The sequence below is a fragment of the Sceloporus occidentalis genome, unplaced genomic scaffold (genome assembly GCF_023333645.1).
Source record: "Sceloporus occidentalis isolate IW3139 unplaced genomic scaffold, rSceOcc1.0.p SCAF_46, whole genome shotgun sequence".
Classification (NCBI taxonomy): Eukaryota; Metazoa; Chordata; class Lepidosauria; order Squamata; family Phrynosomatidae; genus Sceloporus; species Sceloporus occidentalis.
Window position 1 is genome coordinate 1 of NW_028317026.1, and position 108,932 is coordinate 108,932.

Consider the following 108,932-nt stretch of genomic DNA (forward strand, 5'->3'; position numbering starts at 1 on the left):
CAAAACTTAAACGTACTGGGCATTGCCTTCTTTCAAAATGAAAGTAAAATAATTATCTAGGAGTGCCAAATCGATACTGGAAATAACAACAACTTATCTTTTGGCGCTGCCAGTTAGCTTCTAAGATACAGAAGTGATTGCCCCCCAGAAGAAGCTGCCATCCTCTTCAATGATCCAACTTTTTCCAGACTGATATGTATTAACCATGTTTTGCAGGGGTCTTCGGTAATAAACATGGAATTGTGCCATGTGTTCTGAGAACTTCAGTCTGATGACAAGGTCCAATGGTTTCCAATACAGCCTTTGATGACTTCTAGGATTTAAAAACATATACCTATGTTTTGTGTATCTGTTAACCCCAACATGTCATTGAATGTAAACCTGTATTGTAACATCTTTTTTCAGTAAAGGTACTTTAATTGCTAACTGACGTATAATGGATTGAAAGTTTTGAAGACTATCTTTTTCAGGCAAAGTACACCAGTAATATGCCTAGAATGTATCTCAAGAAGAGACCTAGATAGTCTCGAAAGCAATCCATTATACATTAGTTAGCCAATAGAGGTATAATTTTTACCAAATTTACCGAAACGAGTTGGACAAATTTTAAATTGCCTTTTTGGTCCGTTTGTTTTTGGAAAACTGATTTTCTTACATTCTCTTTTGATTCTGAGAAAATTCTGAGGGATATTCACGCTTTCTCACACTCTTAATGTTTCCCTACCTTTTCCTTCGTCCGCTTCTCCACGGTATCACCTCCGTTAACCAAAAAGAGCAGAGCCTTTCCCAGTGGTGCGCATTGAGAGAGAGCATTGGAGAGTGAAAGTGTGAGAGAGCGTGAGTAAAAGTGTGAGTAAGAGGGAGTTAGAGTGAAACCAACAAAATGCAAACAAAAGCAGTTCTCTGCTTTGTTTTCGTTTGTTTAGTTTTCTGACGTTTTCATTTTCGGATGTTCGTACAAATTAACGAAATTGGCAAATTTTGTTAAAATTCATACAAATCTGATTGCACAAGTCTTCAGTGAATCAGTCACTTTCACTTAATAACTGCATTTCTGTCTTCTTTGTGACAAGAGTCTAGAACCCTCAATTGTGTGACACTTAGTACTGAAATCTCCATTCAAATTAAGCAGCTGGCATAAATTATCCAATAAAGTGACCTCTGATTTCTTTAGTTATGCACCAGTTACATCTACAGTACTTAACTGGCATGTTCTAGTGAGTTTTTCTTGTGATTTCTAATGGCCATGTCTTGTCATGGCTAATTGTCCCCCAGGCTTTAAGATCTGTATCATTTTGTGCAACAATCAGTTTGCGTTTGCATGTCGATAAAGAAAGTTGGGGGTGCTGGCATTAAAGTCATGTTATTTATATAATGCCTAGGAACTAATGCTGCCCCTCCTCCTCTCCTGCTCCTTAAAAGAGGCAGGAATGGGGTGTGGCCATAATAAGGGGCGGGGTTAGCCATTTAAAGGGTCAGGTCCAGCTCCATGGTGGACTTTTGAAGAACTTGTCTTTGAAGCTTCACCTGTTTTCACAGTGGTTGAAACACTGTATGTTTGTTTTGTAGGTCACAGATGGCAAAAACCATGTTTGATATTGACGACCAGGTAAGATTCACCTAGTTACTTCTGTTTTAATTCTGCTTTGCTTCATATAGACATTCATGAGTATATGAATTTTACTTGACACCAAGAGTAGTACATATTCCTGTGAATTTTTTTACTAATGAAAAAAAAAATACGGCTAAGGCTGTCATACTTTCACACGGTGCATGTTAAAAAACAGGAAGTAACGTTTTATAATCGGTTATCTTGATTCAACTTTGAGCACTCAGAGATGTCATTCAGTTATATGTTTACTTATTTCCTGAATTCTGTAAGGCATCTAAACATGGCCGATTTTCATTTTTACGGATAGATCTGTTTTTCATTAAGATTAAGGTGACCAGGTTTTTTAAATTAGCAAATAGTAAAAAAACTATTGTATAAGCATATTTTCTTCAAACTAAATATGCTTTGTATTTGGTATGTGTTTATGAAGCAATTGTATGATATATATGTTATTTCTCACATTTTGTCCATAAAAAAAAAATACTTCTTAGAATCTTTTGGGCATGTCCAGATTAAGAGCATCATGGGCCTGATGCTGAGGATATTGGTGGACCTTTTTATGGAAATAAATAAAATAGACAGAATCTTAACTCCTCAGCATCCATGTGATAAAGATGACATCAGTGCTAGGCAGATAATATAGGACAGAATCTTATGTGATGGGATTGGGAGTACATCAGTACACAAAAAAAAAGTAATTATACATTTAGTGCCACTAATCCTTTTTAATAAAATATGCAGATTGAAATAGAATAAATAACACAATACCTTTTACTTTTCCTCTCACTGATTTCTGGGCCTAGAAAGTTTTGTCTTCTGAAGTGACTACAAATTCAAGAAGGTGTTTTATCTCTGTACGTAAAAAGTAAATAGTTAAAATTATTTCTACAGTAAGTAAAGTGCCAGGAAACACCAGGATAGGCTCTGCCACACTGACACCCAAACACACACATCAGGACAGGCTCTGCCACATTGACACCCAAACACACACGTACCAGGACAGGCTCTGCCACACCAACACCCAAACACACACACCAGGACAGGCTCTACCACACCAACACCCAAACACACACACCAGGACAGGCTCTGCCACACCAACACCCAAACACGCACACCAGGACAGGCTCTGCCACGCCGATACTCAAACACACACACCAGGACAAATTCTGCCACACCCACGCACACACCAGGACTGGCTCTGCCACACCAACACCCAAACCCACACAAACCAGGACTTGCTCTGCCCCTCCTCCTTTTGTATTTTTGCCCCCTGTGTATTGCCCCAGCCAGCATTATGTATTTATGCCCCCAGTCTGCCCCTCCCTTTAGTATTGATTTATGTAATGGCCCCAGCTGCCCCCCTTATGTATTGATTCTGCCAGGTAAAATGCTGCCCTGCAGTATGGGGGATGTATATCTGGCTAATTGGTTCTCTTTCATGAGTCTATACATCCCCCATAATCCAGGGCAGCATTCTATCTGTGCTGGTCAGCAATATGTAAACGTTATATGTGTCCTGGAAAACATGGCCGATATGGTCACCCTAATGCGCCGTCTGGTTTAGTATTGATTAATGTGATGCCCTCAGCGAGCAGCTCCTTGTAAATTAATGCCCCCACACGCTTGCATATTGCCCCCTTTAGTATCATGTCAGCCCTGGCACCAAGATTGCATTCACAGGACCTTCCCAACACCCATATTGGAAGCATAGGACTTGCCATCTTTGCCCCCAAACAGCCTGCATGTGGCATTCCAGCCTCAAACAACCTCCATGTGGCATCCTAGCCTCAAACATGCCCCCCTTACACATCCATGCTATCACACACATTAATTAATTTACTCATTCACAAACATTAATTCACTCATTCATATACTCATTTACAGATACTCATTCATTCACTTGTTCACAGATACTCATTTATTCACTCATTCATAGATACTCATTCCTTCATTCACGGATACTCATTCATTCCCTCAATCACGCATACTCGTTCATAGATCCTCCCCCGCTCCCTTACCTGACCTGCAGATCTTCTGGTGCGGCTTGCAGACTTTCCCAGGGGCCGCTGCTTCCCTCAAAGTGCACAGTGTGAGAGCCACTTCTCTTGTAGCGCCCAGGGGAAGCAGGAACAGAGCAGGGTCATGTGACGTCAATTGATGTGGCTCTGCTGGGTTCCTGCTTCCCCTGGGCAGTAGAAGAGACTTTGTTCGCACAGTGTGTGAGAGCAACACACAGGTAAGCAGTTGCGACTTGCTGCAGTTGTGGTTGCTGCAGGCTTTTGCCCTGCATTAAAGACAGCTCTGGGGGTCTTGCAGCCACATTGGCTACTTCAGTGCGCAGCTGGCCCACCGAGAAATTTCCTGGTGGGCCAGCCATGCCCTGACTGGGCCTATTTTCAGGTAGGGGCCTAGAGCTGCAGCTCCATCAGCACGTACGTTAATCTGGCCCTGCATCTGGGGAAGTCTGGTCACCCTAATTTAGATGTACATGCAAAGGGGCAATAACTAAACACAATTGTTCTAATGTGTTTATATTAAAGATGTGCTGTACAGTATGTGTATACAGTATACAGTATGTGTGCTATTCCGTTTGGCTAATTGTCCAAGTTGGTTCCAAGTTTTTTGTTTTTTTTTAAATACATGAATACCTTTTTAAACTCATCTCCCGTTATACCTTACTTGACCATCGTTTTTAATGTAAGTTTCCTCCCTCCTCTGTAGATTATATAATATTCATGGAATATCCATGAAGGGCAGTATTGTTACATAAAAATTATGGCATGATCATGCTGAGTGTTTTTTCACTGGAACAACGATTATTCTGCCAACATGCCCACATTCCCCATTTTCTCTTTACAGATGTTGGATCCCTTTTTGAGAGTGCCTGCATTTCATGATCAAATGCTGATGACTAGTGACTCACCAATGCAGACATGTAGAGGTACTGCTCTTATAATATGTTCATAGAAGTATCAGTGAGAATTTTCTAACCAAGAGTCAGTGAAGTGGTGTCCTTGGCTTTAAGGTTGTTGCTTATGGAAAAGGGTGTGCAGAAGAAATTGTTGAGCAATGGTGTTTCAATTCTAGGTGTGGTTTTAATGTTTTTCCTGGTGTGTGGATGTTATATATATATATATATATATTATATGTGTGTATGTTTTAGAAAGACAACTTCTCAGCGGTATAAAGAGAATTAAATATACAGTTTATCCCCAATATAAAGCATGTTACTTCATTTGTATTACAGGGAAACCTACCCAGGGCCGCCTTTATAATTTATTGGACCCTGGGAAAGCATTTGCTTAGCCCCCCCCCCCACTCCTTGGCATACAATCACTCCCTCCACTCCAAAACCAAAAAAAAACCACCAAAAAAAACAAAAAGTACTCACCGAACTGACACTTCAGATTATGAGTAAGCTCTCAGAGTCAGGTCGCCCCCCCCCACACACACACAAACAGGCTCCCTGTGGGAAAACCCAAACACCCTCCCTGTGCCATTTTTGCCCCCCACTTATACATCCATGTTATCACACACATACTTATTCATTCACTCATTCACAGATACTCATTCAATTACCCGTTCACAAAAACACATTCATTCACTCACACATACTCTTCACACTCATATACATTTTCTGTGCCGCTTACAGACTTCCGCAGGGGCCGCTGCTTGCGTCTGGATTGCTCGCACACTGTGTGAACAACTTCTCTTTTACTGCCCAGGGGAAGCAGGGTCATGTGAAGTAACATAACGTGGCTCTTCTGGGTTCTAGAGGACTGCATTGGGAGGCGGGTCCCGCGGGACCCACCAAAAAACTTGCAGGCGCGGGCGGTCTTGCTGGGGCTGCGGGAGCGGGCGGTCAGGCACTATACCTGCGGGTCCCGGTAATCCCGCGCAGTCCCGCAAGGCTGCCTTCTCGCTGCTCCTTTACAGTGTCTCCTATCTTGCTCTGCCCAGGAACAAAACGGAGTCACGTGATATGACGTCCCTTCTTGTGACTCCGCCTTGTTCCTGTGAGGGAACAACTCGAGGGCAGCCGCGCGGGACTGCGCGGGAAATCAGGTAAAGAGGCGGGCGTGATTGGCCACAAATGTGGTGGGAGCAGGCGGGATTGGCCACAAATGTGGCGGGAGCGGACGGAAGCGGGACACCCACATTGCGGGAGCGGGATTAAAAAAGCAGTCCCGCGCAGCGCTCTACAGGTTTCCTGCATCCTCTGTGCAGTACAAGAGAAGTGTCGCAGACAGTGTTCCAACCCCCGAGACCGTTGCTGCTGCCCCTTGTTAAAGAAAGCCCTGGAATTATCTGCTTTTTAATTGTTCTAACAATCCCCTGTGTCCTTTTCTTTGTAGTGGATGGACCATACATTGAAATCTTAGAGCAACCTAAACAGGTATTGAGAAAAATCAAATAATTACCTTTAGCATTAAGGTTTACTCTGTCACTTATGGATAGCGTGGTTCATTATGGCCCCAACTATACCCTATATGTTTTGATTTTTTTGGTTTATACTCAGGGTTTGAAATGTGTCAGAAGTCTTTGTGGATGGGTGAGTTAGGAATCAAAGATGGTTATGGGGCAGCACACTTTAGAGTGAAGGCTTTTTGAAATATAATAATATACACCGATCAGCCATAACATTATGACCACAGACAGGTGAAGTGAATAACTGATAATAATAAGTGATAATTTTGTTAACTTTTTACCTGTCAGTTGGTGCGATATATAAGGCAGCAAGTGAGCATTCACAACTTAAAAGTTGATGTATTAGAAGTATTAATATAATAATATAAATAATAAATTATTAAACTAAATTAAATTATTACTAAATAAAAATACAGGGATTTAAGTGTTTATATTTTTTGTTCTTTTACCAGACCATATTTTTAATGAGCAGTCAGGATGAGTGTTTTATTATTTCCATTGTGATTTCTCCAGAATTGCTTTTTTACACAGATTGTTAATTATTTTTATTATCTTGGCTAACTGCACTGTTTTTCTGTTCAGAGGGGTTTCCGTTTTCGGTATGTGTGTGAAGGTCCATCACATGGCGGATTGCCTGGTGCCTCCAGTGAAAAGAACAAAAAATCCTATCCACAGATAAAGGTTTGTTTTTTCAATAGTTTAAATATGACTCACAGAAACAGATGATTCTATTTTCTTGGTCACTCCTCAGCGTAAGCTTGCTCCAGCATGGAGTCATGACCTAATACCGGACATTGCTTGGAAAAAGAATAGCTGAATAAAATGAGCCTATGAATATTTATGTGTCAAGCTTTTGGACATCTGTTCTCCGGTGTATATAGGAAATTCTGTGATGAAAGTGTTTGCAAACAGTTACAAAACCGCTTTACTTGTTCAGCTGAATTCTTCATAGAGAATGACTATAAGTAACAGCCTGAGTCGGCTGTGCTATGAGACACCCTCATGAATGCTTAGTAGATGATGTTCTACCATCACATTTTAAGTGATAGGCTGTGCACCTTTTCACACTCCCCAGAGTGGCTAGATGTTATAAAAGATAATAATAATTAAGGTCAGGAGACTGTGATGGCCACTCAAGAACTTTCACCTTTTTCTGCTGTAACTACTGGAGGGTCAACTTGGCCTTGTGCTTAGGGTCACTGTCATGTTGGAAAGTCCAAGAGCATCCCATGCGCAGCTTTTGTGCGGAAGAATGCAAATTGCCAGTATTTTCTGATAACATGCTGCATTCATCTTGCCATCAATTTTCACAAGATTCCCGGTGCCTTTAGAGCTCACCCCCACCCCAAAACATCAGTGAGCCACCATCATGCTTCACAGCGGGCAGGGTATTCGTCTTTGTGCTATAGGCCTTGTGGAACCCTCTCCAAACATAGTGCTTATGGTTGTGACCATAAAGCTCTATTTTGATCTCGTCACTCCGAATTAGTGTGCCAGAAGCTGTGAGGCGTGTCAGGGTATTGTCGGGGCATATTGTAACCAGACTTTTTGTGTGGCTTTGGCGCAGTAAAGGCTTCTTTCTGGCAACTCGACAATGCAGCTCATTGTTGTTCAAATATTGTCTTATTGTGCTCCTTGAAACAACCACAATGTCTTTTTCCAGAGCACCCTGTATTTCTCCTGAGGTTACCTGTGCGTTTTTCTTTGTATCCCGAACAATTCTTCCGGCAGTTGTGACTAAAATCTCTCTTGGTCTTCCTGACTTTGACTTGGTATCAAGAGACCCCTGAATTTTCCATCTTTATAAAGTTCCATTACTTTGTTACGCAGGTTTTTTGACAGTTCTTTTCTCCTCCCCATGGCTCAGTATCTAGCCTGTTCAGTGCATCCATGTGAGAGACAACAAACTCTCAAGGACTATTAATACACAGACACTAATTTTAATTTAAAAACCCACAGGTTTGGGAAATTAAACTTTAATTGCCATTTTAACCTGCTGGTGTCACCTTGTGTGTCTGTAACCAGGACAAACATTCAAGGGTATGTAAAATTTTGATCAGGGCCATTTGGGTGATATCTGTTATCATTATGATTTAAAAAGGAGCCAAACAAATATGTGATAATAAATAGCTTTATATGATCACTAGCTTTAGAGAAAAGACTTTATTTGCATGATCAGTCATATTTTCAAAATCAATGCCAACATTTCACAATTTCTGCCAGGGTATGCAAACTTTTGGGCACAACTGTACCTAAAGTGATCCCCTTTATTTTTACCTCTTGTGAACATGGTCAGCACTGGTCCTTGGCCAGCCAGTAACTGTACAGGTGTCAGGTGTAGACTTCACAGGGGGTTGTTTTGTTTCATATTTCATTTGTCCTGAAGTTTGGATAAAACAATGCAAAATACAGGGCCAACCAAGCTCACCAAGGTGGGGCCCTCCAAATGTATAGTGGTGTTCATTAGCTTAGACCACATTAGCCTTACAATCTTTCCTGTTTCAGTGAAGTTTTACTTTACTGAGATTGTGGATCAGCCACCCATCAGACATGGTAGAGGCTAATACAGTAAGGGAATTTAAACATGCATGGCATAGGCATAAAGCTATCCTGAATCTAACACAAAACTGATTAAGACCTGAGTCTTGCATCAGGAAAATTGGCAGACTAGATGGGATGAACGATTCTTATCTGCCTTCAAATCCTATGTTTCTATGAATAAACTTTTTCTTACTTTACATCTTGAACCAATATGGATAATAGTAATAAATAAGTAAGGTGTTGTTAAACCGGTTTTCTTGCGCTTACTTTGTTACCCAGGATCCTCCAGTTTACACAGGGAAAACTCTGTTGCAATAAAATATTTGGTTTCACTAAACCCATCATTTCTACCATGAATCATTTTCCTCACATATGATTTATGGTTTTCAATAATTTGACATACAACCAAAAGGAATCAATGTTCTAAAATGTTCAAATGTATAATATATCTTACCAAGCTGACACACAGTACGTTTAAGAAAGGTTTAAGAAGGTTTCACAATTATATCTTTGTTTATATATCCCTGCCAGTCCAAGGGCTGATGCATCACATTTTTTCAGCAAAAAATAATTAGCTTTAAAGTGAGAATCTATGTGAGCTATGTATGAAAAGTTATTCTAGTGTAAAATTTGGAAAGTGATCTTATCACCATAGTAACTACTGTTGATTGGAATAATCCATTTGGTTGCTATGGTTATTAGACAACTATTCCAACTTTGCACCAGAATTCCTTGTTTAAGTCAATATCTTGTCATTACATAGTGTTACGTATGGGTTTTACGGCTGTAATACCCATTATAGTTTTATTTTTAGAACATGTTCTTTGTGGTTTTTCTTTTTTTGTGGTTCTTTGTGGTAGTTTTCACACCATGCTTCCAGAAATATCTATGTTCCCCCAGAATTAACATCTGCTTTCACTCAAACCACTTTAAGGTTACGTGAAATCTGTGATTTGCTCACACAATAACAGAAATTAGAATACTTTGTTTTTGTATTTTGGTATTTTAAAGGCGTATTGTGTTTTCTAAGATAGCTTGTTGTGACTTGTTGATTAATTATTTGACTATCCCATAATACATTTTACATTATATTGCAACATTCCTTGTAATAATAAAAATATAATATTAACACTAATGTCCTAATAAGTCCTCCAGTACAGTAGCCAACAGTGCCCACACCAGTTGTGCTTTCTAGACAGAGCTGGTGTCACTAGGACTGCTATGTGCACAGACTATGCAAGTCCTGCCCTAGTGCTTTTTCCCCTAGTGGGGTTGAACCCTTCCAGCATTTGTTTTGCATGATGGCATTTAAGAAGCAGGATAATGGACCATCATCAAAAAGGAGCCAAGCTCTTCCTCTAATCTAATTTCTCTTTCTTTCTTTCTTTCTTTCTTTCATCTTGAATTCCCTCTTGCCAAATATGTAACTGCCCCTTATAAATGATGAGAACCCTGTTAGGGCAGTAAGAAGGAGGGACTCCAGTCCTCTATTCTTTATTGAGCCTGTGTATAGAATTTGTACGGGCTTACGGAACAGATTATGGGCATGGACAAATCCACGCATGGTCCATATGGCAGCCATGTTTGTGGCTGGCTAATTGGCACTTTCAAACTTCCAATAATTAGTTTTAAAAAAAAATATATATCTTAGCAAGATGGGTTTCTATGCACACCTAAGTATTATACATTATAACATTATAACATTTGATCTCGAGTCTCCGTGTGCAGCGCCCAAAGCCATAGGCTTCAAGTGATTTCTTCATTCCCTAACCGTTTTCCTTCTACGTGCATGGGACGTTCTCTGGTATGATAAACATGAATTTAAAAGTGGCTGTTTTCCCACATGCCCCATGCACAATGACAAACTAGGAGGAAAGTGATCATATAGTTAAATGTTTTTCTTGTGAACTTCAACTTTTAGCAGTGTGGACCTACTTTTCTCTACAAAACAGGAAGGAGACACCAATACTAAGTAAATACAGCAAATATTGCAATTTGGGGCATCTTTTAAGCACACTGTTAACTATAACTAATGTCTAGTCTAGCTAATTTGTGATTACATACTGTATTTTCCTCAGCAATTGCTTCTTGTGTGTATGTGTATATACAATTATAGTATAACAGTTTTAAAAGGCTAATAATACTTTCTCCTCTTACTGGTAGTTTAAGAATAAGTATTGTGAAAGTATTGTGACATTTGGTGTTAATTAAGTTAACCATACTTACACTTAGAAACACCCTGGCATCAGTGGTAGTTGTGTATATTTAGATGCTGGAATTTCCCATTGTATAGCTTTAATTTTACAATAATGGCATTAACAATAATGTTGTTCAGCTGGGCCACTGCCAATTCTGTATCCATTCAAGAAGGTCTAGCTACTGTCTTGCGGTACTGGCAATTCCCTGATTTCAGTTTAATAGTGCACTCATTTTAATAAACTCACTAGCAGCTAGGTTTTTTTTTTAAAAGAATCACTATCAAATCTCATCCATGTGATAATATATATAAAAATTAAATGTGGGTAATGGCAACTCACTCTTTTTTACTACTGCTCATAGAATCTACTTGGGGTTAAGACCCTTAGGGTAACTGTGCTCTTCCCTTTATAGATCTACTGTATTTTCGTGAATATAAGACATTTTTTTCAAAGAAAATACTCTGATATACTCGTCTTATATTCGAGGACGTCTTATAATCAGACCTCAAATAGATGTCTGCCTATAAGACTAAGATCCAGATTCCCTGGATCCAGTTTTCACCACTCTGTGTCTCTGACAGCAGAAGACCAGTAAGCTCCCTATTGGTTGCTGTCTGTATTTCGCCACCCACCTGTGCTGCTGCCGATTATCTTTCAAGATCTACCGTGGTCTTTCCAGCTTATTCTTCCATCTGGCCTGTTTTCTTCGTCTCAACCGGACATCCAAAAAAAGCAGACAGTAACCTCCCTCCACAGACCCTGCAGGCCTGATCCATCTGTCCACCACCATTCCGCTGACTAGGTTCTGCTCCTTGGATTCACACAGAGAGTGTGAATAAGAGCGAGACCTCTGGTTTAAAAGCGTTCTACGTTTCGTACTTTTTGTATCTGCAAAGGTTGGTTTGTTTGGTCTCTCATACTTCCCTTTGATGCCAATTCAGTGAGGTTGACAGTACCTATCCTGTAAATCAAGAATGCCTAATTTCTACACAAGAACTAGTTCTGACCCGCAATATGCAATTTTGTTTTTTTTATGAGGATCATAAGAACTTGCACTAATTCAGAGTGATTTGTTAATCTAGTTGAGCAATACTCAAAAATTGCTGTAAACATTCACACATGAACATGTGAATTCTTTAAGGGTGTGTCTATATATATACACATACATAACTGAAAGAATATGCCTGAGAACACAGATTTATTTTACTTACAAACCAGGTTGCTGCGACCTTCATTTAAAAAGAAATGCTGTGGTCAAGAAACATCCTGATAGTTAACAGTATCACCTGACAAAGACTTACTAATAAAAATATTGTTTCACGTGGTCGCATTAATATCACATCTATTAAAAGATGTCTAACAATCCTTAATGTTTTTAGTGATACCGCCATCTTGTCCCAGTATCTCTCTTTGTCCATAACCCCCTTAATTACTGTGACTTTTTCCTAATCGAGATTTTTGTAGGGAAAGCTTAATTCTAGGCTGTTATCATGTGAAACATAGAGAACACTGATAAACCAAAAGGTTTTTGCCATTGCAGCTGAAAAATAACTTTCTGTTCCTTTTTATGTGTTCAAAACTTTGCAGGAAAGAATACAATTGCAGATGCGTATAGGTTTCTTTGCTTAGAGGAAATGTCTGGTTCCCCAAAAGTGTTTTTGTATTTTTAATGCATATCAGCATTTATATATATATATATATATATATATATATATATATATAATATATATATATATAAAAATCAGTTTCCCACCAGTGCAGGCATTCACTTATCAGAGAAAATTAGACAGCTGACTGGGTGCCTTTACATAAAGTTTATCTACGTACGCTTGAATATGCCCAGTAGCACTCTCATTCTTCTCAACAGACGTAGCACCAGGCAGTCACATCTATGTAAGTAAAACATTGCTCGGAAAGCTTATTTAACTCTACATCTTTTGCTACGTTCATCCAATAAATGGATTAATTTTCGCCTTAACATGCCTTACTCAAAGCTAGTAAGTAATGAAAATAGTTTGTTTTTTTAGAATACAACACTATGCATTTCGGAAACACTTATTCTTGGTTTTCACACAATATTGTAGAAGATAATTTTCCAGGTTGATCCCTTTAGTGGAGACCTTTCCTAGGAGCTGGATTTGACACAAATGAGCTACCAGGTGGTATACCCAAATTTAGACGTTCAGAACAACTACTTATATATACTTAAATATATTTTGTACTAAACTTCTCAAAGCTTTGGGCCTAGACTAAATTAACATGTCATTTAAGCTGAGCTGAACCTGGCTACTTTCTAGCTAGCTGCTATGCTTTTTTGTTTTTGTATAAAATGTTACTCACTTTGGCCACTTAGCCTTTAAGTACAGTAATTAGTACAAGATGACCTCAGTTTCTCCCATATGCTATTCCCCATCTCATTGAGCAGGGGAAATGAGATAGGGGGTATAGATGGGCTCTGTACCCTCCAATGTTATTTAATTATTCATTCAGTCGAGCCTCTGTAAGTAGAGTGCAAATGCAAATTACCTTTTGTGGATCTGCAAGATGGACTTCAGCCTAACCTGTGCAGGTTGGTTGCTGCAAACTCCCATGTTTGTTTGTATGTACTCTCATGTTAGTGAGTAGACATGCCCAATTATTAGACAGCCTGTGGAATCTTCACAAAAATACATAAATATGAGTGCGGTCAAGTTGACCAAAAACCTTTAAAGCTCAATAATAATTTCAGGGGGTGAACATTTCAGTCTTCCTGAAAACTCTACCCTTGTATTTTTGTGTATACTGTTGTGAAAAGTTAGTCTAGTTATGGACTCCTTGCTGATAGGTCTCTTGCGTTTCTGGTGGCTCGTGTATAATTAGCAGAACTGCTTATGCAAGTTTAATTAGTTTGATGTAGTGGCACCAGTGAGCAAAAAGTATTTGCGGTACTCCTCATTTGGCATATACCATAAAGTAAGCTAGTAAGTTTTAAACAGGGATATATTGTGTCTAAATCCAAAGCTGCAATGATGTGAAATTAAGCAATATTTTATAAAGAACAATCATCAGCAATCAAGCCAATGCATGCAAATGCATACATTAAATAAGCATGATACCTTATGCTATGTTTGGGCCAAACATTACATGCTTACCTGCCATGCCAATGCTCTACCTTAGGGGTCGACAAATTTGGTTTGGATCTAGGAGCCAGACAGAAAATGAAGGATCACATTTTTTTACCCCATTCATGTTTTTATTTTATTTTCATTTATTTAAAGTTTAACCACTAACTGATATAAGGGGGAGATTTTAAAACAAACATTGATTTGTTTATAAAGAAAACAAATATTATGTCTTTTGAAAATATAATATCATCAGCAATATGTTATGTATTAATATTTTTAACTCCTTGTACTGTTAAATATTGTGTGTGACATTACATTCATTATAAATTAATAATGACACATGATCTATTCTTCCCTGAGTCAAACAGAATATTTGGGGGCAGTATTTAAAAGGTTAAATATATTAGCATATACAAGTACTTTGGGGAATCCACCCCTGGCTTAGTAAATAATGATAGCAGTTATGCTGTGACACTATCAATGTCTTGCTCAGTATATAGTGGTAGGAGTTATGCTGTAACATCATAGATGTCTGGTTCTGTATATAATGATAGCAGTTATGTTGTACCACCATCAATGTCTGGCTCAGTATATAGTGATAGGAGTTATGCTGTACTTAATTTATTTTAGTTAATATTTTTTTCTAGTTTCTTTCCAATTGACAGAGGTTACAAATTTGTGCAATAAATATTCTTGCCAACATAATTTTTTTTGTGGGTGTCTTCACATATTATAGTGGGGGGTTGGCACACACAGGATCCGTCTTTATATAAGCATCTCCAATATGGACCATAGACACGATAAATGCCAGCAAGCGACCTCAGATCACACAGAAATGAATCTCCCATGGCGCCACAGTGCCAATAAAATTAGATTTTAATCTGCTCAGCACACAATGGGTTAACACACTGGGGCAAAGTTAACCCCATTCATGTGAAATCTGATATGCCCTTTCCTACTCCTGGTGCCTGATGCTCCGATGTCCTGGCTACTGCTCGTTGGGTGCTCTCAGCCCAACTGAGACATACAGGAAAGGTTTCAATGCAGCGTTGTACTTTGCATTGTATAACTTTACAATTGAAGTGCACCCAGGCGCCCACGTTACACGGCCCTGAGAGACAGCAGCAGACAGCTTACATGCTGTGCAGACAGGCCTGAGAAAGAACAGGGGTTAGTTGTGTGAGGGGCAAACGAATAGGATTAGCGGAACGGAGAACCAAAGACCCAGAGAGGGTCCATTCGGTCTGAGGTGTGCCATGACCGACGTACCAGGTAGGCCTATAGAGGGCCACCCCGTAAATAGAAATGAACGAAAGGATAGAGGAGAAAAGAGGAAATAAAAGGAAGGAAATTAAAAGGGGGGGGCAAGGGAGGGCAACGTTAGGAGCTGTAACGTAGCTGTGGACAGGAGAGGCGTTGGTTAAATAACCATAGCCCCTCCCACAACTACAGGCTAATATACATCAGCCTTCACATTTGTGTGAGGGGCAAACGAATAGGATTAGCGGAACGGAGAACCAAAGACCCAGAGAGGGTCCATTCGGTCTGAGGTGTGCCATGACCGACGTACCAGGTAGGCCTATAGAGGGCAAAAAGAAGACGACAAAGTTAGTCGTACCATAACATGACAATATGAATGACCAAGCTTATAGAGCGAGTGACGTGAAGGCTTTACGCATTCCCGAGATTGGTTGTGAGATATAAAGAAGGAAACACGAGGAGTTCCATCTGCCTAGCTTTTAATCACCTGGGCTGGAACTTATACTTAGACGCTGCCCCGATTACACGAGTGGGTTAAGGCCAATCCTGGTACGCAATAACCTAATATATCTGATAAACATGACTGACGACAGCGGCTCCCTGGGGAAGGGCAAAAGAAGACTGGCTTTCGGTTTCCCAGTCAAAAACCAACAACAAGGCTCCCAGGACTGCAACTGGGCACCAAACTGAGTCGGTAAGAAAAAAAAACGTAATTCGTGTACTTGGCCGGACCGATTCGTTTTCGTATGACCGAGGGACAGAACGAAATGATCAGCAACAGAACACAAGTCCGAGACTTCAGAGATGTCAAAGAATAAAGCGTAATGGCCAGTACCTTCGGTCGCATGAACCAACGAAGGCTGACTTACCGTCCCAGTAAAATAAGGACTGCAACTGGGCACCCGGGGACATTGGTAGGAAGAAACAGTGTACTCGGACCGGATTAATTCGTTTCGTATGACCGAGTGACAGCTCGTAATGATCAGAAGAACCGAAGCTGAATTAAGGACCGTAGCCAGCTCACCAAGCTGCCTGTATCCGAAAAAAATACATGGAAACTTAAGCACTATACATGTACCAGGACTAAACAGGATGTCCATTAACATTAGCAAAGCTCTTACTCGCCATCCATTGGTGAATTACCGGGGGACTTCACTGGCTTGACCTTGCAGACCTCTAATACGTTATATCCGGGTGAGAAGAAACCAGAGAGGTTCTTTAGAACTACAATATTGATCTTCTGTTAGGAAAAGCTTCATCGCTAAGTGAAAAGGCTTAACCGTGCTCACCGTGAACTAATAGCGGATACGGTCAGATTGTCAGCTCTGAGGGACAGTTTGCGTATAATCGTCAATGTGTGAATATGAGTGGATGATGACAGCCGCTGAGCGAGACCAGAAGGCTCACACTGGATCCTTTCTCTAAACGTCCCACTCACTGGAGCTAGAGCCTGAGAAGCAGACATGTAACGGACTCATGGACATGGAGCCTGAGAAGCAGACACGTAACGGACTCACGGACGCGGAGAAGCAGACACGTAACGGACTCACGGACGCGGAGAAGCAGACACGTAACGGACTCACGGACGCGGAGAAGCAGACACGTAACGGACTCACGGACGCGGAGAAGCAGACACGTAACGGACTCACGGACGCGGAGAAGCAGACACGTAACGGGCTCACGGACGCGGAGCAGACACGTAACGGACTCACGGACGCGGAGAAGCAGACACGTAACGGACTCACGGACGCGGAGAAGCAGACACGTAACGGACTCACAGACGCGGAGAAGCAGACACGTAACGGACTCACGGACGCGGAGAAGCAGACACGTAACAGACTCACGGACGCGGAGAAGCAGACACGTAACGGACTCACGGACGCGGAGAAGCAGACACGTAACGGACTCACGGACGCGGAGAAGCAGACACGTAACGGACTCACGGACGCGGAGAAGCAGACACGTAACGGACTCACAGACGCGGAGAAGCAGACACGTAACGGACTCACGGACGCGGAGAAGCAGACACGTAACAGACTCACGGACGCGGAGAAGCAGACACGTAACGGACTCACGGACGCGGAGAAGCAGACACGTAACGGACTCACGGACGCGGAGAAGCAGACACGTAACGGACTCACGGACGCGGAGAAGCAGACACGTAACGGACTCACGGACGCGGAGAAGCAGACACGTAACAGACTCACGGACGCGGAGAAGCAGACACGTAACGGACTCACGGACGCGGAGAAGCAGACACGTAACGGACTCACGGACGCGGAGAAGCAGACACGTAACAGACTCACGGACGCGGAGAAGCAGACACGTAACGGACTCACGGACGCGGAGAAGCAGACACGTACCGGACGCGGAGAAGCAGACACGTACCGGACTCACGGACGCGGAGAAGCAGACACGTACCGGACTCACGGACGCGGAGAAGCAGACACGTACCGGACTCACGGACGCGGAGAAGCAGACACGTACCGGACTCACGGACGCGGAGAAGCAGACACGTAACGGACTCACGGACGCGGAGAAGCAGACACGTAACAGACTCACGGACGCGGAGAAGCAGACACGTAACAGACTCACGGACGCGGAGAAGCAGACACGTAACGGACTCACGGACGCGGAGAAGCAGACACGTAACGGACTCACGGACGCGGGGAAGCAGACACGTAACGGACTCACGGACGCGGAGCCTGAGAAGCAGCCATGTAACGGACTCACAGACGTGGAGCCTGAGAAGCAGCCATGTAACGGACTCGCAGACGTGGAGCCTGAGAAGCAGCCATGTAACAGATTCACAGACATGGAGAGACAACCATGATCTTAACCCCCCCCCCCCCCCCCATTGACTCTTGCCTGAATACCCACAGCGGCGCATTTAAAGGAAAACTCATCAGCCGGAATAAGGGAAACTATGCTAAAGCTCGTATGGGAAATAAGGGGCAGGGAGCTTCTTGAGGTACAGCCATAATACCTGTAAAGGAACCAAATGCTAAACCCTAATCTGGAATTACGGGGAGGGATGAAAAACAGCAGCTTCTCTTAAAACCGGATTCCACACTTAATAGGAGATAGACATTGCTTGAGGGGCACATCGCTTTGGTAGGGCCCAATGGCATCCCTGCAAATATGACGTAGCATGAATAGACTAACATGGCAACCAGTGGTGGCAGGGCCTGCAGGAGAGGAAGGGGGCAGGCCTGCCGGTGCAAGATGGGCTTCCAAAATTGGCTAATCTCTCGTAAATTAAGGAGACCGATGCCACCCACTAGTGAGGTGAGCATGTCCCTCATTGCGCCCTGTCCACAAAGCTAGATTGTGGCGGGCTGGATCTATGAGGAGGAGACGGGACAAGCAAACGGTGGGTAGAAAAATTCCGCTATGCTGGCCGAGGCAGAGAAAGTAATGTATCACCTTGTTAATACAGCCATCGATTTAGCAACAGACTGAGCATGGAGGGAATGTGAGGTGGCAAAGTCTGACCCAGGAGCGTGTGAACAGGGAATGGAGGACCTCTCTTCTTGATCGGATAGGAATGACAAGTCTATGCAACGGAACCTTGACATATACCCCGGACCTAAATCTGAACTAACTGAATATCTAACCGAGCTCCGCGCTGGAGCGGGATGAAACGTAGAGGGAGGCCTAATTAACTAACAGTGAGGCACGAAAACTAGCTCGTGGGACGTAACCTCCAAGCGAGGAGGGGAGATTGCCTCGGGGTGGGGCGGGGGGGGGGCCAACTGCCTAGTTCAAGGAGGCAGTCTATCTAAGCGGGGACGTAACGAGGTCTCGAGAATATTGCCTCCTATCTGACTCACTAAACCTGACACTCTACGGTTAGCAACCCCCTGGAACATCTGTTTCTTCCAATTATTGGAAAAGGGGCCCGGTTGTAATGACTGGAACCGACCTGCCGGTAATCTAATTATAGGAATGGGAAACCAGACTGTGAGATAAAACAGAGTACCTCAATAATAACGTGAGCTGTAATCGTGTAAAGCAACGTGAAGAAAAAATTGAGCGGGACGGTTGATACGTGGAACCGCCTCCCAGCAGTAGACAACCATGAATACTTGAATTAGCAACAAGAGGCAAATAGCAGTACGTAAGGTGGCAGTCCGCTCAGGGCCAAGCTGTAATCGTGTACAGTAACGTGAAGAAAAATCCGAGCGGGGCGGTTGATACGTGGAACTGCCTCCCAGCAGAAGCGGTAGAGGCCAACAATGAGTATCTGAATTAGCAACAAAAGGCAATAACCGTACCTGACTAGACGACTAGTTAAGAAGACGTGTAACAGAAAGTACTTGAAGACCAAACGCAACAAATATACATAAACAGACCACGTGACATGGGCACTTGTCCTAAATAACAAGCACCAATAATGAATAAAAGAGGGGGGCCAGCGAGAGTTCGGGGGGCCAGCCCTACTACCAGAAATACACAACAAATGTAACCTGCACATACAAGAACCAGCACAGAGAATACATAAGAACAAACCAGTATCCCATGGCCAAGCTGGATAGTGTAGAGTAACATGAAGAAAATTCGAGGAGGACCGGTTGATACATGGAGCAGCCTGCCAGCAGAAGCGGCCGAGGGCAACAGACAGTTCCTCAATTAGCAATAACAGTGACAGAGGAAATAACAGAACATGAGGTGGTTGTCCCATCTGTAACTGCTTTGGAGGCGACCAAAGCAACAAATATATATATATATATATATACACACATACAAATCATGTGACCAGCCTAAATAACTCACTAATAGTGAACAAAGGGTTAATGAAAAGTGGTTAACTGGCAACCCTTATCTGACTCTAGCAACAGAAATTCCTCAAGCAGGGCCAGTTGATACATGGAACAGTCTCCCAACAGAGTAAAATAGTGAATATAGCTTGTATGCTGATTGTTATCCACAAATGGTGTGTTCATGAATTAATTGGAGTTAAGTATAATTTGAAAAGTACTCTAACAACCAATGTAAATGACCAGCTGTAGCATACAACGAGTAACTCCAAGAACGATATAGCGAGCGACTGAAAATACGCTTGGAAAAGGAAATGAACCTCCAAAAAAGCGCAGACATAGTAACATGAGCTGAACAGTATAAAAGCATGAAGGAAAGAGAGCGTGCGTAATGATGTGTAGTGCAGGACTAGAGGTATCAACAGGTATCGGTAGCAAAAGGGTTAACAGGCTTAGTAACGATTGAGTATGAGAAGTGCACCTGAGTGGCCATGCATACATATAAACAATCCGAGAAGAGAAGTATTAACCCCTTCGCGACCTTTGCCGGTTCAGGACCGTCATAACAAGAAGGTCACTAAATGACCTTTGACGGTCCTGAACCGTCAAAAAATTAAATAAGCTTAGAAAGTGATAAAGGATCACTTTCTTCGCTTAAACGGCCTTGCTGCAATGCCTCGATGTCGAGGCATTCAGCAAGGCCGAGATCGGCATCGGGGGCCATGTCTGGCCCCTTCCCGGGGCGTCAACAGCCGCCATACATTGTATGGCGGCGGACGCCCGTTTTAAAAGCGTTTAGGAGGCGATCAACGATCGCCTCCTAAACTTAAATGGTGTCGCTGGAATGCCTCGATCAGGAGGCATCCAGCGACACCAAACACTTACCTCTGGGTGGGCTGTGACCGCTCCGGAGAGCGGTCACAGCCGCCGCTGCCGGTGATCTTCGCCATCAAGCAAGATGGCGGCGGCCCGGGAAATAAAACAATAAAGACGAAAAAGTTCGCTAGAGGGTCTCCAGACCCTCTAGAGAACTGGCTCCACTTGCTGGTTGAATACAGGTACTGCATTCAACCATGCAAGTCAATGGAGCCCAGCTTTCTAATCACTATGTGATTAGTAAAATATTCAAAAAAAATAAAAATAAATAAAAAAATGGAAAAATTTTTTTTAAAAAAATGTGCTAACATTTAAAAATAATTATGCAGTGATGTCACTAGATGAACCATCCAGTACCAGCAAAATGTGTAAAAAAAAATATAAAAAAAGTATTAAAAAAATAAAATAAAATTAAAAAATAAAGTTTATTATTTTGAGCAAGTGCTAAAATTTCTCAAAAATCTCAACAAAGAGTTAAAATAAAAGCACTTCAAATACCCAAGGGGTGTCTAATATATAAAAAAAATGGCTGATGGGGTAAATTGGAGTGGCCTAGCTCAAAGATAGGGCATAGGTACAGACTGACCAAAATGGCGAAAAAAAGCGCACTTCCCAAATGTGGCATTTTAAATCTGAAACAACCCGACAAACCCATGCATGTCGGGTATCACTGCACTCAGGAGATGTTCCTGAACACACATTGGCGTGTTGTTTGACAGTGGCATATACCAGGACCTGTATATCTATAACTAAAGTACAATTTGTGTGAAAAAAAAATAAAAAAAATTACTATTACAAAGTTTGACAAAGTGTAGTTCTATAATTGGTGCATGGAAAGGGTTAAAATAACAGCATTTGGAATACCCTGGGGTGTCTAGTTTTCAAAAATATATGGTTTGAATGGGTTAAATTGAGTTAACCGGCTTCAAAGATATTCCAAAGAGGAGAGGGAGGCACAATGACCAAATGACCACCTGAATTACGCATGCCCCAAAAGTAGCCTTTTATCAGCCAAACAATCTGACAAACCCATGCATGTGGGGTATCGCTGTACTCAGGAGATGTTGCTGAACACATATTGGGGTGTTGTTTGACAGTGACATATACCAGCACCTGTATATCTATAACTAAAGTACAATTTGTGTGGAAAAAAAAATAAAAAAAATTACTATTACAAAGTTTGACAAAGTGTAGTTGTATAATTGGTGCATGGAAAGGGTTAAAATAACAGCATTTGGAATACCCTGGGGTGTCTTGTTTTCAAAAATATATGGTTTGAATGGGTTAAATTGAGTTAACCGGCTTCAAAGATGTTCCAAAGAGGAGATGGAGGCAGACTGACCAGATTTGTTAAAAAAGATTTGGAAATCATAAAACGCTGCTTGTACTTATTGCCCTATAACTTACAAAAAACAGCAAAAAAACATAAAAACATTGGGTATTTCTAAACTCAGGACAAGTAGTAGAATCTATTTAGCTAGTTTTTTTACTTGCTTTTTTAGGTGAGTAAAAGATTTTTCAAATAAAAGTCATAAAATGTGTTTTTTTTTCAATTTTTCACCATGTTTTTTTATTTTTTTTTATAGTAAATAAGATGATACGATCAAAATAATGGTATCTGAAGAAAGCCCATCTTGTCCTGAAAAAAACAATATATAACTTATGTGGGTACACTAAATGGGTGAGGAGAAAATTACAGCTGAACACAAGCACCACAAAAGTGTCAAAACAGCCTCGGTCCCACAGGGTACAAAACGAAAAATGAGCCCGGTCCTTAAGGGGTTAAGAGAAGTACCCAGCATAGCTCCACTGAACTGCTACCTTTAACACAGATGTTGTAATTAGGCACGGTTAGTAAAAGAAACATATAGAGATTACGAAGAAAGTGAAAACAGGCTTGGGAAGGTTTATGTTTGATTAACAGCACCTGTGCAGCGCCCTGCATACACAAAGCAGCCTGTAAACAACAACAAAACCCCACGTAGACCCCGTAAATGAGTTAATAAACGACCAAGCAAGCAACGAGAAAATAAGTATAACCGGAAGGGGGTGCCCCCTCTCGAATAACCCCGAAAAAACCTGATTTGCAGGAGTCGTTTGGCTCCTGAAACGCAGACATGCCACACTGCCAATACTAGCCAAAAACTGCAATGTTCCTTCCTGAAGTTCCGTGACATCACTTCCTGTATAAATCAGCCAACGTTAGGAGCTGTAACGTAGCTGTGGACGGGAGAGGCGTTGGTTAAATAACCATAGCCCCTCCCACAACTACAGGCTAATATACATCAGCCTTCACATTAATGCAACAATCCTCTCTATGCTCCTGTTGAACCTGCTAATATGTTCTACTTCATGTTCATAAGTAAAGTTATACAATTTTGAGAGCAGCCAGGTAGCCCGAAAGCTGAGGGTGACGAGCTTCACCCAGGCATACCTCCCAGGCACCAGGCAGTGATTTCCAGTCACCATAGCGACCAGGGATTTGTTGAGTCCTATTGTAACTAAGCTTAGAGAGATATGCTAACTAAACCTCACTCAATGAGGCCAGATATTTGGTCTTCTGCATTGAGGAAACTTATCTCTCATTTCAGGTTGACATTGCTGTTAAAAGTGTATTCCTTCTTGTGACAGCCCCGGGTAAATCGGTGCCTTCTGTGCTAGTTATTGTATGAATTCTGTATGTCCCAGTATATGTGTGATTATTGGTATGCTTTTATTCTCCCCTCATGTGTTACCCTGTCCTTTTTTTGTCCATAATTGCTGGTGGCCAGGGGGCGGAGTAAGCAACGTTCGGCGGGTGTACCCAGTCGGGGTACAGGTCGTTCCCGTCACACTTCTTATATAGTTTGTCTGTAAGTGAGAAATAAGGTTGAGCTGCTCTTGAATAGGTTGTTCTTGCCCAAGCATTTTTTTTGTTTTTAAAGGCACAACATACAACTTTTTTTATATATAGTATGAATATATATATATATATATATAATTGTAACTAAAATAGGGCTTGACAACTTTGCCTCACTGCATAGAGCTGCTGGATATACAAGTTTTCTACATTGAGCGCAGTGCCCCATACACTGGAGCAGCAGATCGGGTGCTGTGGTATGCGAACACTTACCGGATATGCCCAGCCGCATTCTACATGAGCACAAAAACTTAATATTCGGCCTCGCATATCCAGCCGTCTGCGCACATACGTCATTAGGAGGCTGACAGCCACAAAGAGTCAGGGCCGCCTCGTTGCCCCCAGTCCGACCCTGATTGAGCCAGTTAAAAACACCATATAAAAGACTAGGTGTAACAAGGCAAGTCCTCACCGTCATGCTTTAAAAAAAATTAGAAAAGGCATGATGGCAACCGTTATCTCACGATCACAGAAACATTTTTTTGAGTAACACAGATGTCTCGTAACTCAGGCTTGCAATAAAATTGTAAGACACTTTGCATCAAAACAGCAACAGATTGGTTTTTCCTATGTAAGTTAGAACATGGATAATACTCCAAATGATAATAATATCGACCACACAATCATCAAACATTTTAAGAGAAGCTTGACATTTGTGGCAGGTTGCATAGACATTTTCAGTTATATGGTTTACTTTGGAATTGTTTGCATTTTAATTTGGGGAATTCCACAGAAAGGTAGGCTAGATGCTGGTTGGTGTACTTTCCGGTAGAAGGAAACAGCCTTGGCTTGGCAAATTTCCAGATGCATGTATTACCAGCAAACACTGCTTAAGCGAGCTATAATTAGAATCTGTCAGTCTGGCTACTGTTCCTCTGTGAAGCTGCACAAATTTTGCTAAAGTACAGTATTTGTACAGTAGAGTTCTCTGCTTTGATGCTTTCCATTCGGAGCTAATTTTCCATTTATTACATGGACCCCTTTTGCCCCTAAATATAAGGACCCTTTTGACATTATCAGTATCTCTAGCTTCCAACGCAACACACAGATAAAAAATACATGTTAAAGTACCTTAAAATCAATGGGATCTCCATTCATGAGCACAGGGGGTTTTGCTAGACCACCTTGCAGTAATGGAGCTGGCTGTCTGTGTGCTTTGCTAAGCAGGAGATGATTCCGCTGAAAACAGGGATCAACCACTTGCGCTGACAGGCTGAGGACATGGCTACATGGGAAGCTGTGTGCCACGAACAACAGCCAAAAAGGAGAAGAAGAATTCATTGCAGTGTTTTGTTTTTTTATCAAATTACCTTAAAATAGACAGTTAATTATTATAACTATTTTGTTTTAATTCTTTCACAGATAAATAATTATATTGGTGATGCCAAGATTATTGTCCAGCTGGTCACCAATAGCAAAGATGTCCGTTTACATGCCCACAGTCTAGTGGGCAAGCACTGCGAGGATGGGATTTGTTCTGTTAAAGTGGGGCCAAAAGATTCAATTGTTGGGTGAGTATATGTCTTCTACCGGTTAACAAAAAAGAATATAGAATAAGGAAAGATCCCCAGTAAAGAGTCTTTTCTGATCGAGGCACGTTTCACATGTATGGCATTCCATTCAGATTTGTCTAGGAATATTGTAACTAGATAACTCATAATTGAGCTATATGCTGCTCTCCAGCTGTTTTTTTAACCCCTTAATGACAAGGCTCGTACATGTACAGGCTTAAAATGCATTGCTTTCAGTGGGTTTGGGGACCGCCTATTGTCCTTAAGGGGTTAAGAAACTCTTGCACAGCATCATTGGAATGGCAGTTCAACAGTCCTAGGATAACTAGTATAATTTGGTGTAGGAACATTTTTAGAGATTATAATAATAATAATTTAATAATTATAATAATAATAGTAATAGTAGCTGATGTTGTGCTAAATATTATCTTTTATTTATTTAGCAGCAACAAATTACACAGCACTGTTCAATTTAAATGGGGGGGGTTATAACAAATATACATTAATATATACAGACACATCAGGGGTTGAGAAGCCTCCCCGTAAGCTTGCCATCTAGCGTTATGTATACTTTTATACTAAGTTCCTGGCAGGAATGGGGGGCTTTTGAGGGCTCCGCTTGTGAGCTTACAATCTAAATAGTCGTATGAGTATTCCAGTCTTTGCATGTGATACTGTAATACTGAAGAACTTTAATTACATTGTTTTAACTAAGCAGACAAAACCACATAGCGTGGAAAGGTCTTCACTGTAACACACCCAGTAACAGCAGCTGTAAATGTGAAAATGTTATTTATCTTCCAAACCACAGTCTGAAGGTAGTCGCTCTGCTCATCTCCTTCCTGTTTTGTATTTTTCACCTCCTTTATCTCTGGTAACCTACCCACAACAGTCCATTGGGTAGCAGTGGATTCATCCACACACCTTGTCATGTGTACCCCTGTCAGGTCTTCTATGATGCCGTGACCATCTCCGATGTACACCTGGCATATTCGTCATGGACCTCCTGGTTCAGAAATGTAGAGTTTACATTAATTAATGCTATTCTGTAGACAAAAAAGTAACTACCATGCATTGTGTTCTTGTGTAAGTTAAAGCTGCATATGATTAATGAACAATTTTTAGAGCTGCTATGAAAATGTATTGAAAAAGTAGCATTTTATGAGGGCTATATTTTAAACATGTTTTTTTTACTCTTGATACAGTTTACTATTATAATTCTGTTTCTTTATAATAGTTATTTGTGCTAGAATAGAAACAGAGAGGGCTATAAGTAGCTTTAACAATAACATATGTGTATAGATATATTAGTAGCTTTCTGAGTTTAGCTTCAAGTGAAAGTATGTGTAAGTGCTGTGCAATGCAGAACATTTCCATGTAGAGGTTTCCGTAATACTGGCAGCAAGACCTAAAAATATTTTATTAAAAGTTTTGTTTTGTTTTTTGCCTGGTAGGTTTGCCAACTTGGGAATACTTCATGTCACAAAAAAGAAAGTGAACGAGATTTTGGAGACACGCATGTTGGATGCTTTTAAAAAGGGGTATAATGGAGAAGTACTGGTGCACCCTGAGCTCAACTATGTGTATTCGGGAGACCGGCCTTTAACTGGTTAGTGACTAGCACAGATAAACACAAGCCGTAAGGAACACCTACGTTTAATTAGATAAAATTAGACAACATGCTCCTGGAAGAAAAACTCACATTTCCTCTTTGGTCCTTATTTAAATGACCTGTTTTCTAAAGTTGTTCAGGATTGTAGGTAACCCTTTGCCCATCTGACAAACACAAATATATAGTGACTATTAAACAGTTGGTTAATAGTGTATGCTGTGTTATTGCTTTGTAGATCGAGAGAGAGAGCTGATTCACGAGGCGGCCTACCAGCAGTCAAAGGACATTGACCTCAGCGTGGTACGGCTTATGTTCACAGCCTTCCTCCCAGATAGTAATGGCAGCTTCACCAGGCGCCTAGACCCTGTCATATCTGTACCCATCTATGACAGCAGTAAGTGTGGTGTGATAATATATGTATGTGTTAGTTTGCTTGTGTTTAGAAATGCTTAAAAATGATATTAATGTTTCAAAAAAAGTGTTTTATAGTGTTTTTATTGATCAGATCACAAGATCTCCAAAAAGTGACTTGTGTTACATGGTTAGAGACTCTATGAGCGTTTAGATTTGAATTTATTTTTTATGTGAACATGTACCTGTATTTTTATATAGTTCTCAGTATAAGACTGCATCTAAACTTCTGTCTGTATATGAGGCAATTTTTTTAAGTTTTCAACAAATTTATAATTATATGTGAACTTTTTGGTCGGGGGCTTCAGCATTTAATCTGAGAAACAGCATGAAAGCTGGAAGCGTGAGTGTTATTTTAATGTCCTTAGTGTTTTCCAATCACAGAAGCACCAAATGCCTCTAATCTAAAGATTGTACGAATGGATCGGACTGCCGGGTGTGTGACAGGAGGAGAAGAAGTCTACCTTCTTTGTGATAAAGTTCAGAAAGGTATGTGTATGTTTTATGTCTTGACATATACCATTGCTATTGTTCATTTATGCTGTGTATGTGTGCATATATATGTGTATATATATATACCTATAATATACATTTTTACCTATATAAAATCTAATGCATAATTTAATAACAATTTTCTATAGCATCCTCAGTAATCTGTGATACATTTTAATGTGTCAACATGTGCATGAATGGTTACAGTACTCTTTACTGGCAAGGACATTAATAAAGGGTCACCAAAAACATCATATGCTCTTATAAGAGCCACATTTCCCTTTAAATAACTGTTTTCTCCACTTCTCAAATAAAAGGTCCTCTGCCTACCCCAGCTCTGGCTTACAGGAGATGGGTTCAAATCTTGATGCCACTGCACATGTGTAGTATACTCACTGCTTGCCAGCACCAGACTCAACACGCATTTGAAACAAAATCTCCCATTGATTTTAATGGGAGTGATTTCTTGCCAGACTGGCACTATGTGGGCTATGTGTTGCAGCTTCTCCTTAAATGGTTTTATCTTTTTTTCTTTCTTATACCGTTGGAAAAATGCTATTAAAGTACTTGGACTGACCCCTTTAAGTAAAATCAGATAAATTAGGTTGTTTGGAGTAAAGTTCTGAGTCTTGTACAGACTACAGCAGCAGGAGTCTTATATTAATGCTTTTAATTACCATATTTACTCCATTATTAGACGACCCTCCCAGGAGGTCTGAATAAAAGACGACATCGAAGATGAGGTCGTTTTTTTCAGATGATTTTTTTCTGAAAAACACTTGTCTTATAATTGAACAAATACGGTAATTTACCCTGATAACAGTAACACTTTCTTCAATGGAGCATAAAAAGTGTGGAAGCTAAACAATCACTATTATTTTTTTCAGATGATATTCAGATACGTTTTTATGAAGAGGATGAGAAGGGGGGATTGTGGGAAGGATTTGGTGATTTCTCACCCACTGATGTTCACAGGCAGGTAGGTACTGATGGGCTGCATATAGAACTGTGCGATGTCTGAGGACAGATGACTCTCTTGCTTGGGGATTATGCTTAAAGTGTAATTCGTTGTAAAAGTGGTAAAAGTGTCACAATTACTCCAGCAACCAATGGAATAATTTAACTGCCTGCGCCACTTTTAGCATTAAAATTATTCTTTATACGTGGCTAGTTATATAGACTGCCCGAAACTTTTAGTTTTAATGAAACATTAGAATGCAATGAACTGTTTTAAACAAATCTAGATTGACAAACTTTACTTTCTGTAAGTTAAAAAAAATCCAGTCTGCCCTCTCAAACACATACAGAGGTTTCCAGTCACATTATTCTGGTTGAAAAGTGGTCCTTATGACCCTGGCGACCAAGGGAATGATCTAACGTTTATTTGTTGCTATAGTCAGCAAGATATTCTGCCAAAGGTGGCTAGGCCAAGGATGGCAGGTCCGGTGGTTGGCATTGGACAACTGGGCTCTCGGCTCAATGGGAAGTAAAAAATCTTGCTTGTAATGAGGCATTAAACTATGGATGCCTGTGTCTAGCCCTCTGATATGGAGCATCTGGATAGGCTAAGATGCTGCCCTGCGTCAGGACTAGAGTGGTGCCCAATGTAAATATTCCACTGTGTAGGGTGATAAGACCACATTTTCAAACATTGTGCCATGATCAGTTTTTACAGATAAACCCAGTGTACTTATATCAGAACAACGAACTGTGTTGGCTGATATAAAGGTTTGTAGGGCTTATATATGGCAAGACGAAAAGATAAATGCCACTTTATTGCACGTTTTATAGCGTTTTACATTAACAATTAAGACATTTAATGAAAATCATTTCAGAAATTGAAAACAAGACTAATATATTGCAAAAATTATATTTATTTAAAAAATTTCGAAAACATACCAGAATGTGTGCCACTGTAGCATGTGAGGTACCGGTTTTCAGTTCAAAGCTATTATTAGTTACTGTATGTCGAGTGACCCAAAAATGATGTTGACCAAATATTTCTACTGCAACATAATATTAAACAGAGACTGCTGTTACATTTCTCCAACGCCATAATCTGTGGGAGGAGCTGACGGATACAGAGCCGTGTCATCTTTGTGGAGCTACCATGTGGAACTCTTCCAATTGCATCTAAATCACTTGTGTGGGTTTAAGAAATAATCCAAATGAAGATTTATTCATTTAATTTTTGAATTACATGAAAACTGTATATCGCTATCAATGACACATGCATTTTATTGTGTACATTTTCTAGAATGAGCCGGTAAAGCACCAGCTGAGCCGGCCGGTAAAGCACATGCTAAGGTGGCACTACAGAATGCTTTTAATTTATGTATCTATGGAGTCAGGGGCATACCTAGAGTATTTGGCACCCAGGGCGGATCCTGTATTTGGGAACCCCCCATCGGCCCCTTGCCCCTCCCCCAGTAATGCACATACGCACTGGCACACATCTTTACACACATGCTTAAATTTGCAGACTTACACACTCATGTCAATACATACTCACTAACATACACACTTACACATGCATGCTCACTTACACATACACATCCGTGCTGACACATTTACACATACACATTCATGCTCACACACATGCACATCCATACTCACACACCAACATTTACACATAAATGCCCATAAACACATCCGTGCACACACATACACATTCATGCTCACTTACCCATACACATCTGTGCTGACACATTTACCCATACACATCCATACTCACACATTTACACATACTAATCCATTCTCACACATTTACACATACACATCCATGCTCACAATCATATTCATGCTCACATATTTACACATAGACAATCATGCTCACACACAAAGACGTATACACTCTTACTTTAACGTACACACAGTCATACATGCATACTTTATCCCTTACCCTCCTTCCCTCACACACCCCCTTATCTCAACCGCAGCTTTCCCTCAGGCTGTGAGCAGACTCACGTTTAACTATGGGTTCATGTAACCTCGTGTTACGTGACCCTATTCTGTTCCTGCCTCCTTGGCCTGGCCCTTTCTGAACAATTTTAAATCGCCCGGGGCAGAACACCCCCTAATTACAATGGAGCCCAATTCCTTGACCCTTCTAAAAAGTAGACTTTTGAAGAAGTTTGCATGTTAAAATCTGTTTCTGGAGAAAAAAAAAATTTGATGGGAAAAACAGTTTCTGTAAAATAATTTTCCCTATGTTTGATTTCTTATTGAAGTTTGCTATCGTCTTCAAAACCCCAAAGTACAGAGATGTAAACATTACAAAGTCAGCGTCTGTGTTTGTTCAGCTTCGGAGGAAATCTGATTTTGAAACTAGTGAACCCAAACCATTTCTTTACTATCCAGAAATTAAAGGTAAGAAACTGAAAGGCCCCTTATTTCTGTTTTCATTAACTTATCAAGTGTTGGTATCTAGGGTAAGCATGGCCTAGTATTCTGACTAGACATGGTACTTATACAGCATTTTTAAGCCTCTCATTGCTGTCATTCTCCACCATAGCTTGCTAGTGAGACTGCAGTCATGAGATAGAAACATAGAATTTCATGGAAGGCAAGAACCATTTGGCCCATCTGGTCTGCCTGTTTTTTAGAAAATTACTACCATATGCCTTTAATATTACTGTTTACTAATTATTTGAAAACAATGGCAGCTTCCAAAAATTGATGTATGGTAGCATAAATATTAACTAAAATATGTGAATAAAGTATCAGCAAGTACCAGCAATTCCTAAATCTTACATGATAAGCTACAATGGGTGCAAGGTTAGCAGAAAATGTCAAAACAGTAGAAGAAACATCGCACTTGTCCTCAGTGTTACATTATAGGACATAAACCAGATGGCAGTTATTGCATAATGTGTGCACAAAGTGAATTCTCAGACACCTCTTCACTCCTAAGGTGTATGTTTATGTAACATGTAAACACTTCTTTTAGCATCCCTTTAAATATGCATTGTATTATTCTAACACGGATGCCTTCAATAGATAAGGAAGAAGTTATAAGGAAACGCCAGAAACTCATGCCAAATTTCTCAGATGGATATGGTGGAGGCAGCGGTGCGGGCTCTGGAGGAGGTGGGGGAATATATGGAAATAGTCCGGGATCCTCAGGAGCTGGTGGAGGTATGTAAACCAAACGTTTGGCTATGTAGAATGTAGGGAGGCCTACATTGTAGAGACTGTAGCAGTTCTGGCAAGCTACTCAGTAGTATGACTTCTCGAAGAAAAGTTTGGAACCAGTACTTGACCGTAGTGGCACAGTAGCATAGTAAGAAGCAGGAAATTTCAGATCTTGCCAAAATAAAAGAACAAATAAGTGCTTAAGCAAATTAAAGTTTTACTGGCATACAGCAGACGTATTGTTGGCTGGAACCCAAAGTATATAAGTGAAAGCCTTGGACAACAAAAATACAAAAAGAATATTTCAAGTGTAAAGATATTTTTACAGGATTTGTTGTGTTGATTAGCATGATTGTGGTAGATGTGCGGGGGGTATATATTTTGCTATATACCGTATATATAACAGAGCAATAGTGTAAAGACAAAGACAATGTGAGTAAACACAAAATGCAGCTTTAAAATTATTTCATTTAAGGAAAGAGTTAATCAAAACCTATATCACCCATGTGAAGAAGTAATTGCACCCATGCAACCTAATAACTGGTTGGACCACTCTTGGGGCAACAACTGCACTTGAGCTTTAGATCATGAACTGGTGGATGAACATTTTCCTTCAGGGTTTTCTAGTAGGTAGCAGAATTGATGGTTCCTTCAATTATGGCAAATTTCCTAGGACTTGAAGCAACAAAGTAGCCCCATACCATCACCCAACCACCACCGCCGTGTTTGACTGTTGGTATGATGTTCTTACTGAGAAGTGCTGTGTTAACTTTACACCAGATGTAACAGGACCCATGTCTTCCAACAAGTTCCACTTTTGACTCATCAGTCCACAGAACATTATCCCAAGATGTTTTTTGGCAAATGTAAAACGGGCCTTTGTATTCTCTTTCGTCGGCAGCGGTTTTTCGTCTTGCAACTCTGCCATTGATGCCATTTTTGCACAGTCTCTTTCTTATTGTGGAATCGTGAATACTAACCTTAACTCCTTCATGACAAAGCCCGTACATGTACGGGCTCAAAATGCATTGTTTTCAATGGGTTTAGGGACCGCCCATTGTCCTTAAGGGGTTGAGGCAAGTGAGGCCTGCAGTCCTTTACGTGTGACGAGGACTGAGACCTCCTGGATGAGTTGTTGATCTGCTTGTAGAGAAATTTTTATAGGCTGGCCACTTCTGGCAAGGTTTATCACTGTTCCAAGATTTCTCCATTTGTAGATCATGGTTCTCACTGTGGTTGGCTGGAGTCCCAGAGTCTTAAAAATGGCTATGCAACCCTTTCCAGACTAATAGTTGTCAATGACTTTGCTTCTCATCTGCTCTTGAATTTCTTTAGATAGCAACATCATCTACTGCTTCATGAGACCGTTTAGCCAACTTTACTTTGCAAGACAGGTTCTATTTAATTGCTGTTTAGATTGAACTGGGCTGGCAGTAATCATGCCTGGGTGTGTCTAGTGAAACCCAATTGCCAATTCAATTTGGTTAATTGGTTGATTTAGTAACTAAATAGAAAAAGCTAGGGTTGGATAGCTTTTTTCCTTCCATGCATCATTTTAAAAACTGCATTTTTTGTTTACGTGAGTCGTTCTTGTCTTATATTAAAATAAGTTTGATGATCTGAAATATTTACCTGGACAAATATGCAAAAATAAAAGAAATCGGGAAAGGGGCAAATAGTTTTTCACAGCACCGTATGAGAATTCTCTTGTGATTATCCTTGTTTGGCTTTTGATTATGGACATTCCCTAATATTCCAGCCAGCTTCATGTTGCAGCCTGTGCTGCCTTTAATAAATGTTTCTTTATGGTAAAAATAACTATTAAGTGGGCGCTTTCATGACCTGCGACACACACCGCATTCCATGAGAGGTTTTTTTGGTGTACCAAGTGTGCTCCTAAATTGAATCCTGCGTGCCGAGACATGCAGTCAAGCCACGTCTCTCCGTCATTCCATAAATGATTGGTAAGCTGTAAATGCGATTGTGGAAAGCGGCTCTTTTTATAGCACTACTTTTTTTTTAGAAAAAAGGATTGTAAACACAAATTCCCTTGAGTAAAGTTTGCGTTGTGTAAAGCATGCTGGGAGAAAAAATATGGGAGACTGAAATGCTAGTTTCATGTGGGTGAAAGAGCATGGACACAATTGACAGGTTTATCTAGAACAGGGGTCCTCAAACTTTTTAAACAGGGGGCCAGTTCACGATCCCTCAGACCGTTGGAGGGCCGGACTATAGTTAAAAAAAAAAAACTATGAACAAATACCTATGCACACTGCATATATCTTATTTTGAAGTGAAGAAACAAAATGGGAATAAATACAATATTTAAAATGAAGAACAAGTAAAGTTAAATCAACAAACTTACCAGTATTTCAATGGGAACTATGGGAATATCCTACACTCCAAGTCAATTTTTCTCTTTCTCTTGACATAATTGTTTCCTAGGGATTCCAAATTGCTATTAGTAAAATACCAATAAATATATACAGCGCTACAAAAACAATATACCGGCAACATTCCCCCACATTAGGTGCAGTATAGTTCCCCCACATTAGTTTGTAGTTCCCCTACATTAGGTTGTAGTTCCCCCCCACATTAGGTGCAGTATAGTCCCCCACATTAGGCTGGCAGTATAGTCCCCCACATTAGGTGCAGTATAGTTCCCCACATTAGGTGCAGTATAGTTCCCCACATTAGGTTGGCAGTATAGTTCCCCCCACATTAGGCTGGCAGTATGTTCCCCCACAGGCATACAGCCTCCAGCCATACAGTATGGCTGGAGGCTGTATGCCTGTGTACTGCCCCATTTCAGTGTTCCGACCACCGCTCCGGCCATAGCAGGACCGGAGGATCGGTGGTCAGAACACCGAAGGGACACGCCGCTGGTAAACACTTACCTCCAGCGCGCGTCTTTGCTTCTTCTCTTCTTCTCCGCTGCTCCGCGCTCGGTTGCCATGGGTGCACGCATGGGACGTCAGTGACGTTGCTGCGTGCGCCTGCTCCCGGCGGTCCCCGCGTTTTTAAAGTAAACGCGTGCCGCAGGGACTTCACAGAGGCATCCTTGTGTTCCGAAAGCATCTTTCGGAACACATGGATGTCCTGAGGCAAAAACACCCGGCGGGCCGTAGTTTGAGGACCCCAGATCTAGAATGTCCATAGCATGGGGGCTCTATTTAAACAACACATGCTTCGGGGGAGACATAACTTGTTTATGTCATATTTGCCGTTAAAAACTTTAAACATTTTTTTATGGTAACAGCCTGTCAGTGCTTACTTTTGTATCACGTGACTATTAAGCATTCCCTGAAAAAATATGAATGGGGCAAAATTTTACACAATTTAAAGAATTATTTCTGAAAATTCAGCAGTCCTAAGCAGGGCCGGCCCGACAATGGAGCCGAGTGGGGCAACCGCTCCAGGCGGCACTTTTGAAGGGGCGGCACTTTGCCGCCCCAAGCCCTTTTTTTTTTTTTTTTTTTTAAAGCGAAAGAGAGAGAAAGGGGCGCCGAGTGGTTTTCGCTTACCAAGCTGTCAGTACCCGCTCGGCGCCCCTCTCTCTCTCTCTCCTCTGCGGCGAGTCTCCCTGTTCGGTCTCGGTGCCGGCTTGTAATGCTGAGTGCCGGAAGATTTCCATCGCTCAGCATTACAAGCCGGCACCGAGACCGAACAGGGAGACTCGCCGCAGGACTGCTGAAAGGTAAGTACAAGGGGGGGGGAAGGGTAGATAAGGGGGGGGGGGCGGCATTTTAAAATTCGCCCCAGGTGGCATTTTGCCTTGGGCCGGCCCTGGTCCTAAGAATGATGTTTATAATATTCTCCTCGGCTATGTACCTGTGCAGTGGGTGAAATAGCAGCCTGGTGCTATGAAATTATTGCATTGTGTTTATTATTATGAACACTATATCACAACATGCAATAAATTACTTTTGTTGAATTAAGGATCTCACAGGGCAATCCTCTTTCATAAGAATCTCTGGTTCTAATATGCAGATTTTCAAGTTGAAGATGCCATTAAGTAGTTTCATACATAGTACCAAGCAGAAATATTTGATGTGTAGCGTTTGCACTGCTTATTTATACATGTTAAAATAATATGCTGTTATTTTTCAGGTTTTGGATATTCTACATATAACTATAATAACTACGGAGGGTTAAATTTTCATGGTGGAGTCATGAATTCCAGTGCAGGCATGAAACGCGGTAAGTCTGTATGGGCAGCCTTTACAAAATACATATGAGAGCTACATAAAAGGTATGGCAGGGTATCTGTTGCTACTATAGGCAATATCATTTTTGTGATTTCAGCTGCAGTGCCAATAAAGCAGCAAATCAGTGAAGCTGGAGGTACCCAGAATCAACCGAGTGGGACTGACTGTGATCATCGTGAAACTCCCCAGGAAGAGGGTGGCCCACCAGATGCTTCTGAGTGGGAGCACGAGACTCACTGTAAACTGTATAGTAAGTGGCCAACAGCAGTTCTTAATGTATGTGCCGATACACTTGTCAAGTGTTACACCCAATAACAACCAATGCAATGCAATAATGTACAGTAGTACAGAGAACCAGCCATTAGTGAAGGCCTATTGCATACAACTATTTTTAATAATATTCAACACTGGTTATTTATTTATACAGAATCAAAAGCTTCATTGAAGGGATTCAATTAAATGGACAGTTTGTTGTCCTCAACACACCCGACAGAGGAAAAAGTAAAAACTGACTTACAGGTTGCAGCCCTGTTGCTGCAGCTACTCTCGACCTCTGTGGTCCAACATTTCTTGCCACGGAAATCACGTACAGAACACATCTACTGCAAGCAAAATAGCTTGGGGAAGGGGCAAATGCATATAGGGATATTCTGCAGAATCCCCCATGTATTTGCAAAAACAACACAGTGATTTTAAAGGGAACGCGCCGCTATTAGATGCATTGAAGCTCATATGACGGCTGCAGTGTCCATTTAATACAAAATTATTTCTGGAGGAAATTTCCAATTCTGGAGTAGGTGTTTAATAGGAAACTCAAGAAACGATGCAGTTTAAACGTCTACTTACTATGGACAAAGTGAAGTATTATTGAACAAATGAAAATACTTTACTGTTTATACTCAGTTACCATGGAGCACGTGTACTGTTTAATTTACTGGTAAATAGGGTAATGCTTTCAAATACTTTTCAGCTGGGAGTGAAACCCTTGCCAGGTCACAGTGTCTCTCCATGGAGAACAGATTCCTGCATGGAATGTTGGGTTTTAACAATCTCCATGATGTGTTCTTGAGTTTCTTTCCACTTAAATGTTTGTTGCATGACACCGTTTAACCAGATCACGAATCCAGATCATGAAACACTAAAGTTTGGTTTCACTTTGCAGATTGTCACTTCCTGGGTAAGGCCATGCAGCTAGCAAAGCGCCACGCAGCGTCCCTCTTTAACTATGCTGTAACAGGTGATGTCAGGATGTTACTAGCAGCACAGCGCCATCTAGCCGCAGCTCAAGATGAGAACGGGGACAAGTGAGTAGAGAAATAGTATTATTATTTATTGTTTTATATAGTGCCATTGGATTCTGCAGCGCAGTGTACTGTACTTATATATTATTTTGTGTGCCATAGATGCTATAGCAATAGTTGTTTCAATGGGAAGTAGGTTATTATTTGTTATTAAAACTATTAAAAGTAAAATACATTATATGCTGCTTTTGGGGCTTTTTAATCTAAACCGTTAGAGAGGTCCACACTTGGACTAAATGCAGTATATTTATTGTATTATAATATTTGATGTGTAATAACAGAAGTTTGTATCTGACTGTATAATCCTTTTCAGTGTCCTCCACCTGGCTATTATCCATCTACATACTGCATTGGTGAAGATTTTCCTTGATGTGACCTGTGGGGTTGTATGTGAAGACATCATTAACGTACGGAATGATCTGTATCAGGTATGTACTCATAGGTACAAGACGGAAGTTGTTTTATCCTAATAACCTATGCTTTCTGGGACTTGCAAAGGGAAGTAATGTGTAATAAACGACATAGGTGACTCTATACATGAATTATGCTTTTTTGATTTCTCTAACTCCAGCGGTTAGTACTATGCTTCTCCCAAGTTATTCAGGAGAGCTGTCAATGGTTATTCATTCACCTAGGACTAAGGTAAATTGACATCTAACCATTTTGTGCGCCGGTTGGCCTAAGAAAAGGTAATTAAATAACTAGATGATTATCAGGTTTTTTTTTGCCTGTGTATTTTGTGATTAAAGCCCCATATCTGGATAATTATATTCTGTTTGCTATTAAGTGTCACATCCAAGTAATGTTTTTGCTCACATTGGCACTTTGTAAAGAGGAATCATATATGAATAATGGGAGTTTAGGAGAGCACATGTAAGAAAGTCTTTAAATGAATGAGGGACATGCTAGTGAAAGTAAAAGACTCTTACATTTTTATAAAGAATAATATAACCCCAGTAAACCTGGCAATGTTGCTGACATGAACTTTTTTGGGGGGATTTGAATTGTTTTCTATCATTTTTCTATGCATATTATTGCTGATCTGTTGTGTGTGAATATATGCGTAATAATGGATTTTATCTATGAAATACCAGCCTGTTTTGCAACCATGTCCAGTTTATATACGGGTGTTTGTTAACACAGTACATTACAGATCAGCTAAACATTCCACTGGTCGCTATGGTAATTTTATCACTTTTACCCCAAAAGTGCTTTTCATGAACTAAATCCAATATGTTTTATAATGGTAAACAGGTATGATTTCTTCTTAAAGGCAGTGGGCAAAGAAAGTAAATGTTACTTTACGGCATGGTACAATCTTTAATTATTTGTAGACCCCGTTGCATCTGGCTGTTATCACCCACCAAGCTGACACAGTGCAGGATATTATGAGTGCTGGTGGAGACCCAATGCTGCTGGACCGCCACGGGAACTCTGTCCTGCACCTTGCCTGCAAAGACGGAGATGCCAAGACCTTGAATGTACTTCTTAAACACAAAGACATCAGCAAGATCATTGACCTTCCAAATGGGGATGGTAACCCATCTATACTTTATTAATCTTCCTTTTTATAGTAGGCTTCACATTGTTGATTTTCTCTCCATCTTTTGCTAGCATGCATCTCCCATGATACTCATCTAGCCAGAGATATTGTACTACGGCACCTGGGGGGGTCTCTAATTGTCTAGCCTTATTGATAAGAATACACTTGTCAATATATTTAAGTGATGTTAATACTTCCAGCTGAAATTGCACACGATATCTTATTCACAAAGGGTGTATGTGAAATGTTGCTTATGTATGCACTGTATGCAGTATACGTACCTACGCCCAAGGCATATTAATTATTGGCTAACAGCATGAGAATTTTCATCTGATGTATTCAGTTAAGTCAATTGTGTCCACATTTAAAGTGAAGTGAATGGTGGTAATTTCTTTGTCCATGTAAGTTAACCAGTGTAACATAGTAACCGACTGCATAAATGTGGCACAGTGTATGTTGCAGGTAGTTCACTCTCTGGTTGTATAATGCTAGGACATAAGTGGTCAGCTGGCTAACCACAAACAAAATTGTGTTATTAGGCTTGACTGCAACACATGTTGCGGTGATCGCAAACAGCATGTCCTGCCTCCGACTAATGATATCATCAGGGGCTGCCGTCAACGCAAAGGAGCAGAAATCAGGCAGAAGTGCCCTGCATCTCGCCGTAGAACAGGACAATATCTCACTGGCAGGCTGCCTTCTTCTCGAGGTGAGCCCATATATTAAGTAACCTACCTTTTCTTCCAGAGAGGCCCTAAAAATGTTCTAAATGCATTAATTTGTCTGTAAGTCTGCTTTTGTTTATGCTTTTATATGTTGAGATTTTTAGCTGAATCAGTCATGCGAGAATAAAAATGTATCTGGTATAACAGAATTCAGTTTTAAATGAGCCACAAAGTGAATACTTTAACGGTTCTTCGCTGTGCGTATTCAATGATTGTATTATACATGTTAGAGAAATCATTTAAAACATATGTGTATTCAATGGTTTGCCTTTTTGTTAACTTTACAGAATAATTACTTTAACATGTTTCTTTCATGTACCCATTTTAAACAAGGGTAGGCTGGCACCTTCTGGCCCCAGGGCCGGCCAGCCAAGCCCCTCTCATTCAGCAATGTAAATGGCATTGGGAGGGCCTTTTTACTAAACTGCACCAAAAACTCCAAATGCAGTTTAAGGTAACAGGGGCAATGGAAGAGAAAAGCAAATAAAACGCCAGACCTGTTTCTCTTCCCCCTTTTAAAAAGCTGAACTTATATGGTGATATTTTGTGACACCCCTTAGGTGGAACATCTCCTTTAAATGGAAGGTATAAATCACCAGCTCTTCCATTTGATCACAATTACTTTTTTTTAAAAACTACAGCCAATAATAGGCCTTTAAGTCTTAAGTTTATGTTTTTTATCATGGTATCTAATCACATTTGATTCCATCCAGGGTGATGCCGATGTGGATAGCACCACATATGATGGAAGCACCCCACTTCATATAGCAGCTGGAAGAGGTTCCAGTAAACTAACAGCACTCTTGACAGCAGCAGGTATAGTTTTATTTGATTATGTTGTATGCACAACCATAATACTTAAGTTGGTAGTATGTGATGTGGGTTGGCAAGATCCTTTAGGCTAGGTTTCCACTTGGGGTTTTTTTTTGCAAAAACGCCCATAATAACGCCAATTCAGCCACACGGCGTTTTATTCGTGAAAAAACGCTGTGGCCAGATGTTAGCTGTTCTTCAATAGGAAATCGCACAATGCCATATCCACTTGGCGTTTTTCTGTTTGGCGTTTTTTCAGTCCTCTTTGGCGTTTTACTGCTTTTTTGGGCTCTGTGGCGGTTTTTCAAAATCGCAGCATGTTGACACTCGTTTTTTGCAAGGAAATCTTGGCGTTTTTCTCCAATAGAAGTCTATGGGAGAGAAAAAACGCCATGAAAACGCCATGTGGGTTTTGCCTTGGCGTTTTTTATGGCGTTTTTTTTTCCACAGTTACAATGCAGAGGATGGACCCAGTATCTGTGTGTCCTACGAGAAATAGGCTGGAAACAAACAGTTTCACACAAAACAAAGTTCATATTGAGTTTTACACCATTTGGAACAAACATGCCATTACAAACATACCCGACACATCAACTGGACCCTGTGTGCCAAAAGCAACAGCAAACAATTTGCACCATCATTTGGGGCCAATCTTCCTAGAGGAGACATTCGGAATAAAGCATGCCTTACAAACCACAGAAAAGAGACAAAAGGGTCCGCCGGGGCGAGTTTAAGTAGAACTCTACCAAGGAAATGACATCAGGAGAGGGCAGATACTTGCCATTTATCCTAATCCCTTTTAGCTGGGTGAAAATTCTAACTTGTAAAGGCTGGAAAAACTGCCTAAGGTCAAAAAAGCAATTTCCACAGAAAGGCTAAAACGCCAGAAAAAACGCCAGAAAAAAACGCCAAAACGCAGGAAAATGCAGTGGCAGTTTTTCATCAAGAAAATAACGCAGGACAAAAACCCAAGTGGAAACCTAGCCTTACAGTGATATGGATGTGTGTTCATCGAGGAATCTGAGTGTTTATAAATTAAGGGATTTGTTTTGGGAAAATTAGCAAATCATTTCTAACACCACACCAGGTAAACTACCAAACCAATGGTAAACAATGCAGTAATTGACTGCCATAGACCTTCTAAATCATATCCAGTTATACTAAAGTCATCAGGTGACAATTGCACAGACAAGGGGCATTCTTCATGTTGTTACATTTATCTACCTTTAAAAGTGAAACGTGCCAATTTTGTATAAAAGTAAAACATCATTTTGGATAATACTAAGTGTTTTGTAATGATAATAATTACAAATGTCATCATCATCAGCAGATATCATTACTGGTAGCTTCAAAGGGCCCACTTATGCACCAATAAGTCTTGAGGACCCCTAACATGTGGGTGATCCCTGCATTACAGGGACCTAAATTACACCTCTGCATCTGAAGCAGAAGTTAAATGTCTTTGATTACTACCATAATATGGAGAAGAATATGTGAAAACAGGGGCCTTATGTCAATGGGGCCCTCTCACTAAACAAGGAGGCTAGCGGTACAGAGAGGGAGATAAAGGAGCCGATGCACAGCCAGATAAATACACGAAGACCTGGAGGTGTTCAAGCAAATACGTAAAGATTATTTTTAAAAAAGACATGGATGGAGGGGGATATGTGGAACACCTTCTTTCCTGTTTCATTCCGTGGAGGGATACTTTGAGGGTTTGAGGTCCACACAGGGAGGTGGGACAGTTCCCATATCAAAGAGGGCAAACCTTTCTCTTCCAGTTTGTGCATATAGACTAAGTAATGTATATGAGGATGGCAGGAGTCAGTACAATAGAGCTGGGACTTGGAAAACACATAAAACATTAAACCTTTCTTCCAGGTGCTGACCCATTTATTGAAAACTTTGAGCCCCTTTACAGTGTTGAGTCCTCAGAGGATGAAAACCATATAGATGAAGGAATAGTACCAGGCACAAAACCACTGGATATGGCAACCACTGAAGAGGTGAGAGAACATATATCTTCTTCACGTTATATCTATATTTATTTAACCCCTTAATGACAAAGCCTGTACATGTACGGGCTCAAAATGCAATGGGTTTAGGGACCGCCCATTGTCCTTAAGGGGTTCATAGAATGAACCTGGATGCAATCATGAGTGATAACCATTTTAACCCAAAAACGATTTACCAATACTGATTCTAGACTTGTTCACAAATCAAAGTTCTATGTATTTGTTTACCCCCATCATGTTTGCATTGTTGAACTGCATCTCAAAATGTCTAAACATTAGTATGATATCTACCCTTCCTGTTTTGCTATATATCCTTTTTTCAAGGAATTAGCAATGTTGTCTCCTATTCTGTGTTCCTTAGGTCTTAGAGATACTGAATGGAAAGACATATACATCAGAGGTTGCTTCACAAGAACTCAAGCCTCAAGGTACCAAACCTCCACTCGAACTCAGACATCAAAATGTGTATGAAAAGGCTTTAAATGGGATGGGATATTCTATTAAAGGAGACAGTCTACCAGTGTTCTAACATAATAGAAGACCCAGATGAAAAATCTCTGTTTGATATTGTACACGTACACATTGTGTATTTGCCACATTACATTTTTTACGAAATACACCTATGTAAGTGTATTTACATATTGATATATACAGTGTACTTTTATTAGAACCCCACGTTATCTCTATATACCACCACTTATATCCACAATAAACTGCAAAAAGCTATAGGTTGTTTTGATAAGTGGATTTAAAAAACTCGAAATGCCTTGGAGGCCAATAAAGCAGATCTGTTTCACATATATCCCCCTTTCTCGAGATTTAAATAAATTCAGATGTGCTGAAAGAATATTTAGAAATGTATCTATCTTGCATGTAGGGTAAACCCCTTGGAGTGTTCCACATGCCCCATGCATGCAAAGCCATGAGTTACTGCTTGGGAATTACAGCATTGGGCCTGATAAAGGGTCATATTTCAAAATTATTGGTGTTTGCAAATGTTATTGCCCTTTGTCGACATCGCAGTTGTTCTAAAAGTTCTGATTTATTATGTCTGTGTATTTGTTATTCAAGTAAAATGGCCCACTATATTAACTTGGAAAAATATTTCAGACATTTTTTGCTATGTAGAAGAGTCTAATATGCTTTCTCTTCACACGCTAGGAGACCTGAACAAACTCAGTGAAGATGCAAAGCAAAAGCTGTACAAGTTACTGGAACACGAGGATATAAACAAACACTGGTCCACGCTAGCACAGAAGATGGGTCTAGGAATATTAAATAACGCATTTCGCTTGACTCCTGTTCCATCCAAAACATTACTTGACAATTTTGAGGTCGGTCCTTTTTTTATTTGCTATTTAAAGTCACCTTATATTCACTTTTCCCTTTTCCTTCCAACATAGCTCAAAACTCTTGTGGGCAAATTCAGTCTATAAGGGAGTCAACTACAAATGTGCAAGCCTGGTTTGATGAGACACATAAGAACCAAGCGAAAAGGAGCACTACTTACCATCAGTCAGCACTCCTTTGAGTGTGGTTTATAGCAGACAGCATTGTTGGTCCACCAGTTATTCAGTGAGAAATGAGAGATAATTATAATAGTGAAGCACGTGTCCAACGAAAATGTATTAGCATATCATAACACTGAAATCATAACACACAAACATTTCAGGGCATGCTGTGCCTGTTGGCTGCTTTTTCATTTCTCACCAAGTTAACAAAGAGGGGAAGGAATCTTTTGCTTTAGCCCACATTCTTCCCATTTTAAATAGCTGGGTGTGGATCTCAAACACGTGGGGCCAAAGCTAGAATCAGAGGTATTTGTCAAACGTTAGATCAGGGGTGTCCAACCTGCGGCCCTCCAGCTGCTGCACGACTACATCTCCCATATTTTCAGCCAGCCCCTTAGCTGAAAGAGCATTATGGGAGATGTAGTCCTGAAGCAGCTGGAGGGCCGCAGGTTGGACACCCCTGTGCTAGATAAGTGTCCCAAATGCCACTAAGCATATACACTATATTGATAAAACCAACAGTGACTTTTCTGACATGATGTAACAGCCAGGTGTCCCAATACTTTTGTCTGTATAGTGTATACTAATTTATACTAATAATTTATCTATAAATTACATAATGGTTTCTCATATACGACATATCAAAGATACTTCATGTTTCATAGAAATACACAAACCAAGCTCTGTTGGTTTAATTCTCATACATCTGATCATTTAAACATTGCATCTGCTGCATATCTGCTCACAAATAATCAATTCTTGTTACTTTGCATTGTGTATCTTCCACACTGGTAAATGGTAATGTAATGGACACATATTATTGCCAGTACTTCTCTGTGTTATTGATTAGTCTTTGAATTTGGCCTGTTTGAAGCCCATTACATTTTCTTCAAAATAATGTTTTTTCCCTGTAAAATTAACTTGTGAAATTCCCAGTGTGCAGTCTCCAAATTTCTGTAGCATGATGAATGCTATAGTGTTGTCATCTCCAACATTCAAATGTAGGTAACAGATGACATCATTCGTCATGATTTGGTTGGTGAATTTTTTTTAGCATGTTGACATTCTAAAGCTGGAACATAAGTCTCAGGACATTTTTACGCCATATCCATATCTAAACTTTTGTATGGAGAGGAGAACAATGTGGTTTATAAACTACATTAAAAGGATATGTTTTCTGTTGCTTTTCTGTAGGTTTCCGGTGGTACAATAAAAGAACTTCTAGAAGCTTTGAAGCAGATGGGTTACAGAGAAGCCATAGACACTGTTAAACAATCATTGGCAAACATCACTAATTCATCTACTGACGTGGATAATTATTCCAAAAACTCCATCTTTGCGGAGAAGATTGGTGAGTGCATTTATCTCCTCTGTATGTATATACATACTTTTTATAGTTTTGATACCTTTGAGTGAACCAGAGTTCACAGAGCAAGATGTTTTTCAAGACCTCATGGGACCCTTCTTGAGATACTTCAGGGACCTCAAAAGAACACTACATTTTACTCTATGAACTTTAGTTTATTAAAGGGAATTACAAACTTGTATTATCGTTGGTAGTATGGTGAGATCACCTTATGCTTTGTTCTTCCTGCCATGTTGACCACATGATGGCTAGGGTGGACTGTTGGCTTTCAGCCAAGGTAAATATCAGGACGCTGTTCAGGATACATAGAATGTTAGGAGACTGATGTACGCTTAAAAGCAAGAAATGCAAGTAAAGCACTTGCCAGGTTTGTAAATTTGAAAGATCTGATATTTTAAAATCATCACAAGATTTACCAAGGATAGGTATCTCCTCTATATATTTTATCAATAGCGTGTTCATTGTTCTTCATTGAGACCTTCTGTTTGTGTACTTAGATAAGCTGAGACAACAGGACATCGAAAGCATGTGCGACAGCGGTGTGGAAACATCTTTCCAGAAAATGAGTCTTTCGTATTCCGAATCCCTGAAAGCATCAGACGGGATTGGCTGTTTGGAGAATCAACAACCAAGCTCTGATCTCATTTGCAATAACTGATGGATAATGGCCCGCTGGCCTACATGAGAATTATAAGCCTTGTCATCCCAGAAGAGTTGCACTAGAAGTCATTGAGAAGACTGGCTATCAGTTTGAAAGAGAACAGGAGGAAAATAAAGGAGGAAGAGGGAGAAAACACATAGGTGCGTGTGTGTGCATGCGCGTCTAGCATCATAATGGAGCTTAGCTGTTGCACATTAACTAATTGGACAGTATATTTAGCTTGATTTCTCTAGTGAATTGAGAATAAATGTGTGTGGATTTATTTAAAAAAAAAGGGGGGGGGGGATAGTTAAAAATTTGGTGACACTTAACATTGTCTGATTTTTTTCAGTCATTTGTTTTTTTGCCTCTCTTGTAATACAGTAAATATTATATATTTTTCAGATTTTTTATTGACATTTTATAATAAAATAATAAGGCAAACCACTGTGTAAGAATTATTATTAGTAGTATACGTGTGAAAATTCAAGGTCTTTTGGTTTTTTAGTTCAGGGTTATGCAGCATTCTGATTAAAGATACATTAAGTTTTTAAAAATACTTTCCTTGGATGAAGTCAAACTTATTTTTGAAAATTAAGTGTGCCAATCAAGCTAAACCCGACAACGTTCCGCTGAGAATACGACTGTTCTAAGTCTTGGTATAATGTCCAAATGGTGTACTAGTTGATGTTCATAAAGGTTAAGTAATAAACCATATTATATGATATGGTTATACCTGTAAGAAGTGATTGATAAAAGATAATTCATTGAGCACCATTAACAGTGCTGAAAAAAAAGATAGTGATAAGATCATTCCTAGTGCTGATTCACGTCCAACCATTGCTAGAAATTATGTAATATAGTAACATTTTGCTTCGTTTTTTGTTTTTTGTTTTTTACATCATGTGAAACAAAGGGAGGCAAGCTGTTGCCATAGAAACTGAAAAGGCCTCTTAAGTGTTTGTTTGATTTGCTTAAAATCTTCAAGGGGAAAAAAGTAAAATGAAAGATCTGCTAAGATTATTGTGAGTAACACACTGGACTGTATAATTAATGTTTTCTTGAAGTGGAACACCACCCTTAAAAGGTCTACACTTGACAAAGAGCAATAAAAAAGGGTAATCCTACATTTTGGTGAATTGTTGCTAAGCAACAGATTTGTGTACAGCACTGATTATATGATATAACACAAATCTTAAGAGCTTGATTAAAAAACTATCTTCACCTAAAAACTAGAAACCATTTGGTGATTGACCTTAAATCATAATAAAGGATAAAGTAGTAATGACCATGAAAAAAATGACATCTCATAGCACCTGAGCTGTACTTCTTTTATTAATTTTAAACATAAAAATATTTACAGTACAAAAAAATGCCATCATTTTCAACATTGTGACATTCAATGTCTTTTGCTTGTGCGAGGTTCTCATTCCAGTAAGTAAAAGTAAACGGCACAGACATGGTTAAAACAAAATATGAAACTTCCATAAACGAACATTTGAGAATGGCCTTCTAATAACAGTATTTCTGTTTTAAAAGAGCGTGTCATCTCCCATCATGCCGTGCGGAAAACCTGCGATGGTAATTGAAATCTTAGCAGCACTAAGAAGCTGTGCATCCGACACCCACATAGTCTTCTGGTGTGATTATTGGAAATTAAAAAAATATATTTTTTACTAGCAAAGCACGTCTGACATTTTAACCATCGCCTCCCTCTATACTTTCCATTAATAAGTATCTCTTAGTGTAGATACACGGAGAGATTTCTTTAGTTCTTCAATAGAGGTTTCCACCCATGGGTAAAAATAAACCGTTGTCTTCTCTTCGACCAGAAGCAATCCATTGTCCGAAAACCTTCCGGGAACGTCCCACACATCCAGCCACACAAACGGTGCTAAACTAGAAGTCACCAAAGTGAAAACGTACACTTTATTTTCTTGCGCTATCGATACCTAAAGGAAAACAGGCAGATAAGCGAATGAGTCCCAGATAAGAGCTTCATTTTTACACTGTGTAAAAGGCAGGTTTTAGAGAAGTTTAATACAGTAGAAGTTGTTTATGAATATATATTATACCTAAAATCTTACTGGAAACATGAGTTCAGCAGGCACAATCGGGAAATACTTTTATAGTTACTAAGCTAAAAAAAAGTCCCTAAAATTCAACATAGCTTGTATGTTCAATGTACTTTCCCATTGAAGCTGTGTCTACTTCTTCCTGTGTAATCAGTACATTTAAGGCAGCCCTGACTGCAACTGAACACGAGGGCAACACAACCTGTCAAACTAAAAACTTTCTAGGGAGCTGCAAGTTCATTTTCACAGAGGCTGCCGTGGATCTTGGTAAGATCCATTAGAAGACTAAGGTTAAAATTGTCATGTGGTTACAAGAACCAACAATTTTTGCAACATCCTTTGCCCTAACAGACTCCAAATTAATGAGAAAAGGGCCGGATACTCAAACTGCCTACTTGAGGTTCCTGTATGTTTCTTTGCCAATACAAAGATATGTTTTCAGTGTTTCAGAATGCTTCTTTATGAAAAAGCGCTTTCATTTTCAGCAGGTTAGCGGAACGTGATTATGTTACTCGTGTCTAAGCTTAGCACACATCTGCAATCATATGAAGTAATTTGAAAAAAATTAGGCAAGAGTCATGTGGCTGATGCCACACGGCTGCTTAATCATCGCTTCTGTGAAAATGAACGTGTACTTACTGTGATGTTTGGTTTGAGCATGCCCTGTGCCTCCTTCGGTGAGCTTAGGAAATGCCAGTTTTGTGCACCATAGAGTTGCCCCTGGTGCAGGAGATAGAAGAGCACCACGCTGTTCTGCCTGGTAACATTCTGACACCTCTCCAGCAATTCGGGAATAGCCTCCTTGTATATTGCAACTGAACTCCTTGCAGTTAACACTGATTCTTCTGTAACTTTTTCGCAAACCGGCGATAATGAGTCCCATCTGTAGACCTTAACCTGTAATCATTTAAATTCATTTCACAAATAAATAATACAAAACAGTATACAGTGGCAACAACAAGATACAACTAATAGACATGACCACAAATGAAACTGTTTCTATCAAAAACTATATAGAAGCAATAAAATTAAAGTCTCTCTCATATTGCCCACTAAACTTCTACATTTACCTATTTGTTCACCTGCCCTAAATAGTCAATAAGATTTGAATTGAGTTCTTGAGCTCAGTTTTAGTGTAAATCGAATCATTGATATCAGTGGGTTTAACACTAAAACTGAGCTCAAGAACTCAATTCAAATCTTACTGACTATTTAGGGCAGGTGAACAAATAGGTATCTAAATGTGCTCTTAGACAAGGGTTTACCCAGAAGAGATATCGATAAAAGGAGGACTGTTTGCTTTTTAGTGGCACGATTTACTGAGCTTCAAATTCTCAAATTGTTGCATTTCATTTAGCGATGAGGAAGAATGTATTCATAACATCTGTAAGTAATCAGACGATCTTACTGTGAGCTTGAAAGAACGATCCTCCAAGAGGTCGGAAACTCCATATATGTACAAAACATCATGGTCTTCAAACCCACTTGTAGCAACCGGTGCAAAGAAGTTCTTGGCATAATAATGAAGCATTTTCCACTTCCCTCCGTATTCTAAGAATAATAAAAGCAGAGTATATAAGCCAGTTTACATCCCTCCTAATTATTGAGTTTGTGTTTCTGCCACATCCATTGCTAGCAGGTGTATAAAATCAAGCACACAGACATGCCAGCTCTATAGACAAACATTGGCAGTAGAATGGTTCATACTGAAGAGCTCAATGACTTTAGATGTGGCACTGTCATTAGATGCCCTGCTAGGTCTGCCCTACTTCACTGTGAGTGCTTTTATTGCAAAGTGGAAACATCTAGGATTAACAACAGTTTAGGTAGACCACGCACACTCACAAACTGAAGATCACTATGTGCAATCCCACGTTTCAGGTGAAGGGGTATAAAGTACCAAAGCTTCCAACTTTGTGCCATCAGTTTGGGGAATGTATTTTCCTGTTCCAGCATGACTGTGGCCCTGTGGTGCGGAGGAACTTGTTTGGCCTGCACAGAGCCCTGACCTTAACTCCACTAAATATCTTTGGGATCAGTGGGAAAGTGGAGCACTTGGATAAACTCAAGTGCTCTTTTGGCTGAATGGGCACAAATTCCCACAGACACAATTGGAAATCGTGTTGAAATCCTTCCAGAAGTGTGAAGACATGTTAATGTTAATGGTTTTGGAATGGGATATACAACAAGCTCATAAAGGTGTGATCAGGGGCGTACCTAGAGTATTTGGCACCTGGGGCGGATCCTGTATGTGGCACCCCCCCACACACACACACACTTTAAAACTGCATAGCTTCTACTGTTATATACCGGCGCAGACACTGAAGGTGGTACAGCATAACACTTACTGTTATCATTATATACTGAGGCAGACATTGAAGGTGGTACAGCATAACACCTATCACTATATACTGAGGCAGACATTGACGGTTGTACAGCATAACACCTACCACTATATACTGAGGCAGACAATGATGGTGGTACAACATAACACCTATCACTATATACTGAGGCACACATTGACGGTGGTACAGCGTAATCCCTATCACTATACATTGAGCCAGACATTGACAGTAGTGCAGCATAACTCCTATCACTATATACTAAGCCAAACATTGATGTGGTGTAGGCCTACCACTTCATTAGTAGTAGGGATGCACCGAAACGAATTCTGGACTGAAACCGAAAATGCAGCATTTACCTGGCCGAAACCGAATATGACCCCCCCCAGACCATAAAAAAAAATCTAACACTTTTATTTCAAGTAAGTAACACACCAAAATAGGACAAAACTATTAAATAACAATATTAATATATATATATATAGATATATATAGATATATATATATATGATTGTTAACAGCAATCACATTTCTATCATGCCCAGGCATACCCAGATTCCAGGATGTACTCGCAGACTTGGCATGATAGGAGTATGATTGCCCTATCTACCCCTTCTCACTCCCTTTTGTCCTACCTACCCCTTCTCACTCCCTTCTCCCTATCTACCCCCTATCCCCCCGTCTCACTCCCTTCTCCCTATCTACCCCCTCCTAACTATCTACCCTCTCCCACTTTGAAGTTCACTTACCTTTCAGGAGACCTGCGGTGGGGGTGCAAGGCCTCTGTCTCCCAGCTCTGCCACTGTATGGAACAGTATAGAGTGATGGGAGTTATGATGTACTAGAGCATAATTATATAATGAAAAATACATTGGAAATGGTACAGCATAACACCCATCACTCTCACACACTTACCAATCCACACACACCAATCCAGACATATACTAATCCACACATATACCAATCCACACATACTAATCCACACATATACCAATCCACTCTCACTCACTGAATTCTTTCCTACCTTTCCTCTTTTCTCCTTACAGCTTACTTTCCTCCTCTTCGCTCCTCTTCTTCAGTTCTTCTGTCTTCCGGGTCAGAGGGCACGGACGGCAGTGGGCGCGGCTTCAGTGTTGTACGCCGGGATCTGACAACAAATCCCGGCGCACAGCATCTGTTGCCGCGCGGATCGCAAGGGAGCGATATCGGAGGTCTTTAACAGACCTCCGGCTCCCTTGAGTGATTTTAAGCCGGGTTCAAGAGTTGAACCCGACTTAAAATCACTCAAGGGAGCCGGAGGTCTGCTAAAGACCTCCGATACCGCTCCCTTGCGAGCCTGCTCCTCCAGCGGCGGACATTACTGTCCGTCTCTGGAGGGGTGCCGGCAAGTTGGCACCCCCCTGATGAGCGGTACCCGGTTCGGACCGCCCCCCTCGCCCCCCGCTAGGTACGCTACTGGGTGTGATGGTCAGGTGTCAACATACTTTTGACCATATAGCCAGTGAGGGAAGGATCTTAAAAAGGTAAATCATTCAGTTTCTGATTCTCAGCTAGATTTTCTTACTCATTGTAGACAACCATACACATCCGTATGTAAGTGTGTAGTTTTCTTTTTTATTCCTTTAGACTGAAGTTTTACCACTGTGTGACTGCAATCAAACTGCAATTGTTAGTATGTTACTGCTGTACTTTTAATGCTGTCCCATAGAAGACATGTCATAGTTATTAGCAGAATAGAATAAATGCTTGGCTGACAAACAAGTAGATATGACGAGTATATAACATACATATTATAATGGCAAAGTAAAGAAAGTAATCATTGTCGTCGTTGTACACTAATAAATAGAACCTCTCAACTGCAATACACCGGTTTATTTCAGAGCTTACCAATTGACGACCAAGATGGTGCCTGCCAAATATCATTTAACTGCCAGTAAAGGGCCCCCATGGTGTGGCCAAGGCCATCAATTATTTCTGCTTGACTTCGTCGGTAGAACTCAGTCTGTAGTTTTACACACTGTGCCTGCATCACCTGAAGGAAGACAGGAGATGTGATATATTACTTATTCCAAAGTAAACTATTGTACGAGGCCCTGTTAGCATCATTAAGCATATTTATCAAAACTACTCAGAGTCATTTGGTTAGAAAACCAACTATATTTTATTTTTCTCACGGACCTGACAAAAGTCTAGTTGGACCCTTGATCCTGTAATGTATGACAACTCCCATTTCTCGATGGCTGTGAATAACGGACATGTATTCCAACAACAGATTCAGGGAAACAATTTTGTCTTTGCGCAAATACAATCGATGAGCCAAGGACTGGTTCAGTTTCCTCAATGTGAGTGACAGCGAAGAATACACCACACTGCAAAGCAAACGACCACCTTTGTTCACACATAAAGGAGCAGTTATGTTATGTTGTGGTTCAAGCGTGTTCTCCTATGAAAGCCCCTGTTAGAGAGTTTGCAAAGATAAGGGGGTCATTTATAAATTCACTAGCACTGATCTGCCAGAGCTAAATACGTCTTTTATTGCCACGTGTTCATGGCAATAGGGCAGCTCTTTGTGAATCCATGCAGTGTATTAGTAACTGGGATCTCTGTCCATGTGTCCATCAGACGGGAATTTTCTCGCATTTCTCTCACTGAGCAAGGTTCGGTTCATGAATGTTGCCTTCCAGGGCTTTCTTGCTATTTTGGATAAAGACATTATTTGCACTTTCTTAGCTAAACATTTCAACAGCACAGCATAATTTGCATCACAGACACAATCTTTTTTCTTTATATCTAGTATCAGATTAAAGGTATGTTTTCATATGATATTGTGCCTTCTTTTTTCTTAAAAAAAAAAAGTTCTAGGTGCATATTAACCCCTTCAATCCCCTATAGACGTACCTAGACGTCCAAAAAACGCCCACTAAGAAGTCCCTATGGAGGTACCGGTACGTCTAGCCCTTCGTGCAGCGTCAGGGACACATCCCTGCCGCTGCACGGGAGACCAGGCTGTCATTTGACAGCCTGGACTCCCCCCCAGGCAGCAGAAGCCAGCGTCGCTTTCTGCTGCCCGATCTCCAGTAACAGCTTCCGGCGCGATCGGGCTTTCCCTTCCAGGTGACGTCAATACTGACGTCACCTGGAAGTTCACGGGAGGATCGGGTATCCCTGCAAGGTCTGTCTAGACCCTGCTGGGCTACTCGACCACTCCGATGAGGGAGCTGTAACAGTTTCCGGCACGAATGCCGGTAAACTGTTACAGTTGGAAATGCATGATCGCGCTTTCCCTTCCGGGTCACGTCACTACTGACGTGACCTGGTAGCTCACGGGAGGACAGGGTATCTCTGCAGGGTCTGTCTAGACCCTGCTGGGCTACCCGATCACTCCGATGAGGGAGCTGTAATAGTTACCGGCACGAATGCCGGTAAACTATTACAGATACATTCCCTCCAGTGTGTCATTAGCCTTGGGGGACTGCCCCACATCCGGGGCAGTCTCCCAGTGCCACACATCCGGCAGTAATGTCACATGATCGCTGTGATGACCAATCACAGCGATCGTGTGACCGTTACTGCAGATGCTCTTCCTCTCTCCTCCATTATTGTGATCGGAGAGAGAGAGAGAGAGAGAGAGAGATCATCTTGCAGAGCTGCAGTGTTTAGTGCAAAACCACATCATATATAAACCCCCAAATACCTGTCTTACCCAAAATCAACCCACCCTTTCCTCCCCACAATCCTCCAAAAAAAAAAAATACAAAAAAAAAAAAAGTTTAGTTTTGTGGGTGGTTAGAGGGAATTGGGGATAGTGTAGTGTTTTAGAAATTGGGTAGGTAGGTGTCGTGTACAATGGCACAACGTGTCTTCAGCGCTGAGGAGGCTTATGACTTCCTCACTCAGTCTGATGACGAAGCCACTCTGACTGCGTCAGACGACGATGCCACTCTGACTGCATCAGATATTGATCCAATATCTGATGAATCTAGCTGTGCGTCAGATAATGACGAGTCAGAGGAAGAAGATGATGGCCAGGGTCCATCTGCTAAAGCCAGGCGTGGAGAGCCTGACTCTAAGTATAATTGGGTGCCCCCAAATATGATAGACCCAGTAATCCCTGCTTTTACTGGGACTCCTGGCATCAGATGTGACATTGATGCTAGTGAGCCAAAGTCATTTTTCAATTTAATGTTTGCCCACGAGTTTTTTGAGCTGCTAGCAGCTCAAACAAACATCTATGCAGCCCAGTGTCAGGCAGCTGACCAAGGAGACAGAAGCCAGACCTAGTACCCCACTGACTCCCAAGAAATTAGAAAATTTTGGGCCCTGACCCTTATGATGGGCATTGTGAAAAAGCCCACTATACGATCATATTGGAGCACAGATCCCATAATATCCACCCCTGCTTTTTCCCAAACAATGCCCCGGAACAGGTACTTTGGGCTCCTAAAATTTTTTACATTTTAGTGACAATTCCCAATGCCCCCCTAGAGAGCACCCCCAATTTGACCGTTTATATAAATTGAGGCCCATTATTAATTATTTTTCAAGTAAATTCCCTGAAATTTATACAAAAAAAATGTGGCTATAGACGAGTCCCTGGTCCTATTCAAGGGTAGACTGAACTTTAAACAGTATACCCCGTCCAAACGCTCGAGGTACAGTGTAAAGTTATATAAACTTTGCGAGAGTGGGACGGGATATACTGATTCCTTCAGAATCTATGAAGGGAAGGACAGTCACCTTGATCCCCGTGGCTGCCCACAATCTGTGGGTACTAGTGGGAAGATAGGGGGACAGCAGGTCCCACACTATTTGAATAAGGGCTACCACCTCTGGGTGGATAACTTTTTTACCAGCCCAGATTTGTTTCATTTTTTATTTTTACAGCAGACCCTGGCATGTGGCACTGTTAGGCCAACCCGCAAGGGTTATCCTAAAAACCTTACATACCCAAAGCAGAGGCGCGGCACTACCAGTGCTCTGCGCAGTCAGGAGCTGTTGGCCCTCAGGTACACTGACAGGAAGGATGTGTATATCCTCTCCACTATACACAACGAGAAGGTGGTACCTGTCAGTGTACGTGGGGAAGGTGATGCTGAGGGGCTCAAGCCTCAGCGCATCACCGATTACAACAAGAACATGGGGGGTGTAGATCTTTCTGACCAGTGTCTGCAGCCGTACCTGGTGCTGTGTAAGACCAAGACCTGGTACAAAAAGGTGGCCATTTACCTCACCCAGGTTGCCATGTACAACACATATGTGTTGTACAAGAAATGTGCCACTGGGAAGATCTACACCTTCCTAGAGTTCCAGCTCAAAATCCTGAGGGATATCCTCTTTGAGCACCCAATCCCTCATGTGCAGGATGAGAATGTCCTGCGTCTTACCGGCAGGCATTTTCCTTCTACAATCCCCACCACTGGTGCCAAACAGAAGCCTCAGAAAAGATGCAGAGTCTGTTACAAAAAGGGTATTAGGAAGGACTCCAGGTACCACTGCCCTTCCTGTCCCTCTTTGCCAGGACTCTGCATCGATGAGTGCTTCATGATCTACCACACCAAGGTAGATTATTACATTTCCGTTATACTTTTTTTGTGTTAGGGTGAGCCACAGGGGGGTATTTTCAATTGGCACAATTCCATAAGTTTTTTTGCCTACAAATTTAAAAAAAAACATAAATAACCATATGCATAAAAAACCTATGCGTGTGGGGTATTTCCGTAATCAGTGATCCAGTATGCCGGCACATTACAACTTATGCCCTGTAATGTCCAGAAAACCACAAAAAAACTAGGCATGTGGGGTATTTCCGTAATCAGGAGAGGCGGCTGAACAACTTAGGATAGATTTCTCTGCCGTAACACATACCCTGTACAAAAAATCCTAAAGAATACTACAAAATACTAAGACGCGTTGTTGAAAAAAGCGCAGGAACTAATTTCTGTGGCCACCTTTGACAGTGATTGGTGGCCAAATACCTGTATGTAGAATGCCCAAATACCCCTGATAGGATAGCCCGGGTTGTCTGCTTTACAGAAATATATACCTTTGTGGGTGTTTTTGTTTTATTTGTTTAAAATTTGAGTTACAGTCATTTTACGGCTTTGTATAAAGTAATGTACACCTTGTATGTTGGCTTTATGTGCTGGAAAATTATGAAAATTCTATATAAATTAGGTATTTCTGAAATCAGGACACCTGAATTGATAAATTTGGATGGAATTTTCTGTCACTTTACATATCTCTATCTTTCCTTGAAAAAACAATATATAGTTTACATGGGTACATTATTCACAGGGAAAGAGAATAATCGCTGAACCGATATAGCGAAAAAATGGCAAAATTGCTCCGGGCTTTGAGGTACCAAAAACCCCTGGGATTGAAGGGGTTAACCATTCTTATGTGTTCTAGTTCTGGTATTCATTTAGATGTAATCAGTGACTGCAATTTTTATTACATTATATGGACCGAAGTATTAGGACACACATCTTATTTATTGAATTTAGGCACCTAGCCATAGTCTGCATTTACACACATTTGGGGGGAAAACGGAGAGAGCTCAGTGAATTCAAGCTAGTGATAGGATACCAGCTTTGCAACAAGTCGGCTTGTGAAATTTCACCCCTGCAAGATATTCCACACTCAACTGTAAGTGGTATTGAAAATTCAGAAATATCTTCTATGGCATTCTGCTGGTCTCGTTGAGGGCATAACGGCTCACACACACTGCTTACCTGAGTTAAGTAAAGCATATCCTGGAACTCTCTTACAGGATCACTGTTTGTTGGTATCTGGTAGTGGAGACCAGCTTGAAGAATCATTTGCTCGTTACCTGAAGCATGGTGCTGACGATGGTATGTAAAATTGCTTCCGTAGGACCAATCTTCAGGAACTGAAACCTATAACCAAATTAAATTGTGTTGTCAAGCCATTTTTTAACAATTCGATATTCTAAGGCTCTCTTGAGCACATAACCAGGACAATAAATGTAAACACAACACAAGGAGGACTTTTGTAGACGTATATGTAAAGGTGTGCTTTCCTACCATTTATTTACATGATTGCTTCAAATTACTCACCTTACCTCCTGCACCAGACTAACAGGTCGATCTCTCAATATAAGAACTCAATTGTCAAACACCTTACTAACGCTGCCATACTTCTGATCCCCTCTCGTTGGAGATCTACAATACCCCTGACCATTATGGACTGGGTAACCAAAGGTGGAGGCGATTCAGTCCTTTGAATAACTCTGACATAGGGCTACACATTGAATGGAGAAGTATAGGACCACATGGTTCAACTCGCTAGAACTATTACAGAGCCATAAGTTTAAGCAATGACTTTCCGATGGCATCTCAGTATAGATGTTGATGGGAGCCCCCTCCGCCTTATGAGCTCTCAATTCCCCAAGGGGGGTACAGAACTCCCTGGCCCTGTTGGGTTGGCAAGGCAAATGAAGAGAGAGGAGGAGAACTCACACATTAAAAATTTTTTTTTTTTTCTTTCGATTCCCTTCTTCCCATCTCTCCTTCCGCAACGTTTCTGTTTCACTTGGACTTGGGATCATGCATCTGTTTATTTAGCTACTGATACTTGAACATACTGCTTGATAACAAAACAAAAAAGTGGAACAGATGAAAATCTATGCAAATGACTTTTATGGGTGAGACACCGCTAAATGTAACAAGGAGCAAACGTGTGTCAGGATTGTTCTTGTTCTCACAATTACTTGACCTTATGATGCTTTTATATTTCCAGTGTCTGTATATTTGAGCAAATCTCTGATTTTGGAGATTAAAAAAAAAATGACTCACCTTATAAATGGTGCCAAATGATGGCCATGACTGGAATCCATATTCTGAAGCCAAGCGAGTTCTGGGGTATAATCTCCAGTCCCAGCAGTCTGTTAAGTAGTTATAATAATGGGTGTCACCAAAATGATTGTCATATGGGTTCTTGGACAGCCAATGTTCTTGAACAGTCTCTTTCCCATTGGATGGGCTTGAAGGCATAAAGGGACGGGTGTTATCCATCTATACAGGAAAAAGGAATGCCAAATGCTCTGAAACAAAGGGGGTTTTTTTTGGGGGGGGGGGGGCATTTGTAACATATCAGTCCAAAACAGAACTTAATAAGGACTGGTTTGACAATAATAAATATAAAAGACCTAGGAATAAGCACAGATGTCACTTCTAATCACTTACATCAAGGATAATCTTCCTTATGGTTTTTATATAAAGGGTGACATAGTCTTGTACATAAACAGCTCTCATTTTGTCAGGTATAGAAAACCAGTCACTTGCAATTGCAGCTTCATTTTCATTATTGCCACTCCAGACAATAATAGAAGGGTGGGACTTAAGTCTTCTCATCTAAAACCCAATTAAAAAAGTATTATATAAATAAACTATACAATATAAACAAGATATACATTTCAATACAAAATTAATCTTATGGTATTTACAACGCAGATTTTTCCACCAGTAGAAAAGTATACAAAAGCATACAATTGTATGCAGTTAGTGTAGGACACATGGGGAATTCACTTCCACATAAGCCTGCCAGATTGTCCATTTAAAAATGGACAACTACGATTCCTCTGAGCTACTGGGTAGCCTAGAATCCCTGTTGATTCTAGGCTCTTGTCTACTTCTACAGAAACTGATGTTGACTGACCAAGAAAGGCATCTTTAAATGAACCTCTCTTATACATGCCACTAAAAAGCAGGTGTTAAAAGTGGGCGAAACCAACGCTCTAGCAACACCATAAAACTTGATAGGCAACTGCCCACTAACAAAATGCATTAGCTTGGAAGGCCCTTATGGAGTTACATGACAAACAGCTTTGCCTATGGAGAAATATTTGCTGAGCATAATACTAGCATCTGCTACACTGTTTTTCTGTTCTATTGATGGGAAAACCATTAAGAAAATGAAATCAATTTTCTTAATGGTTTTCTGTCACCACAATTTTAAAAAGACCACTACTTATTACTCTTAAATATTTTTTTCTACTGGCCAATTAGCAACATCCTTTACTGGAGCTTTTATGATTCTAACCAGTGTGGTCTGTTTATGGGATTATTATCTGGAATTTATCAAACAAGATATTCCTTCAGAACGATAAGACTTTCACTAAGAGGTCATTGATGTTTAATATTTAAAGCAGCATAGGCCTTAGGCATATCATCTAGTAGGACAATGTATTCTTACAGGAACGGGTATACTTATATTAATATACCCACTGACATGATGTGTGTAATATATATATTATACACACACAGGCGATAGATCCTTAGTCTGGGACAACTACGCAGTGCCCCGAGATATAAAGGCTTCTGCTTAAAACAACCATGTCCACCTTTCAGTTAAGCCTCCCTGTGCTTTGAACTCCAGGACTTCATCTGCTTGACACAAAGACACATAGGACTAAAGGACAAACCTAACCCAATGTCTAAAAGCAAGGGATCAAGGTCAAGAAGGCGAACCAAAATCAAAACCAAGAAGTGAAAACGTAGATAATTGCACTCTCAAAGTGAAACAGTCTCTACACAAGTTAGACAGAGCTGTCCAGGACTGGATTAATGAGATACCAATCGTGAAATGTCAACACATGTGACAGTATCCCACGTGCAGAGTGATGCACAGCATTACTACAAAGGTTGTGAGATGTGCACCTACCTGATGCGTTACCTCTTTGTGGACCGTATCTAGGAACAAGTCATCAGTGGGATACAGGGAGCAGGCAAACATAAAGTCCTGCCACACCTACAATGACACAAACAACAGGCGCAGTGAGAAGAGCAGCCAGCGGTTCATATTGGACACAAGTCGAGTCCCACATTTCAGTGAAGTTGCTCTCTAAATAATAAAATAAACTGTACAATTATTACAACAAAATTTGCAATAGTACATTATAACACACGCGGAAATAATTACCATGATTCCAAGTTCATCACACATATTGTAGAATTCATCACTTTCGTAGATGCCTCCACCCCAGACTCGCAGAGTATTCATGTTTGCTTCCACCACAGACCTGAGCAGAATCTGCAACCTGCAAAAGAAGAGGTTTTGTGTATGGACAGCTTGAACAAGTAAAGTGATTGGATGGTAAGTAATTTCTTATATTTGCTAGCTAAATTCAAATACCGTATAAAGATATTTTCTTAGAAAGGCATGATATACAGGGATATAAATAGAATAACATTAATATTTTAGAGCTTCTTGATCCAAGGAGAAATCCGATTGCCTCTTGGAGTCAAGAAGGAATTTTTTCCCCTGATGGCAGAATTCGAAGTAGCTTAATTAGGGTTTTTTTGCCTTCTTTTGGAGCAAGAATAGAAAAGTTAGGTAGAAGGGTTGAACTTGATGGACTTAGGTCTTTTTTCAACCTTATGAACTATGTATGTATGTATATATATATATTTATATATATATATATATATATAAGATCTACCAATTACCAGCAAAGGTAGAGTGGGTGCTACTTTTACCTAAGGCAATCACCTAGATTACACCTAAAATGCACAATGGTGCTCTGTATGTCAAAGCTATGGTTATTCCGCCTTAGACCCTCCTTAGTTATGTTCTTTGAAGTCCATGACATGGGTATCTACAAGGTATGATGCTAGTGTGTTATGCCAGCGGGCTATCATTCCATGACCCTTGTTCTACTTACAAAACTAAGAGTTAAGCCTGATTTTAATGTTTTTGATTAGTATTTTAAGACGGCAACCAGAGAATATGTTTCTGCAACACAAAGAAAAAAAATCAATTTGCTTTACAAAGTCATCAAATAAAATTAACAATAGCGTGAGAACACCAAGGGTTGATATACTACATAACCTTAAAAAAATATCTCCCTCTTAAGAGTTTGTTCCCTTAAATTCGACACTATGCTGTGCTCTGTATGTATGGATACGATGAAGTCAGGGGGAATATTCTATTTCTTGTATTGCACTATAATAATAAAACAATAAAACATTATACAAGTGCACAGACTGTTGCGGTGTTTCATTGTAAAACCAAGTTGCGCTGGATTCCTCTAGATACAACAAACATTTTGTGGGAGTGAAAGCGCTGCACAGCAGGCAACGACAGAGGGACCCAGCAGTGTATAGACATAGTTATCCTTACCACTAATGTACAATTACTTTATTGTTTGATGTGACATAATTACTAGGCATACAGGGTGCTCTTAGAAGGTAGTGAGTAAAACAAGAGTGGAGACCTAGTACTCCAGAAAACATTAAGTAGCAAGTTCAGCTTGGAAAAGATCTGGAGCTTTCAAGATCACTAAAATGACAGAAACAGAAGACCAGCGTTCAAGGCCAACTGAGCACTCCTGATACCATATTTTTCTTTACACCTATGTACAATATTCTGGGGTACAGGCAACAATGGGAATACAACAGTTACCTCTCTGACGTAATTCTGTCTTGGAAAGAGTCCGCTGGAATCCAGTTGGAGCCTTTGAGGAAAATAGGGACCCCATTAATTCTAATATAGAACGACAGGCCTGGAGAACCAGTGATAGGTTCCTCGATCAGCTCCACCGTGCGAAAATAAATCTGTACAAATACAGAACCGCCACGCCAGTATAAAAGCATTGTATAAGCCATGACAACTTCTATGTACATTTTTTCACACTCTGAACCAAGATTTTATTCTGTAACTAGGATTTGGAATACGCAAGTAGAGCCCAATATGTTAGCAGTGAAATGTGACTGGGAAAGAAACTTGCAATCTGGTGTGTGATGCAGAATTCACCCATTTAATAGCAATCTAGTGGGGGTATTTTTTGATTTGCATCTCATTCCTCTTTGATCAGTATTAAAAGGATTACAGATATTAAAATGATTGTGGTAATCCCAGTTTTGCAACTAGTTCATTACATTGTTAAGCACGTGATCAAAGTACTCTGACAAGAGGTACCACGGATATATTAGATATTCAGTGGCGGATCTACCGGGGTCGCAGGGGTCGCGACTGCGACCGGGCCCCGGCGGCAGGGGGGCCCAAGCCAAGGGGCCGCCCGAAATCTTTTTTTTTTTACGGTATTTTTTTTTTAAATAAGGCAGGGGCGTCCAACATGCGGCCCGCGGGCCAAATGCGGCCCGCGAGACCTCGAGGTGCGGCCCGCGTAAGATCGGCAGCCAGGGCAACCGATCTTACACGAGCCGCACCTCAAGCCCTGCTACTTACTTGTGGGAGGGTCTTCTGGACAGCACGGAGGAAGCAGAGTTCACGTGACTTCCTACTTCCTCTGTGCTTTAGCAGAGAAGGCAGAGGGAGGCCGCGCCCCCTGCTGAAGTCTGTGAGCGGCATCGAGGAGCTGCAGTGCAGGTAAGGGGGTGGGGAGGGTGTTTGAATGAGTGTGTGATTGAGGGAATGAATCTGTGAATTAATGATTATATGAATAAATGAGTGTGTGTGTGTGATGTGTGTGTGATAGCATGGATGTGTAAGTGCTGGAACCTAGGCATGATGGGACTGTGATTGCTGTTGGCAATCACACTCCTATCATGCCAAGTCAGCCAGTACATGCTGAAACCTGGCCAGCTGCCCCCCTTGTGTAGTGATGCTGCCAGCAGTATGGGGTCTGCACTTACAGCCACCCTGTACCAGCATGTACTGGCTGACTTGGCATGATAGGAGTGTGATTGCTAACAGCAATCACAGTCCCATAATGCCTAGGTTCCAGCATTTACTGGATGGATGTGTAAGTGCTGGAACCTAGGCATGATGGGACTGTGATTGCTGTTAGCAATCACACTCCTATCATGCCAAGTCAGCCAGTACATGCTGAAACCTGGCTAGCTGCCCCCCTTGTGTATTGATGCTGACAGCAGTATGGGGTCTGCACATCACTTACAGCCATCCTGTACCAGCGTGTATTGGCTGACTTGGCATGATAGGAGTGTGATTGCTAACAGCAATCAGAGTCCCATCATGCCTAGGTTCCGGCATTTACTGGATGGATGTGTAAGTGCTGGAACCTAGGCATGATGGGACTGTGATTGCTGTTAGCAATCACACTCCTATCATGCCAAGTCAGCCAGTACATGCTGAAACCTAGCTAGCTGCCCCCCTTGTGTAGTGATACTGCCAGCAGTATGGGGTCTGCACATAACTTACAGCCACCCTGTACCAGCATGTACTGGCTGACTTGGCATGATAGGAGTGTGATTGCTAACAGCAATCACAGCGAGCACAGTCCCATCATGCCTAGGTACCAGCATTTACTGGTTGCCTAGGCTAACAGCAATCACACTCCTATCATGCCAAGTCATATTGCTAATTTTGTCCAATTGCGTGTTACCTACTTTTATTAAACATGTGAGTTTTTATTATTATTTTTAAAGGTGGGGGTCATTTTCGGTTTTGGCTAAGTGAACCCTGAATGTTTTGGTCCAGAATTTTCATTTTAGTTCATCCCTAGAATAAATCTAGGGAATCCTGAATTTGTAGTCGCAAAACTTTCAAGGCCCAGAAATCAGTGAGAGGAAGAGTAAAGGTTTTGTGTCATTTTACTTTATTTTAATCTGCATATTTTATTAAAGGCCATATTTTTTGTCACAGTGAAAAATGAGTGCGGCCCGCGCACGTATACAATTCTGATGAAGTGGCCCACTGCAGAAAAAACTTGGACACCCCTGGATTATGCCCTTTGTACATGCGCCCCTTTTTCTTTGATTATGATTCAATATGTAAATTGAATTTGTTGAATTAGTTGAAAAAAAATTGTTGGGTAAAAATCATGTTTTTTTTGGGGGGGGTGAGGGGGTGGGGGGGCCCTTAACAGATTCTCGCACCCGGGCCCTGAGGCGTCTAGTTACGCCCCTGTAGATATTACACAAGAGAGGTGTTTTAAAAGCTCGGTGAAATACTGCACCTTGGTCGTCTTTTTAATAGTGTATCCATCAAACATAAAGCTGGCAGTCAACTCGTATCCAGTTTGCGATCCGTACCCATTTGGCCACCACAACTCTACAGAAGCATTCTAAAATAAAGCGAAATAAGAGTGTTTTTTTATTATTATATATACTAACATTTTGTCTCATTAACTTAAATATGCATTATGAAGTCCAACCACCCAAAATAATGAGGTTCGTGGTTATTATGCCATTATAACTATTCATTATACAGGGCCAACTCTGTCCTTCCTGAGGTGGGTTGCTAAAACTTTGAGTGACATGGCAGCATAGAACATACGCAGTTAGTCCAGAAATGATAAATTCTAAATCTATAAGTAATGTGCTGAACGCCATTGTTTTTGTGTTAATAAATGGATATGTGAATAAATCATTGATGTTTCACACAAACTAAAACAAAAGATAAAATAAAAAAAATATAAAATAAACCTCTACATAATAAGCTTTTGGGACCTCAGATCATATGTTTTGTTTACATGCTTTAATACATTGGCTATATGGCTTTGTGCATTTCCTTATTAATAATGGATATCAGTAGTCATGGTAGAAACAGTCCCCAACTTATATTCAATTACAAAGAAATTCCATCCAAAAATATAAGAACAGCTAAAACATCTGAATGATGTGTTAATATTCTATATTATTAGCTTTGGATGGAATAGGCATATAGTGCCATAGGATGACTCCTAGGTAGAGATGTATACACCAAGACCACGAGGTTGTGCTGTTAATGGCCAAATGTGCAACAATGAAGTCAACCATGGAATTTATAATCTTTGGGTAGCAGAGATGAGGCAGAAATATGGAGCTTTTATTTACCTTCCATTACAGAAAGAAAAATTCTGTATCTACCTTACTTTTATCTACACAGATCGAAAAAGGGAGACGTGATTATAATATACTTTTAATGAAAACTGTGACAACAGAAAACAAATTACATTTGCTCAAATGATTCACAAACTCACCTGATGGATTTTTACAATCACCTGAAGTACCCTCTGCTCAGGATTTATTGTTATTTCACTGGAATAATCAACTTTAAGGTCTGGTATTTTTATTGTTGCACATCCCTTAAGATTGTCAGTGATTGTGTCAAAGACAGGCTCTATAATGATTATCCATTGGGAAGTGTCATTATCTAAAAAAATGCAAATTCAAATAAAATGTGATAATGTATAATTGGCATATAAACAAAAATACTGTACCTACCATAAAATACCCACTGCTTTTTCATTCAATTTGTCATGATAATCCTTGTTGGGTGACAGGGCATAAGATCCCGAGCAGCTCAAAGACTATATTAAATTGGTCAGTAAAGTGTTCCAGAAGAAAACAAGACATACTTACTTGAAGGGCACCTACCAAAAACTGGAAGATACGAGATATAATCCAAGTGTACAAGGTCGTAGGCCTCAATCCAGATATCCTTCCAAATTCCTTGTGTAGGAAAAGCGGGGCCCCAATCCCAGCTAAATGAGCATTGTGCCTAAAATTAAAAAGGGTTGCTGTTATATTATGGTATTATTAAGCCTAGAGGACTGGGAGTTGCAGGGGAGCCACTTTATTCTCTGTCGCTTATAAGGAATTTTCTTACATGGTTGGCAAGAGAGCCAAGTCGTGCTCCATGATCAGCCAGCTTGACCACCACCTTTGCAATTGTAGATACATGACAAGTAACTAGGATTGTCTCACCTTCCTGATGAAGTTCACGTGGCATTCTCCTTTTTGTACGTCAGGAGGGCATTCTGGTGGGATAATATAGGAGTGGTTTGCGCTTCTTTCTTTTGCCCAACCTACAGCAGACCGAAACCTGATCTCTATGTAGTTTTTCTCCATGATTTGTTTGGTAATGTCAAAAGACTACATTTGGAAGAAGAGAGAAAAAAAATAGACATATAATCTTCAAGGCACATATTAGTTATCACCATTTTATCTGACTTTTGGACTAGTGCTTATTCGTTCAACCCATAGATAACGTATTTTGCATTTTTGTTTTACATATTACTTTTACATCATCTATGATTTAGTGAACTGTAAAATATGCAAAAAATAGTTATACATTAATTCATACCTAAAGTCATACTATGTAAACTTTGGACTTTACGAACTGGATGCGCTCCTGTCTATTTCAAATACTGTATAAAAAAGTAGACTGGAAAAGTGCGTTTTTTCCCCATTAGATCTTATTTGAAGAGTTTTTTCCTCAATATGTCCAGAACTCTTTTATAGAGAGGAACAAAGCACGAGCATGCTTTTTTTTTTGCTATTTTAATTGTGCAATGTTGCCACTAATTTATATATATATATATATATATACAAACACACATACATACACACACACGCAAACACTACATATCATAGCCAGGCATAAATATACATGACATTTGCACTCACGTATCGATTGAACATGTTATTGGTTTCCCCGACAGAGACAGTGTTAAGAAAAACTGAAGACACTGTATCAATCCCTTCACAAACCAAGATCACTTTCTTCCAAAGTCTACAAAAGAGAGCAACACAATTATGGTATTTCCTTATTTGATGCAATTAATATGAAATAAAAATCCAACACTTAATATCTGCTGTTTTAGCTTTAAAGATATGAAAATAAAAACTAGATTAAAAGCAAATTTGACATATATATATATATATATATAATAAAAATCTTACTACATAAAGCATGCTACAGAAATTTATATTTTAAAGCATAAAACTAAAATAACATAATTAAAAAAATAACTTGACAAGTTTAAATGAAAATCAAGAAGGGGGAATATCATAGAACTGTCAAGGACGTAATACCCAATGGGGATTTTGATTTTTGGTTTTTTTTATCTCTTCCAGGAAGAAAATATACAAAAAATACGTCACTAGTTTCTACCATTTCCAAAACAAATTAAATCAAGGACAAAGAGTTGAAGAAATACAGTAATTTTCCAACAAACGAGTCACACAGATTGTGTAGGATCTGTTGTCAGAATTCAGTCACATGACTGTTAGTGTCAGTAAAAATTATGCCCTTTCCATCACATTTAGTAAAAACTATTTCTGTTATTGCTCATTGTGTGAGCAGGTGGCAGAGAGATCAAAGTAAAAAAATCAGGCAAACAATGTTGCCCCATTTCAAATAAAATTAAACAATAATATTTCATAAAATGAATATTTTACTAAATACACACACACGATGGCCCCCAAATTATCCTTGCACCTACAGGTCCGCAGATTTATTTGAATGAAATGATACACAGCAGATTGTTGTTATTATTACTGATCTGTTGTGACACTAGTAGTGACATAAGTATATAAATGGATAAAATGCAGGAAATTATGTGATTTTTTTATGGTTGCAGGGCAAGAAAAAGCCAGTATGTCTGCAATTTCTATCTCTTGCTAATAACCCAGAGGACGTATTAAGTTACCTTAGCTCTTTAATATTAATGTAAATGCTTTACTGAAAATGCTGATATATGTATGTGGAAGGCCACATTACTGATGATACTGCAACTGGAAGTTTTACGAGGTGTTCACCTTCCATGCCTGTTAGTTTGCCCAAGGTTTGTAAACAGTAATACGTTCTGGGAGTCAATCTACACCCTCAATTTAGATTTCCTTATGAAAAGTACAAACAAGAAGGTTCTCACCACTGTCCAGGTAGAATAGATCATGGATCTACTCAGATCATTAAGGGCTATTCACTTCTTTTTAGACCGAGATGATGGGGGCTAAAGCTATTAGTATTAATTAAAAATTGGAAAACATTGATGAATCATAGCCAACAATAGGCATATGTTACATTTGTGTTGCGTTAGGATGTTCTGCTTCAAAAAAAAGTCAGTTGGTTACTTGTCTGAAAAACACACATATGTGATGCATTTGCTGATTTACAAGTAAATGGACATATTTCGATGTTGTCTTCTATTCCTGCATTACTGAAAGAAGCGTGCAATAGTGAGAGGACTTTGAGCAAACTTGTTTTCTCAAAATGAGGGACTTAACCCTTTTAGATTAGAAAAAACTTTTTTTAGTAACTACAGGTTCTTACATAGCAGGCTTCTACATGAATAGTCATTTCATATTCTTTTGATATTGAGAGACATATTATACCAATTAAAAGTGACACTCCATTGCCCCATGCCACCCAACTATTAAAGAATGCTTTGCAGCTTATTTAATACACATTTTTTTTAGTTGAAATGACACAATGCAGTGGAACATATGTGCATTTTTAAGATTTTTGAGTAAGGAAAGCACTCTCGGTGAAATCAATGGTAGCACTTCTTGCATATGCATTCTTGAGTCCTGTAGACGCCTCTCCAGAAGTTCTGCACAAGCTACCCGGCTGGTGGTAAGTATAGCACACACGTACTGGCAAGCAGGAGATATATTGTGACGAAAGCATCTCCCGAAAGCCAAAGAGCTGGGTGGTGGGGAAGAGGCAAATTCATAGGGCACATTCTGACAAATCCCTCTATGTATCTGAAGGGGGAAATGTTAATTTAAAGGAGATACTCAGCGATCATATGCAGTGAAGACACTATACAGGGCCAGTCAAGCTCTTCCAGCAGCATGTGTTCTTGAGGATAGCCGTTCATAATGCAAAATCAAAGAGCTGAAACAACTCTCCTGCAAACTCCCTTGCCCACTATACCTTTAGTAAGTAAACCCTACCAAGCGTTTGTAGCAGTGGCGGTCACAGTCATGATCATGGTCTTGCTCTGTGACCCCTGGTTAGAAACAGTAAGAGGGAGAAGTTCTCCCACCACACCAGAACCAGACTTCACAGTGCACCTTCAATTTTTGATTAAGTAAAAAAAAATAATATATATATATATATTATTATACCTTATTTTTGGAGGGAGTGTAAATGCCTTGCTGTATATCCATTCATCATGAGTGATCCATCTGTATGCTATATCATTAAATCGGATGTAAGGATCCTATAGAAGGCAGAAAAAATAAACACTGGGTATAAAGTAAACATTATAATGTACTACAATATCATACTTCAGGTGTAGAGATCTTCTCATAATATAATTATTTTCTGTAACACAGAATACCCCTAATTACCATTTAGATTACAAGAAGTCACTACTTACCATGCTAGGTTCTGTAGTAGAAAAGGGGCAATGCAAGTGAAGCCTGATTTTATCATGGAAATGAATGATTTCATTTAAAATGCATGTCCCCAAATTAGAGTCTGATTAAAAAAATCATCTATTTCATCTGGTTAAAATATAATTTAAGATTGAAACGAGGAACAAAGTTCCAATTTCTTAATTAATCTATCCAAGATCCTCTTTGTTTTATACCTCGTTCCATTTTACATCGATATGCTCTCTGAGCTGTTATTTCATGGCAAGTAGGAACTTTTGCACTTTTACAGTGCTTAGCAAAAAATTACATATTTGGCCAATCTAAATCTAGAAGTACCGAGTCAAGTGAAAAAAGGCTACAGGGTCCCTGACAGAATATCAATTTGCTTACATATCCTCCACCGGAATCTTGTTTAGACTTCTTTCCCATGTTTTTAATGCCCTGAGGTTGTTTGTCATAATACCTTTTTTTTTTTTTTTATCAATTTCAGATATTTTGATGGTCAGGTATGGTTGGGTAAAGAAAGTTGATGTTTATTGAAAAATTTTAAGTACCGTATGTAAAAAATGTCCTTGTTAGGGAACAACAATTCTAATTGTAATTTGTAATTGTAAAAGGGATTGATCTCTGAATCCTTTAGAAGGTCCCTTAAACATTCTATACCCAGTCCTCTCCAAAGTTTGATATTTAAAATTCTCTATATTCCATGATAACACTTCTACAATTCTAAAACTTTATTCTGTATTTTATTCAGTTTTTTTCTCAGATTATTCCCGATATCCAAAACGTGGTGGCAATCTAAAGATTTATCAACTATCCATAAACGTGAAGATATATCATTTACGTTCATAATGTCTGATTCAAAGTTGGTACCGGCTCTCTTCTTCAATAGTGGCCAACAGCTATCATATAGGCATCATAATATTCTTTTTTATTAGGTACTCTCAAACTACCAAACCACCAAAATAAAGGACTTCTCCTTCATGCAATAATAATGCCGTTAATGTTGCTCAGGTATTAACTCCCTATACATTTAGCTGCATATGACAATATGCTTATTCCAATGAAATCAGTAGGATTTTGTGCCTGTCAATGATTGACAGCTCAAGCAGCCAATCAGTGATAGGAAAGTGCTTCCACTGAAATCAGTGACAAGACTTTATATATGTGCACTGGGGAGGAAACAGACCACTGCGTGCAGTGATCAGCAGCGACAGCGCAGAAACCGGAACTCCATTCAGCCAAATGCATCTCCTGCACAGCATGGGGGAAAGGAGCAAAATCCCACCCATACATTTCCAAAATGGACCACACAAAAATCTAAAGGGACTCTGCATATGACGGCTGGAGAGTCCCTTAAACATGAAGAGGTTTATTAAAACTAACTATATACACTTTATGTAAATACATAGACATTAATATGTAGTTGGTGCCCCATTTGCAGCAAAAACAGCTTCCACTGTTCCGGGAAGGCTTTCCACAATATTTTGGAATTTTTGTCCATTCATCCGGTAGAGATGAATGTTACCTCTCCTAAAGTTAGGTAACTCATTTTATTTTAATAGATTTCATGGATGCATACTAAACTATTTACAAACTACACTGGAGTGTCCTTTTAACCCCTTAACGTCCATTGCCGGGTCAGGCACGTCATGCAAAACGGTCACTTAACGACCTATGACGTGCCTGACACGTCATCAGACTTAAACAAGCTTAGAAATGGTGTTGCTGTAATGCCTCGATGTCGAGGCATTCAGCAACACCGAGATCGGCATGATGGGCCATCTCTGGCCCCTCCCCGGGGCGTCAACATCCCCCATACATTGTATGGCGGCGGACGCCCGTTTTAAAAGCGTTTAGGAGGCGATCAACGATCACCTCCTAAACTTCAATGGTGTCACCAAATACTTAGCCCAGGGCGGGCTGTGACCGCTCCGGAGAGCGGTCACAGCCGCAGCTGCACGCAGTCTTCGCCATCCGCAAGATGGGGCGGCCCAGGAAAAAAAAAAATAAAGTTGAAAAAGTTCGCTAGACGGTCTCCAGACCCTCTAGAGAACTCTGGCTCCACTTTCAGGTTGAATACAGGTACTGCATTCAACCATACAAGTCAATAGAGCCCAGCTTTCTAATCACTATGTGATTAGTAAAATATTAAAAAAAAAAAAAAATAAAAAAAAAATAGGAAAAAAAGAAAAAGCTTAAAAAAAACATGGTAACACTTAAAAATTATTATGCTTTAGAGGAACTATCCAGTTCCAGCAAAATGTAAAAAAAAAAGTCCAAAAAGAGTAAAATAAATAAAATAAAAAAATAAAGTTTATTATTATGAGCAAGTGCTAAAAGTTCCCAAAAATCCTGACGTGGAAAAATTTAAATAAAAGCATTTCAAATACCCAAGGGGTGTCTAATTTAAAAAAATGAATGGTTTGATGAGGTAAATTGGAGTGGCCGGGCTCAAAGATAGGGCATAGGCACAGACTGACCGAAATGGGGGGAAAAAAAGCGCACTTCCAAAATGTGGCATTTTAACCCCAAACACCAGACAAACCCATACATGTGGGGTATGACTGAACTCGGGAGATGTTCCTGAACACATATTAGGGTGTTGTTTGATAGTGACGTATACCTGGAGCTATAAATTTATACCCAAAGTACAATTTGTGTGAAAAAAATACAAAAAAAAATACTACCACAAAGTGTGGCAAAGGCTGGTGGTAGAATCTGATGCATGGAAAGGGTTAAATACTACTATTTTAAGTACCTTGGGGTGTCTAGTTTTCAAAAATATATGGTTTTATGAGGTAAATTGTAGTGGCCAGGCTCAAAGATAGGGCATAGGCACAGACTGACCAAAATAGGGGGAAAAAAAGCGCACTTCCCAAATGTGGCCTTTTAACCCCAAACAGCAGTCAAACCCATGCATGGGTGGTATCACTGTACTCGAGAGATGTTGTTGAACACATATTAGGGTGTTGTTTGATAGTGACGTATACCTGGAGCTATAAATGTATACCCAAAGTACAATTTGTGTAAAAAAAAAATACTACCACAAAGTGTGGCAAAGGCTGGTGGTAGAATCTCATGCATGGAAAGGGTTAAAATACTAGCACCTTGGGGTGTCTAGTTTTAAAAAATATATGGTTTGATGGGGTAAATTGAATTAGCCGGCTTCAAAGATGGTCCTATTAGGACATGGGGGCAGAATGACCAGATGTAAAAGTTCCAAGTTAAAAAATGTGCACTTCCTAAATGTGGCGTTTTACCTCCCAAACAACCCGACAAACCTATGCATGGGGGGTATGACTGTACTCGGGAGATGTTGCTGAACACATATTGGGGTGTTGTTTGAAAGTGTTGTATAACAGGAGCTGTAAATCCATACCTGAAGAGCAATTTTAGCGATAAAAAACACAAAATAAATTACTGCCACAAAGTTTGACAAAGACTTGTGGTAGAATTAGTGCATGGAAAGAGTTAAAATTCTAGCATTTGAAATACGTTGGGGTGTCTAGTTTTCAAAAATATATGATTTGATGGGGTAAATTGCATTGGCCGGCTTCAAAGATACCCGAAATGGCACATGGGTGGAATAATTACCAGATTTGGAAAAAATGGTTTTGAAATAGCAAAACGCTACTTGTACTTAATGCTCCATAACGTGCAGAAAAAAGCAAAAAAACATAAAAACATTGGGTATTTCTAAACTCAGGACAAATAGTAGAATATATTTAGTAGGTTTTTTCATTAGCTTTTTTGGATGAGTAAAAGATTTTTGGGGTAAAAGTCAGAAAATGTGGGTTTTTTTTACATTTTTCATCATATTTTATTATTTTTTTTATGGGAAATTAGATAATATGATTAAAACAATGGTATCTGAAGAAAGCCCTTCTTGTCCTGAAAAAAACAACATATAATTTGTGTGGGTTCACTAAATGAGTAAAGAGAAAATTACATCTAAACACGAACACCGCAAAAGTGTTAAAACAGCCTCGGTCCCAATGTAACAAAAGGTAAAACACAGCCTGGTCCTTAAGGGGTTAAAGTAGGGCTTCAAGCTCGTCAGCCTTTTTCCTAGAAGAGAATGTACTCGCATAACTATATCATGTCTCGTCTAACTCCATCTATAGGGCTCCACTTGGATTAGCGAACACAATGTGCCATTGGAACACAGGAGTGCTGAGAGAGATAAAGAGCCTATATACGCCTATGAAGATTTTCCATTAAAATCAGCCATTTCCAGCTACATTTAGAACATTAACTAACATTTCTTTTCCATTTCATGTTATTTTAATGGACAGAATGTGCTTTTCTTTCAAAAACAAGGAAATGGCTCACTCGCCCCATTCTTTTGAACCGTGGTGTATACCGTATTTTTCTTTTATGACAAATTATTAGAATGGAAAATTTTAAACTTGGAGTTTGCAAAGAAATATTTAGAATTGATCCTCCACCAAAAACTAACAAAAATGAATTCATCTTTTCACTAAAGCCTCAAAGAAACCGATTACTCGGATTAAGCCTTGAAAGAGACTCAGGAACTTGTGACATCAAGCTTTCTAAGTATGTGTGAGACACAGAGATAAAATTAGCTAACAAGGCTGGGGCGATAAAAGATAAAAACACATGAAGGTCATGTTCATGTAATATTAGAACGTGGATCAGCAACAGAAAAAAAAAACCAACTTGATCAATTTTGAGAACTACTATGAAAATATATTTAAAACAAAAGTTGCATTCTAGGGCTTAAGGATTACTGTATGTATATATATATATATATATATATATATATATATATTCGGTTTAAGAAGGGCTTTCTTCAGATACCATTTTGATGATTTCATATAAATGTATATAAAAAAAAATAAGAAAATATGGTGAATGTGATCACTCCAGAGATACATGCTCCACCACCTCATTTAGATGGAGTGTCTGTTGCTTGAAGGCTACTCTGTGTTAGCTCATGATATATATTTATTGAAGGTCCCTGGTCTGTTATATATCAAGGAGCTATTCTATTCCTTCTATCCTCTAGGGCAGGGGTGTCCAAGTTTTTTCTGCAGTGGGCCACTTCATCAGAAATGTATGTGTGCGTAGGCCGCACTCATTCCAGTTAAGGGAAAAATATGGCCTTTTAGCTTCATAATGCATATTAATACGGGGTCAATTTGGCGATAATGAAAAAAAGCAGTGAAAGTTTTTTGATCAACTTTTATATTTAGTATTGATAAATGTGCCCCCCCCTCAACCTTGTGTATTGCCCCTCTTTGTGCATTTATGCCCACACCTTTGTATATTGATTTATGTGATGCCCCAGCCAATCCCCTCCCTTGTGTATTGATGCCCCCACCCATTCTGTATTGGCTAATGTGATGCCCCACTCCCATGTGTATTAACCCCAGCCACCCCCCTATCGATTTTGTAATGCCACAACCCAGCCACCCCCCTTTTGTATTATTTAATTTTTGTCCCAAGGGAATTTCTCCCCCCCCCCTTGAATATGGGTCCACTTTCCTATTACCCCTATTTTTTTGGTAATACTTAAATTTGTGGGGTTTTTTCCCCTGCTGTCCTCCGACGTGAAAACCCTCTCGCTGTCAGGAGGAACTCTTCTGTGAGCCCGCCCCCTTCAACATCACATCTTAAAAGGGGCGGGGTGAAGAGCTGAGGCACTGCTGCCACTGGGCGGCACAATGTGTGCACGCTTTAACCTCGTTAGGCAGCCGGCGGAGGCGGTCTTACAGCCGCACGACGGCTGCTTTTGAAAGCGGCCGCCTGGACGCGAAGTTCAAAGCAGCCATCGTGCGGCCGTTTTGAATGACGGGAGCCAGTCCGGTCCCACCTCGAAGTCCGGCGAGCCGCATTTGGCCTGTGGGCCGCACATTGGACAGGGCTTTGAATAAGGTCTAGAAACTCATAACATCCCCTCTAAGAATCCCAAATCCAAGTTAAGGGCAAATATATTTACCTCTGATAATAATACAACCGAAAAATGTAATGGTTGAATAGCAACATGGAAAATAGACCCAATATTCACATTAACAAAAGTGGAGGAGGCCAAGAACATAAAGGTTCTAGAGTGGTCCAGTGAAATGTCTTGGTCTCAATCCTACTGGGAATATGTGGCACTATTTAAAATGAAGTGACATCCAACCAACCTGAAAAACCTGCTAAACATAGGCCAAAATCACTACAACACTGTGTGCAAAGCAAACATATTCACCCCAAGAAAATCAAGGGAGGGCTGGCAAATTCTGGCCCCTCTCCCTCCCTAATAAACAGACACTAACACACACTTACTCTCAACACCCACATTCACACTAACACACACATTCACACTAACACACACACCTACCTACTTTGCAAAGAGTCTTATCCTGTGTTCCCGTACTACTACCGTACCATTGAGCCCTGCCTCTAGGAGCAGTTTAGCTTTGTTTGGAGAATTAGAACTGGCCCTGGTGGGGGCAATTCATGCGCTATTGGCTCCATACCCCCAAATAGCATAGGCATTATGATGAGAATTCAGGGTGTTTGTGTTAGCTCTGTTATCTTAGCCCAATCTACTAGAATCATTCAAATGGGGGAAAAACCTTATATTATGAAACATAGTTTGAAAAAACAGCACAATATTTTTGAAAATGAATTGCTATTAACAAAAAACATGGGCGTTTACCTTTAAAGGTGTAATTGCAGTAAAAGGATATATATATATATATATATACACACATATATATATACACACACTGCTCAAAATAATAAAGGGAACACTTAAACAACACAATGTAACTCAAAGTCAATCACACTTCTGTGAAATCACACTGTCCACTCAGGAAGCAACTCTGATGGACAATCAATTTCACATGCTGTTGTGCAAATAACAGGTGAAAATTATAGGCAATTTGCAAGACACCCCCAATAAAGGAGTGGTTCTGCAGGTGGTGACCACAGACCACTTCTCAGTTCCTATGCTTCCTGGCTGATGTTTCGTCACTTTTGAATGCTTTGGCGGTGCTTTCACTCTAGTGGTAGCATGAGAAGGAGTCTAGAACCCATACAAGTGGCTCAGGTAGTGCAGCTCATCCAGGATGGCACATCAATGCGAGCTGTGGCAAGAAGGTTTGCTGTGTCTGTCAGCGTAGTGTCCAGAGCATGGAGGCGCTACCAGGAGACAGGCCAGTACATCAGGAGACGTGGAGGAGGGCAACAACCCAGCAGCAGGACCGCTACCTCCACCTTTGTGCAAGGAGGAGCACTGCCAGAGCCCTGCAAAATGACCTCCAGCAGGCCGCAAATGTGCATGTGTCCACTCAAACGGTCAGAAACAGACTCCATGAGGGTGGTATGAGGGCCCGACGTCCACAGGTGGGGGTTGTGCTTACAGCCCAACACCATGCAGGACGTTTGGCATTTGCCAGAGAACACCAGGATTGGCATATTCGCCACTGGCGCCCTGTGCTCTTCACAGATGAAAGCCGGTTCACACTGAACACATGTGACAGACTTGACAGAGTCTGGCTGCCTGCAACATCCTCCAGCATGACCAGTTTGGCGGTGGGTCAGTAATGGTGTGAGGTGGCATTTCTTTTGGGGGCCGCACAGCCCTCCATGTGCTTGCCAGAGGTAGCCTGACTGCCATTAGGTACCGAGATGAGATCCTCAGACCCCTTATGAGACCATATGCTGTTCCTGCAAGAGGAAGGCATTGATGCTATGGACTGGCCCGCCCGTTCCCCAGACCTGAATCCAATTGAGCACATCTGGGACATCATGTTTCGCTCCATCCACCAACGCCACGTTGCACCACAGACTGTCCAGGAGTTGGCGGATGCTTTAGTCCAGGTCTGGGAGGACATCCCTCAGGAGACCATCCGCAACCTCATCAGGAGCATGCCCAGGCATTGTAGGGAGGTCATACAGGCACGTGGAGGCCACACACACTACTCAGCCTGTTTTAAGTATTGTGACTTGTTTTAAGGACATTACATTAAAGTTGGATCAGCCTGTAGTGTGGTTTTCCATTTTGATTTTGAGTGTGACTCCCTATCCAGACCTCCATGGGTTGATAAAGTTGATTTCCATTGAGGATTTTTGTGTGATTTTGTTGTCAGCACATTCAACTATGTAAAGACGCAAGTATGCCATACGATTAGTTCATTCATTCAGATCTAGGATGTGTAATCTTAGTGTTCCCTTTATTATTTTGAGCAGTGTATATAGTATAAAAGGTTAAATACCATTTTACATTTGATTTTTGTGTTTCAGTGCTTTACAATAAAATATCAACGTATCATTTGTAATTCAGCAATATGAGAGAAGTGGCAAGGGGCCTAAAGTTTTGCAAGGCAATGCATCTCACACAAAAGGGAGCAAATTGCTTTACTTTTCGTGTAGATAACCCCGCATCCAAATCCTTCGCAATTCTTCTTCTGACATGCCAACCTATTGAAACCTAGCCACCAAGGGAAGCCATTGGAAGGGCATGGGCACCACAACACCACCATAGGAAAGTGAAGCTCCGACCAGTGTTTTAAAGTTTACAAATCAGGCACAGTATACGTACGTTTATTATATTCAGTCATTCACCGAGTGGCCGCTGGTAGGACTCCTGTATGAGTAGAAGAGCATAGCAGCGCTGGACTTTAAAGTTCTAGGCCTGTTTTTCTTCCCCTGCTCTATACCTCTATGGCATGAAAGGGTGCAGAGGCGGGCTACAAAATTAATAAAAGGAATGGAGCACTATAGTTATGAAGAAAGGTTAACTAATTTAAATCTGTTTAGTTTAGAGAAACGTCGCCTCAGAGGGGATATGATAACATTATATAAATATATTCGGAGCCAATACAAACCATTGTGTGGAAATCTGTTCACAAACAGGACTATGCATAGGACACGTGGTCATGCGTTCAGACTGGAAGAAAGGAGATTTAGACTAAAGTAGAGGAAAGGGTTTTTTACAGTAAGGACAATATGGATGTGGAATTCTCTGCCTGCAGAGGTAGTTTTATCGGAGTCTGTACAGACGTTTAAACTGCAACTGGATGGATACCTGGAAAAACATAATATTCAGGGATATAATCTGTAATTATGGGGAAACAGCTTATTGATCCAAGGAGAAATCTGACTGCCATTTTGGGGTCAAGAAGGAATTTTTTTTCCCTGGTTAGTGCAAAATTGGAAAGAGCAAAACTGGGGTTTTTTTGCCTTCTTTTGGATCAACAGCAACAAATTAACAGATATAGGAAAGGCTGAACCTCATGGACGCATGTCTTTTTTCAGCCTATGTAACTATGTGTATCACCAAAGCAAGAGGGTTTGGCAGTGGATCAAGAATGATAAAAGGAGATTGAGAAAGGCCAGACCCAGGTGTTTGCCTAGATAGCTGATGGAGTGCAGTTGCCACCACCAGATTGACCACTGTATCGGAAATAAATTAGGAAGGAGCATCCAGGCCATAGCGTGCCTAGGGCACTAGATCCGAGGGCTAGCTCCGAGATTGCAGGGTAATAAAATTGGTTACCGTGAGGATTACTGTTTTTCTTGGACAAAAAGATGACCACTTCAACCACATGGGCTATAATTATTACACTCCAGTCATAATGTGTACATAAATGTATTTGATATCTGTGAGACCCTTTTAAATTTATGTTGTGTGCCCCTTGCACACAAAAAAAAACAAAAAACATCCACTAGCACTCCTTTAAATAAACGGATGGGAGATTCTACAGAACCCCCACCAAAAATGCGTATCTCCGCATGCATACGATATACTTATGCTCCAGCTCTGGCTCGCCAAATGTTGGTCTATCAAAAATCTAACAAAACGATCTTGTTGATTCAATGGGAATGCTTTCTTGCCACTGATTGGCTGCTTCAAACATCGGCAGACCACAAAGCAGGGGAGCTGTAGCTTCTCCTCAAAGTCTTTTTTTTTTCTTATATTCAAACAATGCTTTCCAGGTACGGTCATTCATTTAAATGGAAGCGTTTTCCTGCCACTCAATCAAGCAAAGTGCTTGAAGCAGCCAACGGTAATGAGAGCAGTACAAGGAAGCTGCAGCTTCTCTCTAAGCCAAGTACCTTTTTTTACATTTAAACTTTTACTTTATTAAGTCAGCGGCAGCTTCTACCCGAGGTCAATGCTTTCCCCCCCCCCATTTGTTAAAGAACACTTAGGTACCATAGGTATTCTTAGCAAGTCTGTCAGGAACAGTGAACCAACCCATAAGAGCAATTCTTGGGGTTTGCAGCGGGTGCAGTTAGGAGGCGATGGGCTGTGCCTAGAATTCTGACAGGAGTAACCTATTGAGAAGGTATATAATGCATAAAACACTTCCTGCTGTTCCTATACACATTACTATCAGGGTACTCCCTGGTAACCCAACACCCTCCAAACATTCGGAGCTCTTTGAATAGATACACATCAGGGGACATCTTAGGATAGATGCCAATGCCACGATCAGACTCAAACAACACTTCCCGGTCCCGAGTTGTAAACAGCGCCGTGTATACGAACGGACCGTAATATACTTTCATTCTATGCTGCGGGGCGCCGTAAGGAGGCATGGTAATGACTGAACACACCGTACCTTGATGATCCCCCGGGCGGATAACGCGGTATGCACGCAGCCCGGAACATCCCCTTGCAGTCTGACGGAGTTCTCCGAGTTTCGGATGTCCCACTTCCCGCTCAGACTGAACGCTTGGAAGGCAGTGTTGCTCGTGTTGGGCACCCCGGTGCACAAAGGCACCAGACCCACGAGCAGCAGCAACCACCACCACAGCACCGCGGACCCCCGCACCGGGCCGAGTAACACGGAGCACCGGTACATCGCCATGTAATTCGTCCCCATCCGCTCTACATTCATACGGCCCCTGAACTAAAGCGCAGCAATCCTGCCATCGGTCTCAAGGACCGAGGACGATCTCCCGCCCACTTCCCGTTACACGGATCTTTCCTGTCAGCGTGCACTTCCTCATCTGTGCCCGGCCCCGTGTGTCACTAGGAGGAGCTCGTTCAACCATTCGTATCAAGGAAAACAGAAATGGAACTCTCCGCTGTCATTAACTTTAATATTTAACATGCACAATCTCACCTTGGGCTGGATTTGCTGGGGCGTCCGCTCCGGAGACGATTGGCAACTGTTTAATGTCTGACACTTTTAAATAATCATTCTCACGGTAGAATGACGGACTTTAAATTGTTTGGAAAAGGCCTTATAACCCTTCCCAGGGACAACAATGGCTTCTTCAAGATCATTGCTGATGTTTTTTCTCTTTGGCATTGTAGAACACACATCTCAATACTCCAGACCAGCAAACTGCTAAAACTTAATTCCTATGGATGCAGTAAGCGTGTACGTTATTTTTTCATAAATAGCAAAGGATCACCGGAGCTGCTTATAACGTGGACTCCACTCTGTAGGTAGCAACAATGAATATACAAAAAAAAGCTCTCAGTGAGAGAGACAGGGGAAACAGAAGAGTAGGTACTCACCGGATACAAATGTATCACCCTCAATCACGAATGAGGAAAAAGTAGGAACATCAGCCAGGATAATAGTCAAAGCAGTTCTTTATTTCTGAAAACACCGACCGGTTTCGGCGAGAACACCTTTAGCTTTTTTGGTGTACTTCGTTTTTTTCACACCTGGCTTCTCCATGTTCTCATTCTTTTTGTTGAATAAATTACGACAGTGTAATGTCATGTTTAGACCTGCTAAGGAGCAGATGATAATGTCCGCATACATAAAACCATGGAATCCAGAGGGTATACTTTTTTTCCCATACAACTATTTCCAGTGATGGTCTCTTCAGTGCTCACTGCACGTATGTGGTAAGTGCTGCCATCACAGGGGAGCACACTCCTGCCACCGATTGCTTGAAGCAGCATGTGCCGAGAAAAGTTGGAGAGGGCACTACTGCAGATTGCCAGTCTCCTTTGGGCCAAGGCATTTTTTTTTTTTATTGATTTTCATTATAGAAGACTGCATATATAGAGAGTGTAATAAGGGCAATTTCACTGTCCCTTTGCCATCCTCAAGTATCTTATCTGAGGATATGTATTTTCAACCCAACCACTGCAGGTGGTCTTTTCCACTTTCGTTAGTAGGCCGTTTCACATTTCTGTGGTCTGCGCTTAGACTCCATGCTGATGCCAGGGATCCTTTACATACCTTCTTCCGCAGCAGCTCCGTTTACTCTCAGACCCAGCATGGCTCTATTGACATACTCATATGGAAGATCACACACATGCTGCTTCACCCCACATAGTCTGATGTTTATTTGCCATTATATTTACATGCCTAAGTCATCCACTAAATGTAAAATTGACCTCATGCAACAGAGATTAGACTAAAGCTTTGTCAATTAACACAAGGCATTCAATGGGTATATAGTATGTTTAATGCTATAAGATGAAAAAAAAATAACCCAATGATTTAAATATTTACAGACTGATAAACCTCAATTTTAATGTTTTATTTCATGTGTTTAAAATTAGACTTAAGTAGAAAAAGGAGAAAAAAAAATCATGCGCCACCCCAAACAACAAATTGTGAATGCCTTTATGCCGATCTTAAACACTTTATAGCATGATAGAAAACAGCCTTAAATGCGTGGAACCAAACAAAAGAACATCTCACTCAACTAACTACATTCTAACTGCTCGCCATTCTACTGAAAGCCAGTATTCTTTTTAAAAAAAGATGTGACGGCCCAGGGATACTTGAACGTTCCCAAGTGTTCTCTATATTTATGATGGACAAAACTGGTGGGTTATAAAAGTCATGCCCTGTTAACGGCAGGTTTTCACCTGAAACACCTTAATGCTTACATGAAAACTAATCACCTGTTACTAATGGAAAAACAGGACCACGTTGGAAGGTAATTGATATAATAGAAATCTACCACACCTTATTGCAAATGTAGTGATCATATCCAAGTACAAATGGGTAAGCATCAATAAGGCTAGTGTCCACATCGGGAACAAAAAGGGAATAACTAAATGGCACAGACAGCTTTTTATTGTGAAATGATAACGACAGTACTGCTTTTAATTCATTCATAAGTCACCTAGAGACTAAACTTTGTTGTTTGCACTAAAATACGTATTTTGTAAACAGCAGAGCAAATGATCCTTTCAAATCTAATCAACATCCCACATTAAAAAAAAAAAAAAAAAAAAGTAGATCACTTTAAACAAGCTTCACGACAACACTCCCACATGCTAAGCAGGACTGGGTCGTGTAGATTATGCCCAAGAGGACTTTAAACCCATCAGCCCTGAAAATGCCACCGTCACATTTGTAAGGTTGTGTGCTGATGGCTGAAGTTGCTCATGAATTAATGAATGAATGGAGCTGAACGTCCAAAATTTTAGCAAAACGACATAAGACACTACAGATACCCATTATTTTTTTTTTATCTGACCCAATCTTCATTATGGATAACTCCCAGCCCCAATGCCAATACTAGACGCTGGAATCTCGGCCCTCTAAGGGCACTTGCTGAATTCTGCATATACTAAGCTGATTATCAACTTAAAGTGAACATAAGAAAAAAGAAAAAAAAAGTTTGTTCGCTTGAACTTTACACCATCATTTGACTTCAAACAGAACAAAATTCCAAACTTTATATACACACACACACACACAAGATCTGTTGAATTTACAAAGAAATAATGTTGCAAACATTGATTAAGTCAGGCAGCTAACAAATTGGTTTATGCAACTTTATTGAAGAAAAAAAAAAATCTAACAGAGCTATTAGTTTATCAGTCATCCAATGAAGCTTGCATCATTTATTCAGTGCTATATTAAACAGTTTTATAGAAGATAGATGAACTAATAGCTCTGTCCATTAAAATAAAAATTACAAAAAACTTTTGATCCTATCTTGGTATTCAACAGGTGTCACCTTCCAATTTTAATTTGTCATGTTTATTGACATGCATAAAATACATCACATTCTGTTCTGCTCCTATACATTTTTTTAATTTTTTTTTTTTTTAACACCAACTCTCCACCCAAAACATGAGTTATGAGCATAAAGTACATCATGAAATCTCAAATGTCTAACACTGGAAGGTTTGACCAAAATATCCATTTCTGCATCCTACGATGCTAGACAAATGAGCTTTTCCTGCCTAACACCTTTCCCCCCCTACCCCCAACAAAGGCTCTAATCTTCACAATTTCTGAGAAAAATGTAAGATGGGATTAGTTGTATAACCAATTTAACGTGAAGATGTTGGCCACACACACACACACACAAACACATGCTCCTTTTGAAAATATTAAGATTCTTGGGCAATTGTATTCTGGCAACTACTTGACAGTCTAGAGCAGTTTGTCCATTGCTGAACTAAACTTCTTCCAATGTGAGCATGTGCATGAAGGGGGCAGCACAAAAAGAAAATACGAAATAGGAAGGGAGGGAAAGGTAATTAGATGAGGTCTGAAAGGGAGGGGAAACAGTAATTTAAAGTTTATTCCAGCTATAATGCAGGTTATTCAGACTTGAAAGTAGCATCACATGGCATACTTCTGAGTCCATTCCCGGGCTATTCTGTTGTACCTACAAACGGAAACACAAATAGCATTAGTAACGATTTGGTGTCTAAAAGTGTACCAATATTTTAGGCCAACCCCATTTCTGTTTTCATGAATGCCAAAATGCAACATGACCTTAACACTGGTGTGAAACAGTATTACATAACAGAGCAAGTTGCCTTCCCAAGAGTTAATCAAAGTGCTTTATACGATCCCTGGCTCTTTGACTAGCAAAAATCTATTGTAAATTGTGTCCCATTAAGTACAATCACAACTGCTTGCAGTCTTCATTTTATTAACACGAGACTCTTACATGACAGGGCAGTTTTCACTCAATCCTTGTCACAGGATTGTAGCGTTTTACATAAAAACATACATGCCCTGGTTTAAAGCCACAGGAAAATTACAATACACAACCTACGATGTGCAAACATGAATTAAACAGATCATAAGACATCTGTTACTATTTACCTTTCAAGTTAACATGCACAAAAAAAGCCTGTACAGAAGGCTGCGTCCAAGCCCATATACAACTCAAATGACTGCGGACTCTTAAAGCTCCATAAGGTCTATTACCCTATAGTATAACATACTTGTTCATTATCTTACTAGCCTACTGTACCGAATTAGTTACATAACAGCCTTGGAAGGGTTGACGGAGCACGACTTAGTTATGCTGCATGATAGTACTGCCCAGCCTTTTTACAACAGGAGCCATTATCAGTTTGTGTTGTACACAAAACAGTTTGACAAACCATACTCACTTTTCCCTATCTGTTTTGTAGATCCGTGCAATCTCTGGCACTAGAGGGTCATCTGGGTTTGGGTCACATAACAGTGAGCAAATTGACAAAAGGACTAGAAGAGAAATAGGATCGTTAGGCGAGTAGTAGATCTATTTGTAGTGGCCAAGAGTGGAGAAGAACTCCCACAGAAGAATGGCACAAATTCATAATTAGTGAATTTTAGGGTGCATGTGATACAGGATATCGTGACCCCCCAGAGGGATTTATTTACTATAGGGAGAGCTGTTTTTCAGCTGCCTGGCTTCACTATACATTATCAAGGGCCAACCTCAGACTGCTGCAGGAAGAGCTTGGCTGGCTCTGTATAATGAATAGGTTGTGAGATATCTTAAGTCTCCCCACCCATTAAATTACACATTATAAAGGACCAGCTCAGCCCTTTTTGCTGGTGAAACTGGTCAGTTTGGGCCCTTACTGATGAGTAGTATTGAAATCACAACTCTCCCTTTAGTGAATAAACCCCTCAGTGTTTTACCAACACACTATAAACTCTGCTGGTACAGCACTTATGATCACAGCCAAGTGCAGTATGGAAACTCAAAACTAGGAGAGAATGTATTGAGTGCAGCAAGCTATGAAACCACTTGTTTCATTTATCAATGGGAACCATCCCCTGGACAGGAGTTTGACATACCAGGCGGACTGAACGCCAGTCTGATGTCTCAAAACCCAAGAAGTTATTCAAGACGTCTCTTCCAGCTATCGAGCTATCCAGTTTGATATTTGTTAGGTTCTGTATCAATGGTGCATCTGCACACAACTCTTTTGTAGCACTTTGGTGAAAGTCTTTACTCACCTTTAGAAATAGTTAAAGCTGGGGACCATTGTGATCTGAGAATATCAAGACAAATGCTTCCATTGCTGTTAATATTTGGATGGTAGATTCTTGTTGTAAACGCAACCTGGAAAGGGGATAACAGGTTCATTGTTGCAGCCAATAACTTATGAATCCATGTTTTATTGCTAAATGCATCTAGAAAAGCAGATATTGCATTAAAAAGCTGCGAAATATGAGGGGGTCTTAAAGGACATTTACGTACTTTTGGAGGTTTGAATGGGTAGTCTGTTGGGAAATGAATAGTCAGGAAAAACACGCCGCCTTGGTATGGACTGTCATTCTGTTTAAAAAAAAAAACAAAAAAAACACATGGATAATACGTTTAAAATTGCAACATTCAAATTAAAGTTGAACACTTGGTAATTTATGACACTTTACCAACACTGCTAAAAACCAGAGTGATAGCGTGATGAATTTTTACAGAAAGGTGCAGCGGGAAAGAATGGATCGTTTGTCGTTAAAGGGACGCTCCAGCAATCATTAACAGGTACACAGTCCCGCAGAGGCATGCCAATGCTTGAGCGACATTAGAAATGCAAATCAGTAGAATGTCAACTAAGTTAAACCTAACCAAAAACGAGAATTACTGCACACTATCCAAAACACAGCCACATTTTCCTATTAACAGCCAAAAAGAATATCAATACTTACAGGTCCCATAATTGTTGCTTGCCAATGAAACACTGCAAAGAAAGACCAATAATTACCATAAAGGAATGAAGTGTTCCACATTAAGTTTATAAATGTATTCTACAGCGCTTCTACGTAGGTTGTAATTCGAAGTGTAGACCCCCAAGCCTCCTAGAATTTTGTAAGCTTTGGCTTCCAACATGTACTAACGAAAGGGATGAATGTTTCCTTTAACATATTTATACCTAAGCCAGCTACGTAATGTTGGGGGTGGTTTTGTGGTTGCAATAGAAACTGGCATGTGCTTACTTTCACTAGTAAGGACCATTAAAGGTACACTCCTGTTATATGACCTTTAATGCAGATTTTTCCATGTGTATTGGCCCGTTTCCCCTATCTTGCTGCACAGACCAGCCGACACACACACACACACACACGATATTCTTCCTCTCACTCAGATACTGCACCGTCAATGAAAATGCTCCAGACAGAAAACGGCTTCCATTGATTTCAATGGGAGTGCTTTCCCACCACTGATTGGCTGCTTGAAGCATGGTGCAAATCATCCGACCACCAGTGGTGGTTGCAGGAAGCCACATCTCCTTGAGCATTTTCACATGCACCGGTTGTTTACATATCAGTAGTGTATGCCTCAACACTTATGTAATTTGTCTTTGTCTTGTGATGTCAGGTTTTTACTGCACAATTAGAGTTGACTCTCTTACTCCTATACAGAGTTTTAAAGTTGCAATTGGACTGTTTGACAAAATGTAAAATTACTTACTATCATCTCCAACTGGGCCTGCAGAACACTGTGCAGGGGGGTCACGAGCCAAATCATTCAGTTCCTGGAAAGACAGAAGAAATTTAATTTCTCAGTATATATTGTATTTGTGCGCATAATGTTTCTTTACGATATTCATATATTTTAGCTCATGGCGTAGCAATAGTTTATACATACATTTTTTTTAATGTTTAGCTGCACTTTGAACTAACTGGTGCTGGAGACATCTACATTTCTCAACACGGGCGCGGTGCATTGCCGAGGAGCTGAAAACCAACACCCACCAACTTGCAGATACCGCATATACACAACTAATGTTTTATGAAACTGTTGAAGCTGGCATAGTAATTTTGTCCTACTAATGAGTACAGAATCTAGTCAAAACTTTCTAAAGCTAAATTAAGCCCTATAAACCCAGCAATCTCACCGATATATATATATATAGTATCACCATATTTTTTTTAGAAGACGACTTGTCACTCCAGTTTCCCTACTTACTGATCACAGAATGTGTAAGTGTGTGTGTAAGTGTGTGTGTGTGTAAGTGTGTGTGTGTGTAAGTGTGTGTGTGTGTAAGTGTGTGTGTGTGTAAGTGTGTGTGTGTGTAAGTGTGTGTGTGTGTGTAAGTGTGTGTGTGTGTGTAAGTGTGTAAGTGTGTGTAAGTGTGTAAGTGTGTGTAAGTGTGTGTGTGTGTGTAAGTGTGTGTGTGATCAAGTCACAGCAGGGTCTGGGCAAATCTCTACAATGACCAAGGCTTTCTGAGGGGTCATAGAAACAGAATTTGAGGGTAAAGAAGAATCATCTAACCTGCCTATTTTTCCTGATATAAAGACTCACTAAATTCCTTCTTCCAACTATAGGACCAGCACACGGATGGCCTTTTCCAATGCTGTGTTGTATTGCCTGCTTAAGTCCTGCTACAAACAGTCTGGGTCTAATAAACAAAACGTCATCTATCTGAATTTAAAAGTAGCTCACATGTATAGGGGTTTGAAAGGGTTCATCAATGCACTGCCCAGACAAATGGCTGCAACATTAAAGCATGGGACATGACCAAGTGTTTTCCTGGACTACAGAAAAAGAAAAAACCCGCCCATCTTCTCCAAAGTAAGATTTAGACTTACATGGTGCACACCGTCTACGTTGAGGCTTAGTCATTTTATGAATATTCACATGGACTAAGACATCTACAAAAGCAGTAACTAAACCTCAAAGAATGAGGCAGGTAAGTAAAATAGTTTTTTATAGTTCCATCATATTCCGCAGTGCCGTACAACGGGTAAACAGACCATGGGTAGTATAACAATTTGACTAACAGAAACAAGGGGTAAGGAGGGCCCTGCTCAAAGAGCTCACAATCTAGAACATTGTAAAGAAGGCTTAATAAAATAAACCCATAAAGTATTACCAATTATCAAGAACCCCACAGCTTTCTACGAGACCTTTTTGCAAATACAGTACAATATTAGAAAACAAGATAAGCACTTTAAAAAGCGACTATTTTGGGGAAAACGACACTTTAATAAGTAAAAAATATCAGATACTAAAATTAGATGTTAAGATGGCTGTTGCCATGAAATACATATAAGATGCATTCATTAATCCCATGGACAACATGTAGAATCTGGGGAAAGCGACTAGTTTAATTTGCTATGATTTTAGTTTTAACACTAAGCCAACGTGCCCCCAACTTCTCGGTTTTTATAACTTATACCATTGTATTTGTGTGCACGCCAAACCAACATGCAAGCTGCCACTCACTTATAAAAGGCCAGCCTTGTTTGACATTATAGCTGACAGATACAAAATACTAAACATGGCTTGCAAGATTTTTACCTTAAGGCGCTATCTGTAGAAAAATGACCATAGCTCCAGGACGTAACACCTAGCCCTACAGCTTACAGAAACAAAGTGAGCTACTAAGGTGCACCCCAATGCGTAAACCTATGCAGCCATAGAAAACTCCATACCCCACTTTACCCCATTCTAAGGACTCTTGTGAGCAAGGACACAGTTGCAGCACAGCCATGGTGCTAGCATGTCAGTTAGTCTTCTGCGGATTTTGTGGTGGAAGTGACCCAACGATCGCAGGGCAGTAGATGCATGGATTAATAAGTAAAAAAAAAAAAAAAAAAAGTCAGAATAGTGCTTCACTTTAAGTACATTTTCCATACACACTCTGGACTCCATTGCATACATTAATTTGGGTATGCATGTATGGCAGGTCCCATCATTACAGGGAACACCTCACCTGGAGATCAATGGAACCTCATACACAGCAGAAGAAAGCAATTTATTCCATTTTAAAAGGCTGAGATAATATATATATATAAATATATATATATATTACACACACTATAAGAAGATTGTATCAGGGAATTACTTAAACCTAATGTCATGGATACCTTAAAAACAGTTTGTCTTGAATACAACATGAACATCTTGCATGGAAGTGAGACAAGAAAAACTTTTTTGCATAGGTTGCATGTGCATACCAAACCAAACATGCTAGCTACCAGTCAAGAGTCAGGAACATTCACATTTTTATTTATTTATCTGGGTACAGCAAATGACATTCATGCATCGAGTTTACTTCCTCTTTTAGAGGTGGAAAGAATTATTTTGTCAAGAAGGAAACAGAAAGGTGACAATCCAATTTCTTCAACCCAATAAAGGGAGAGTGGAATATAATGCTTTACTATTATGAACGCATGGGTGCCAGTAAGCCCCTGCTGCAGGAAGATCTTCAGTGACCCTGGACAATGTATAGTACGCATTATATAGAGTCAGATCAGACATTCTTGCTGGACCTTCATGATGAACACCAGAGGCAAGGGCGTTGAAACCAATCTCTCCCATTAGAGAAAAGACCTCTTGGAGATCCAGAGAGGGAAGCCATGTGGGAGAGGAGTGGGAGACACACTGACAGCATTGTTACTGCGCTTGGAATTGTCTAGTTTAGTTGTCCAAGGCAGTTTTAAAGGAACAAATAGTGTTGTCCAGTTTGACAATAAACCCCTCCCTTCCAAAAAAAAGCCACAGACATAGGAATCTATTTCTTACAACACCTAAAATAATACTATTACACCTGCATACAAAGGGTCAAGTATGTACACCCTTTTCTGTTGGGACTTAGGAAAGTGTGAAACTAGTAGCTTAGTGCTGGACAAACCTATGAATTAATCCCGCAGGCGAGGGAGATGATCCACTCAGTGACTACTTCTAGGACAAGGCTTCTAAAACCTGTCATTAAGCAGCTCCTGCTGAACATAAGTAACTCACCACACTTGTTAAACATCTATCTTTGGGTGCAGGTGACTGAGCCTGAAACAGGTCAATTAGACAGCTTTGTAGAAAGGTATGTCTTTAAATCATACACCCCCCCCCCCCAAACACACTGGTAGTCAGCGTTGACGAACCAAGATCAATTAGGCTCTGCAGAACTTTGAAGCATACAGGACATCACAAATAATCATGAGGAGTAGGGAATTTAGGGTATGTTGCATCACATGTAGCCATTCAGAAATCTTTATAACACTTAATGGTCCTTAGTAGGATACTGTAGATGTATTGATCAGAGCACTTAGTCACCTACCAGGAAAAAAAACACAACTAACAGGGTAAAACAAGACTCTTGCACCACCTGTATTCTTGAAGAGCCGTGTTGCAGTGAAAAAAATCCACACAGGAGCTTTATCAAGGGAACTTCTTGATGTCAGTTTCCCAAAATGGGGACATTCAACTAAGGTGGCTTTGTGTATGGTGTGGGCCATCACACTGACCAGTAAAGAGTAATGTCATCTTAGATTATGCCGATTAACCCCACAGGCTATCAATTAAAGCTGTGTAATCAGGTGTGATCTAAATGTACCAAAATATTGTGTGTAACACTTAATATGCATGCTGAATGTAGAAAGAATTCCAGGAAAGCTGTAGCGTTTGTATTGGGGCTAATGTTACCCCCTCTTCTATAAAAACGTGAAGTGATTATACACAATATAGCACAGTATTGACCTAAAATGTCTATGTAGAAAATAAGTGCCTATGTAAACATGTTACGGACCTAGGGAGATCTGTAAAGAGATCTGCTAACAGGCCTTTGCTGGCACCGGCCTAAAAGACAGCAAACAGTACAGTTTCCCCTAATACGTGTCCAGACTTACATACAGGGGTGAGTAGTGGGCCAAGTAAATATGAGTAACTTGGATGAGAACAGGGTTCATTCCATGTACAGAACACTGAAGAGCAATCCTGAAAAGCTTTAGTCACAGGCATGACTGCCGGAAGCATTAAGGTTAAGTCTTCATAGACTATCGCAACAAACTTTAGGCAGCAATGAAACAGACCCGTAAAACAAATGCACTAAGGAAACAGATTCCAGAGCAGGTGATCTGAGCGACATCACCGGTCCTGCCATCGAGGGGAAAAAATGTGGAGCGATGTGTCATGTGGAGCAAGTTCAAAAGCTATCAAGATTAGTGCCGCTTAACTATATAGACAATCGAGAGCTCAATATGAAAGCTAGAATGTACAACAGACTCACAAAATAAAGACACGAAAACTAATCTGAGGACAAAGACCAACAAGGCTAAGACAGTTAAGCCGATGGTTGGAATGCCATTTTAGTTATCAGTTGCCTCTAAACTCACTAAGAGCAAAAGCTGACTTTCCCCCCCCCAATGTGTACTTTTGACAATACTTACAAAAGTAAACAAAGGATTGCTGTGGGGGGCGTCACCCACCTATAAGACGCACAGGCAATACAATGCTTTCAAGGGGCCAACAGAATAGTGAAGACGCCATCATGTTAACCTGCGGACAAGAACTCATGTAAGGAAACCGGACACGTTAGGGCTCGATTCTACGCATTTGAATGTTGTGGATCAAGTACTAAGCAAGAGTTTTTTTGTTTTTGTTTTTTATAAGGGTACGTAAATAGGATACTTTAGTTACATCCACTACAGTCAACCCAACGTCTGGTGTGATAGCTTGTCAAGACAGATAAGGCCTTGGCAGAACATAAGTGTATAATTTAACTATGGCTCTTATGAGAGGAAGGAAAAATAAAAAGCCCTAACAGGGGGACTAGACCAATTGTTGACAATCTTCGATGATCCAGAAAAAAAGATGAATGAACACACAGTCATTTTATCCAGATTCAAGGAGGCTACATATTTATCACCAGCCCACTGCATGCATTGTATTCAGTAAAGAGTTGTGGTTTCAGTTTCCTCATGTCACTACCTCTCATGAAGGGTTAACAGACAGGTTTCTACAGCAAGGGGAGAGCAAAGACATGCCACTGATTTAACTATACATTATACGGGGCCAAGAACACACTGCAGCAGAAGCTCACAGAGTTGGACTTTCATAAGTCAATGCAGGGAGTAGAATCCTCTCCTGTCAGCTCTCCCTTTAATGAATAGCAGCCATTGTGAACTGTTCCTTAAAGCCTTGCCTAAAAATATGGTGCACCCAATGGGCACAGGGGCTGGAGTGTTTATAAAGAGGAACACTTACACATCACAGAACTGCAGCTTATAATCTAGAACATAGAGAATGGGTTTTAATGGGAATTCTGCTATTCTTCAGCCACAGAGCCTGTCACTTGGCACCTCCGAGTAAACAGTTCCAGAGCAGCCTCCCATAAAATATTTATACATTAAACAAAGCTTTCTGGGGAGTCATCCACTAAAATCCTCTCGTGCCATCGATGCCAGAATGCTGTAACATGGACGCCCAGAGCACAATGAGTGGAAGAAGGTGGAAGGCAGCCACAGCAGAGGCCTTTAAACGAAAGAGGAAAATGCGCGATGGCTCTGCTACAGCGGGATCTCTCCTGCACCATCGCCGAGTACACTTACGTGCGATCTGGCTCTGGGCCCAATCAAATGAGAAATCGAAAGCCAGCCTTATGTTACATGAAACGGGAAGCTAGCGGCAGGCTGGGGACACAAAGAGAGGCCTCTGTGCAGCGTTACGGACACGGATGACACGTTCAGCGCGATACGTTAACAGACGCAGGGCATGTCACCGGGAAGAGGCCAGACCCATGTATATAGAGAATGGGCTCCCCGTCCAGTGTGTCACAACCGCGCAGGCAACACCCAAGGCTTGTGTAACACCGAGAAACCAGTTATGAAAACACCTGGCGGTCGCACACACTGGCCAGTCACACGGCGGCCGTAAGAACGGCGTGCTTGTACACAATATGCGTGCGAGGATATGGATTACATGAACACAGAAGGAAAGCGCCGCCATCTTATACTGCAGGAGAAGCCGGGGGAGGGGAGCGCCGTATATACACACAGCATTATCACACCGCCGTAGCACTGGGGCACCCACCTGTACTACACCCGGAGCCACACACACCCGGGATCTGATATCACCGGTTAATATCAACGGATGGGGTACGGAAGGCGATGGCACAGACCTACTCCACGTACCTCGTCCGAGGGGGATGTGTGTTAGTCCGTGTGCACGATGAACGTATATTAATGTGTGGCAGACATTACATGAACAGCAAACACGTATCGCTATTAGGAGGCAACTGAGCCTGTATATGGCACCCAGGCGTCGGGTCAGGCATGAGGCCCTGGCTCTGCCTCGCCTAGTATACGGAGAACTTTAAATACATCACCAGACACGAGTATATCATAACGAAATGTGCGGCGTACTCATTAAACAGCCTGACAAAGAGCGCGGCGTTGCTCACCTTGTGAATCCGTTTCAGCGCCATGATGCTGTCGCTGCTGCCGGTGCCGGGCGGGTGTTCGGGTGAGCTGGGCGGAGGAGGAGGAGGGAGGGAGGTAAGGAAGAGGAGGAGGGAAGAGGAGGTGATTGAGGCCCCCTGTACAATATCCGGGACACGCTACAAGCTGGAGACGCCCACACACGCCACTGAGGGTGACAGGAGGCGGCCTGAAAAAAACCGAGCGCTAAAAAGAGTCAGTGTCTAACGATACTAGAAACACTTAGAGACCCGCCGGGCGCCTACTCTTCGCCCCTCCCCCCCTTGTCGCACGCTGCGTCCCGCTCCTCGCAACCCACGGGCTAACCTGTCACGCGCCACACTACGTCACAAGCTCTGCCACTGCTCTGTCTGTGGCACGCGCTTTTTTTTTCCTCCCGCTCGCGCTCTCTCTTCCTCCACACGTTGACTCCTCCCAACCAACGTTGCATGCAGTGTGGGCACGTAGGGCGCTAAAAATGGTGTGTGGGGGCAAGCGTGCGCATGCACGAGGGCTGGGAAGGCGGTCAGATACTTAGGTGCAGCGCGTACAATGAAGCAATAGCAATATGCGGTGGTTGAGGTCACTCGCTAGGTGTACGAGCGGAAGCGGCGGATCCTCGCTCGCTCCCTTATGCTAAGCTATTTTCATGGCGGAGGCTTGTGTTATGCAATGAGGTGCGGCGGTGCGTCACCTTGTTTCGTGACGTGGCGGAAGGAAGATGACCTGGTTAATAAAAATAAATGCTAAATATGGTAGCACGTAGACTATAACATACGAGGCCAACACTAATCTGTTTCCTTTATAGTTTGCTGTCACCAAACTGCCGCCATTACACGAGACCGCTTCTTATTCTACATAGGGTAGGCACGCGCCCTTGTTTTCCCGCGCGCACTGTAGCAGGCGGCACGAGTCGAGATCGAATACAGCTGCGATGGCCGCTTGGGGGCGCCAATAGGTTTCGCTATACGTAATGGTGAATGGTGGGGGGTAGAAGCGTCGAGAAGCGCAAGGGGCGGAGCGTTATTGTGAATTTGAATGCGCGGCCCTGGGAAAAGGGGCGGGCTTAGATCATAGCTATTCACCATTGATTGGTGGGTAACAGCGCTTAGGCCTGCAATATTACTAATAGTCATCATGTACTAAAGGTAGGGCTAAAGTACCTCAGTATGAATAGGTTATGCTTTGTGTTGCTGAGGAAGCCGAACCTGTAGTTTCCGGTATGCTCAGTGACCAAACCATGGATTTTAAACACCCACAGCAACATTTCTCACTGTCTTGTATACAAGCAACATCATGATTAAAGCAATGCACCCCCCTTGGTGCATTTGCCTTAATCCTTATAGTGCTGGAGATCAGGGCTAAATTTGTGAGAGACCAAGGTGATTTTCATGGTTTAGTTTAGTTATATTTAGAAGACAAGCCATACGCAGTTTACTCAGGAAGCTGAGTATGTTTTTTATTAATAGATACCTAGTTTAAGCCAAATGTTCATCTGGTTCCATGATATAGGTGGTAATAGTACAAAGATCCTTATTATTCTGAACTAAATAGGAAAATAAGTAGTTAATGTGTCATACACAGGTAGCTGCAGATGCATGTAGATAACACATGGAGCCAATGTGGGCGCTTGTACATTTACTTTTCATATTTCTAAAAAAAACATAAGTAGAAAATAAAAATGGCCACAAGTAAGTGCATCTGCTTTTGCAACAACTCCCAATCACTAATTACCGGTAATTAACCTTGCTAGGGGCAATGGGAGCTGTACTTAACAAATCTAGAAATTCATGTATCCCAAACCTTATATTGTTCATAACGGTCTTTTACTTTGGCTGACATTTCTTTGTGCATCATATTGGTCTCTGATGTTCTAAACTTGCATCACTCTTTGAGCCTTTTGGCCATCATTCCCCCTTGAAGACTTCAGTGGGTCTCTTAGTCTGAGATGACCCTAGAAGATCTGGCCCTCCCTTGCCCTCTGTCTAGGACAGAAAAAAGAGGTTGCATATCCTCTTTGGTGGAGTGCAGCCTCAGAAGAATATTGGGGACCTGGTCTCCCTGTAGCCTTAAGCCCACTGGTCTCCACGGGAGCACTTGTCATTCTTTTCTTCACAGCAGAAGAAGCACAGCATCCCAGGCTTCAAATGCGTGACCTAAGTGAGAAACAGGCCAAACATTAAATAGATGGTTTCATTTCCACAGACATACTATCAATCGGGGGGGGGGGGGGGGGCACAGACAAGTTAGTCCTGTGGTTTCTAGTTACACCCCTGGTGATGCGTAGAATCTCATAAATTTTTCCAATAATTTCTCTTATACTGAAAACAATAAAATTGATTTACCTAGAATCTCATACATTTTAGGTTCCCCTGTTGAACAACGGATTTATGTTCCACAACATCACCTGATTTCAGACATATTCCACATACATATTTTTTATTTTCTAGAGGGCCACATCCATCCTTTACATAGTACCCTATAGTGTAGTATTTATAATTTATAATAATTATGGCTTAACGAGTTTAGTGGTAGTGAATGGCACAGGGATTATACTTACATGTAGGGCTAGAAATAGTTTTTTTTGTTAAAATTATTTTTTATGCCTGTTTGATGTCATTAGTGCCATATGGATAGAGATCTCTTTTGGGCCCTCTCAGACATGTATGCCAGTGATGTCACAATGACATCATTTAGCTCACTTTATTGTTTATTCTTTTATTATTTATCTCTTAAATAAATTTAAAAAAAACCCCTTTTTTTACCTTTTCTACCTGTGAAAATAGAGAGAAACATTATTTCTCACTCTCTTCCCTGCGACCCTCCTGCACTGATCACTCTGTGGTCACCAAGCATGTATTCATTGACTTGCATTGGGGCTTGCAATACATGTGATCAGCCAGAAGGGGGATATCCTGGCCTCCTGTAACCTTCCAGTTGATGTCATCAGTGACGTCTTCTGGAATGGATTGATCAATCCTGCAGTCAGGCAATCCTTAGGTAACGGCTTACCAATGCTGCTGGAAGCCATTACAAACAATCGGTCAGAAGGAAGCTAGCAATGCAGGGGGGTCAAAAGACAGCCTGATCTCCCACTGCAATAAAGTCAGGACGTACCTAAAGGGCTTCCAAGCACAGCTTTTGAGTACAGTATATGTACAGCCATAGAAGACTGAAGGGGTTAATGGTGTCCATAAAGTCTTTAAATTACACGTGTTAGTGGGTTAAAAACTGTGCAGTTCCACTGATTCAGCTCCTTGCTAAACAATATAGCCAAGTAAAAAAATGATAGGATTTGCCAAAATTGGGATTCTTTGACATACCGTATTTGCTCGATTATAAGACAAGGTTTTTTTTCAGAGCAAATGCTCTGAAAAATACCCCTCGTCTTATAATCAGACCTCAAATTGGTCTGACTATGAGACTAAGATCCAGATCCCCAGCAGCCCTGCAGGGGACCTGGATCCTCCTGTCCTATGCCCATCCCCCCACTTACCGGCGGTGTGTAGCCGGGGCAGGGTGTACACGTCTACACGATTCGCGTAGACAACTTCCGCTGCAGCCGGAAGGAGGTGCGGTTAGCAGCGGGGTTGTCTGCGTCCATCAGTACGAGGAATTCTTTTAACCCCCTTAATGCCACTCTGCCTCCAGAAATGCCTTTTAACCCTCTATACGCCACTCTGCCTCCTGAAATGCCTTATACCTCCCTATATGCTACTCTGCCCCATAATATGCCTTTTAACCCCCTAAATGCCAGAGTGGCATATAGGGGTATAAGGCATTTCTGGAGGCAGAGTGGCACATAGGGGGTCAAAAGGCATATCATGGGGCACAGTGGCATATAGGGGGTATGAGGTATTTCTGGGGCAGAGTGGCACATAGGGGGTCAAAAGGCATATGATGGGGCACAGTGGCATATAGAGGGTTAAAAGGCATATCATGGGGCACAGTGGCATTTAGAGGGTTAAAAGGCATATCATGGGGCACAGTGGGATATAGGGGGTATGAGGCATTTCTGGGGCAGAGTGGCAAGCCTGGGGGCAGATGTGCATAACTGGGGGGACAGGTTGGGAAATAAAAGGAAATAAAAACAAAATAGTTTTCTCAATGATAGCTTTTATTTAACCCCTTCGCGACCTTTGCCGGTTCAGGACCGTCATGACATGAAGGTCACTAAATGACCTTTGACGGTCCTGAACCGTCAAAAAGTAAAATAAGCTTAGAAAGTGATCAACGATCACTTTCTTCGCTTAAACGGCGTTACTGTAATGCCTCGATGTCGAGGCATTCAGCAAGGCCGAGATCGTCAACAGCCGCCATACATTGTATGGCGGCGGACGCCCGTTTTAAAAGCGTTTAGGAGGCGATCAACGATCGCCTCCTAAACTTAAATGGTGTCGCTGGAATGCCTCGATCAGGAGGCATCCAGCGACACCAAACACTTACCTCTGGGTGGGCTGTGACCGCTCCGGAGAGCGGTCACAGCCGCCGCTGCCGGTGATCTTCGCCATCAAGCAAGATGGCGGCGGCCCGGGAAATAAGACAATAAAGACGAAAAAGTTCGCTAGAGGGTCTCCAGACCCTCTAGAGAACTGGCTCCACTTGCTGGTTGAATACAGGTACTGCATTCAACCATGCAAGTCAATGGAGCCCAGCTTTCTAATCACTATGTGATTAGTAAAATATTCAAAAAAAATAAAAATAAATAAAAAATGGAAAAAAAAATGTGCTAACATTTAAAAATTATTATGCAGTGATGTCACTAGATGAACCATCCAGTACCAGAAAAATGTGTAAAAAAAAATATAAAAAAAGTATTAAAAAAATAAAATTAAAAAATAAAGTTTATTATTTTGAGCAAGTGCTAAAATTTCTCAAAAATCTCAACAAATAGTTAAAAAAAAAGCACTTCAAATACCCAAGGGGTGTCTAATATATAAAAAAAATGGCTGATGGGGTAAATTGGAGTGGCCTAGCTCAAAGATAGGGCATAGGTACAGACTGACCAAAATGGAGAAAAAAAGCGCACTTCCCAAATGTGGCATTTTAAATCTGAAACAACCCGACAAACCCATGCATGTCGGGTATCACTGCACTCAGGAGATGTTCCTGAACACACATTGGGGTGTTGTTTGACAGTGGCATATACCAGGACCTGTATATCTATAACTAAAGTACAATTTGTGTGAAAAAAAAATAAAAAAAATTACTATTACAAAGTTTGACAAAGTGTAGTTCTATAATTGGTGCATGGAAAGGGTTAAAATAACAGCATTTGGAATACCCTGGGGTGTCTAGTTTTCAAAAATATATGGTTTGAATGGGTTAAATTGAGTTAACCGGCTTCAAAGATATTCCAAAGAGGAGAGGGAGGCACAATGACCAAATGACCACCTGAATTACGCATGCCCCAAAAGTAGCCTTTTACCAGCCAAACAATCTGACAAACCCATGCATGTGGGGTATCACTGTACTCAGGAGATGTTGCTGAACACACATTGGGGTGTTGTTTGACAGTGGCATATACCAGCACCTGTATATCTATAACTAAAGTACAATTTGTGTGGAAAAAAAAAAAAAAAATTACTATTACAAAGTTTGACAAAGTGTAGTTGTATAATTGGTGCATGGAAAGGGTTAAAATAACAGCATTTGGAATACCCTGGGGTGTCTAGTTTTCAAAAATATATGGTTTGAATGGGTTAAATTGAGTTAACCGGCTTCAAAGATGTTCCAAAGAGGAGATGGAGGCAGACTGACCAGATTTGTTAAAAAAGATTTGGAAATCATAAAACGCTGCTTGTACTTATTGCCCTATAACTTACAAAAAACAGCAAAAAAACATAAAAACATTGGGTATTTCTAAACTCAGGACAAGTAGTAGAATCTATTTAGCTAGTTTTTTTACTTGCTTTTTTAGGTGAGTAAAAGATTTTTCAAATAAAAGTCATAAAATGTGTTTTTTTTTTCAATTTTTCACCATGTTTTTTAAATTTTTTTATAGTAAATAAGATGATACGATCAAAATAATGGTATCTGAAGAAAGCCCATCTTGTCCTGAAAAAAACAATATATAACTTATGTGGGTACACTAAATGGGTGAGGAGAAAATTACAGCTGAACACAAGCACCACAAAAGTGTCAAAACAGCCTCGGTCCCACAGGGTACAAAACGAAAAATGAGCCCGGTCCTTAAGGGGTTAATAAAAATAGTTAACATGAATTAACATTTACTGGTAAAACTTTTTTCCTATAGGGTCGTCTTACATTCAGGCTTTTTCTTTTTTTCCTAAATTAATATTCAGATTTTGGGGGGTCGTCTTATTATAAGGGTCGTCTTATAATCGAGCGAATACGGTAGTGGCGGGCTAAGCAATATTTGGACATAGTGTGTGACAGAATCTCCAATATTTATGCCTCGGATAGGAACTTTTAAACAGTATCTTCTGGGTGTGCACCGATTTCTTGCTTTGTTGTGTTTACATGTTGGTCATTTCATCAGGCCCCAGAATCTGAATGTATATGGTTTTTAGGGTGGTTTTCCCTTTCTTTAATTTTTTGATCCAACTCTCAGCTTTTTAACTACCTTTTTTCCTACCAATCTGTGACGGCCCGGGGTTAATAAGTGCCGTCCATAGTAGTTATTATGACCATCCGGGGTTAATAAGTGCCGCTTATATCAATTAATGTTTGATTTGTGTGTTTCCTTTATATATTTGTGGTGTTTGTTCTCCCTCCCATCTTACCCTATCCATGTGTGTCATGCCCTGCCCACGGACTTTAACCCCTCGTAGTCCGTACACCATCAACCCAACCACGGCGCTCTTCTATGGAGATAACCCATGGGTGGTGGCATACAGTATCAACCTGTTCCAAGAAATGAAAGCTCTGATTCCGGTTCCTGTCCAAAAAAGAGGCTTAGGGGTCTGTTCCTGGTCTTTCTGGTGCCAGAGCCTACAGGAGATTTATGTCTCATCATAGATGTCTGGTAGTTGATGGGATTATACTCCTGATCTAATTGTGTGTATAGGAATCTGTGCTGTTCTCAATAAACCTACACTAAATCTTAACTAGTACTTCGGTGAACACTAAAGATGTAACATTTCTGGAAATTTTGAACCCATGGAAAAAAGAACAGGAAGAAAACAAGGGTTTTTTCTGAAAAAAAATTAAAAAAACCCAGAGTGGAGTAGTTTTACAAATTGAAAATAATTTTGTTACACCAAGAGCATAAAATGCAGTGTATATAAAAGTATATTTCTTGAAATAAAAGTACAGCTTATTCAATAAATAATAAACTAAATTTGCTTTTTAAAACTTTATTTTTCGTTGCAAATGGAACAACAAGGTCTTTACAGTAGATATAAAAAGTCTACACACCCCTGTTAACATGCCAGGTTCTTGTGATGTTATAGATAAATCATGTCAGAACTTTTTCCACCTTTAACGTGACCTATAACGTGAACAATTAAATTGCAAAACACACTGAAATCTTTGAGGGGGAAAAAAACAACTCACAGTAACCTGGTTGCATAAGTGTGCACACCCTTAAACTACCGTATTTGCTCGTTTATAAGACAAGGTTTTTTTCAGAGCAAACGGTCTGAAAAATACCCCTCGTCTTATAATTGAGGTCGTCTTCTAATGAGACCTCAAATGAGGTCTGACTATGAGACTAAGATCCAGAACCCCGCAGCGCTGCAGGGGACCTGGATCCTCCTGTCTGGTAACCTCAGCTGCTGCTGGCACTTACACCGGGCGTCTATCACCTAGCGCTGGTGAAGGTGCAGCCAGAGTGGCATATAGGGGGTTAAAAGGCATTTCTGGAGGCAGATGTGCATAACAGGGGGGCAGGTTGGAAATAAAAATAACAAAAAATATTTTTCTTAATCATAGTTTTTATTAAATATGAAAAAATAGTTTACATGAATTAATATTTACTAGTAAAATTGCGAGGACATCTTCTGTGCACAGCCCTCTTCAGGTCACCCCACAGATGTTCAATTGGATTCAGGTCTGGGCTCTGGCTGGGCCATTCCAAAACGTTAATCTAATGGTGAGCCATGCTTTTGTGGATTTGGATGTGTGCTTTGGGTCGTTGTCGTGCTGAAAGATGAACTTCCTCTTCAGCTTCCTAACAGACGCCTTAAGGTTTTGTGCCAAAATTGCCTGGTGTTAGGCCTGCTGCCTGCTGTTCAGGCTCCAGCTGAAGAAAAACAGCCCCAAAGCATGATCCTGCCACCACCATGCTTTACTGTGGCTATGGTGTTCTTTGGGTGATGTGCAGTGTTGTTTTTGTGCCTTTTGGAATTATGTCCAAAAAGTTCAACCTTGGCTTCATTAGACCATAACACATTTCCCCCCGTGCTTTTGGGGGACTTGATGTTTTGGCAAACTTCAGCCGGGCTTGGATGTTTTTCTTTGTAAGAAAAGGCTTCCGTCCTGCCACCTTACCCCTTAGCCCATTCATTTGAAGAATAAGGGATTGTTGTCACATGTAGCACACAGCCAGTACTTGCCAGAAATTCCTGCAGTTCCTTTAATGTTGCAGTAGGCCTCTTGTAAGCCTCCCTGACCAGTTTTCTTCTTGTCTTTTCATCAATTTTGGAGGGACGTCCAGTTCTTGGTAATGTCTCTGTTGTGCCATATTTTCTCCACTTGATGATGACTGTCTTTACTGTGTTCCATGGTATATCTAATGCTTTGGAAATTCTGTTGTACCCTTCTCCTGACTGATATCTTTCAACAATGAGATCCCTCTGAGATCCCTCTGACACAGCATAACATCGGTGAGAGGTGCACAGCACCATATTTAATTCTCCGGAAAAATCATAATAAAGACACACGGTATCTAAAAACATTTTCATAGAAAGGATCGCTAAGGAAGTCTTCACAGAAGACACACTGAACACTGTTAAGTGTTATCACCTACAAACTGTGAATACTATGATATACTCTTTTTCCACAGAGGACTATATTTGAAGTACTTTACATAACAAACAGCAATATTATTGTGTCATCCACTCGGTCTTTGATATATTTCTAGAAACCAACAATTTGTACATATTTCACACAAGAGACATTATCTCTTGATGTTATAATCAACTGCCTTGAGCATTTTTTTTTCCCTCCCCATTTTATACTTATTTTATCATAACGAGATACTCTTATAGATCTTATAGGAAAGTTATTTTATGCAATTTATTTTAGAGTCTAGCCGCAAGGGCCCTGCAGCTGACCCTATTTTTTTTATTTTTTTTTGTATTTGTTTTAATAAATGTATCTATGTTTCTAAACCACTACACAGTTTTACTGATTGGATACTTTTAAACATTCTATATCATCACACACACAACACCAGCTGTATTCTAACATACCATTCAGGGACCTTATTAGAGAACAGTAATAGTTTTTATTGAGATCCCTCTGATGCTTTGGAAGCTGTCTGTGGACCATGGCTTCTGCTCTGAGATGCAACTAAGCAAATGTCAGATAAATCCTACTAGAACAGCTGAACTTTATTTGCGATTAATCAGAGTCACTTTAACCTCCTAATGACAAGACTGTTTCTTACTCGTACATTTTGGGACAAAGGCACTTTTAACATTTTTCAGTGTTGCTGTTTAGCTGTAATTTTCTTTTTTCTCGTTTTGTGCACTCACACACAGTATTTTTTTTTCAGGACAAGCAGGGCTTTCTTTAGATACCATTATTTTTATCATATCATCTAATTTACTATAAAAAATGATAAAATATGGTGATTTTTTGTTAAAAAAAAAGGACTTTAAAAAAAAATCTTTTACTTATCTGCAAAAACTAATTAAAAAAACCTGCTGAATACATTCGTCTATTTGTCATGAGTTTAGAAATACCCAATGTTTTTATGTTGTTTTGCTTTTTTCTGCACATTATGGGACAATAAGTACCAGTAGCATTTTGCTATTTCAAAACCATTTTTCCCCAAATCTGGTCATTTTGCCAAGGTATTTCAAATGCTGGTATTTTAACCCTTTCCATGCAGTAATTCTACCACCACCCTTAGTCAAACTTTATGGTAGTAAATCTTTTTTGTATTTTTTTCACACACGTTGTACTTCAGGTATGAATTTACCGCTCCTGGTATATGTCAAACAACACCCCAATATGTGTTCAGCATCATCTCCCAAATGCATGGGTTTGTTGGGTTGTTTGGGAGGTAAAAGGCCACCTTTGTGAGGTGTGTATTTTTTTGCCATTTAGACATCTGGTCAGTCTGTACCCAGGTCCCATATTTGGGAAATCTTTGAAGCTGACCAATTTAATTTACCCCATCAAATCATACTTTTTTTTAAAAGTAGGCACCCTATGGGCATTTATAATGCCAACATTTTTGTGAAGCTATAGCGCTAATTGCTCATAAAAAAAACCTCTATATATTTATTTTTTTTTACATTTTTTTTTACTAATCACACTGTGATTAGTGAGCTGGGCTCCATTCTGCCCCTGCGGAAGTATCTGTGAATGAAGGAATGAATAAGTATCTGTGAATGAGGGAATAAATCAGTATCTGTGAATGAGTATATCAATTAGTCCGCGCACGTCACGTGAAAACAAACGGTTTACAACAATTGACATGCCAGGAGCATCATGACTTCAAACGGGTGCAGAAAGTTTGCTCAGCACTGAGCAATAAGCCCCTTGTTGCAGAATTAAATACACCTCAATGTAATACTAGAGTGCTGAGCGACTTTATTTGTGATATTTGGGGTGCTGGTGGAGCCCAGTTCGAGTACCAGAAATATTGGAGTGCTGTTCTGCTATTTCTGCATTGGTATCTTGGTCCTCAAGGCTCAAACACCCTGCTTGTGCCATATTTCCCTTTCCACAAATCAATTATACACCTGGATCCTCCTCTCTGGCAGCCAGTGAACGTCGACAAAGTTTGGGAAAGGTTGGTGGTGGATGGAAAGTGTTGAAATACCACCATTTTCTTGCCCAGAAAAAAGTGACTGCAGAAAAAAACACTATTTTATGTTCAAGAATGTCTCCCAAGTTAGTTTAGCTGCTCCTAATTCAAATTACCCCATATTTTTTCTCTAAATCAGTAGTCAGCAAAGTGTATTTTTTTTGTATCAGCAAAAAAAAAAGGGTACTTTTAGAATTTCATATAGAGGTAGCTCTGATGGGATATTTTAAAAAATGTATACGTATATATACATAAATATATATATATATATTTATCTTTTTTACATAAATTTCATTGTTTTATTGTGCAATCAGTCAGTGACTTACAGGCAGGGGAGCTGAATGGAGTCTCTTGCCGCATCACAGGGATTCCCCAGCGATGTCAGTGATAATGTTGCCAGATGGAAATGCCTGAACACCATCAAATTTTGGCCCCAGCTGCAGATTTGACAGCCAGATCTCGGTTCAACGATTTAACCCTGCCGGTGCTAAAACCCCATGATGTTGGGGATATGTCCTTGGTCCTTAAGGACCAGATTTTTGGTGATGTATGCCCTACGTCCTCAGTCCTTAAGGGGTTAAAGCACACTTTGAGGATTTGAAATACCTCCCACTTACCTTTCTAATCGAGAAGGTCAACGCCACAGCTAGCTCATTATGCGCCCGAGGCAAGAACAGAAAATTGTACCTCACTTTATCTTTATAGAGGTTATTTTGAGGAAGGTAGAGAAATAAATAACAAGGAAATTTGTGATATTATAACTGCAGAAAGTTAAAAAAATATTAGTAAAACTAATTTCCTCAAAACCAGTGATTTATTCACATTTTGACACTGAGGGAGATACTGCATAACTCCCATCAATATAGACTGAGCCTGATGGTGGTACAGTATAACTACTATTAATGTGTATACTGAGCCTGACATATGATATCCAGAGGAAGTTGTAAAATCACAGTTATTATTAGTGAATGACCAGGAAAGAGAATCTCTTTTAAGTCCTTCCCAAACATTGGCATATTCTCTCTGAGAGTTTTCGAAATATCCCAGAATTTAGTCATCCCCCGATGATGGCATATAAAAGATGCCTGTCCTTGCGTGACAAACTAGTCAAGGCTGACATCTCTATTACCAAATCCATTGACACACGAATACGCAAAGGCAATGTACCCTGCTACAATTGTGTCTCTTGCCATTCAATGATCCCTGGAAAGCACTTTTTTCACCCTCATGATGGTAAAAAATATCATGTTACTTATAATTCTACTTTTGTGGTATACATTTTAAAATGTCCTTGTGGCTTAGTGTACATTGGACAAACTACACAGCGCTATAAAGACAGATTTTCAAAACACAAATCCACTATACGCACTGGACTACATGTGCTAATGTTGTTTTAGACCCTTATATTTCACATGATCCCATCAACACTTTAATAGCACCGTATCACTTTAAAGTATTTTGTGGAAAATTTCTCTTCTCTCTTTTTTTCACTGTTTTTAATAAAATTAATTACTGAATTTGTTGCACCTTTAGTACCTCTTTTATTTATGCACTTTACTACCTCTTTTAGAATTGGTTGTTTTTACACCTATTTTGCACCTTATTTAATTGTTTCACATTATGATATATCACTGTATAATTTATGATGACCTTTCCATTCTTGGTCTTAGTAAATATTTGAGTCCTTTATCCATATTATAAGAACCAGTGACGTTTATTAGTTTTATTTCGTTTTATTCACGGTATATATCATACTTTTATTTATTCACTCACGTTAGATATTTTCTCTTTACTACTTTTCTGGATTTTTAAGATAATAGATAGTGACCAGATGATATTTGCACTTGGCAATGGGAGCACATCTTTTGATTACACTTGCACTGCTCTATCAGAGATTACGTTCTTGCGCATGCGCGGAAAGTCACCACACTTTGTGCTGACAAATGTCAGCCGATTTTTCTGTTTCAATCGGCAATTTTTTTGCCGATCTGGTTGTTCGGTTTCACTTAATTCACACTATTTGTTTGGAATATTAACACTGACTGTTTTTATATGCAACTGCACTGGTTAAATCTCTACAAGTGCCAATTACATACACTGATTGCATATTCTTTTAACATCTGCAAGTGTCTCCTTTATTTATTATGGGATGTACAATTTTTAATATTTGTTTATGTTAATGCATGATCATTAATTATGCTACATGTGTTACTATATTGGGCGTACATCAGGAGGGTGTTTCATCTCTGGATAAGTAAAAATTAAATACTGTATGTCAATTTATTCCTACAGAAAGTTAAGTTCCAGGAAATAGATTACCAAAACAACACACACCAGGACAGGCTCTGCCACACAGACACCCAAACACACACACACCAGGACAGACTCTGCCACACCGACGCCCAAACACACACACACACACACACTCTGCCATACAAGCATCTAAACGCACACACACAGGACTGGCTCTACCATACCAACACCCAAACACACCAAGACAGGCTCTACCACGCCGATACCCAAACACACACACCAGAACAGGCTCTGACACCCACATCCAGACGGGCTAAACTACAGATTTTTTTAAAATGTATTTTCTACTCTGCTTTGTTGTTGACCCCCCTTTTGTGCTTTTGCCCCTTGTGTATTGACCCTAGCCAGCACTATGTGTATTTATGCCACAAGCCTTCCACTCCATATAGTATTGATTTATGTAATGGCCCCAGCTGCCCTCCCTTGTGTATTAACCACCAGCCCAGATAAAATGCTGCCCTGCAGTATGGGAGATGTATATGTGACTAATTGGTTCTCTTCCATGAGTCTATACATCCCCCATACTACAGGGCAGCATTTTATTTGGGCTGGTCAACAATATGTAAAAATAATATGTGTATGCACCCAGCCAGCCCCACATTGTATATTTATCCCACCACCCAGCCCCCCCTTTAGTATTGATTTATGTGATGCCCTCAGCCAGCACCCCCTGTGAATTAATGCCCACACCCTTTCACACTGCTCCCTTCAATAGTATGTCAGCCATGGCACCCAGATTGGAAACACAAGACTTGCATGTGGCATCTTTGCCCCCAACAGCCTGTCTGTGGCATCTTTGCCCCTAAAAAGCCTGCCTGTGCAATGCTTCTCCCCACTTACACATGCTATCACACACATATTCATTCATTCACTTATTCACAGATACGCAATCATTCCCTTACCCACAGATACTCATTCACAGATATTCCCTCATTTAGATATTCATTCACTCATTCACAGATCATTATTCATTCCCTAAAGTTAATTAATTAATTCCCGCAGTGTGTGCGAGCAACGCACGGGTAAGCAGCAGGGCTCCTGAGGAAGTGATCACAGGGGTCGCCTGGGCCACCTAGAGTCGAGGCGACCCCTGAGATTGCAGTGACCAAACCACTTGCCCAGCATCCAGGTTGAATCCACAGGACTAGCCCAGCACCCAGATTGCATTTGTAGGACTTACCACAGAACAGACAGGGGGCAGTGTTTCTCCATTAAACCCCTTCGTTGCTGGAACCAGCGGTGGGTGGCGCTACGGGGGAGGTGCCTGCCAGTCCTATAAAAGCCCCTGGAACCATGATGACGGTGCTCAGGTATTCAGAGCTGCTTAATTGCACTGTGTCTCCATGCTGCTGTTGTCCTGTCCTTGTGAACCCTGCTTTTTTTTACCCGTTTTTTTCCCCGCTTTCTGCCTCTTGCCTCTGACCCTTGGACTGTGACCTGGATTGCTCTTGTCTGCCGTTTGCCCTTGACCCCTGGACTGTGACCTGGATTATATCTTTCACTGTTTTTACCAATACTATTTGAACTGGTTCCTGTTATCGGTTTCACCGCTTAGTGGTGCCCCCTTTATTGTCTCCAAGTGCTACCAAATTACTGCTAAATTTGTAAGGGGGCAGTACAGCGCATACTGAAAAGATTTTCTGAAATCAAATCACTCTCATCCAAAGAAAGACCAGGTAAACCTTAACTGGCCACACCATCGGAAGTTATGCCAAGCTTTTCTGTAGCGCAAGGAAGAACAAGGAGTGGTAATTTGCATGGCTTTCCCACCACAATCCCTAGACCTTACCACCTTTGGCCTTATACACACACATACTTGTACACTTCCCTTACACACACACACACACACATACATGTACACTGCCCTTTGATTTTGGAATCAAAACATTTGCTACTGCAAATTTAGATGAAAAAGTTCCATTTTATTC

At 40.6% G+C, this 108,932-nt stretch overlaps 3 protein-coding genes across 4 annotated transcripts; 1 reads left to right on the forward strand and 2 right to left on the reverse strand.

The window, feature by feature from the left end:
• Positions 1–1,576: 1,576 nt before the first annotated feature.
• Positions 1,577–45,978, forward strand: LOC149289293 (nuclear factor NF-kappa-B p105 subunit-like). The gene is made up of 23 exons (XM_089490709.1): positions 1,577–1,609; positions 4,472–4,547; positions 5,968–6,008; positions 6,623–6,721; positions 25,041–25,189; positions 26,644–26,798; positions 27,037–27,195; positions 27,597–27,701; positions 28,592–28,683; positions 30,935–31,073; positions 31,704–31,835; positions 35,949–36,038; positions 36,144–36,296; positions 37,209–37,350; positions 37,661–37,775; positions 38,682–38,883; positions 39,430–39,599; positions 40,329–40,431; positions 42,310–42,434; positions 42,805–42,871; positions 43,605–43,777; positions 45,149–45,305; positions 45,818–45,978. The coding sequence occupies exons 1-23, from the start codon at positions 1,577–1,579 to the stop codon at positions 45,976–45,978; spliced, it is 2,838 nt and encodes a 945-aa protein (XP_089346835.1).
• A 1,709-nt stretch (positions 45,979–47,687) lies between these two features.
• Positions 47,688–80,273, reverse strand: LOC149289294 (beta-mannosidase-like). The gene is made up of 17 exons (XM_089490710.1): positions 79,995–80,273; positions 69,157–69,251; positions 66,709–66,814; positions 66,007–66,174; positions 65,677–65,800; positions 65,280–65,452; positions 64,275–64,382; positions 61,799–61,950; positions 60,317–60,434; positions 60,059–60,145; positions 58,582–58,749; positions 58,192–58,410; positions 57,109–57,273; positions 52,265–52,409; positions 49,444–49,586; positions 48,675–48,932; positions 47,688–47,912 (listed from the first exon to the last, which is right to left on the reverse strand). The coding sequence occupies exons 1-17, from the start codon at positions 80,271–80,273 to the stop codon at positions 47,688–47,690; spliced, it is 2,733 nt and encodes a 910-aa protein (XP_089346836.1).
• Positions 80,274–83,898: 3,625 nt separating this feature from the next.
• LOC149289295 (ubiquitin-conjugating enzyme E2 D2) lies at positions 83,899–93,805 on the reverse strand. Of its 2 annotated transcripts, none has more exons than XM_089490655.1 (7): positions 93,731–93,805; positions 87,016–87,079; positions 86,253–86,284; positions 85,804–85,881; positions 85,560–85,665; positions 84,722–84,815; positions 83,899–83,982 (listed from the first exon to the last, which is right to left on the reverse strand). In XM_089490655.1, the coding sequence occupies exons 1-7, from the start codon at positions 93,752–93,754 to the stop codon at positions 83,937–83,939; spliced, it is 444 nt and encodes a 147-aa protein (XP_089346781.1). In that variant the 5' UTR covers positions 93,755–93,805; the 3' UTR covers positions 83,899–83,936. The 2 variants fall into 2 exon arrangements, with proteins under 2 accessions (XP_089346781.1, XP_089346782.1); XM_089490656.1 differs by lacking the exon at positions 93,731–93,805 and adding an exon at positions 89,421–89,450.
• Between the last annotated feature and the right edge of the window lie 15,127 nt (positions 93,806–108,932).

Coding starts and splice junctions, on each gene's coding strand:
- LOC149289293 (XM_089490709.1), top strand. CDS start 1,577: ATGGCAAAAACCATGTTTGATATTGACGACCAG. Junction 38,884..39,429: donor TGACCTTCCAAATGGGGATG/GTAACCCATCTA, acceptor TTGTGTTATTAG/GCTTGACTGCAACACATGTT. Junction 40,432..42,309: donor AGCACTCTTGACAGCAGCAG/GTATAGTTTTAT, acceptor CCTTTCTTCCAG/GTGCTGACCCATTTATTGAA.
- LOC149289294 (XM_089490710.1), bottom strand. CDS start 80,273: ATGAATGTAGAGCGGATGGGGACGAATTACATGGCGATGTACCGGTGC. Junction 66,175..66,708: donor ATAACATGTTCAATCGATAC/GTGAGTGCAAAT, acceptor TTCCAAATGTAG/TCTTTTGACATTACCAAACA. Junction 49,587..52,264: donor ACCATCTTGGTCGTCAATTG/GTAAGCTCTGAA, acceptor TATTATTCTTAG/AATACGGAGGGAAGTGGAAA.
- LOC149289295 (XM_089490656.1), bottom strand. CDS start 89,450: ATGTTGTATTCAAGACAAACTGTTTTTAAG. Junction 87,080..89,420: donor CAAGACAAACTGTTTTTAAG/GTATCCATGACA, acceptor CTGTCTTTCCAG/GAACTGAATGATTTGGCTCG. Junction 83,983..84,721: donor TACAAAACAGATAGGGAAAA/GTGAGTATGGTT, acceptor TTCCGTTTGTAG/GTACAACAGAATAGCCCGGG.